Consider the following 144,179-nt stretch of genomic DNA (forward strand, 5'->3'; position numbering starts at 1 on the left):
AAACACGTACGCAATTTTATCACAGAAGCAGTCAGAAAACAGAAACCTATAGCCACAAATCGAGTGTCGTTCGTTTTGCATATCGGATAGCATCACATTGTATCGTCTAACTTAGTCGTATAGCGTAGCATAGCACACTGGTTTCGTTTAGATCACATCAACAGGGGTTTGAATCGAGATAGGATAGCAACAAAGGTTACGCAGATCGATAACAAATGGAGTAACCAACAAATCTTAAAACACGTAAACAGGTAAATCATATAAAATCAACGAAGCAACACTCAAAATCGGAAAATGGATTGTCTGCGGCTACTAGACTTTGACTAACCATGGCAATTTAACTATTCACAGTTGACTTGTCGTCACTTTCGACTCTAGGGGACATGTTTCTGCCTCGATTCTTGGGCATTATGCATGCGCATTCTAGACCATACTCGTGAGTTCAGGTCGTTGGAGTCCGTCAATTGCCTTGGCGAGATAAAATAAAGTCGGAATAACTGCCAAGGTTAGGGTTTCACCCCTAGCTCAGCAATTTCTTCCTTGTTTTAAGAAAATTTAGAGGAAAATTTTCATCAAATTATGGGTTTCAGCCCTGATTTGGTATAATTCTCCCCTGTTTGTTGGTAGAAAATCACACAAAATAATTGACAAAAATTTGTAATTTAGGCAGGAATTCGCGGGTTTCACTCCTAATCCCGTCCAAATTACAAAATTTGGCTCGGAGTTCGGATGTAATGATAGAATAGAAGGAAACAACATAAGATAAGCACATAAACTTGGTCTCTTGGTTCCTAACTATAGTCTAGGTCTCTAAGACAGCGATCCGGACTAGATCGTGTCTAACCTAATTCCCTATAGTTATGGCTCTGATACCAATCTGTCACACCCCAACCGATGGCGGAATCATCGGGGCGCGGCACTGAGCGAAACAGATTGTTCAGAAGTTTCCACAACAACTACCATACAATTCAGTTATATAACACGTCCCATACCGTGTCCCAAACAATAACAAGTCATCATAGAAATCAACTAAACAATATGGGAACTGTTCCGACAACTCAGATTCTTAATTATTACAGACCGAATTTAAATATTGTTTTAAGACTTCTAGACGGCTAACTATAGATCTTACTGACTACAGGTGCCAGTACAAGATCTACAGATAATTATGGCCCTGGAGCAGGTATATGGACACTGTCCTAAGGTCACTGGCTCCTAGAAGCTTATTATTGCCTCGCTTCCCTAGCACGCTAGTAGCTTAAACACCTGTCACATACGTTAAAATAAAAGTCAATACATATAATGTAAAGGTGAGTACACAAGTTTGATATAGCATATAGAGTTCGAAAAGTTTACGCATAACCAAGCACGTACACAAGGGCAAACGATGCATGTAAATTATCAACATGGGACCATCGATACCAACGACTTCAAGTTGACTGTCCGAGACAGTTCGCAATACATGATTACCACTGTAATCCATGCAAGTAATTGTCCTTAGCAACCCCCGTGAGAACGGGTGCTGAGTCCAAACTATAGTACTACGTTGCTAAAGCAGGCAGATAGCACTCCACGTGTAAACATAATAAACAGCAATCATTTAGACAAGTAATACATGCAAGTAGGTTAGCGTTCAAATAGTTTGTGTTGTTTGTGAATTTGATAGATTACGTATGTAACACCCAAAAGTGCTGAAAGCAAAAAGGGATCGAGTATACTCACTGTGGTTGATCGTGGATTGAAAGGAGCACTGAGGATAGGTTAGCCTGAATAGTTCGATAACACAACGATGAGTAACGCGGAAAAAGTAAACAATGTACTTGGATCGGATAGACCATTCGATCGGACAGCTGTTCGATCGAGTGGGCTGTTCGATTGGTTTGAAAGTCCGTTCGAACATCCATTCGATCGGCCGGCTGGCTCGATCGGCTGGTTCCTTCAAGTGGATTGTTTCTTTCTTTGATGTGAAGGATGTGTTTGTGTATGATGGTTTGTACTACCTTTCAAGTTGGCCGATCGAACAGCTGTTCGATCGGTTAGCCCAACCGATCGGCTAGCACTTCATTGTTTTCAAATATGTCACTCGATCGGCTGGCATGCTCGATCGGGTGACATTCCAATGTTTCGAAAAGTCTAAGTGTGTTGAAGTGTAGTATCTCATGATTCGAGTAGTAATGATTACAATCGAGTGGCGTAGTCGATCGAACAGTACCTCGTCAATACTACACTTTTGTGAGTTGGTGGGTCTAAGTGCTAGTCGATCGGTTAGCCTAGTCGATCGGCTGGCATAGTCGTTCGGTTGGGCTGTTCGATCGAACAGCCTAGCCGTTCGGCCAGCTTCTCAATTTGGTTAACCTATCACTTAACACTTGGTTATTCCCGTTAATTGTTGATGTTTTAGAGATATTTTGACTACGAGTTGAACCACAAAGCTGAAGTCCCTACTTAGCCCACTGACTCGAGCAGGAATCACCCAAACTCGGTCAGAGACGGTTTGGAACCTAAGTTTAACGTTTAACCCGAGATCGGTAAATCTCTTGGTAAAACCCGAATCTTGAACCATGTGTTCGTTTAGAATGGTTTGTAAATCGGTTCAAGTCTCGTTTTCACCTTTTTGAGTGTAAAAGAGTTGAAAGATAGATGAAAACCCATCTTTCAATCCTTTTCCACCGTGAAATGTTAAGATCTTTGGAAGATTTTAAGTTGTTTATGTGGAAATCGGTTAGATCTAAGCTATTCATGGTGGAATGATGTCAAAACTTAGTGTTCTTGAAGAACACATGATGACATCACCCAAGAACACCTAGATCTTGGTGATTTCATGGATGAAATCCAAGTTTTGAAAGATAGAAAGATGGAGAATCGATTAATGAACAAAAACGTACAAGGATTAGAGCAAAATACTTACCGGTTTGAGAGAAATCTGAGATTTAGGGAGAAGAAGAGGCTGGTCGGTCAGAGCTTTTCCAAAAGTGGAAAGTTTGACAAGGACAGCCCTATTTATAGGCTTCCAAAAGAGGAAAGGGTCAGCTGATCGAACAGCATCCCTGATCGAGCAGCTGCCCGATCGAACAGCCTGTTCGATCGGCTAGCCTGTTCGATCAGGTTGCCCTGTTCGATCGGCTTGCCTGGTTTTGAGTGTTTCGCGACGATTTTTGATATTTCGACTTCGATGAACGATGATTTGAGAATGATCAAATTACTTTTAGTCTCAACTACTATATCTAACATACAAGCATCCTTACAACCATTTCGGGTTCGATTTCCATTGAGTTTGATTCACCTTTGAGTCTTGATTGATTTGATTGATTCACCACACACTTTAACATAAAAGTAAACATGCACAAGTAACACATAAGGCACACACACACGTATAAAAAGTACTAAAATCCCCCACACTTGAGTTCGATGATTGATTTGATTAGCTTGATTATTGATTGACTAGCTTTATTGCATTGTTACTTCCTACCATTCACAGTCGATCGTTGATTCACAGTTCGATTATCGGCCGATTAGTTTGATTATACAACACTTACTCCAAATAATACGAAAATCAAAATGAAACTAAAATGAAATTAATCTTTATTGATCTTTAATTCCAATAACAGTCAACACTTGACTTTGACTTTGACTTTAGGAAAACACGGGGTGTTACAATAAGATAACGGTATGAAATTTTTGCAAAGCTAAAATTTATACTTAGAAATATAAAGAGATGAAATTATTCTTTGATAACCGAAGGTTTCATCCTGAAACCCAGGACCCATCCACCTTCGGCTATCGAATTGTTTAGATACGAAAACCTAAATTGTTCTTAGAAACATAAAATTGTTCGAATAATTCAAAGGAAATAAGTTCTAGGGGGTAGCGCCTTCTTGCTCCATTGTTGTTTCAGCGGCATCCATCTTGGGATCCGCCTCAGCATCCTTCTCAACATCGGTTGCTTTTTCGGCTGCTTTGGAAGACTCGTCGACATTTGATTTGGAAAAGGTGCCGCCGAGGTTCTTTAGCTTGGTCTCCCAAGCACCAACATCCCAGGAAGGACAGTCGAAGCCTAATGTTTTGGCTTCGTGAGCCATCTTCAACCTGGCTTGAAGGAGAGAAATGACAACGGAACTTTTGAGGCTCTCCCAGTAGCTAACCATATCCCTCTCGTACTGCACATGGGCGGCTTCTAGATCGGCCTGGGCTTGAAGAGTGGCTTGGTTGAGAGCAGCTTGGTGTTCTTGGGTCATAGCTTTGTATTTCTCCTCGTAATGACGAGATTTGGCGGCCGCAATCATACCTTGGTCGGAGATCGTGGCTTCTGCTTCCTTTAATCTAGATTCGAGTGTCTTGTTAAGTTTGCAGGATTCGTGATATAGGTTGACCAAACGCTCGAGGCCCTGCAAAGGTAAAAAGATAGGCATTAATACTGATAAACCTTGGATAATAGTGTAAATCGCAGGATACGGTATGAGGATACTGACTTGATTAAGAAAAGAAGTCATAAACCCGCTAGCTTCAATGAACCCGTGCTTCTCGTAAGGAAATGTGTCAGAAATGACAGGGGAATCGGGTTCTTTCCTTTTGCGGGAGCTTGAACTCCGGGGTTTGGTGGCCGGTGAAGGTTTAGGTATGACGATGGCTTTGGAGCTGCTGGGTTTGGATGTAGCTGTGGTTTTGGGGTTAGGCTCTTTCTTGACCTGGATCTGATCAGAATAGCTCTCCAATTCGTCAAGATCAAAAACTTCAGGGATCTTAGCTGGCGCTGCATAAAATGGAAAAGTCTTAATCTTTATTTTTATCATTATACTATTGTGACTAATTATTCTGAAAGAAATTCTTACCAGACATCTCGGATGATGAGTATTGGCTGGAACTCGGGACGTGTGTGGTGAAAGTTCTATCTATTGCAGGTAACCGGGAAATGGTATTGATTCTCTCTTCTGAGTCAGCACTAGGGGGAGCAACTTCCTTAAAGTTCACTGCATAAAGATCAAAAAGAAGGGTGTTAATAGAAGACAACAATTAAATGGTCTATGAGGATATTTATGATCCTACCGGTGGTTAACCACTCCACCGGAAGGTTGGCGCCCTCGGCAATGGAATCTCGTTTGACAAAGAAAAATTTGCGTTGCCATCCGTCTTCGTTTTTGGTGGCTTTGAGAATCAAGGGTTTGCTGGATGTCGAGAAAAGCAAGAATCGGCTAGAGCCGTGGGATCGGAGACGATAAGCGATAGGCAAGTCCTCGATGCGAAGGTCGGAACAGTGGAGATTTTTGATTTGATTAAGTACAATCAGTACTCTCCAAACCATGGGCATGGTTTGGGCAAAGGAGATGCCGGTGGTTTGAAAGAATTGCATCATGAACTCAGGAAAAGGCTACCGAAGACCCAGTGAAAAGGGATATGCCGGAAAGCAAATCCATTCGGTAGAAGAAACATCCGATCGGACTGACCGATCGAATGGTCTGAAGACTGTGCTGTCGGGAAAAGCGCCGGAAGCTCTTAAAGCTGCGATGTCTGCATTGTCAAAAGCGCAGACCTCCTTTTCGGGATTTTTAAGGAGATTCTGCTGAGTGAAGATCTCGGTATCCATTGCAAGCGAAATGAAATAAATTGACAGGAAGAAAATTTGAAATGAAGAAATTACCTGAAGGTTCTGTTGGAGATATCTGCTTTTCAAACAAGAAGAGAGAAGATATAGGGGCATCGTAAATCTCCATTGAGTAAAAAACGCGTTGGAAGTTACGATGTGATCTTGATCGTCGCTTCGTTTTAAATGCCATGAGTTATGGGATAAGATTTTCAAAATATATCCGTTGGATTGGTACACCAACAGATATATTTGGGGACAATTGTTATGGGTCATTTTCTAAGCATACATATCCTGACCAATATCCTGCCTTTGTTTGTTCACTTGTGACCAGGATGCTGGAAGAGGATATTGCTGACATCTTGGGTAATATCCTGAGATTTATTAATTAACCATGTGCAGGTTGGAGATTAAGGCTTACTAACGGTCGAAAGGACTTCTTCTCCTCAAGACTCGGACGAATCTGTTGAAGAAGAGACGTTGAGCCCGAAAGACCAGGTCTACAACGTTCAATGAAGGAATATCCGGTGAATCCCGCAAGTTTAGGATAGTTGGTTGGTTTATTTTAACTATAAATAAGATGTGGCGGATCAGTTTAAGGCACACACTTTTCACCAACACTTCCGTACGCTCTTGCTCTCTAGTTCACAGCAATCACTACACTTGAATCCAAATCATATTGTAACACTTAGTTGATCCGCATCACATCCTGCACTGTATCCTGATATTTGAAGCAATAGAAGAACAAGGCAGCTGCGATTGTCAGCTCCCGAGGTTTTATGCCGGCGATCTAGATTGATCAAGGGCTTTCCTCATACATCTCGTGTCATTTACTTTACTTTCTGCTCATTGTTTGATCATTAATACAGCTCGGTATCCTGAGCCGTATCCTGAATACTGATTTTATAAACAACTTAACAAGCACATTTTCAACAACACTTTCTGGCACACTACCTCACTTAACTAATTTGATCACTAAATTGCTTAGGTAATTTTTGACCAAAACATGAACCAGCCACCACCTTCCACCAACCACCAGATCTGCAACCACCATCGTGCCTCACTCATCGTGCATCTACCACCCCTGCCCCAACCATAACGGTCAACAACACCACTGCCACAGCCCTGCTGCTGCTGCCGTGGGTGGCTGGAAACCCACCAGTTTTCTCTCTCTTGTTCGATTTCTCTGGACCTCTCTTTCTCTTTCGATTTCTCTGGTACTCTCTCTCACGGCTCTCACTCTCTCTCTAGCTTTGCAGGTTGTAAGTGTTGTGTAGAGAGAAGGGAGAGTCATGGGGGCTAGGGTTTTGATTTGGTGAGGAGAAAATGAGATCTGTGATTTTAGAGAGAGTGAATTGAGAGAGTTGAGATGAGATTGTGATTTTGAAATGAATATGAAGAGAGAGAAAGATCAGTGCATTAAAGAGAGATGATATGATTGGACAGTGGAGAGAGAAGGAATTTACTTCCGAAAATGCCCTTCCAGTTGACTAATGTGTATTATAACATTTCTTTTAAATCTAATTGTTACCAAAATTATGAGAGCCATTGATCAAGTTAGATGAAAGTTAATCAATGGGTGACAATGGGTTTGCATAGTTTTTTAAAAAAGATAGAGTTTCTTATATAGCCAAGCCCTATATATATATATATATATATATATATATATATATATATACATATATATATATATATATATAGGGTTAGGATCATGAGTGAACAACATCCTTGTTTGTGAACCGTGTGAACTAATCTTGGCCCTTGATTTTGTTTAAGATGATAAGGGGTATGATTGTAATTATATATATAAACTATTAATTAAATTTAAATCATTATATGCTTAATTGATTTCAGTTACATAACAAGTTAGAATTTCTAAATCTGGTTCCTTCCAAATCTTTAACATCTTTTATATTTTTATAAGATTATCATACTTATCTCTTTAACAAAATCACCATATTTTCATGCTATTTACTTGATTTCAGATTCGTTGTTCATCAGTTTCATAAACCCAGAAAATCACGTTCATAATTCATCGTTCATCACGTCATATTTCTTCTGAAGATCGATGTCAATTGTATCATCGCCGGTAGTTGATTGGGTATTGTAGTTGTATTCCAGCGAACATTAATTGGAGACGACATAAAATTCCGGCGAACATTAATATGAAAACATTCATTCATGGCCGACCCAGACATCGTCATTGATCAGTTGCACGAAACTTTCATAAACCCAGAATGCATCATTGATCAGTTCCTCCCGTCCTTCAATCATTGCCGACGCAAATCATTAAGATCCATGTATATACGTATACGATTTTTTTTTATTATATTCGTATCGTTTGCTACAATTTGTTTCATGTGATTGTTTATCCCAAAAAAAAAATTTCGTAGAGATTAATGAATCAGTTTGTTTTAATACACAGAAGTAGATTGAATACACAGAATAAAAATTTCGTATTGATTGTTTTATAGAACGTCATATTTTAGAAGTTATATGCGCCAAATAAGTGAAGCAGCTGAATTAATTATAATATATAAATAATAAAAAAAATCAAATCAAATAATCTAAACATTATGTATACGTATGCATGGTAATAATAGACATTGAAGAGCTGTACATAGAAATCAATGCATGCAACTTACGTGTCTTCAACACAAAGCTACGTGTAGCCTCCAAAGTTCTTGGAGGTAGTATAAATAGATACATGCACTTCTGAATGTTTTCTACTCTCTAGCTTTCTTTCGTTCCCCTCTATTCATATATATATATATATATATATATATATATATATAGGGTTAGGATCATGAGTGAACAACATCCTTTTGTGAACTAGTCTTGGCCCTTGATTTTGTTTAAGATGATAAGGGGTATGATTGTAATTGTATATATAAACTATTATTAAATTTAAATCATTATATGCTTAATTGATTTCAGTTACATAACAAGTTAGAATTTCCAAATCTGGTTCCTTCCGAATCTTTAACATCTTTTATATTTTTATAAGATTATCATATTTATCTCTTTAACAAAATCACCATATTCTCATGCGATTTACTTGATTTCAGATTCGTTGTTCATTAGTTTCATAAACCCAAAAAATCACATTCATAATTCATCGTTCATCACGTCATATTTCTTCTGAAGATCGATGTCAATTGTATGGTCGCCGGTAGTTGATTGGGTATTGTAGTTGTATTCCAGCGAACATTAATCGGAGACGACATAAGATTCCGACGAACATTAATCTGAAAACATTCATTCATGGCCGAACCAGACATCGTCATTGATCAGTTGCACGAAACTTTCATAAACCCAGAATGCATCATTGATCAGTTCCTCCCGTCTTTCAATCATTGCCGACGCAAATCATTAAGATCCATGTATATACGTATACAAATTTTTTTATTATATTCGTATAGTTTGCTACAATTTGTTTCATGTGATTGTTTATCCCAAAAAAAAAAAAAATTCGTACAGATTAATGAATCAGTTTGTTTTAATACACAGAAGTAGATTGAATACAAATAGCCAGGATGTTCGTGTTGTTTAGATTACCCCCTATGGTTATACACATATGTACAATTAGTAGCAGTAGTTCGTGTGATCACAGAGTAATTTTTTGACCATTGATTTCCATATATACACATGTGTATAACGTACGAGGGTTGTACGAGTAAAGTTCATGTGTATAGTAATGTTCAAAGTCAAAGATGTGTATAGTAATGTTCAAAGTCAAAGATGACATAGTAATGTCAAGGCCGTTGTTGTATGATGAAATTCAAAGTTGGCATAGTAACGTTAAGACTATTGTTTTCTTAGAAGACCGACCAAAATCAGGCTCAAAAACACTTCTGTTAGGCATGATTCTTATGTTGTTCCCCTCTGCAGATTGCTGAGTGATGGGCTCCATGGATGCAATATTTTGTTATACTGTGTTTAAATGAAACGTACACATGTGTACAAGAAAAAAAAACAGTTGTATACACAGCCTTGTACACATATTTACATCCAAAGAAAGCTAATATACACTGGTGTACAACCTTGTTCACATATGTACACAACCTTGTATATATCTAGTATTTTAAAACATAGTACTTCTATACAGTTACGAATGATCGTTACACATACAATATTTAGAGTCTATGTATGCATTTTATGGTCTGCCATGCAGTCAACTAAACAAAAGTCTTTTTCGCCTTGTCAAATGCAGCCACTTAGGCCATTATTCGATCATGGTGCTTGTTTGCCTTTGAAAAAAACAACTTCACAACATATTTTTCTCGTAACCATGTCAAACACGCCTTCTAAATCCTTCTGAACTTTTCTAGACGCTTAGCATCATCATATCCAGTGTTAGATAACAAATCGTCGGCCTGCATCAAAGGTACCACAAAACAGGCGTACTAGTCACTTTTATTGTTTCCTATGATGCAATTAGTTTAATTAACTTTTCAGCTTCTAATACAAATCAAATAAAGACAGTTGTTACCTGCCACCCAAGAAATCTGCAATTGTAGAAAGCACATCGATCAACCGTCACTCTTATAGCCACAGCCTGCCCAGAGCCCTGAATACAAGAGTTAGTAAGAATAAGCAACCTGAAGTACAACATCGTTAATTTTCAACGAAAGAAAAAGATACACAACCTCGGGAGCATAGTTCTCAAACGTGATATTTTTAGCAATGAAGTCCTCTCCTTCAACAATGGTACTACCACATCCAAACGTTCCAGTTCCAATTAGTCGTGCTGGCTGCATATACATCGATTACATAAACACATCAAACTGGTGCAAATTAAGAAACCTATGAAATTCTAATATTCTATTAGAAAAAAACACAATGTTTTAAGCAACTAGTTGCAAAGTATAGCAAGAACAATACTTAGATTAGAACATCCTTTTGTACATTAGACCTATTCCGGACTATGTTAGGAACACCATTTGCCTGCACATTATCCGTAAACTTAAATGACCGAAAAGTCTTAATATAGCCGATGTGTATTCATTAGCCATTTTAACACCTGCGTACATAGGTTATGCTATGTTTTTTCATTGGTCGTTGTAAATGTCTATACACATGTGTACACCGGTTATGCTCTGTTTTTTCATTAGCCATTTTAAATGTCTATACACATGTATACACCGGTTATGATCTGTTTTTCATTAGCCATTTTAAATGTCTATACACATGTATACACCGGTTATGCTCTGTTTTTCCATTAGCCATTTTAAATGTGTATACACATGTGTACACCAGACAAAATTAACATATAGTTCAAAAAAAGTGCAGTCTACTGAAATTATCCAGTTCAAATCAGCTTAACATCAATATACACATGTGTACACACTTATACATTGGCATTCAAAAAATTAACATCGAACCATAAATATGTTATTAAACAAACTTTACAACATCCAGCAACTAAAAAGATGTTGCTGATGATAAAAAAACAGAGTAACATCAATATACACATGTGTACCTCGCTGTAATAACAAATCATTATAACAAGTTGCAAACTTTCAAGATGATGCTGATGATAAAAAACAGAGTAACATCAAGAATTTAGAAGAATCAGACCACAATTTTTTTATTACACAACTATTAGAACTTTAGAAGAATCTTTAAACACAGAAAGAACAAAACCCTAGCTTTCGATTACATATAATCAACCTAAATATAAATAAACTACAATCAGATATGAACACACCAAATAATCGTACCTTTGCTTGGATTCCGGTGATTAAAATCACTGATATTGAGCAAACTTTGTGTATCGATGGTGGAAGCAATGAATCTCCGGTGGAATTAAGAGGGGAAAGTGTTGGTGCACTTGTGTCTGTACTTTGTCTGTATTCGGTCTGTATATAAACGATGTTCTAAGTCTGTAAGTTGACCAAGTCAACCATCCTCCGGTTTGACTTGGTCAAACAGTTAGAAAGTAGTTGTCTGTCTCGAAGGATAGCTTCTCGAAGGATACTGTTGATCCTTCGAGGTACTCGAAAGATATGCTTCGATAGATAGACCTCGAAAGACAATCTTTCGAGGTCCTTGCTGATCCTTCGAGAGCATTGCATTCGAAAGATGATCCTTCGGACCATCTATCGAATCCTTCGAGCAAGACCAGCTGTGTATGGGTATAAATACCCATGCATTGTGTTGAGTTCAGAGAGTGCACACCCGAGAGATAGAGAGATAAGTTGAGAGCTTTCTGTCCGGAACTCACACACACACTTTGAGAGTTTACAAATTAGGTTTGTAAACATTGTGCTTGTAACCGAAACCTTCATTTGCATTAATACAAGTTGTGTTAATCGGTGAACCCGTGTGTGTTTGTGTTTATACTTGCTTAATCCCGGTTTGCTCGCTAGCTTGGATTCCGCACTCGCTAGTGGGTTAGTATAACAAGGTTTGAGGTTCGTCATCCGACAAAAGGGACCTACAAGTGGTATCAGAGCTAAGGCTCTTTACCTTGTTTAAAACCGGGTTTTATTCAAGTTCTTGGTGTGTTTGAACACTTGGTTTAGCACCCGTTTTTGTTGGTTTTACTGGACTTCTAAACTGAAAAACGAGCTCTAAACCTTCGGGAGTGTTCAAGGTTGGGTTGGGTAACTTAAAAACTTGTTTTTGAGTGTGTTGGTAATTTCCGGCCATATTCCGGTCAATATTCCGGTGACTGGTTTGAAGATAGGGTTTTCCTTTTTGGGTAAATTATCTTTCAAAATCTTAGTTGGTGAGAAAGTACAGCCTGCCATACCCTTTTGCCGAAAGTTGACTTACCAACCCATCACCTTTTCACCAACCTGTCACATCAGCGTCAGTGTGTCAGACTCTCTCGAAAGATATCTTTCGACATCGAAAGATCATCTTTCGACCATCTTTCGATCAAGGAAGGCTCGAAAGATCATCATCCTTCGACCCATCCTTCGAAGTCTGAAACATATCTTTCGATAAAGGAATCTATTCGAAAGACAGTGTCCGAAAGATAGGGATTTATCTCGAAAGATAAGGATCTTTCAAGTGTGAATCTTTCGAGATTTTGAATCTTACGAAGCCAGTGCTCGAAAGTCAACAGTGATCCTTCGAACACTGTTGATCATTCGAACAAGTGTGATCTTTCGAAAGTCAGCTATACGAAAGGTAAGGATATTTAACTCGAAAGATAAGGATCTTTCAAAAGGGAATCCTTCGAGTTCTTGAATCTTTCAAAATTATTGTTCGAGACTCAACAGTGACCTTTCGAGTACTGTTGATCCTTCGAACAATAGTCGATCTTTCGATTGTGGTCAGTTTATTGTTAACAAATTTCTGTGATTTCAGATCTTTCGACCAGGATCCTTCGGCTGTGTTATCTTTCGGATTATTCACTTAGCATTTATTTTGCTTTCCAATCATGAATCCGAGTTGGTGGAATCCTGCCCCAGACAGTGGTAAATATACAAGTTCAGGTGTCACTCCTTCATGGTGGGGTACACGTACACCGGCGCCAGACAGTGGAAAATACACGTCTACAAGTCTATCGCCTTCATGGGCCGAGTCTCCGGTATCGACATCTTCTCAGGGAAATCAGTGGGCGTTAGTCTCGAATCAAACTCCAAGTATCCAAAGTATTTTACTGAGCGAAAGCGAAACAGGAAGTTTGAATCGACCTCCGAAGCTGATGCATTTAAACGAGTATCCAGGTTGGGCTGATCGTTTCCGTACATATGTTTTGGGCCAGAATACAGAGTTGTGGATACGTTTCACCACAGATTTTGATCAAGCTATCGAAGTCGCTGCTTCAACAACTGCTAGTTTTGCCGATCTTCCAGAGGATCAGAAGAAAATATATGATCTGGAGAAGAAAGCCTACGCCATTCTCACTCAGGCGCTAAGCAAAGACATCTATCATCAATTTGTCAGCTTCAAGACTACAAAGAAGCTATGGGACGGTTTGAAAACCACGGGAGTAGGAAATGAAGCAACACGTCAATTGCGTCATGATCTGCTCAAGAAAGAATTCGACTGTTTTACATGCTTAGATAAGGAGTCTTTGGGAGACATGACAAGTCGGTTTTATCATTTGCTTACTGAGCTGAATAATTTTGGTGTAACAACAACTCAAGCAGAAGTGGTGAAAAAGTTTGCTGATGCTTTGCCTCCACAATGGAGTAGCTTCTTGGAAATCCTGAAGTATAACGGAGTGTTGAAAACTACAAATATCAACGACTTCGTGCAGCTTCTGGAAAACAAGGATCAGGAGGAAACCTTAAAGGCGAAGAGAGTTCCATTGCCACAAAATCCTGAAATGTACTGTGGAACTTCCAATACTTCGTCTGCAAGAACAGGTCCACATGCTCCTTTGCAAACAGCGTTTGTCACAACCACTGATATGTATGGCAATCCGGTGCAAGTTCCTGTTAAGCCACCTCCCACCACAGACATGTATGGAAATCCAATAGAACCACCTCCTCCTCCTCCTCCTGCTCAACAACAACGTGCATGTTATGGAGGAACATCATCTGCTGGTCAACAGTCAAAGTCAGGTACCGTACAGCTCGACACGTCAAGCTTCTCTAAAATCAGTGTAGAAGTAGCTAAGGAACACATGGAGCTGCTTAACACTGTAGTGAGCGCGTACTGTGGATTAATAGAAGGTCAGATTGGCAACATTAATCTGACACAAGAAGACTACAGGCAGATTGATAAAGAGGAGATGGACTTGATGGACATCAAGTGGGCCTTTGCGAGTGCTGTGAGAAGAGCAAAGGATTGGATGGAAAGTACTGGAAGAACCAGCTTGGAAAGTAAGCGAGACACCAAGTATGGGTTCGATAAACAAGCTGTTAAGTGCTTCAACTGTGGTGAACGGGGTCACTTTAAAAGGGAGTGCACAAAGCCAGCCCAGCACGGGAATCAAAACCCCTTCAGAAACCAAGGCAACCAGCAGAACAGAAACAATGATCGTACATTGGTACCCGTCAACAACCAAACCAACCGGGCACTTGCGGTTCAGGTGGATGAAGGTTGTGACTGGTCAATCCAGTTGGGTGGTGATGCTCCCGATGGAACAGCATGTTTTGCTCAGGTTGTGAAGAAGTTAGTTCACACCAGTGGTGGAGAATCTTCTGCCAGTGGTGGTGAATCATCTGAAGATGAAGATTCGTCTGGATACAGTAGAAGTGTTGATGAAGAATCATCCAATTCTGGTGATGATCATGTGGGTGAGACATCTAATGTTTCGGATGATGTTGACTTTGATGAACTTTTGGAGGAAGCTGCAGCAGAAACTCAAAGAAGATCTATTCTGGTGGATCAAGCTGCTTATTCTTCGTCTTCTCTCCATTCAGCCTTTATGGCTAATGTCGACGGTTCATCAAGTCAGGTATGTGTCGATGAACCCACTGCTGTTAACTGTGATGAATGTGCTAGGTTGCATGCTAGGTATGCTGATTTAGAAGGAAACATGTCTGAGTTGCAAGCCAAACATGATGCTTTACAAGCTAGTTTGTTTGACTTGCAAGACAAACATAGTTCCTTGAGTGCTGAGTGGTGTGACTTGCAAAGCAAGCATGAGGCTTTGCAAGAGAAATATGATGTGACATTCATCCACAATCAGAAATTGACTGTGGATCTCTCTAAATGCACAGAAGCCAACATGTTTTATGAAAACCATGAAAAAGAATTTAAGTCAGTAATTGAAACATTAAAGAAAGATAAAACTGAACTGACTAAAATGGTTTCAAGAAAACAAACTGATATTAATTTGTATATATCTCGCCTTGAGATTATGCAAAAAGAGATGGCTTGTGTGAAAACCGAAAGTGATGCGATCCAACTCAAGCTAGACAGTTATTTGAGCTCTAGCTATGTGTTAGATCACATCATTGATGTTCAGAAGGAAAAGAGAGATGTCACATGCATAGGCTACAAGAAATGTCCACCACCAGTGAGACATAACTATGATGCCATGCCTGATGAGGAGGACAGGGTATTCTTTGAACCTTCCGTGCCTCTAGATGTTAAGGAGTTTGCTGCAGGTCTCGGATACCAAAAGGAAGTATCCTCAGATTCAGATGTGTCAGCAAATACATTTGTGAGTGCTGAACAGAATCAAGATCCTCCAGTTGTGATTGAGGATGCTGATTCGTCTGATGATGAATCTGATGATACTGTCCCAGCAAAGTCTGATGCGGTAGTCAAAAATGAGGACATACCTCTTGAGAATCACATTCTATGTGATCCCCCTGTACAACCCGCTAAGACTGTTGCAACTGAGTTCTCATCTGCAGAAGAGCCGGAGAGTGTGAATTTGCTGTACACTCTAGTTGGTGATGATAAAATTTACTCAGACAAAGATTTTCCCATTAAGAATGTTAATCAATCCTTAATCTGCAAAGTCTTTGAAAATTCGACAAGTAAGTTTTTGGGAAAGACAGGACCACGTGTTACAGTTACACAGTGTCCTCCTATTCCAAAGGCTGAGATTCGAAAACAATTTGGCAACAAGAAATTACCAACAGTGCCAAAGCAGCAAAATCACACCAAGCCCAAAGGAAAATCACCGGCTCAAGTCCAAAAGAAGCCGAACCAAAAGAAGAAGAAAAATGTTAACTTTGTGAAATCGACGGGAACAGACAAAATTGAAAAGTTTGAAAATCAATCTAACTTAGATTTTGTCAAGAAAACTATTGTCGAGAAAAGAAATGAACCAAGCAGTTCAAAACCTAGTACCTCGGGTTCACAAAGTTCAACATCATCGGCTAAGCGATCACATGATACTTCGGGGTTTGTAGAACGAAGATCATGTTTTGAATGTGGAACCATTGGACATATTATTCGTAATTGTCCATATCTTCATAAACAAAAAGGAAAGGTTGATGATCCCCGTGGCAAAACTGACCGTAAGCCAACTGTTTCCACAAAACAAGATCCCCGACTTGTAAAAGAAAGGGTAAAGAAACAGAAAAGGCAACAGGTCAAGAAAATTGAAAAAGCAATTAAAATCGATGTGGTTCAAAAACAATCTGTTGATGTAAAACCAGACAATTCTACAACTTCAAACAATCAAGAAGTTAAAGTTTTAAAGAAAGACACTGGTAAAACAAAACAGACATGGAAACCTAAATCGGTTACTGAATCAGGGGGACCATCACAATTCACCAACCATCAAAGACAAGAAGTTATTGTCATTGATGAAAATGGAAGACCCAAGACCACAATGGCTTGGGTCCCCATCTCCAACTAATTCATTTGAGTTCATGTGCAGGGTGCTTCAGGAGGAACTATCAGTAGTCATTGGATTGTTGATAGTGGGGCATCCAGGCACATGACAGGCGACATGAAGCTTCTCTACGACGTTAAATCTATTAGAGGAGGTTATGTTGCTTTTGCTGGAGATAAAGGTGGATATATAACGGGTGAAGGAATGATATCTAACGGGATTGTCAGCTTTGACAAGATCAACTTTGTGCAACAACTTGATCACAATCTTCTTAGTGTTTCTCAAATCTGTGACAAGCAATTCTCAGTACACTTTGATGCTAATGGATGTTATGTGCTGAAACCCGGCTTCAAAATTCCAAAAGAATGGATTCTCTTGTCGGCTCCAAGGATAAATGATTTGTACGTCCTTGACATGAGCCAAGCTATTACTACGTCTGCACAAGCAACTTGTTTCGTTTCCAAAGCCACAGAAAAAGACACTATCTCTTGGCACAGACGAATGGGTCACATTCACTTACGAAAAATGAATCATTTGGTTTCAAATGAATTGGTGAATGGTGTTCCCCTCAAAAATTTCCATCTTCAAGACGTCTGTGTTTCGTGCCAGAAAGGAAAGCAAACAAAGAAGAAGCACCCTACAAAGAAGATCAACACGGTGGCAGTTCCTCTTGAACGCTTGCACATGGATTTGTTCGGTCCTGTTAAGCACAAGAGTATTCGGGGTGATCAATACTGCCTCGTGGTTACTGATGATTATTCAAGATTTTCTTGGGTTGCGTTCATGGCACACAAGAGTGAAACCTTTGGTATTATCAAAAACTTGATCATACAGATTGAGAATTTGTATAAGTTGAAGGTTAGGCGGATACGTAGCGACAATGGTACTGAATTTAAAAATCATTCCATGGCGGAGTTCTGCACTTCAAAGGGTATTCTACATGAGTTTAGTGCAGCTTATACTCCTCAACAGAATGGTGTCGCTGAACGTAAGAACCGTACATTGATCGAGACTGCTAGGACAATGTTGGTAGAGTCACAGTTACCCATTCCATTCTGGACTGAAGTTGTGGCCTCTGCATGTTACACATTGAACAGAGTCCTTACAGTCAAAAGGCACAACAAGACCTGCTTTGAGCTTCTTCAAAAACGGAAACCAGATTTGTCTTATCTCGAACCGTTTGGAGCTCCATGCACAATCATCGATCCTAATGGGAAGTTTGGGGCAAGAGCAATTGATGGATACTTTCTTGGGTATGCCACCCCTAACTTACGAGTCTGGAATCTAGAGACTAAAAGGGTCGAGGAATGGTCTGAGGTCAGAGTACAACGGCACACCTTGCCAGTCAAAAATCCGGGTCAACCTTGGATGTTTGAGTATGATGACTTCTTCAATTCGATCAATGTTGAAGCCGTTGAAGAAAATGCTGCGGCTAGGATGTTTTTCGAGAGTGACAATGCAACAGTTTCACCGGTGGTTCGTCCAATTCTTGTTAATCAAGAACCATCTTCTTCGGTGAACAACAATACTCTCAACAATGAGGATTTTCATGATGCAAACGAATTGAACGAATCTTCAGAGGATGATGAATTTCTAGATGCAGATCAGGAAGCTCCTACAACAGCAGTTCATGGTACTTCAGAGGGTACTCCTCCAGTGGATGCCCATAGAACAGCTGAGGCTACTGCATCATCCTCTTCGTCAATTCCGGGCCTTGAATTGGTTGTTGATCTTAACCTCAACAACCTGGGTATAAATGTTCCAGTTCCAGATAATCCAGAAACAAGGATTCATAATACCCATCCTCAACAAAACATCATTGGAAATGTGCAAAGTGGCGTTCAAACAAGAAACATGTTGCGAAACAACAACAATGCAGGCTTGTATGCGGCTATTCGAGAATCCGGGCAACAAAACGACTGGTCCTTCGCGTGTTATGTCTCACAGGAAGAACCAAGAACGTGGAAAGAAGCCTTGAAAGATAACGCTTGGGTTGAAGCAATGCAGGAAGAACTGCAACAATTCCAGAAGCTGGGTGTCTGGAAACTAGTAGAGAAACCTGCTGGATACAAGAAGATTGGTACCCGTTGGGTTTTCAAATGCAAAAAGGATGACCGTGGAGTTGTTATCCGAAACAAAGCTCGTTTAGTCGTTCAAGGTTTTCGTCAGATTGAAGGGATTGACTACAACGAAGTGTATGCACCAGTTGCACGTCTCGAAGCAATTCGAATCTTTCTAGCCTATGCGTCCTTCAAAGGATTCAAGGTTTATCAGATGGACGTGAAAAGTGCATTTTTGCATGGTGTGGTTGAAGAAGAGGTATATGTCGAACAGCCTCCAGGTTTTGAAGATCCTATCCATCCCGATCGGGTTTGGTTGCTCAACAAAGCTCTTTATGGTCTACATCAAGCACCGCGAGCTTGGTATGCAACCTTATCTCACTATCTGCTGGAGAACGGTTTTCGTAGAGGTCTTATTGACTGTACTCTTTTCATCAAAGAACAAGATGGAGATCTTCTTCTGGTACAGGTATACGTTGATGATATTATTTTTGGTTCTACTAATGATGTCTTGTGTAGGGAATTCGAGCGCATCATGCAGGATAAATTCGAGATGAGTGCTATGGGGGAAATGACTTTCTTCTTGGGCCTACAAGTACAACAAACTGAGTCTGGGATATTCATCCATCAGACTAAATATGTTGGTGACATCTTGAGCCGGTTCCAGATGTCTGATGCAACGCCCATTGGTACCCCACTGCCAACTAATCACGGAATTACTCCTGACCTGAAGGGAGAAGCTGTTAGCCCTTCAAACTATCGCGCTATGATTGGATCTCTTATGTACCTCACAGCATCAAGGCCAGACATAATGTACCCAACGTGCCTGCTTGCTAGATATCAAGTTAACCCGAAGGCCTCTCATCTTGCTGCTGTCAAAAGGATTTTTCGTTATTTGAAGGCGTACCCTGACACCGGTCTGTGGTACCCTAGGGATAATAACTTTGAATTGGTAGCTTTCAGTGATTCTGATTTTGGCGGATGCACAATCGACGGCAAATCCACAACGACTGGATGTCAGTTTTTAGGAAATCGCCTAGTCACATGGCAGTGCAAGAAGCAGACGTGCGTCGCTACATCAACATGCGAAGCTGAATACATTGCTGCCTCAAGTTGTTGCTCCCAAGTTCTTTGGATCCAACAACAAATGCGGGACTACGGTTTTGAATTCCTAACTACTCCTATTTACGTTGATAATTCTGCTGCTTTAGATATCACTAGAAATCCTGTGCAGCATTCGAAGACCAAACACATCGAAATCAAATATCACTTCATACGTGATTGCTTTGAGAAACGGCTAATCGATGTTGTTAAGGTCCACACCGATGACCAACGTGCCGACTTATTTACCAAAGCTTTTGACAAATCTAGATTTGACTTCTTATTATTGGTAAATGGCATTAAGGTCAAGCAAGAGTAAAACCAACATCGGAAAATCATTTTTGTAAATATCTTTGTGTGTTTTTAAATTTCTCTTAGTTTATTGATTTTAGGGGGAGTAAATCCAAAAATCTGAAAATCCAAAAACATTGAAAAATTTCAAAAACACAAAAACAATAGAAAAACAAAAATGAGTTTCCTGGCGAGCAAAAGAGAAAGTGATAGTACATCAGTGGTCTATCCAAGCCTCTTTAGACCTTAAATGAAAAACGATAAGCAGCTCTATATAAGATGTATCGGTAGGCTCACAATCATTTTAAAGTGTGCAGGGTGATATAAATCTTAATCGACTGAAGACCAGGTGGGAACCATTCATTGGCATATGGTCTTAGTACCGAAATTTCGTTTGATAGATTGCCGAGGTTCTGAGATATTCGGTCTTTATGCTGCTTATCATCTGGGTATCATGGTTGTATCTTTTACCGAAAAATAACGGGGACGCAAGTCTAGATCTTCCATGATACTATACATACGTGTACATATTGCATACTGCATTCGACCTCAATAAGTGATAAACAATCACATGTCCATTCAAATAAGTGATAAAATATCACATCTATCCGGGTGTCAAGTTCGTCTCTCTGCTGTACGGAAGTACTGACCTGTTCACGGACTTGCACCTGTGCCCTCATGCATACGAAAATCAAGTTCCTCATCAATAAGTGATTATATCACATAGGGCTTGTTTTCAAATCAAAATAAGTGAGTATCTCACAATTTATACGGTCAAACAGATGATAATCGGTATACTCACCAGTAAGATGAACACTCGTGCATACCTTGATACGGGAATGTGTCGTGATGTGGATGAACACCGGTCGGTAAGTATAAATCATACCTTAACGTATCCCCTCGCCATGATTACATCTGATAAGTTGAGCTTAAGTGGACAACAATACCGATAATTGTTATAGGATGCTTATCTTAATATTAACTAACTGAACAACAAGAGTGTTTTGGCATGACCGTACACTGATATGATTCTCTTACCCTCGAAACTCACAAAAAGAATGTCTGTAAATATTTATTTACTGTTTAACTTTTATTATTTTTCTTTTAAACAGTTTCATCGTTTGGTGCATATCAGCACGACATTAGCGGTGATGTCGTTTGATAACACTCAAAGGATTTTAAATTGTTGTCTTTTAATTTCAAAAATACCAAAAAGATTTTAGGCGTGTTTTAATATAAACTTTGTAAAAGCCAAAAAGATTTTATTTCTACTTTATTTTCGATCGTACGATGTTGGAGCTCTAGTCTTCGTTACCTGAAACCTGAACGAAAACCGAATTGACTAAATCTTCATAAACGGTCAAAAATTTGCATGTTTGAAAGTTAAAACTAAAATTGGCAAATTTTTAAACTTTCAAACTGTCGGACGGTGTTTGATTATGACATGGTCATTCGTGTGTCATTTGATTAACTATATTCCAAGCAGTTGTTCTCATTATGCGTTTAGATTTCTTGCATGTGCAGATTCTAAAGGCTAGGAGAACATGGTCGATGACAAGCTTCGGAATGAAGACACGACGTGAAGGCACTCAAATGATGAAGATGATCGAGTTGCCGCTGGCCATCATCAACTCCACAAGGATCTCACTTCATAAAGATAAAGTCTTTTCACGAGCATAACTCAAGGGGGAGCTTATGTTAAGGGGGAGTTTGTCAACACACTTCCTACATGATACGGGTAGTTTGTTGATACACTCTCTGCTTTCAAGACGTGAAGACTTTGAAGATCCTCCGAGACTTGAAAGGACATCAGAGTCTTGAGAACTCGAAGACCAAGGACCGTCGAAGATCGAGACGAGTCTACAATTATAGAAGATAAAGACAAAGCTACAGCCAAGGGGGAGTTTGTTGGTGCACTTGTGTCTGTACTTTGTCTGTATTCGGTCTGTATGTAAACGATGTTCTAAGTCTGTAAGTTGACCAAGTCAACCATCCTCCGGTTTGACTTGGTCAAACAGTTAGAAAGTAGTTGTCTGTCTCGAAGGATAGCTTCTCGAAGGATACTGTTGATCCTTCGAGGTACTCGAAAGATATGCTTCGATAGATAGACCTCGAAAGACAATCTTTCGAGGTCCTTGCTGATCCTTCGAGAGCATTGCATTCGAAAGATGATCCTTCGGACCATCTATCGAATCCTTCGAGCAAGACCAGCTGTGTATGGGTATAAATACCCATGCATTGTGTTGAGTTCAGAGAGTGCACACCCGAGAGATAGAGAGATAAGTTGAGAGCTTTCTGTCCGGAACTCACACACACACTTTGAGAGTTTACAAATTAGGTTTGTAAACATTGTGCTTGTAACCGAAACCTTCATTTGCATTAATACAAGTTGTGTTAATCGGTGAACCCGTGTGTGTTTGTGTTTATACTTGCTTAATCCCGGTTTGCTCGCTAGCTTGGATTCCGCACTCGCTAGTGGGTTAGTATAACAAGGTTTGAGGTTCGTCATCCGACAAAAGGGACCTACAGAAAGACTCAAAATACGTTTCTTTATTTAGGAGATTAATATGATCTCCTAAAAAACTGAAATATGCTATGATTAGGGAAAGAAAATTACGATAATACCCTTATGCATCGTTTATTACTAAATATGATATAATATTTACAAAAATGCCATTACTCTTAGATCTCATCATCTCCTAAATCAAAGGTCAAGATTTGTTCATTTTGTTCACAAATGAACCATTGTTCACTCTAGAACCCTACCCTATATATATATATATATATATATATATATATATATATATATATATATATATATATATATATATATATCAGAGAGATAGAGTTATATAAGAGAAAGAGAATCAAAGAGAGAGAGAGAGAGATCGAAGAAGGAGGTCGACCATGACCAGCAGCTGCAGCTGACGGTCCAGTTCTAATGGTGGTGTCTGGTTCCGTTGTAAAACAAAGGCGGTGAGCCATTGATTGATGTAGTTGAAAACAACATTGGTGGTGAGCAGCGGTCATTAATGGGAAAGGTAAATGTGGTTGTTAACACTAATGATGATCTTTGATGAAGATGGTGGTTGTGTTTTGGCCATGCGTGATTACGGTAAAAACCAACCTATGTGTGATTTTGTGTTTTGGCTATGCGTGATTTCTTCTTCATGCGTAATTAGGGTTTGAAATTGTTACGTGCGTAATTTACAAATGAACATGTGATTACGGTAAAAACCAACCTGTGCATGATTTTGTGTTTTGGCCAAGTGTGATTTCTTCTTCATGCGTAATTAGGGTTTGAAATTGTTACGTGCGTAATTTACAAATGAACATGTGTAATTAACTCGCGTATCATTGCACGTTATGGAGCTATTGTACGTTAACCTTCCCCTATATATATATATTTGGTATTTTCTCTTGTTAATTGCAATACTGTCATAGGTGTCGAAACTACCTTTCATTTCTTGCAAAATAGTGGGATCTAGTTACGTTGTGACCATAGCCAACAGCAAATATGTTGTTTAGCTTAAGTTTTTGCTAAAAGATAAGAGATGTTGCAACTGATATGGGACGCCTTAAAATGGAAAAGTTTGCAATTTTCACAGGACAAAAGGAGTATATTTTTGTGGGTTTTTTTCTTCATATGTGGGAGTTTACATTCTAAATATGTCATAAGCATGAAGACCGAGAAAATACATAAATTGAATGGATTGGGATTAAACGACACATCATACTTCTTGTTGTCCAACGTTTTTTGATCAAACATTTAGTTTTGTCAATGTTTACAAATATATATTATTCCATGAGTTAACTGCCATTTTCGTCCCTGTGGTTTGGTCACTTTGGCCATTTCAGTCCATTTTTAAAAAATGCGCCATTTTCCTCCCCGACGTTCTGGAAATGTGCCATTTCAGTCCAAAAATCGTAACCCAGTTAAGTCAGTTTGTAAATAAGGACTGATTGTGTAAATTTGTAACATAAAGGACCATTTAAGTAAAATCTATAAATATATAAGACAGTGGTGGCCGCACTCCTGTTCCCTCTCACTTCTCCAACGACCGGCGCCAATTCCGGCGACTTCTCCGGCCACACGCACATCTCCTCCGCCCTTTTCGTCATCTCCTATCTACACCCCCTCTCCGATAAACATCTATCAGCTTTCCGGAGATTATCCAGCCACCACTGTCTCCTGGTTGCAGCGGAGAACAACAACAACTCCGCCACCATGGCGGCGGCAGCGGCAAAGCAGAAAACATGAGAGAGAGAGAGTAGAGAGAGATCGGCGACGGCGGTGGTGATGGTTTTTCGTTTTGCTCCGACGAGTTCTGGTTCGTGTCCGGCGGCAGCAACGATGGTTGGTTATGATTGGTTTCAGGTCTCGAGTCCGGTTCTCCGGCATACCTCCGACAAAAACCCCGGTAAGCTTCTGAATCCTTTTCTTCATCTTGTTTCATTGCGTTTCAGTTCGATCCTTCTTTTTCGGTCAGTTTCGGGTTGGTTTCAGGCGACAGTGGCGACTAATGGTGACGGTGGTTCAGCGCAGTAACGACAGCGGGCCGCTGCCAGCGGCTCGGGTCAGGTTCTATCGTGTTTCAGTCTCCGCTGATGATGAAGGTTGATGATGATCGATGATGATGATAACAGATGATGACGATGATGACGTTGATGGTGGTGGTTCCGGCGGCGGCGGTGGTGACCACCGGAGCTCCGGTTCCGGCGGTGGTGGTGGTGATTGCAGAGCATAGAGAGAGAGAGTAGAGAGAGAGTGTGTGTATACATTATATATATATATATTATAATTATATAAATATTTATAGATTTTACTTAAATGGTCCTTTATGTTACAAATTTACACAATCAGTCCTTATTTACAAACCGACTTATCTGGGTTATGATTTTTGGACTGAAATGGCACCTTTCCAGAACGTCAGGGAGGAAAATGGCGCATTTTTGAAAAATGGACTGAAATGGCCAAAGTGACCAAACCACAGGGACGAAAATGGCAGTTAACTCTTATTCCATAATAATGTGATTATTTGATATAAATGATTCAAGAGGATTTTTTTATGTATAAGAATTATTTACTTTTGTCAACTTCGCAATTTTATTTGTGATTACCTCTTTGACTCGCAAGATTAAGCATAAACAGTATTGACCCATTAGTAAGTAAATGTGTTAAATTGATTCTCTGTACTTATGTGCTTGAATCTGTGTGTTTTCTTGCAAAAGAAACTAGGGGTGTTCAAAAAACTTGTGGCTCGCAGCTCGCTTGAAAAAAGCTCGAAGAAATCTCGGCTCGAAATTGACTCGGTTGTAAACGAGTCAACTCTGCTCGGCTAGGTTTGTAAACGAGCCGAGCTCGAGCTTGGCCTAGCTTGGCTCCTGAGCTCATGAGCTGGCTCGATAAGGTTTACATCCTTCATTTTTTTGTCCCACGTCGCTTAGAAAACAAAAACTAAGAGAATATTTCCCCTATAAAAGAAGGTAAAGACAATGTATAAAGTGAATTAACTATTTATAGTTGCATATTTAGCCATATGGTTAAATTAAATGGCAATAAGAAATTCATTTTAAGAGTTTTTTAAGTAGTAAATTTTGCGGTTCTTTGTTAGTTCGAGCTAGATCTAGCCGAGCTAGCTCGAATTCTAATCGAGTCGAGCTCGAGCCTCAAATCTCAGCTCGATTCGAAATTCGAGCTCGAGCCGAGCCAGCTCGAATTGAATTGGAGCCGAGCCAGCTCGAATTGAATTCGAGCCGAGCTCAAGCTGGGTCTAGCTCGGCTCGAATCGGCTCGTTTACAGCCCTAGAAGAAACAGATTCGACCTCCTCGCAACAAACTCACGGAAGCTTTCTCAACCTCCTACCCCGCTAGCTAGAAGTCCCAAAGGAAAATGAGTCCACATGAAGCATTACTCATCTGTTCATAAATAGTCGCATAGGCATAGTTATAAATTTAATCAAAATCTAAAGCATTAAATGTGTTCCTTACAACCATACAAATTTTCATTGTATATAGAATGAAAGATGGGTTTTCAGTTTGTTCAATTTGCAGACGAAAATGAGTTGTTTGAAATATGGATGACTGATTGTTGCGCTTTCGTTTTCTTTTATTTTTTTGGGGTCACTTGTAAATTGGTTTCCGGGATTTTGTATATCTGTTTTAGTTTTGCTTTCTTTCAATTTGTGTGCAACTTATCTAGTTGTCATATTAAGTTGCTGGTTGATGTTTAATCATTCTGTCTTAACTCTTCTGTTATTGGAGCTAAACAGCGGGTTAATAGAACCATAACCGAAATGACCGGAGAATGTATAACCAATGGTTTGCATCTACATTTTCATAAGCACATTGATAATGGATGTCTAGGGTTATGTTCATTAGAACCACCACCCTTGCCAGTGGGGGATCAAGCTCAAAAATTCAGGGTAATCCCAGTTTTTTAAATTTTTTTTGGGATCAGGGTATCTTTTGTATAAAACCGAAAAAAAATTACACTAAGTAGATGGAGTTAAGGGGTATTTTTACACTACGAAGACGGAGTTGTAGGGTAGCCCATGCTACCCCTGCTTGTACACTATGGGGACGGAGTTGAGGGGTAGTCTTGCCTTCACAACTTAAAAAAGAATTGTAAAAATGGAGGGACTATTGTCATTAAATGGAGGCACTTTGTTAAATTGAAAAGCACCATTGTCTTTACATTATCCCCACTTGCAGAAAATGATAATGGGTTGAGTCTTTATCGACAAATTTCAAATCCACCCCTTTAATTCAAATAAAATTATAACTCAAATCTTCTAGTTTGATATGAATTTTAAACAGCCATAGACTTATTTTGACTTGACTCGTTTTGACACACACAAGTCTAAATTTGCCACCGTTTATGTTTTGGAATCAAAAATTAGATTTTTAGAAAACCAATGAAAAGCTGATCTTTCATTCAAAACACACCGCTGACCAACGCTAATAGGTATACACAGAAAATACAATCTGCAGTCTGAACCATTACCAACAAAATAGAATCCAAGTCAACTGGTTCTTTTATGCACAAATCGCTAATAGGTATCGACACCATAAAGGAAAAAGGTAGCCAGCATCATAGTCTTCCAGTCAAGCCTAACTTTTTGCTCCCTGCTGTAAAATGTTTGCAGGCTGCAGCATCAAATCTGCCATGAATATAATAATTATGGTCAGTTTCCTCATACTTTTTGCTCCCTGCAGCATCAAATCTGCCATGAATATAACAATTATATATAATAAGTAATTCAATTTAAAATTATTAAAGGCAGAGGGAGAGATACCTTCATATGTTAATCTTCTATGCCGATAAAATTATATATAAGTAATTTAATTTAAAATTTAATCCATTAAACCCATTTAGTTTTAAATAGGTTATGATGGGTATAAGGTTAAGAATATTACACCTCAAACACTGGTAGTAATATTAGTTGGCCTTATCATACGAGTACCAACATTAATTTGTACTAAGTTGAACAATTGCTTGTTAAAAAAATATTATAAATCAGTAATTTAATTTAAAAGCATTAAAGGACAAAGGCAGAGGGAGAGATACCTTCATCGTATGTCAATACAGGGGATATGGGAGATGAGGGGCCAGTAACTCCCCTTTTTACTGCATCTTTCTTTCAAACCTTCTGGGTAATCACCCAACCAGATGTTTAAACTCAAGAGTGAAGGCAACAACATTTCTGGTAGATCCATCATCTTTGGGCATCTGTAAAAAGAGAGATGGTGGAGGGAGGTGAGGTATTGGGGATGTGAAGACACTTTCTTCAGATTAAAGCATACGTCAAAAGAGAGAGATTGGAGAGAGGTGAGGTTGGAAAATCCCATTATTTGAAGAGAAGTAAGAGATGAAGGAAGAATATGAGAAAACTGACTACAACTACGACCTCCATCTTCATCACCACCGTATAAGGATAGTTTCACAAGTGAGGTTGGAAAATTTTGTGGGCCCCACTCGGAGAAGGGCTTCTTCAACTCCCCAATTTTTAAGAATTACAGATTAGGAGGCCAAACCCAACCAGGTAAAGAAGCATCCATTCTTGGACACTCTCTTATGCTCAGTTGCTTCAATGATGTCAAATTGCCACCAGGAAAGGAAACCTCCAATTTGGGACAATTGAATATTTCCAGTTTCTTTAACGATGTTAAAGTGTCTGGAAATGACTCAATGTTTTTACAATGTTCTATTATCAATTCAGTGAGGTGAACCAAGCAGTTCAATTCAATCATTGATTTCAGATTTGGCCAATTACATATGTGGACATATTCAAGCATTGGCATGCTGCATCTGCTGATCATTTTTTGTCCTCCCCAGCAATTATAGATTGTAAGTGACCTGAGCTTCTCCAGTCCTCCTTTTGGAAACGAGACAACTTCAATTGAACTACAACCATAGACAGTCAACTCCTCAATGCCATCTGGACAACTGCAATACTCCATATTCTTACATTCATACACACCTAATATCCTAAGAGATGTTAGGAGGTTGCTCCTACAATTATCCCCCTCCTCTTCTTTCTCTCCTATACTAACCAAATTATCACAATACAACACTACCAGTTTCCTCAGCGTCACAAGAATCTTACTTGCATCTGCATCTGATTTCACCACGTATCTTACTTCATCACACCCCTCAATCTTTAATTCTTCCACTGCCCCAAGATACTCTATAACACCTCCCCACACCTCATCACTAAGCCCTGAAATATATGATATATACAACTTGGTGACTGCTGATGCTACTTCAACCAGACTTCTCAACACACCACTATCACACTTAACTATGCTTAGCTCATTTAATGAAGGCGGTGCTTCAAGTGTGACTTCAACCAACTGAGGACAATATGTTATTTCAAGAGCACTCAATGAAGGTAATGCTTCAAGTGTGACTTCAACCAAATTATCACAACCTTTTATTTCAAGAATATTCAATGAAGGCAATGCTTCAAGTGTGACTTCAACCAAATTACGACACATGCTTATTGACAACTTTTGCAAATGTGGAAACACACCCCCTGACCATTTCTTCAATCCATCCATACAACCAAAACTCAGAATTTCAAGTGAAGGAAATGCTTGACCAGTCCCAAATAACTCAGAACCCACAGCTTCCACCCCATATAAGTCTTCTATAACCAACTTCTTGAGAGACGGTAGCTGCCCAAGTGGCGGTAGAGATGTACATCTCTTACAACCACTTATTGACACATGCTTCAAATGAAGAAACGAGGGATCCCCAACCCAATTTGGAAATTCTTTTCCCCCGTATGACCTGATTTGCAGTTGTATTAACTTATCATCACAAGGCTTCAACTCATTTAGGACCGCCTTTTCAAGCATTTCATTTCGTGAATCATGTAGCTCATCACTCCAAACAAGCTCTAACTCACTAAGCTTCTTTTGTGAAAAGTTCGCCTCATGTGCATAGGTTGCATTTTGCACTTTTTCCAAACCTACAACAGAAATTTTCCCATATATATTTTTAAAGTCTTTAAGTTTGGCTATTTCAATTCCCCTTTCACTTTCGATATCGATTTTCGAGAGAGTAATTTGTAGGCTTTTCAACTTGCTAATCTCTAACAGCATCTGAAATGAAAGCAGGGTGTCCCTAACGTCAAGATGTTGCAGGTTCTTCAGATTTAGGAAGTTGTTGGGCAACTCAGTTAATTCATCACAACCAAACAGGATCAATGTTTGTAAATTAACAAGATTGCAAACATTTTCCGGTAAATGTGTGATACGAGTTTTAGATAGATTAAGATATCTCAAGTGCCTCAATGTATCAATGGACTCTGGTAACTCACTTATTTCAAAGCCACTCAGACTTAGAACCCTTAATAATGGTAACTCAGGAAGCAAATCAGTGAGAACCTTATTAGATAAAGAATATACCCAATTTTCCACCTCCCAAACAGATGTTGCCAAGAATGTCCTCAGACATTTGGTGTTTTCAAGTACCTGGAGCTTCTTGTAAGTTACATATTCCTCACGAACAAATGACATATGGCGGTACTTGTCTAGCTTCATCTTCTTAATATTCTTCTCTGACTCGTTGTCTAACCTTAAATAAAACTCGGTAGCAACAGATGTCGCCAAGTCATTCATGAGGTCATGCATCACAAATAATGATTCATTATTAGGTGCATGTTGAAAAAACGACCTTGACAACAACTCGCCAAAGTATTTGCGACCCAAGCATTGTTCTTCTGTTGAACCATTTGGAGTTGCCTGCTGCAAGAACCCTTCTGCCATCCATAGTAAAACCAGATCCTCCTTGTCAAATAGGAAGTCCTTGGGAAACAATGAGCAGTAAGCAAATAACCGCTTCAAAGGTGCCGAAAGATCATGATAGCTAAGTCTCAGTGCTGGGATGACTTCACCTTCAACTGGTGATGTCCATATCTCACTTTCTAACACTCCCTTCCATGAATCTTCATCTTTTTTTGTTCTCAGTGATGTACCAAGTGCGATCAATGCCAAAGGCAATTTTTTACATTTCTTCACAATGCCTTCACCATGTGGTTTAAGTGACAAACATGAATCAAAATTTCTTTCGCCTAATGCATGTAGAGCAAACAAAGATAAAGCATCATCATCTGACAGGCTCTCCAGATGCTTGTATAGAGAATTGTAACCCAGCTTTTTTAGCAATACATCTTTTCGTGTTGTTACTATGATTTTACTTCCTGGAGAACATGTATAAAATGGCCTGACGAGGGTTTCCCAATCCTCACGACTCTCACTCCACACATCATCTAACACCAATAAAAATCTTTTTCGTGTTAGGTGATCTCTAAGAGCTTCTTGAAGTTTATTAAAATTTTTATGTTCCTCCTTTACCTCACCTCCAAAAGCAATAAAGATCTCTTTGCTTCTAACAGAGATATCAAAGTCATCTGAGATGCAAATCCACGCCTTGACTTCGAAGTGGTCCTTGACTTGTACATCATTATACAAAAGCCCAGCTAGAGTTGTTTTTCCAAGCCCACCCATACCAACTATGGGAACAATGCTATAGTTTAGATCACATGGTTCATCAGCCGGTAACAATAACTGTTGAACCAGTGCATCTTTCTCAGCTTGGCGTCCAAAAATACTAGATGGGTTGACAACAGAGGTTTGCAATCTTCTATTATTATTAACAATTCTTGGCCTAGCTTCCTCTTCTGCTTTCAAACCAAGATTATCTAAACCAAGGTTATCTTTCTCCTTAACTAGATCTTGTAGTTTGGTGGAAATATCATCTAACTCGGCAATCATAGTAGTGGTCCGTGAGAAATTAGTGCAACAACTTGGGGTGATTAGCTTTCTTACCTTGCTGGTGATGCCTTCTGACTCGTGGGTTGACTCACGTTGCATGGCTTCAGTCAGCCAACCATCGAGGACGTCATCTATGTCATAAGCCAGATGCTGGAGATCATTCAGGCGTTGTTTAACAGATGGATCGGTTATCTCCATCTGAGAAGCATGAGTAAGATAAACTTGGATCTGGGTTAATGACTTCTGCAATTTCTTGATCTCAGCATCAATTCCCTTGTGGCGAGCAATGGTTTTGAAAGCTGCATCGGACAGCTTCTCAAAGAGCATCGGGAGGAGGGAAGAAAGCACGAGTTCAGCCATAGAGAGTTTGATGAGAGTGTAGAGGGGTATAGAAAGAAACTGTTGATGTTGTGAGGCGTTGTTTACAGTGGATTCACTCCTTCAGAAGAGTTGTTTCGTATGTTAACGTTTCAATTATTGTAAAAGGAGCACCAACTCTTTCAACTTTTGATTTTTTTTTGTCTAAAGGAAAACCCACTACGAATAAAGGAGCACACTTTTGATTTTTTTTTTGTCTAAAGGAAAACCCACTACAAATAAAGGAGCAGACTTTTGATTTTTTTTTTTGTTTAAAGGAATCACACTACAAATATAATATATTTTCTATATCTTTTTTTCTTTCAAATTAGGTGCCCTTTGTTATTAAATAGTAAAATAATCAGGCATCCCGTTTTCCTTTTCTATATTTAAAAAAGAAAATGATTTGCGTAACTTTTAGAACCACTAGCATAACTTTTAGAACACTGACCAAAAAAAAAATCTAATAATTTTTTGAGTTAAATGCCATTTTAGTCTATGGGGTTTGAGCCATTTTATCAATTTAGTACAAAGGTTTCATTTTTCGTCTGTGTGTCTAAAAAGGTTTCACCGTTGTCATTTTAGTCATTTTAGTCCACTGGTTAACTCCATCCATTATTTTTGTTACAGAGAAGGGCAATTCGGTCATTTATATGACCGAATTGCTCTTCTAGTTAACAGAAATACATATAAAATGACCGAATTACCCTTCTCATTAAAAAAAATTAATGGAAGAAGTTAACCAGTGGACTAAAATGGCAACGGTGAAACCTTTTTGGACCCACAGACGAAAAATGAAACCTTTGGACTAAACTGACAAATGAAGGAACTAAAATGGCATTTAACTCTAATTTTTTAATACATAGTTTATTCACTTAGGCCAAGCAAAGAAATTGTGGGTTTGTTTATCTCCTCGGGATAAGGACCACCACACCACTTTTTTTTCACACTCACATTTTTATGCATAAGGGAAACGACATTCTGAGACATGTTCTTTACAAGAAAAATGATAGAATATAGTTATCGGAAGCCATCATGTTCACTCTAGAAATATCAAATGGTCTAAAAACCAACAATTCGCTATATCAGATATGTTACTTTGGTCCGAGTATTACAGTTTCGGTTCTCCAGGGTCTTGAACTGAGAACCGACCCAAAACCTAAGTTGACTATAAACAGGAACCCACTAGTACCGTCTTGTAACGAGTCGGGATCGGTGTCGGTTTATTATTGTCAATTAATGACAATAATGCCTCTTAATTCTCTAAAGTTAAGCTGTCACATCAGTAAAAAAACGTGTTAGACCCAGTTAGAAAAGGTTCGATGGAGGAAAATAGTTTGCAAGTTGGGATTTCTGGTGACCCTTACCTTTGGAATGGTTGAAGCCCGTTAAGGGGATGGCGAAAACTTGTTTAGGGCGTTAACAAAATGACATGACATGGGCGCGTGATTCCACGCCAGATAGCCTAAAGTTTTCAATATTAATTTTGTATTTAATTCATAGTTGTCACAATAAGTTAATCAATATTACATGCATCCCTTTTTTTAATTATAATAAAATCCTTTTCTTTTAACTTTATATATAAAATAATTCAACTCTTACATACTAATTTACAAAACCCAAATTATTTAATGTAAAAAACTGATACAAAAATTCAATGCATACATTAAAATTGAAATAAAATTAGTCAAGTATCATAAGAATATCATTTTCTCACATTAATATGAATGGCAACATAGAAACTTCATTGTATTCTTGTTTGTCGTCAATCACATACACGTATATAAAGGCCGTTTCTCAAATCGTATAAATATTTGGATTAATTATTTAAATTAAATCCAATTAAAATAAATACAAACAAGTATAGAAAATAAAGAGTTTGTAGATGCAAATGTATATCAATATCATAACAAATAAATCAACTAAACCTTAAGTAGAAACTATCGTCACAATTTGATGCTACAAAACAGAAGAGTGGTCTTTTAGGTTCAAAACTTAATCCGTTTCCCTTAAGCTTTCACTTGTAAGCCATAGTTTCTTTTGGACTATGAGCACAACATCATCTCCATCTGATTCTGATGGTGAATCCGCCACCGCAACCGTCTCCCAGTGTATTGCGGGTAAATATTTCTTCACGAAATCGATAACAGGCTTTTTGTCCCGGACGATTAGGAAGCCCGTGGGCCTCAGAATACGGTCGATCTCGATCAACAAATCTTCACCACTGCAACCTTTCTTTTCGATTATTTCGGAGAACACGTTGCTAGCGTGGAGAAGATCGTATGTACGTGGGTATGTCGAGTATGCTTCGCACCTGAAAAATGCACGCCGTGAGCAGTTTGAGTAAATGACAAACCATGTTCAGGTTGAAACGGGTCATTTAGTGTGGGTCGAAATCTAGTTATTTTGTTCAGCTCGGTCCCAGTTTGTAGGGGTGTGCGCGGTTTGGTTTGGTTTTCAGTTTTTGAAAACCATTCGGTTTTGGTTTTTTCAGTTTTAGCAACGGCTCGGTTCGGTTTATCGGTTTCTTCGGTTTTTGGAATAAATTTACGTAAGATTCAAAAATAGAAAGTATAATTTAACATTTAAGAATCTTTCTTATATGTTTACAGTTAAGTTATTATATTTAACCTTTTTAGTTAATATTGTTCAGATAAACCTAAGCTTCTAATCTATTTTTATTAGTCTCCAAAGCTTTTATTAAGACATTTGCTTTTATAATACTTTGAAAATCATTTAAGTTTTATGTTAGATATTGTTATTTTTCTTGTAGGAAATGTATAAATCATTTCAAAGATAAATAAACATGCTAATGTTTTTGTTATAAATATTTAACATTCAGGACTTAAATTAACAATTTCTAAATCAATATATATAACAAAAAATTTAGAAAATGATTGTTTAGGTTGCTCAGTTCGGTTTTTTCGGTTTTCATAAAATGAAAAATCGTAACCAAACTGTAAATTTTGGTTCGGTTTTTCGATTTTCTCCTAACCCCTACCAGTTAGGGCCTGATGCACGTGCTTGTAAATATTATAAGACAGAAATGATGGTAGCAACTATACGTACCAGTTATGAATTGAGCCGATTAAGCCTCTATCATAAATAAGCTTCAATGTGTTAGGTCCATCTTCAGGGACAACGTTCATCACCCAAACGTCTTTGTTCCCCAAAGCAGCACCGAATGAACCCAAATTTGCCTTCATGTCCATCACATTCCGTATAGTGTTTGCTGATATTTTGGGGCTTAACAGATCCCAGTAATTCTCAACCCTCTTACGCCACAGCTCCTATAAAATTATGCAAAATTTTGAGAATAGATGAACGTTTAATATGAAATAATAAGAGAGAACCGTATTTCGTTTACCGTATCCTTTTCAAACATATCACTTGAATAGCCAAAGTCAGCAAGACGAGGAGGTGGAGAAGTGAGCCTAGCTGGCCATGGAGCTAATCCGCTTCCTTTGCTTGAGTGATCATCTAAAAAACCCGAAAAACTTTAGTGTTTTGTAAAAACAAGTCCCTGTTTGACTTTTCAAGGGTCAAAAGAAAGGAAATTCACGAAAATAGCCGTAGACACACACCAATTATGAAAATAGCCACCTGAAGCATCTCTACAGACGCTACACCACCTGTTGTAGCGTCTCGTTGGATGCTTCAACCTTTTCCTTTTTTTTCTTTTCCATCACGATATTTAAATGGGTATAACTTTTTCATACAATAATATTTTTTTTTTAAATTAATACCAAATTAAAGAGAATAAATTTATCTTTAATTTGGTGTAATTTTTTTGAAAAATATTTATTGTATGAATAAGTTATGCTCATTTAAAAATCGTGGTGGAAAGGAGAAAAAGAAAAAGAAAAGCTAAAGATTATAAATAGACATAACTTTTTCATACGATACCATTTTTTAGTGTCTAGTTAGACGCTTCAACCTTTTCCTTTTTTTTCCACTACGGTTTTTAAATAGACATAACTTTTTCATACGATACCATTTTTTAAAACAATTACACCAAATTAAAGATTATAAAATTCTCTTTAATTTGGTGCAAGTTAAAAAAAAATATTGTTGTATGAAAAAGTTATGCCCGTTTAAAAATCGTGGTGAAAAAGAAAAAAAAGGCCGAGACGCTTCAGCGGGTGGTGTAGCGTTTGTAAAGACGCTTCAGGTGGCTATTTTCATAATTGGTGTGGGTCGATGGCTATTTTCGTGATTTTCCATCAAAAGAATCACTTTCAAAAGAAAACGGATATAAATGATAATGATAAAACTTACGGTCAGAGTAAGGCGTGATGCAAGCTTCCATGTTTACTCCATAAACAGCATCCGGATCATCATCCGATCGACAAAGAGGAGGTTGAGTACCAGGAGCTCTCTCCAAGTAACAATCATTAGTCAAAGGTTTGACCCAAATGACCGTTTGGTTTCTCTTCGCCGCTATTTTCCAGCACATGCGTTCAACAAGTGCACTCATCTCTTTCCATATTCTAAGATCCTCTTCATCTTGCGCGTACGCTTCAGGAGACGAGTAAGCAAAGTAGCCACCTGGTCTCAACAACCTATCTAACTCAAGTAAAAGAATACCGTCCCGTTGTAGCCAGTCGATTCTACAACGCGAACAATGCGCAAGTTCGAAAGATCGGCTGGGGTACGGAAGTCTTTTCGTTCCGAGAACACCAAGATATGCGGGAATGCCTCGTTCTAACGCGAACTGGATTTGATTCTGATGCACATCGTTAGGTGCTAACGACATTGCGATGATGTCGGATGATAGAAGATAACCACCAAAACTTGCGACACCGCAACCGACGTCGAGAACGGTTCGTAAGTTTCCTTCGTTATTCATGTTATCTTTTGAGAAGTTGAGCATCTGTTAATTAAATTGTTTATTAGAATTAGAGAATAGAAATTAAATTGTTTATTAGAATTAGAGAATAGAATAAAGTATGTTAATAAGATGTGATTAGGGCTGCAAATGAACCAAACGTTCAGCCCGTTCAGCAAACAGTTTGTGAACCGTTCGACGGAAAGTTCGTCTGTGTTCGTTCGTTTATTAGACAAACGAACACGAACACCGCGTTCGTTCATTTATTGTGTTCTATAGTTCATTAGTGTTTTTAGTTTTTATATTTTATTCAAATACTTCAAAATGAAAAATAAAATATTTAATAAGTTCATGTACGCTTCTTTGTTTTCGTTTGTTTCCATTTGTGCTCACGAACATTAGTTTGTGTTCACGAACGTTCGTTTTCGTTCATCGCCTAAAACTAACAAACAAACACAAACGAACACGAAAAAGTTCATTTCTTTGAAACGAACACGAACATAAAATCTCTTTCGGTAAGTGTTCATGAACCATTTGTGAACACATATATTTCTTAACAAACGAACACGAACAAGGTCTTGTTCGTATTCATTTGCAGCCCTAGATGTGATATAAGAACTTGTGCGAAAATATTTACGTTTGCAAGTGATTTGATGTACTTATCAGCTCCGTAGTGGAAATGTGTTCCTCCACCTGGGAATACGATCTTTTCGCCTTTTACAACCATCCAGTTTTGATCTGATTTCTCGTGTGCAAGGTGCGTATGTGGTATGTTTGCTTTCCATACTTCATCTCGGCTTTTTGGCCACTTGATCGGGACCTGCGTTAACAGATGAACCAAGAAGTGAAAAACAATACGATCATTATATCATTTCACCTAAACTCTGAAAACTAGAAAGAAATAGTCATCACAATTTTCCAATGTTGTTAGATTGTAAAGGAGGCAATTTCAACCAATTTACTTATGAAAAACAATATAAAAAAAAGGTAAATTACACTTTTCGGCCTTTTTCCTTTATGTTTATACCAAATTTAAGAGGACGTCCTTTACCTTTAAAAATGTTAGGAATCATCGTTTACGTTTTAAAAACCTTGCACGGTCTGTCCTTTGACATTAACCCAGTTAAATTTTTCAGTTAAGTCTGGTCACATAAGGGTAGTTTAGTCTTTTTTATGGTGTTTAGAGAGAGAAGAAGTGTTTATATCTCTTACTTCTTTATTTGTTTTCTTTTTATTTAATATATCTTTTTATAATAAATGGATAAAATGACTAAATTGTCCAAACTTGACTGAAAAGTTTAACCGGGTTAATGTCAAAGGACAAACAGTGGAAGGTTTTTTAAACGTAAAGGATGATTCCTGACATTTTAAAAGGTAAAGGACATCCACTAAAATCTGGTATAAACATAAAGGACGAAAAGTGTGTATTACCCAAAAAAATCAGCTTAAAAAAGTTAAACATGCCAAACGGGTCGAAATTCACTCAAAAGTATATTTTTAAGTGCAGAACGTTATATCTATTTTGTTTAAAAACTTAGATTACTATATAATAATACGTTTTTTTGTGAACATAGACACAATAACTAGTAACTACTTATAAATAATAATTAAAAAAATTGAACAAAAAACGTTTCTTGTCAATCCAACCCGTTTGACAAGGTACCATAAGCCACATGTATGACACGGTACCCAACACGTCCATTTTACACTTCTATTGAATAGAACTGCACCTTGTACCCATTTGGGGGAGGAATCAAGCAGTTAAAACGCCTTTCGGGCAGAGGGCAATGTCTTTCATAGTGTTCCATCAAAGACAAATCCAACTTCAATCTCATCTGGTAGATAAGGTGTCGGTCAAGGCAGGGTATCAGTTCAGAGTATCGATCATCACAAACCTGCACGAAAAAAAAAACAAAAAATTAAAACATAATTACTAAAGACGGGTAAAAACGTAATATTATCTGTTGAATAACTTACGGGAAAGCTTTTTGGTACAATACCATCCTCGTCATCGAGCCCGAACTTAAATTCATCTTGCTTGCCACCGAGATCAGATTCGTCATCACCGCCTAAGTAGGATGATCCGAGCTTTCTTAGAGACCGGCTACCGTACTCTATAGCGGATTCACCTTCGCTCTGAGAACCGAAATACAAATAGAGGAAAAGGAGGGCGCCTCCCACAAGAACAAAAGTAGTGAGCAAACGCTTCTTCTGAGATCCATCTGGTCTTCCTCTCATAATTAACGTTATGTTTGATACCCCACAACGTTAATCGCTTTTAAACTCAAATATGATTTACTGATCACAAGAATGATCTCATAGTTTTGGCAACGGATGATTGATCCCTGTTGTGTTTATCCAAACTATGCTTATTTTTGTCAGCTCCTCGACTGCCGGAGAATTCAAGATGATAGACTATTCCAGATACCAGATTTATCGTTCGACCAACCTGTTAAGCAAAAGGAAAACCTATCAGTATCGTATAATCATATGCAAAGTATTCTAGGCATATTATGATTAATCACTGAACCTATTAAGCTTATATAGAACTGAGAAAATAAAACTATAAAAAAATATAAAATATGCTGTTCACACCGTGTTACGTCAAAAGTCTCCATATCCGAAAAAACTTTCTACGTTTCCTTACTCAAGTACTCAACTATCTAAACCCGAGATCCGCTTCATATTAACTTGAATTATCAAACATGATAACTATACACGTCATTAATTAGAATCATAACTTCAAGATCTAATCAATTAAAGTCCAAACTAAACCATCACATTTCCAGCTCAAAAAATAACCAAATTTCACAGTCACACAAACAGATTCCACAATTACTCAACAAACTCACTATATAAGTACATATTAATGATTTCTCCACAATATATGATGTTAAAGACACAGTAAACCATACATTCAATAACACATTCACAAAACTAACACTCTACTCATAGTAAAAGTTATACAACACTCGGAACTAACTCGCACTTCTTCGCGCTACAATCCGAATACACGAAACATAAACATTGCCAACACTAATCCAAAAACAACAAATTATAACGATAACGATAACAATAACAATAACAATAACAATATCATATGCAATACCTACTCTAGGTTTAAATCAAAACACACGATTCAATCACACATTCACACTACCGACAAAAACCTAATCGAATAACAGAATCACAGAGCAATTTCACCGTCAAATCTAAACACACACAATCAGAATATCCGATCACAATATGAACGAAAACCTAATGAAATTCGAAGTGATAAAACTGCAATTTCGAATCAGATCTAAGGAATTGAGCAGTGAATACAGAGGATTTGAACTTACAGTGGTGTGAAGAATGGATCTAAGCTCTGAATTTTGCAATCGGAGTGTTGGATTTGTGGATAATGAGTGGGAAATTGTTGGCATATAAACAGAATAAAAGGGGGAGTGTAGCCTAGGGGTAGATCTGAGAGGTTCACAGTAGATGCACAAGAGTACACTGTTGGCACGCGGTGGTTTATTATTTATTATCTTTTTCGTACTTTTACAACCCTCTTGCTTTGGGTTAAGAAGAAGTTAGTAGGTTTCGTTTCCGGAGGTAAGTTTGTTTATGTTCATTTGTTTGTTAAATGAACGAATATGAACAGGACATTTTGTTTGTTAAGCTAGACGAACGGCAGAGGATCCGTTTGTTTGTTTATGTTCGTGAATGTTTAGTAATGTGTTCATTTATGTTTGTCCGTTTATGTTCATTTGTGTTTGTTCAGTTAAAGGTTTATATATGTTTTATTTTTATTTTATTGGTTTTTTTTTTTTTAATTTTGAAACATTAGTTATACTATATGCCTCCGCTAATATCCTTCATTAAATTATTTTAATTCAGGTGTTAAAGCTTAAGAAACTTCTTTTATTTTTTGTGATGTTTATGACAATTTTGTCAACTGTGTTCAGATAATTATGTTAAATACTTATTTATTTTTGGTGGATTCCTTAATCTTTATGATGAGAAATGCAGATTTTATTCTAAAATAATATATGTTTGTTTGTATTTGTTTTTGTGCATGAACGTTCATTTGTGTTCATGCATGTTCATGAACATTTTCTTTTGTTCTTGCGTGTGTTTGTGTTCGTTTACGTTCGGTAAATGTTTATGAATACGTTCATTTCCTTAATGAACGAGCATAAACAAAAAATCTCATTCGATAATCGTTCGTGAACAGTTCATGAACAAGTTCATTTCTTAATAAACGAATACGAAGAAGACCCTTTATAGCCCTAATGATACTATTGTCAAGTTCAGTTTTTTTTTTTTTAACAATTTCCAGAATTTACTTTTTGTATGAATAAGGTCCAACTTGTTAGTTAAAAAAACACGGGCACAGTGTCGGTTGGGGAAGTGGAATTCTCTTTCAGTGTAAAATGCATTTACACCTTCCCATGTGACTTCAGTTAATAAGAAGCCCCCAAATTTGGTTGATTTAAAAAACACATCCCTAGAGTTTATTGGCTCATGAATGTTTTGAGAAAGTGAGGATTTCAATTTACAATTTACATTTACAATTATATTTTAATCTATTTTTACGGGTTTCTTTAGACTTTGGATTTGGTTATTGTGTTTTATCTAATTGTTAAGGTAAAACAAAACCTTTATTGAAGTGGATTCTTGTTTGGCTATCGTTGACAACTTCTTTTATAGGAGTCAAGAGACCCAGTTTGGGTCCGTCTCGATTGTAGTGTAGCTTTGTTTTACCTCTCCTTAGGTCAAAGTGGAAACTACAATCACTAAAAGCCTGTTAGATGTTCCATGGACTTGAAGCCTTATAGACACTCGATGCTCAAGTTCATTGGGGTGTCTCAGATCATAAGCATATAATTATATTTGTATAAACGAGCAATGATATTATGCAGTGTTGTAAGAATCGGTAGACGTTAGTCGGTCAGTGAGGTACCAACTAGTGATTAATCGAGATTATTAGAGATTAATCAGGATTAATCAGATTGGGATTTTTATATGTAATTTTTAGTTTTATATATACTAACATATTTTTATATGTAATTTTTGTAAGTAGACATGTTTTAATTTAACCCCTCATTTTTTTAAGTAATTGGATAGAATTTATAAGGTTTGATCGTAATTTGATCGGAATCTGACCGGAGGAGGACCACCGTTGACCGCCTAGCGATTAACCAGTAATTACTCGGTAAACCTCCGATTAGTGATTAATCAATAACTAATCAAATCCTAGGCTGAATTTTTATAAACATGATATTATGTATAACATGATATAATATGTAACTATCAAGTAGGTGAAGGTCCACTAAAATATCTAAATGTTCACCTTTATTGAGGAGAGTGGGGATGAATTTTCACTAAACCAAAGTGGGTTTTGATGATGGGCTTGGTCGGTATGGGCTTTAGCTTGCTGGATTAGGCCCAAAATATGGTATACTATGCAAGTCCTTGAGTCTAGTATGATGTGGTGCTACACACACCGCCAGATTCAAACTATTTTTTTCGTCTATGAATAAGCACATGTCAGTGTCTTGAACATTAGTTTAGTAACTCAAGGTGGTCAAATACTTTTGCATACTCTTAGGTAAGACTTTCAAGGTACTTAGTACAGTGTTTTGCTTGCATTGGCATGACTTTTCTTTTCTTTTCAACCGCAGGTCCAATTCTTTTTATGAGTCTTCTTTCCAGACGTAAGGTCCAATTCTTGCTAGAATGCTTCTTTATGGACTCGAGGCCCGTTTTTGGACCAAAAACTTCTTTCCGGACTCAAGGCTTGGTTCTTGCTTGTCGAACTTCCCGTTGGCAAAACGTAACTAAATATAAAAGTATATCAAATACCCCTCGAGTTTAATGTTGTTTAATCATGTTAGTAGCGTTGAACATAAATGAAAAGTACTAATAAGCAACAATGTAACTGGATATAAAGGTATATGAAATACCACAACATGTATCAAATGATTAATCGAATCAAGTGGTAAATAAGAGTTGTATCACACCTCCTCCTTAAATAAGGATTTTTGTTATACTATAACCAGAACAACCGAATGAGTAGTCAGGTTGTTGTAGCATATAGCCTATACTTAGGCTATGGGGTTCGGTAATAGTGGTTTGGGTCACGAATTACTACGTAGGATCATGGAACCACCGCTACACCATCCCCTAATATCATCATTGGAAAGAAATAAAATCTTCTTTTATATTTCTCTCTACCTTCTCTCTACTTTCTCATTGTAAACTCTAGATTCTAGTAAAAGAGTCTCGTGTCCTTCTTACTCATCCACAGTTTTTCCAAGTCCAAACCCTCTGAGTCTTTATGTTTATCACCCTAGTCACCCCCTGAGTCTTATATAGATCAGTCATGCACTCCCCCATATACCAATGGCGGAACTAGAAGAAATATCCAGGGGTATCCCAATTTTTTTACGATGCATTTATAGAACGAAATTTTTTTTACCTACATTACGGGGCATGGTCGATCCTGAAAATTCAAGTGCCCTGAGCAAGCCAAAAAAAGGCCCTTAGGCCTTACCGAATTAAATTTTATAAACTAGTTTTCTTAAGTTATTAGTATTTAGGTTAACGAATCAATATTGAGCATATCACATTTTGGTTAGGCTTTATGAATTAATATTGGCAATAAGTTTTTAGATTTGAGATTGGGCTAGGTTTATTTTTAATTTTTAGATCGAAATTAAACAATTCAAGAACTCAAGAAGAAAAGAAATAAAGAATACACACAACTCACAATCAGCACAATAGCAACGACTTCAGCCAATCAGCCTGTTAGATGATTATTGTTCTGAACTGTTTTAGCAATCAGCAACGATCAATGATCATCAGCGACACCTTCAGCCCGTGTTCAGCAACTTGGTATCCTTGTTGTTCAGCGACTTCAGTGTTCAGCCCACTCGGTGCAGCAATTAGCACAACAGCAGCAGTTCAGACTTCAGCGACAATGCGACATACATCCCTCCTTCAGTCCTGCTCTGTAACACTCCATTCGTTTATTTTTATATGAATTTAACATAACTACACATTTGTAAACCCAAAACTTTGAATTGGGAATCAAACATAAGGAAAATTTTCATCAAGATAACATTATGGATAAGTTCTACTAGTTTAACAATCCCAAAACAAATATTTAAGTGTTAACTACATAAACGTTGTTTTAAACATGTTTAAGTATTCGCGGAAGCTTCAAAAGTACGTGTTCGGTTCTTCAAACATGCTTGATCGCCCTCCGGAGTGTCCCCAATATCACCTAAGGTCAAAACCACATCAAATGTTAGTTTTGATAATGTTAGAATGGGTATAAACAAGTCCCATGGGCCAAAACAACAAAAAATAAAATTTTTCCGGAGCTGGGGGGCGTCGCGTGACGCCTAGCCCCCTTTTTCACAGAATGTTGCTTAACTGTTGCTGCACATACCCAGCTCAATGTTTTATCAAATCACAACTTAAAATTTCCATAACTTATGATCCGTAAGTCCGTTTTTAGTGATTCTTTTTCCTACACGACCGTATTTAAATTACCGACGTGCCTACCACAATTATTATACCGAAAATTTGGTTTACGGGCTGAATCACTAAAATATCTAATTAAATATTCGACCCACTATATTTACACAACTTTTCTTCCATTACAATAGTAACCTTAAGTCGTTTTACCCAACATCCGTGGCTTTATATCACCGGCATTTCATTACCAATCCTATGGGTTCATGCTCTTGTGATTGTCAATGCCAAAAAGCTAAGTTTCAACATTAACACTACTCACTACACAATTATTCGACTCGTTTGGCTCGTTTATGGAATCCTCCATTATAACGACTACCAGACGTTTCTTAGTCAAATCTTGACTTATTAAATCAAATAGTGAACAATATCACTTCGACTATTATTAACCTTCATACCAAAACACTATCATGAACAATTAACATATCCAAATTACATGTTGTAATATAACAAGTTACATACCTTTAAAGCAAGCCCTTCAAACGTGCGTCCACACCGGTTTGCCCGCTCGACGCTCCGACTTCCTTTCCTATAGAGTTCAATCACTTTATGTTTAGAACTCCTTTTTAAATCATACATCGCATAATTTGCCGAAACATCTCAAATATGCGTTTTAACTTTAAATTTCAGTTTTAAGCCTTCTTTGAGGCATTTATACAAACACTTTAAGGGCAGAATTTTATATCTTTTATGTTCTAATTCATGGCTTGTCACTTAGCCTAGATTAACAAACATTGAGCTATCACATTAGAATTAAACATCTTATTTTTCAGAATTCAGTTTCTATGAATCAATTTACACTAGAATAGCCTTCTAAACCCTAGTGTTTATCATTTTCTCACAAAACCCATGAACCACCTTCAATGTGTTCATGAAATTTCCTGAATTTAGACATGATTCCACATGATGTTGTCTAGGTTTTACTCCTAGACACTATATCATCCCTATTCTATCCAAATAACAAACATGCAACATCTAATTTCAGATTTTCCAAATTCATGAGAAATCAAATCAGAGATTTTTTTTATCAAATTTTACATACCTTGTAACCCTCTTGCAGTGAGGATCACTAATCTTAGCTTGGATTTCGTTTTGGATCAGATTTGAACCTTCAATTGATGAGTTTTGTGGATATTAGGGTTTTGGAGAACCTGGTCGCCCCCTCCCTCTTGTCTGGTTCGATCTCAGCACACTAAGTGTGTTTGAGTTTTTAATTTTTTTTGTTTTATTAGTATTAGTTTCAATTTTAAACACTTTCAGCCCCTCAACTGTCATTTGGTTCTAATTTTTAGTGTTTTAACCCATTGTAAGTCACTACAAGGCCTTTACCTAACTAGGTTATTTTAATCCTAGTTAGTTCACTAGTTTATTTAGCAACATTATATTCAAAATAAATGATTTGCATTTTCGGGGTGTTACATGCTCGACGTTTGGTATCCTGCTAATGTGCCGCCCATTCAAACTTCAAAGGCTTTGGTATCCTGCTAATGGCCCATTCAAACTTCAAAGGCTTGGACTGTTATTTAGTTTGTAAACAATTTGGGCTTATTATTTAGTTTGTAATTAGCCTTATTATTTAGTTTGTAAAGAATCTCATTTGGGCTTATTATTTAGTTTGTAAACAATTTGGGCTTATTATTGGTTTGTAAACAATTTTTTTAGGGGTGTCCTCATAGTTGTTTAAGGGTGTCCTTTGTATAAAAATCGAAAAAAAAATAATATTTTACACTACCGGTAAAAGTTGAGCCATAACCCGTGCTACGGCTGGTTCTAAGCCAAGTCCGCCCCTGCCATATACCATGACTCTCTTTCAATTAATTAAAGGATTTTGATTGGTGGGGAGGAGATGATAGTGGGGGTGGTCCACACCATATAGGGTGGTGGATTAGACTATGGGGTATGGGGCGGGGGTTGGGGCGTGGGTTGGGTACAAACGCCCACGTCACCACCCCGGGTGGGCTTGGGTTTCGGCATGGCCTCTTGGGCGGGGTTTCAGCCCCGGCGTTGGGCGAGGCTACCCACATGACATGTAGGAACCTCATTGGCCAAGAGCACTAGCCATTTGAAATTGGCATTTTTTCCACGCCACCCCAGCCACGCCCCACCATACCCCTTTGAAATTGGCTTTTGGTCTTGGGTGCCCCATACTCCACGTGTCGCACCATGCCCCCAACCCACGCCCCACCATACCCAACGGTCTTAGGTTGGTGGATAAGGGTAAGGCGATATAACGCTGATGTAGAGGGTGATGGTGATCATTTGGTTCATGACCACACCACATATCCTTATTGTTAACTTAAATCTTAATATCGTTAAATATTATATAATAAAGCTTATAACAGTGTTATTTACTACCTAAATTAATAAGATTTCGTTAGATTCTGAGATTGTCCTAATAAAAAGTTAATATATAATTCATCACATGCTAGAAAATGCTATACCACAGTACGAATATATAATTTGCCAAGCAAACAAGAAACTAGAAGGATAAGACTATCCCTTTTTCATGTTTTACTGTACTCTTCAAACTCGAAGAACCCGACAAAGCAACTATGTGATGATGGGGATGCAAAGATGTATGGCCTCAAGGAAGTTAAAGCTAGTGGGACTCGATCATGTGTTGGGGAATTTTCAGAAAACCGGACGATCAGAGAGGCGTGTAATCACTCTCAGATCAAATTATTTCGGTGGTTCTCCCAAATAATTTAATCAGATACAACTCTGATTTTCAAGAAATTGAACAAGTGTATGTGTGTATGGAATTCGTCTGAACCAGGAAAAATGATCAAAAAACTATCTACAAATTTTAGGGTTGGGGATGATTAACTCTCTAGTGGCAGTTATCTCAATTTTAAATAAAACTGCCACTAAACTGCCATTATTTTCATGTTTCGAAAATATAGCATTTTCCAGAAAATTAATTTTCTGATGCAATTTAATTAATAAAATTTTAAATAAAACTGGCACTAAACTGCAATTTTAGCTCGACCACAGCCAGGGGCTCTGTCCCTTGGACCCCACCAGGTAGGGATGTTCATCGGGTTTCTCTTCGGGTTTCGGGTTGTTCGGGTTTTTCTCTGGGAAAAATTGACCCGATAACCAACCCATTTTAAAGTTCGGGTTTGGGTTAGTCGGGTTTGGGTTAGTACGGGTCGGGTTATTCGGTTTTCAGGTTTAGATGTAAAATGAAAATAAATGTTTTTTTTTTTTACAAAATATCATCAAAATTCATATTGTTACTTTAAAAATATCATCAAAGTTCAAAGATTAGTTAACAATATGCTATTATAATATTTAAAAGTCACAAAACTTAGTGTTCCATCTTTTAGTGACTCCAAATCTAAATACTTTTATAAGAAAAAAACAATAAATGTTCAGGGTTCGTGTTTCGGGTTTTTCGGGTTTGGTTGTTCGGGATTTTGGCCTGGAAAAAGTGACCTGATAACCGAACCATTTAAAGTTCGGGTTGGTCGGGTTCGGGTTTTTCGGGTATTCGCTAATTTCGGTTCGGGTGGCTTTGAATTCGGGTCGGGTTTTGGGTTTTGGATAAAAATGAATAGCCCTACCGCCCGGGTTTTCCGCCCCTTGGACCATGCTCTCAGGGGCGCTGCCCCCGGACCCCGTCAAGAGGGCGTTGGAACCCCGTAGAATACGGGCTCCGCCCGTACACTTTGAATTATGATAACTCAAAAAAGCGTGCACTCCCGCACCTCCTAACTTACTTGATGTGTATTATTATTCGCTTTGATCACCAAATCAATCTCGATTACACTAAAATATCTAACATTTTTTCTACTTTCTTCTGTTAGCGTGCAAGTGTTTCACAGTCTTCAATCTATCCAATGTCCTACAATATCTGTATGTTTGTATCCATACATATATATTGTGTACATATACACGTGTGTGTGTGTATAGTGGGACTTGATCTTGTCTATTCTGTTTTGTTAGGGTCCAAGTGTTTCTAAGGTCTTCAATCTATCCAATGTCCTACAATATTTGTATGTTTGTATCCATATATATATCTATTGTATGCATATACATGTGTGTGTGTATAGAATAGTTTTTGTACTAGTAATTAAAATTATCAATGTTATTGATACTCCTATGATGAATATGACTATGACAAACAATTATGACCTCTTTAACTATATGACTATTACCTAACTCCTGGTACTAGTTACTAGGGACATTAAACTCCAATAATCAACAAGGACCATTACATATTTAATAAGAAATACTAAAAGAATTCACAACTATTGATTTTATATGAAGTCCGGACTGATCGAAATGAGTTTCGGTTGAAACAAACTTATTTGGAAAAAAACAAAAAAATATATATCAAAATAGGTTAACACACTATGGTTGGTTATACGACGATGGTGTGTGGTGGCGGCGGCTGCAATGACGAAGATGATGGTACTGACAATTGTGATAATGGAAGTTGGCGTAGAAAAGTTCCCTACTAGAAAACAAGCCAATTGCGATTGATGATCTGTCGCAAAAGGCGTTTTGTGACTAGACATGTGGTCACAAAAAACTTTGTCGCTAATCAAATTTTGCGACCTCATTTGCGAATGGTGTTACCTTACGACTTGCGACCAGTTGTGACCACCTTATAATTTAATTTTGATTAATTATTTTTTATAATTTTTGCGATTAAAATAAGTCAGCCTCAAAATTTGCGACCATGGGGATGGCGGTGATGACTACAGTGGTAGGGCATGACTACAATAGAGGCGATGGTGACGGTGCTAATTATTGTTACGGCGGTTCTTAAAGGAGTGTATAAGAGTATAAGTATTTAGTGATTTTTTAACCTACATGTGTTACCCGTCTATATGTATATTGTATGCATGTGACACTAGGTCCCGACATCTTGAAATGACAATTACAAATTTGAAACAAACAGGAATTGTCACTTACTATACGAATAGACACACCATTAGCTATAGTCATGTCCATCTTCAAAAGTTTTCAAAATACAAATTTTATTTTCATTACATGTGTTGATTCGTTGCACATACATAACAATAACATTTTGAATGACAATGCTAGTGATTTTTTACTTTAGCACGAGAACATGAGACGATTTATGGTCTAAAAGTATCATACTTATTGTTAGTTCACGCCTTGATATATTATTTAAATTTGTTAGTTACGTATCAAAGGGGTATGGTCCTATATGCTGCACAAGCCACCCACACGCAGAGCCATACCCACACTCAACTGCCAAAACACTCAGCCTGTTCCAAGGTTCCTGTGCGGGATATATCCGCATACGCGAAACCTTGACAGCTCAGGAAAGTACATGCGCAATGTTTGGGGTGGTGTCTTCACATATAGTTTTGTGTTATATATATGAAAAGATATTGGAATGAGATTTAAAAATATATCATAAAGGCATAAAAGGTATGAGTTGATATATTACTAACAGTCTAACACATACAAACAAGTTTAGTTGGTTTTGGATGCATGATCTTACACGGGTTAATCTCAAACGGGACATGTAACCAAATTAATTAAAGATGCTATTTTTCAACAAAGTTTTTTTTAAGTACAAAATGGTTTTACAGACAAAGACACTTCCTACGCTAAATATTTAAGAAATTTGGTTTTTACATTATTATTTTATAGCTACTCAAAAAGCTCAAAATGCACTTTTTTTCTTGTCTCCTTGAGTTGTACTAACTAATTAAGCTTTTAGTTAGTGAAGAGTGTCTTATAGTCTTATTATTAAATTATTAAGGGTTGTAAACGAATCGAACGAACACGAACAAGATCTTGTTTGTGTTCGTTTGTTAAGAAATATATGTGTTCGCGAACTGTTCATGAACACCTAGCGAATGAGATTTTATGTTCATATTCGTTTGTTAAGTAAATGAACGTTTTCGTGTTCGTTTGTGTTTGTTTGTGGATTTATAAGCAATGAACGGCAATGAATGTTGATAAAAACAAACGGATGTTCATGAACACCAATAGAAACAAACGAACACAAACAAGCGTTCATGAACAGAATATATAATACGCTTACACTTACTAAATATTTTATTTGTCGGAATTTTGAAGCATTTAAATAAAAATAATAGCTAAAAACACTAATGAACTATCGAACGCAGTCGAACATAAACGAACACGTTAAAGAACGTTCACGAACATAAACGAACAAACGTGGCATCTGGTCATGTTCGTTCATCTAACTAAACGAACAAATTTTCTTGTTTGTGTTCGTTTGTTTAATAAAAGAACGAACACAAACGAACTTTCCGTCAAACAATTCACAAACTGTTTGTTGAACGTATAATTCGTTTGCAGCCATATTCTTATGTAGTGAGTAAATTAGTTAATACCTTTTTCATTTGTTAAATTTTTCTTAGCATAATTTATAATTATTTATGATTGCCAGTTGTCTCTAATAATTTAACAAGATAAACTTAAGCTATATTAAAATACATATATGTTTTTGAAAATCACTCCTATTTTTAACAATACAATATGACTTCATCATGAAACAAACAAACAAATAAACAATCCAAAATTATATTTCTGCACTCCATTTATTAATTTCTTTATATTATTTCATAAACAAATCACATACATACATACATACATCCAACAACTATGAAACAATATAACATGTTAGCAAGAATATAAAATAGCAATAAATCATAAACATGGGTACCCTCGTTACATCCCACATCCCAACCGTCCATTTCCACATGCATGTTCAATGTTCCCACACTCACTCACTTATATTCATGTATTTGCTTCTTCTTCTTACCATTTCATCAAACACCTACTCCCCCATTCTCTCTCTCTCTCTTCAAAATCTTCCATTTGCAAATGGATATTAGGACCTCAGAGACCCCATGCAAGATCAGAAAGCGGCGGTTTCGGACGGCTTCCTCTTCGTCGTTCGCGAACAACAATTTAGCGCAGTTTCTCGTCGAAAAAACTGATTTGAGTCGAAATGAGAAGTGTGTTGATCAGTTGGAACCGGAGACGACGGTGGTATTGCCGAAATCAGGAAGTGATGATCAAGTGAAAGAGGTGATTTTTTGTGAATTTGTAGTTTTGTTACATACATTTTTGTAGTTATGTTGTTAGTTACTTTTATAATAGCAAGTTAATTGATACACTTGTGACAAGTTTAATATGTTATTTTATGGGAAATTGGATTTTATGAAAATATTTTGGAAAATAAGGTGATAGGGTTAAAATAGTAAGTAGTAACGATAAAAATAGCCTGTGGCTCGTAACTTGTTCGTAATTAGTGGTATCTTAGGTGTGGGATAAAGCTTAAGGACACAAGGGGATTTTCCCCGAATTATTGGATTTTCTTCTGAATTGGTGGGTAGTCATTATATCCTACTAGAGATGGATATAATCTGGTGACACGATGATGCTACAGTGGTCCAAATTTGTCGTTCTGTAGTTAGCTTGCTAAAAATTCGATTAGAAATAGCTCAAGTTAATTTGGCTGGTGCAATTAGTGTTTTCAATTGTACAAAAAAGTAGTTGTAGTTTGATATTTGTATAACTTGAGATTGTTTTTATTTTATTAGTGATGCTTGTATAAACACAAACATACAAAATCATTAAAATATGAGCCGAAGACGAGAGTAGCTTACAGCTTGGATTAACGATTATGAGCTGAGCCAGCTCGATCAGCTTATAATGTCTTTGGTTCAACTCAGCTCATTCGCTTATTCTACAATGTAGGGTGCTAATAGTTTTCCGTTCAAAAAATATTATATCATTTCGGTTAGTTTGAAAATAAATTAAATACATACAAAAAATGTATATTATTTTTACACCTTTTTTACTCGTTTTGACAAATTCAGCTTTTTGTATTATTTTACTGAGTTGAGTCGTTACAAAAGTTACAGAATTGACTTATAAATTTCATACAAATGTTTAAAAATTACTACACATCATGACCATGTGTCTGTAACGTTTTGGCGCTTTGCAGGTAATAAATCCACACTACAGACAATCTTGTGACTTTATGGAGAAAGATAATATCTTTGGAGGGACTCCCTTGACTTACAATACAAAACAATTTGAGGTACATTTTACTTTTTTTTTTTTTTCATATGTAAATATCAATATCAGTTTATATATTTACATAAAAACTTTTGTGTTTTATTTAACTCGACGTCTAGGAGGGTGGATGTTTGACACGAAAACACCAAGACGTGAAATTTACGGGTTTGGATTTAGTCTAAACGTTGTCAGCTCAAATCTATATTAGACTCACGCTTAGTTAACGAGACGTGTTTGTGTCAACTCGTGAATAATGAATACATGTGTCGTGTTTGGGTTTCCGTGTCTAACATGATTTTTGGGTTCATGTTATGCTTTGGTCCGTGTTAGGTTTGATATGACAACCCACAAACACAACAACATGACACAAAGTTCACATGTTGGGTTTAGTTTAAACATGTTGGGCTCAATTCAACATCAAACTCAGGAACACGTTTAGCTAAACGACCCATATTTGTGCCAACTCGTGATTGCATGTGTCGTGTTTGGGTTTCCGTGTCTAACATGATTTTTGGGTTCATGTTGTGTTTTGGTCCGTGTCAGGTTTGATATGACAACCCACAAACACAACAACATAACATGAAATTCGCAAGTTGCGTTTAGTCTAAACATGTTCGGCTCAATTCTACATCGAAATAAGGAACACGTTTAGCTAAACGAGACACATTTGTGCCAACTCGTGAATGCATGTGTCGTGTTTAGGTTCCCGTGCCTGACATGAATTTTGAGTTCACGATATGTTTTGGTTTATGTCGGGTTTAATATGACCACCCACGAACACAACACATTTAACGCTCTTTTCGAGATCTCACGTTTGGTCCTTGTTACAGAATCATAAAATACCTTAAAATTATAAACGAAACATTATTTAATACATATTTTTAAACAAATTAGAATCTTAATATATATATTTTAAAGGATGTTAATTATTTGATGTTTTTGTGCATACCCCTTTCACTATAAGTCAGAAAGACAGCAAATAGTGGGGTCACACTCTGTATTCATTGTTGAATTTTTAGCTAACCTAAGTATGGAGTTCAAACTTCAAAAGATTACATGAACGAAAAATCTTTAGATTGGTTATTTTAACTACTTTTAATAAAATAGTCCTTTTTTTTCTTAACAAAAATCACATAATTGAAAAAGCAACATTTATAAAACCGACACATTCACAAAAAACTTATACGGTTAAAACTTTTACGTGATTCTGACCTTTTAAAGCTAATGCTTTTGCGTGCTACGATATGAGTTGGATCACATATCTATACGATTTTCATGTTTTACACGAATTTGAATTCTTTTTACACAATTCTTTGATAAAACAAGCTTAAAACGTGTAAAGTTTCTATCGACATGTTACTTTTTGGATGCGATATTTACTAAAAGCACGTAATTATACTTAATTGTGTAAATCATGTCAAAGTGTTAATATTGTTATTAGTTTTTGCTAATATTAGTTGAATTCAAAGATTATACATTTTATTGATAATCACAACTATTTTGTTACTATCAAAATAGCCGTTTGACACACTATAATGGACACTTATATTAATATTATTAATATATTCATTTAGGATACGTTGAGCTAGACCTATGTTAAATGATTTTTAAGTAGAATTTAGAAGGATAATATATTTTATAATCAATAAATGATTATCTGTTAACATACAGCAAATTTGTTCAATTATTTTGTAATTTTGTCTCCCAAGGGTTGGGCCAGTCTCCACATAAGAATGATGTTCCCCATTTCATTCAATTACATTCAATAGTATTTAATATATTGTGTTGTAACTTGTAAGTAATAATTTTTTTTTTTTTTTTTGAAAATTAAACTTCAATAAAAATAACCTCCGACCCAAACGGGCAAAAGGCCAAACAAACAAACGCCCCCGACCCAAACGGACAAATGACCAAATTACAACATATACAGGGGATATTTACACCACTCCATCCAACTTGTAAGTAATAACTATTGCCCTTTTTACATCATGTGTCAAGCAAGTTGAGGGTCAGATTCAGCTTACTAAAAAAATTACAGGGGTCACCCACTAACTACGGTTTCAGAAAATGACAAATCAAATCGGCTAGGTTGGTGTTTCGGCCAGATCTATAGGGTTACCGGATTAGCGGTTGAACAACTTAGTTTTATCGGTGTGAACCAATATTTTCATATAAAAAATCGTTAGTTTGTATTAAGTATATTAAGATAATAAAATGATTCATGAATATAATACATATACATAATTACATAATCGTTAAAACAAATATATCTAAGTATGGTATCAGGTGATGATAAACCAAACGAGTTGGGTTGGTGGTTTTGGTTTAGCCAGACATGTAGGTTGCCCATTTGGAGGTTAAAAGGTTTGATTTATAGGTGCAAACCCCCGAACTTTTTGCTCAGTAGTGTTATATATGTAGTTTTCGTATAGAAAGTTTTGGGTATATACGTTTTCGACCCCTCGGTTCTATAAAATTTTTTGGGTATATACGTTTTCGACCCCTCCGTCTTCATTGTTAAGCTTCACCACTGATCGTGGGTACAAGAAACGAGATGAAACGGAAATCACACAATCACTAAACACATTCATAGGATTTGTATTTCATAAACAAACCCAAACACAACAATCTTTGATGATTCTCTCTCTTTAAAACCCAATTAAAACCATTACCTACTTTCCTCTTTCAAATTCCTTTATTTATATAGGTTTGGGCCCATAAGCTTAGGTTTCCTAATGGATTTTAATCACCATTAAGGCCCTAATTACAAGTTGGAGCCCATACCTCTTAATTACAATTAATTACAACAATAACCAAAGTGTAACCAATCGAGCTAACCGTCAAAATATGCACCAACACGTTTGAATCTCAAACCGGTTGAATGGCTTCGCTTTGGATGGTTCAGTCGGTTTTAACGTGTCGAACTATTGTGGTAAAATATTTGTTAGTATGTTAAAGTAAGATTATTTTTTTCTTTTGGTCAGGCAAAATCAAGAACTTATGATGAGATGGAAACCGTAACCAAAGATCGTGGTCAACCAAAATCGACCCATGGGTTGGACGAAATCAAGCACGCGCTCACAGTGTCGAAAGAAATACTCAAACTTCTAGCTCACGTTTGGACCACTGACACGAACCATGGTCCCCACCATCCAACAAGCATTTCCCTAGCCTCGACATTGAACCACGAGCTCAACAAGGCTCGGTCTCATGTCAACAAGTTAATCCAAGAACAACGGTCCAACCAAACATGTGCACACAAGTCCAAGGAGCAAGACAAGATCCGTTTTGCAGTCAAGACCATATCACGAGAGCTAGAGACCGAAAGGAAGCTCCGACGACAAGCTGAGCGGATGAACAAGAAACTCGGCCGAGAACTAGTGAATACGAAGTCGTCTTTAGCTAAAGCCGTAAAAGAAGCCGAATCTGAGAAACAAGTGACCGCGGTTTTGGATGGGTTATGCCAAAAGATGGTTCAAAGTATCGAAGAACAAAGAGTCGAGCTTGAAGAACTAAAGAAAGAATCTGAACGGGTACGCAAAGAAATAGAAGAAGAGAGAGAAATGCTTCGTGTTGCTGATATGTTACGTGAGGAACGGGTTCACATGAAGCTTGTTGACGCAAAACACGAGTACGAGGACAAACATAAACAAGTGGACATTCTAGCACGTGACCTCGAAGAGCTTTTGGAATTCGATAATGGCATACACCATATAACACCTAGAGTTTTATCATGGTATCAAAGCACTGATTACAAGGGCGAAAACAAAAACGAGAATGACACGCGAAAAGTGGTCAATGACGGAAACACCCTTGGAGGGGAAGTTGGAAGCTTATCATGGTTTGAGAACAACAAGGGTGAAGTTATAAATGACGATACGACAAACACGAACAATGAGGTCGCCGGGCGTAACTCCGATTGTATCGAGTGGGAATTCGGGCTCGACATGAAAAATGATAGCGGAGAGTTAAACGAGTGTTTGGAAGAGAGAGTTTTAGGGTTATCGGGCTTGTCTACGATGAAGGAGTATGAAGATGAAATGAAGAGATACAAAATGATCAAAGATCTAAGAGACCGTATAGTATCCGGTTCGGATCTTTCTTGAGATACACTCGACTTTCGATCTTATATGTAAGTTGGTCGGTAAAGCGTCTAAATCAATACAAAAGTTTTCATTTGTTATCATTGAAAAAGCGCGTAAACGACATTCATTTTCATCAAATGCATAACAAGGGGAGATTATTTGTGAGAACCATCTGATGTGAACGAAACTGGGGTTGCTGGATCGTCTCTCACAATCAGGCTAAGCACTTCGGGTCTTGCATAATGGCCGACCACATCGAAATCAAACTTTGCTCGAGCAATTTCTCCAAGATCTATACCAAATTTTAGCCATTAAATCGTCAATATTCTTTAAAAACAGTGCGTTTAGTTGTAATAAATTGATTAAAAAACGTTTACGGTCGTATTGACCAGGCCCATCACAAAAAGAGAGGATGGCAATGCCCCATACCCGATTATAAAAGTTTGTCCCAAACCCGGCCCAAAACCCGTCAGGGATGTATCGGGTAATTACCCGTTGGGCATCAGGTAAACCGTAAACATGTACCTGTTAGTTTGTTAAATATATTCGTTGGGTATACCGACCCAAAACTCATCAGGTATCTATCGGGTAACTATTAATCAAAATTACATTTCGCAATTGTGATTAATATATATAAAAGATGCCATTGAAAATAAGTAAATATATATAGATATTTAAAAAATAAAAAACTATTATTTCGGGAATTTAATCTGGTAAATGGGTATACGTTATCGGGTCAGGTAAACGGGTATATCACTGAATCCAATACCCGTCCCAAACCCGCGGAAAAAAAAAATAACCCCATTCCCGTGCCAAATATGCCGGGTTTCGGGTTTACCCATCGGGTTCGGATTCTGTTGTCATCCCTACTAAAAGTAACCCGTTTTGACAGGAACCACATACCCAACCCGCCTGACCCGCACATTTTACCACCTCTAATGGATCTTTTGAGCAAAAGGAGAGGGTACATACCTAAATCAGCTGTAATGAGTGCTTCACCGTCATAATTCGGTCCCGCAAGAACAACCCCTGAGGGTGAAATGATAACACTGCCACCAGCACAAACTACAGATTCTGGTGTGAGTTCTTCATCGGTTCCAGTAAAATCATATTCCGGGGGAGCGGGGTAATCTTTTCTTCGACAAAACTGGTTTGCCGATAAGACAAAACATCCACCCTCCAACGCTATATGTGTCATTGATGCCTGCCATACGTCCCTTGAATCAGCTGTTGGTGCACAATATATTTCTATTCCTGTTCAACCAAAAACATGATAGATAACTAGGATAATTACATAATCCCATAAGTTAACACTATTTCTTGTGCGGGTTAAAACGGTATATTTTTTTCTTAGGTCAAAACATCCGGATTGGGTAGAACTACAAAAAAAAAAAAAAAATCGTTTACTTCGTTGATTTTTATAAATAATTAATGCTTGACGTGTGATAAAAGGTGTATTGTTACAATAATGTTAAAAGATTTGACTATAAAAATGGTACGTTGCACATGTTAAAACGAGAGCTCGACAATGATTTGAGATCAGTCATAATCCAAATCGAATCGACCAGTTTAAATAACGAGAGCGCGACAATGATAAAATCTATATAATTACAATGATAATTTAAATGTCAGAATATAAATGCTATAGCTTTTGTATGTATTAAAATTAGGGGTGTTCAAAAAGCCCGCAGCTCGAGGTACGCTCGAAAAAAGCTCGATTTGTTTTCGAGCCGAGCTCGAGCCAGGGGTTCTCAGCTTGTGGGCTCAACTCGATGGCTTGGCTCTGTGGCTCGACTCGATGGCTCATATGTATGTATGTGTGTGTATCTTAGAAATGTGTTTTATTTTTTTATCGGGTTATTGGATTTTATCACCCCTAACTATTGGCTATTTGCCGCTGCCACCCCTAACTATCACTTTGACGCCTGTCACCCCCAACTTAACACTTAGTGTATTTTGTCACCACGTCGTTAACTGATCACCAACTTTTGATCTTGGTACTATACTTTTGGGGGTGTTATAGGGATCTTAGGACACCCCAAAAGTATAGTAACAAAATCAAAAGTTAGTGATTAGTTAACGACGTGGTGACAGAACACACTAAGTGTTAAGTTGGGGGTGACGGGCGTCAAAGTGATAGTTGAGGGTGGCAGCGGCCAAGAGCCAATAGTTGGGGATGATAAAATCCAATAACCTTCTTTTATCTTATCAATATTTGTAAAAATTATAAAAAAATTAACGAGCCAGTTTGATTGGGCTTGAGCTGGCTCGAAGTTTTTACAAGCTGAGCTCGAGCTCGACTTTTCAGCTTGAAAAAATAAACGAGCCGAGTCGTGTTGGCTCGTTTAAGTTCAAGCTCGAGCCCAGCCTGACTCGAGCTTGAGCCCAACCTAGCTCAGCTCGGCTCGATTACAACCCTAATTTAAATACACTTTTAGGGACTTTTGGCCCATTTGATCGGCCCATTTTCTTTTCTGATAATCATTTGATTTGGACCATTTGACCTGTTTGACATAATCATAACCAAAATCGACTCATCCATAAATAAACACGTAGAAATCGCTACTTCTAAGTTGGGATAATGTATAACAAACCTTTAGCATACATTGCAGTCCTTAACAATGGCATTTTATTCTCCCAACAAATAGCCGCACCGATTTTTCCAACGGGAGTATCAAAAACGGGTATATGTGACCCGTCGCCAAAGCCCCAAATGATGCGCTCCAAAGCTGTTGGCATAAGCTTCCTGTGCTTGCCAAGGTAACACCCTTGATTATCGAAAAATAAAACCGTACAATAAAGAGTGTATCCATCTCTCTCTATAACTCCCATCACTAAAACAACTTTGTATTTTCCCGCCATTGCCGCCAATCGATCAACTTCAGGACCTGCATGTAATCAAAAACACACTTCAACACATTAAGAAATAAAATTATGAGGAAGGTACACGGACGGTCCCTGTGGTTAACCAAAATTTTGGATTTGGTCCATAGCTTTTCAAAAGTACACGGATGGTACCTGTGGTTTGCAATTTGTAACGTATTTAGTCCCCAGCTAACAAATCTAAAGGTTTTAACATGTCCAAATTAGGGGCTAAATGTGCTACAATGTGTAAACCACAGGGACCATCCATGTATTTTTGGCAAAAGTTGGGGACTAAATGCGTTGCAAAGTGCAAACCATAGGGACCATCCGTGCACTTTTGGAAAGCTAGGGACCAAATCCAAAATTTTGGTCAACCACAGGGACCATCTGTGTACTTTAATCTAAAATTATTTTCTTGACGAGTTGACGGTACTTATTTGTAGGGGTGAGCATGGGTCGGTTTAGGTCGTTTATGAACAAAAACTGAAATGTCAGTTATCTAACAATGAAAACGACCATTTTATTATGTTGGTTCAGTTAATTCAGTTATGAACTTATGGGTCACAAATAGGTATGTTTTTTCGTTAATTAGTTTGGGCCAGTTTTTATTGGGCTTGGGCCCAACAGCAAGCAAACTAGTTGATTCAGTCCAGTAGTGTGATGACATTATTAAAGAAAAGCCCAACAAAAATATAACTGAAACATATATAAAAACTATTGGCCCGGTAGCTTTATTCGCCCTAATACAACATGTCACAGGTTGGTTACTGCCTGGCTTTCCATAACAAACCGATACCGAACCGGAAATTTTGACTTTTGGAAAAGTCAAAATTGAACCATCGATTAATTGAACGGGCCGGTCAATTATTACAGTTAACGGTTCGGTTTCTGCTCAACCCTATTTATTTCTAACATCACATAGTTTTTTTACCAGGTACATTTATGGCTGCAGCATGATACTTCCGGAATTCTTCTTTACCCTTGAGTGTACGGTTACCGATTGTCACACCGAAATTCGACCCACGAGGATATCCACCAATAAACGCTTCGGGGAAGACAACTAACTGTGATCCATATGAAGCAGCTTCAGCTAGTAATCTCTCAGCCTTATCTGATGAAACACACAATTAGCTACTTAAGTTACTACAATCAATAACTATCCATCAACACAAAAACTATTATAAATTAAAAGAGTAAAATGCAATTTTCGTCCCTGAGGTTTGGCCAGTTTTGCGACTTCCGTCCAAAAGTTTGTTTTTCCGCAGCTGGACCCAAAAGGTTTGAAATCTTAACTCCATCCATTTTCTCCGTTAAGTCAGGGGTATTTCCGTCTTTTTTTTTTTTGTTAACTTAAAGGGCAATTCGGTCTTTTTCAGGGTATTTGGTCTTTTTACATAAAGTGTAAAAGACCGAATTACCCTTTAAGTTAACAAAAAAAGACGGAAATACCTCTGACTTAATGGAGGAAAATAGATGGAGTTAAGTAACGAGCCAGATGAAAATGGCAAGATTTTAAACCTTTTGGATCTAGATGTGAAAAAGCAAACCTTTGGACGAAAGTCGCAAAACTAGCCAAACCTCAGGACGAAAATGACATTTTACTCAAATTAAAAACAACTGATTAGTTGACACCAGCATGACAAAAAAGCACACGCTTGAATCGAAGTTATAACAGTAACAAAGTGAACCAAACCAAGGGTAGCAGGGGTATCATAGAAGACGGTTGCAGCCTGTACAACAGTGGCCCGAACCGTTGGGCCGGAGTCGGAAGAAACCATGTTGACTTCGGTGAATACAGCAGCACCATCGGTCTCGGTTGTTGGAACTAATGCCATTGCTTTTCTTCCCCTCTTTTGTGTATTTTTGAACTAGTAATCACCTGTTCTTGCTGCTTAAACACCATAAAACCCTCCAACCAATCAACCCCTCATTACAGAAATACCTTCAAAGTATCGTTATATAAAAAAACAACATAAAACCATTAGAGTTAATTACTGTTTTCGTCCCTGTGGTTTGTCAAAAATCACTATTTCAGTCCATTAGTTTAAAAACTGCGATTTCAGTCCCTGTGGTTTCACTTTCGTAACCATTTCAGTCCCTGTGGTTTCACTTTCGTAACAATTTCAATCCATTTATTCTGTTAGTACAGGGACTAAAATAGTTTCGAGGTGGACTGAAAGTCTGAAATGGTTACGAAAGCGAAACCACAGGGACTGAAATCGCAAGTTTTAAACTAATGGACGGAAATAGTGATTTTCGACAAACCACAGGGACGAAAACAGTAATTAACTCAAACCATTATTTTAGGGTGTTAATAAAGCCACACCTCAAAATCTTATTTTCACACCCTCTATACGGGTCGTATGGGGTTATACGGCCCGTATAGAATAATCTGACATGACAAATATTGGGTCGTATAATGATATACGGCTCATATAGATGGAGAAAATATTAGGTCGTATAACATTATATGAGGTTCGAGTCGTATAACATTATACACGGGTCGTATAACATTGTACACGGGTCGTATACTGTTATATGGCGCGTATACATGGAGACAAAAAACATTCTTTGACATTTTTTTTGTGCAAGATTCTCTTATTCAACCCCTATAACTATACAGGGCGTATAGCTGTAGGGGGTGTAAAAATAAGATTTCAGGGGTGCGGGAACAACAGTGGGAGCCTTATTTTAACATACAACCCTAATATCATGTTGTATAAAAAAATAAGGTTTTCCCACCATAATTGCCTAAAACTCAATTAGAATATCAAAAAACACAAGATATTCACATCAATTTAAAAAAAAAAATGTAATTCACTAGCCCAGAATATCAAAATTATCAAAATTCAACTGCATACAGGGGCATTCTACAGAAATTAAGTGCAAGAAGGAAACTTTCATCCTAAAAATCCAATTTTTAAACTAACCCAATTGAATTAATCCAATCTAATGTTCTAAAAGCTGAAAAGATTGGAGGTTGAAACGGAAATTGTGCTAATTTAGACTGTGTTTCAGTTTGTGCACAAGTTAAGAAACAGAATTAATGGTTTAAACTTACACTGTACTCGCGAATGGTTTTGATTATGAGAATCTCTGCAAAAGAAATGACGGAGAAGACGATAAAATAGGTGTCTCAAACAATCATGAACCGCAAATCTCAAACAATCATGAACCGCAAATCCCTTGACTGACGTTCTGTCTATTGACTGTTAGTCAACTAGGGTATATTGGTCCTTTTATGTTAATTGTTAGGGGCATTATAGTCTTTTCACAAAGTAAATAAATAAGAAGCACACGTTAGGGTTCCTTGAACATGTTCAGCTGTCACCTTCATTCTCTCTCGTTTTTCTTACGCAACCATAATAGAAGGTATGGTTTGTGGTGGGTGATGATTGTCGTGGGAGGATGTGATGGTTGTGGAGTGCGGTGACTAGTGGCGGTTAATCAGATGTATTGGTGATGGGTGGTGACAATATGGTGGTTAGTGGAAGTAGTGAGGTGCGAAGTATGGTGCGGCGGTTTGTGGTGGTTGTTTAACTCAGGGTTTGAGTGACGATAGAGGATAGAACGATGGTGGTGGTGGTTGTTGGTGCAGCTAGACAAAGGTGATAGAGTGGTAGTTTAAGGTGTAATGGGGTGGAGTGTTGGTGGTTTATAATGGAGATAAATGGTGGTTTTAACCTTCGATTAACTTTTCTACAATCATTAATTCCACGGGTTTGTTACGATTTTGTTCGTCACCAGCGTTTTCATCATCGACTACGTCGATGATTGTTTTTTGGCCAAAAGCTCTTCATGCGCGTAGACATAAGGGTCCTGCAACTTGTTTGTATTCTTGAAGATCTGCAAAGGTTTTACCTCTGCCTCACCTCTTCCCCAAGCAGATCCTTCCCCATGTCTTCAAACCTCTGCCAACCTCTTCTCCCTCTCTCCCTCTTCAAAACATCCATCTGCTCCAAAACCATAGCTCCACCTCCACCTCCGACACCACCTCCACGGCTCCACCTCCACCTGCCGACACCACCTCCACCACCACATCTCAGCCACCACCTCCACCACCACCATCGTCAAAACCCACCACCACCAAACCCATCAATTAAAACAAAACCCAGATCGATGAGAGAGAGACCGTAGAGAGAGAGATCGGTGAGAGAGAGAGAGAGACCGTACAAAGAGAGATCGGTGAGAGCGAGAGAGATTGGTGAGAGAGAGAGACCGTAGAGAGAGAGAGGCGGTGGTGTGATGGCGGAGGTGGTGCGGTGGTGGTGGTGGCGTGGTGCTATGGGCAGTGGTGGTGACAGATTGTAGAGAGAGAGAGTTTGTAGAGAGAGAGTTCAAGGCGGAGAGAGAACTGTTGTGTGTGTGTGAAGTGGTTTTTGTAGAAAAAAAACAAACCATCTTCTCCTTGCAGACTGCAGACATTTGGTCCACCCCTTCTCCTGCAGATGTGGTCCGCAGACTGCAGACCTTTTACCTCTGAAAAAACAAACAGCACCTTAATGACCATTCAGATGCTATCTCTTAATGGTTTAAAGCCTCTGAATGAATAAGAGGTAACCTCAAGTCTGAATGGTTAAGAGGTAACCTCTGAATGGTAAATCATCACATGTCACATTCTTCTACCTTCTCATTGGTAAAATTCTTAATGGTTCCATTAAGAGGTAGCCTCTTAATGACCATTCAGAGACTACCAAACAGCCCCTAAAATACATTAAAAAACACCCTTAAATACTACAAATAATTTCAACTCATAAAAATACTTAAAAGAAATATCAGAACACAACAAATAACCCCAATTTACAAAAGATACACCCAGGTAAACAAAACAAATTCATTGCATTTAAATATAGGCAATATAGCCTAGTGACATTCTAGGGGTTGGATAAGATTTAGGGATCATTAGATCCTGCGTTCGGTTGTCACAAGGGGGGTTTTTCTAGATTTATTGTGTATAGGCATCATAACCTAGTGGAGATGGATATGATCAGGTGGTTCCGCTGGTGGCGTGATGATACTCCAGTGATCCGTCAGTAATCCAAATTTACCGTTAAAAAAAATTAAATAATAATTATTATCTATAAAACTATGAAAAGATAACTAAATTATATTTATTATGTTATACATAAATTTATAAAAAAATAATAACTATAATTAATAGATACAAGATGAGCCAAGGCCGAGCTGTACTAACAAAGCTCGAACCGAACTGACCTTGAGCTTAGTCGAGCTTGGGCTCGGCTCACTTGCACTCTAATTACCACCAAAATTTCCTTCTATTACAAATTTACAATACAATCTATTCAAAACTCAAAAAAATTTAGTGTTTCTATAATTCTCTTCATTTGCTCATTTACTCAACTAAAGATACACACTTAAATTTATAAATCACAAAAGATCAAGGTTGCATATGCTGGTGAGATGATGATATATATAGCATTGCACGCAAGGGCGGCGTAGCTTTGTGGGGGCGGAAGGGGGCGGCCGACCCCCCAAACTTTTCGCTCGTTAGTGGAGAGTAGGTAGTTTTCGTATAGAAATTTTTTGGTATATACGTTTTTGACCTCTGGTTTTATAGAAATTTTTGATATATATGTTTTCGACCACCGGTCAGAAATCTCAAGCTTCGCCACTAACTACATGAGTCCATGAGATGGTAGCTTTGATACCAATTATTGAAGATTAAGCGAAAATCTTCGCCACTAACTACATGAGTCCATGAGATGGTAGCTTTGATACCAATTATTGAAGATTAAGCGAAAATCAATCGTACAACACCACCAAAGAACAAGTCAATTAGATTAATGACAAAGAATGAATCAATGGACAGGTTGAATTAGGGCTTTATTCAATGAACCAGAAATTATTAACGGTTCGAGAACAAACCATCTTTCAACTTGACACAAATGCCCCTCGAACTTTCAAAGTTATAAGAAACAATCAGAAACTTATTTGACCATAGAGAACCAAATGTGAATACTCTTCGAAATAATATCTCAAAAAGCTGATTGATATGAGTGTTTTAGTTATAATTAAAAAAAACAAACTCCAGATTTTCATTCATACTTGCCAAGTTACATCAAACCAGAAGGTAGACGGGCAACAAGCTCCACCGCCAACCCTTTCTGAATTGCAAACTCTAATCTACTAAAGATAAAACTCTGCCCATTGATTAGGTACAAAAATACATATTGATGACGGGGGTAGCCCGAGACCAAATAAAATGACCAAGTATGTAAACGTCCAAAAGGTTCAATGGTTGAAAAAGCTGAGGAGATGGAGTAAAGTAACACGGGAACAGTGAACAAGTCACATCCCCAAACAGTCTCACCAACCACAGCCGTAAAAGCAATGCAAGTCCACAGAATACATGCTATTATCCAGGGGTCAAAAGGCTTCAACCCCCGAAAGGGTAAGCCCCTCACTGCAAGCTGGTTCACTAGTCAAATGAATACTTCTTTGGGACATGTCTTCTCCTATATAATGACACTTCATTCATTAAACAAAGACATCTCAGACCAGATTTGTTCTCTCAAACTCCGGTCCTTCACATCGTACACTTACTTCACTCAAGTGTCCCTCACTCACATTCACATTACGCTTATTCTTTCTGTTCCTCAATCCTTTTCTGAATAACACTTCAGAATTGGATCTTCAAACAAGAAACATAAACTAGTGAACCTCCTTCCACGTCTTGCAAACGTGGGGGGACCTCACGACCTGCGTTAGGCAAGGTTAAACCCTTTAACCCTTCTGCCTAACCACCCTTGCTACTATCCTCGGTCTATATTTTGTTGTCTCAACACATATAATATTGTGAAGTTAAGTCAGGTAAAATGGTATTAATTAAAGTGCAAACCACAACGTTTTTAGAACTCTCCGTTGCGAGTGTTATCTGCATGCCAGCTCACCTAATCCCGCCCCCATCACCAAAACGAGGCCGTCAAAGGGTGGATCGCCAACCCCATAACGCTGGTTAACACTTAACACAAAGGAGAGACGATGCACAAACACATCATTTATTTTTCTTCTTTTGTTTGATTTTTTTAGTTAGACTATAACACGCTTGTTGAAAGCTAAGTTAGTTAAAGTGCACCTCTTACGTGGTAGAGGATTATGCACTTTTTAGTTAACCCATAAGATATGGTCTAATGCATTGAAATGCTTTAATAAAATTAAATGATTTTGAATTGATTATAATTTATATGCTTTAATAAAGATTAAATTGATTTTGAATTGATTATCAAAGATTAAACCTTAAAAGGCCGACAAATTTGAAAATTTGCGAGGCCCCTTTGGACTCCTTTATTTGATTTAGAAAAGATGATTTGAAAATATATTCAATCATTTGAAGATTTAGAGTTATAGGTTTTGAATTTTCTTTTCTCATTTTTAAAAGATGGAGCCGGAGCCGTGCTAACGCTGAAAATGATTGATTTGATGAATAAAAACGGCTCATTCTATTCCCACCTCCCTAATTCCTGATTACACCCCCCTATCAAAAACATCACATCCATCAATTATTTGGTTTTTGTTTTTAGCCTGTTTTGTCTTTTTGTTGTCTTTTTTTTATTCATTTATTTAATTATTAGTTATTTAGTATTTGTTTGTATTTGTTTATTATTTAATTAGTTATTATTATTATTATTATTATTATTATTATTATTATTATTATTATATTTATTATAAGTAGTAGTAATGATATAGTATTTATTATTAGTTTTTATTGTTATAATTTATCAAATCTATATACTATATATAAGCATTTCCCATGTCCTGAATTGTAATTTCCCCACGATTTTTTAAGACGCTCATCCAAAGGTCAGTGATTCCATCGAACACAATATGTGAAATTGATGACGCAGATGTAACTGTGGGAACAATTAATATTGAAATCAATACGAGATTGAAAGTTTCACCTGCGTCGCTTCAGATTACCCTACCCCCTCCATTTACCGGCAATTGAATCCCCCTATCCCTATAAATTGAAGCCACTTTAAGCCTATTTTTGTGTGTTGTACCATTCGTCCTTCAAGCAATTGGCGTTTCGAAGCAAGATTGATTTGGAATTAGGCTATGGAGGAAGAAATTTAGATTATTTTGCAGTTGTGATTTTATAAGCAGAAGCGTTTGCCAGGTAATTTTCGTTTCATTATTTGTTGTTTTTGAGTTGCAATCTGGTCGAATCTTTATTTTCTTTTCGGTAACCGTTCCTCAGATGCATGTAAAAGGAGTGCAAACTTGAAGTATATACCTGTTCCTTCGTTTTCTGTGATTCTATTTCCATCATCATTAGTGAATAGTCCTAATTGTTCTACAGTCGAACCCTGTATTTTCTGAACCAAACACTAAATGAATCTAAATTCCTATCTTAGTATTTTGTTTGCAATTTTTCTTATAATGTTCATGTTGTTATACATCTGTATAAATGAAATAATTTTTTTATGTTTTTTGAGGAAGCATAGGGAGTGTTAGTTAGGTGTTGGTTGTTTTGATATCTCTTGGTAATAATTCTTAATCTAAATTGGTTATGCAGGTCGAGGAGGTTTATTCTTTTGATCTTGATTCGCTAAACTGGATTAGGTTAATCTTTAACAAATGATCTTCGGTACAGTTTATCTTTATTATTTCATCATTTTGTCGTTAGTTATTCATGGTTTAATCTTTTCTTATTAATAGTTTGTTTGTGTCATTTCTTTTTGCGATGCGATGAACCTTAACTTTTGCGTTACAGGGATCTTTTTAACCAGCTTTATTGATTGGTTCTCACGCTTACTGATAAGAAAATCACTAAATTATAGAGCATGTTAATTTGTGCTTCCTTTTAGCAATAGTTTGTTGAACATAAATATTCGAGTACTGATTTTGTGCACGCGCTATTTTGGCCTTATGAAAACAGAGTAAATTAGTACTTTTGTGGGTGTGATTCCACCAGGTATTTATTCAGGGGGAAGGTGAGTAGGTTAATGCTGTTTTCGAATTATTTTTTGGGTGGGCTTTCGTCTATCTCAAATTGTTCCTTGCTTTTTCGAATTCGACTTGAAGATAATTTGTTTTCAGGTGATATTGATTTGTATTTTAGGATTCTTAGTGATATTTCTTATGTTGATTTATCTGGAAATAGGTTTACTGGTGGGATTCCTTATGATATATTTCATGCTTTATGTCTTGAGCATTTTAGCGTGTCAAATAATCCGAATCTTGGAGGGATACTTACTGAAAAAGCATGGTCATTGCCGGTTCTTCGCAATTTTTCGGCCTCATCATGCAATATTTCCGGGAATTTCCCTGAGTTTTCGTTCTGTAAGTCGTTATCGTTTATCGATTTGAATGGGAATCACTTATCGGGAAGTATCCCGGAAAGCATTTCGGTTTGTGAGAATCTCGAAACGTTAAATTTCGTTGGAAAATAATTTATCCGGTGAGATACCAGTGAAGTTAGGAAGCTTGATGAAGTTGAAGTTTCTTAATCTGTCGTATAACGATCTTTCGGGTTCGATCCCAAACGGAAACACGTTTAAAACGATGGATAAAAAAGTTGGGTAGCTAACCACAGGCACAAGATCTTATCTGAGAACTTAAAATCCCAATTAAGAGGTCCCCAATGAGACTAAGGCTAATATAGTTTCGTTAAAAGCCAAGACGATTTAGGACATCAGAAACTTAAGGTTAAAAAAGGGGTTTGGCATGTGATTAACAATCTGTAGGTGTGAGATCTGGCCTGTTACCTTTGGTTTCACTCGCTGAAATTGGAATTATTTAACACGAATCCTGTTGTTGTGAACCTTTTTTAGATTTGACCAGTTTTTTTAATGAGCAAACTATGATTTGAAGATGTTTTGAAACATGATTTAAGTGGAAGGCTTCTTAGCGTAAAGTCGTAAAAAAAGTTAGACAGGTCAGACGTGTTCACGGTGGATAGTATCAAAAGGCAGCTGCAAAGGATCAGATTACCGGTCCCGGATTACAAATTTAGTTGGAATAACTAGGTCCCCAAGAAGATATCGATAGTGGCATGAAGAGCTGAGAAGAATCGCCTACCGACAATGGATGTTCTAGCCAGGAGTATATATTGCATCTCAGATCTACGTGCTTTCTGTGGGGAGGTTGAAGAGTCATGCGAGCATACTTTTGTTTCATGTTTCTTCGTACAATCCTTGTGGTAGGTTATTGGTCAATGGTGCAAAGTGCAAGGGATTTATGCCTTTAGTTTACGGGATCTCCTGGGATTACATGACTCCATCAACGAGTCAAAAAAGAAGAGGAAAGCTTTTCATTCCATTATTTTGACAGCAATCTGGTGTGTTTGGCGAATGCACAATGATGTAGTGTTTAATCGGGCGCTGGTGTCATTAGCGAAGGCGGTTGAAGAAACAATGGCCATGAGCATGCTTTAGGTGAAACACAGAGCCAAAGAGTAGTCGATCACATGGAACAAGTAGTGATCTTTTATGGGCTTTGAAACCGGTTAACTTAGTCGATCACATGGAACAAGTATCGATCTTTTATGGTCTTTGAAACCTGTTAAGTTCTGTTTTTGTGGTGGCAATTGAGTTAATGTGCTTTGTACTCATTATTTCTTTTCATTTGGTGGATGTTTTTATCTTCTAGCAACTTGCTGGGTTTTGGTAATAAAATTTATGTTGGCCTTTCAAAAGAAAAAAAATCTGATTCTATTTCCTTTTCTTTAACTTATGTGTAGATTGGAGTTATTATTGAGTTAGTCATGTAGGACGTTCCAATTGGTGAGACTATGTTATTTCTGTGTTTGGAAGTGTCGATGATCAAATTATTTATACGGTCTTGTAGTTTTTTTATATATATATTCTTAAAAGTTAAGCTATTAAATTAATAAATATAGTAAACACTTACAACCTACAAAGAATAGAGCCAGTTCCATTTAAACAAACTAATCCACATACTATGAATAGGCCACGAAAACTTGTTAATACAAGTTGTTCTAATTCAAATTCTTTTTTCCGTTGTAATTTGCACACGGTTCTCATTAATTGTTTGCTATGGATCTTTTGTAGCTCACTGTTTTTTATAGTTTTAAAACTAATCATAAGTTGTGTAACAAATTTATAAAGTACTTATGTTCCTATTTCTTGCATTGTTATTTAACTGAGATACGTAACTCCTATTATGTGTACCATATCGAGGCTACTAACTTGAAAACTATAAGAAAAAGATAGTACAAATGCGAATAAAAAAACTAACATAACTATTGTACAATATATCATGATTCACAAGAAGATTGCTAAACTAACAATAATAAATATATGATTTTTTATCATTTTAATGTTTAAATTATCGCCCGGTATTGATGTCTACTCCGCCGCAACGCGCGGGTTACCCACTAGTTATATTTATAGCTGTAACAAAAAGTTATATAAAAATAAGTACTTTTTTACAAAATTATTATCATTTAATAATTTACATACCGAGGTTTAATCTATACTCCCCCCAAATGTAGCAGGTTGTGCTATCCAAGACTTATACATATTTTGACGTGATTCAAATATATTCTCCCAGCCAGCTGCATCATTTTCTCTCATTAATTTCCATAGGTTGTTTGTGCTGGCAATTGGATACTCTCCTTGCAATTCTACCATTATAAAATGGTTACCATTCACGTGTGCAATTGTAATTATTTTTTTTCTGGGAACTCGTGAGGGCCTCTCCAAAGCGAAAAACAAGTAGAACTGTTTCTTTTTTCTTGAGATAAAAAATGAACGATCACATTAAACTTGTTCGCAATCAAGAATCCTGCCTCTGGCATAATCATCCAGTGTTTTTCAGGTGCAAACCCCGATCCTGACCAAGCCAAGGACGTGAACACATCTTTGAATGAGCCTAAGAAAGCCTTAGTGTACTTATTTCTAAACTCGAGTAGCTCTTCCATCAGTGATCTCCGGATAAATAACCATTCATCTTCACCGTACCCGAGATGTAAGCATTCGTTAGTCCATACGGACACGAACATTTCTTTATACTTGTTTAACCAAGTACTATTCAAGTAATCCAAAACATCTGCAAAGATAATAATGATGATAACGATGGTAACAATAATACTAACAGAATTATAGTAATAATACATACCTTGATGATGGATTAACATTGACTGAAGTTGCTTGTAATTTTGGAGGAATGATGTCCACGTTTGAGATTCAACGAGTGCATTCCACATTGTATTGAAGATTTTCCAATCATGATCCGTGGTGAAAAATGATTTGCAGTTTCTAAATATACTTTGAGAAACGTGCCACCTACAAAGTAATCGGGTAGCATTCGGAAAAACTTTCTCGCATGCATTCATCAGAGCTAACTCCCTGTCCGTAACTATAACACGTGGTTGTTGCATGCTCCTCTCATCTAGAGTTGATTTTAAACAGTTTAATGCCCAAAGATATTTCTCCTCTGTTTCTTTACGCATAACTGCAAAAGCTATGGAGATTGTCTTGTTGGTAGAAGTTACACCAACAATTTCAAGAAAAGGCAATTTATACTTGTTCGTATTGTATGTGACATCCATAAGCAACACATGTGGAAAATCAAGGAAGTACTTGTATGAGATTTTAGGAACAAAGAATAAGTCTTCCAACATGTTTGAAACTCTATTGGTAGAAATTTCAAAAGTATACCCTTTATCATTTAAATGAGACATTAGCACCTCCATCAAAGATTTCCCTTTATGATCCGTTGCTCGAATTTTATCACGTGCGTTATATATGTTTTTAATTGTAGAGACATTATTTTCATCACGCTCCTTAATAACACCTAAAATATCTTTTGGGAACACACCCTTCCCCGTCAACTCTGCCACCAATTGGTGTTCATTAGGTGTCAATCATTTGAGGATTGGGTGTCCCTCCATATATTCTCCGGGTGGATGATTATGCTCACCAGGTTTTACTTTTAACGTCCAAGAACCATTCTTTTTTGAAAATTTCCCTACCATTTCAAACGGGCAATTTATCTTTCTAGTGCCGGTCTCTCTACTTGAATCTTTATCTGATTTATACACACCACCACGATCACACATAAGTACAACTTTAGACACGTAGCCATTTTTAGCTTTCGATCTTTTAGTCACAATAGCGTAACCAAGACTACGTCCGGTGTTTCTAACCCATTCCATCAACTCTTCACGAGACTTGAACACCTAAAAGTGAACTAATATTAGTTACAAAATATTAGGTGAACAAGCTTGAGTAGTTACAAAATATATATTATCCAAACAAACTCATTTAAACTAAAACAAGACTCTTAACCTAGCTTGATTATATAACTAAGTTGAAACTTGAAACATGGGATTTAAATAATATACCTGATCTGTTGAAAATCCAGACATCTCTTTAACTTTTCTGAATGCTATGATGAAACATAAATAGATCACTCTTTGAACAAGTAAATTTATGCAGCTCTTTGAATAGCTTTCTGAAGTATATGAAGCGAATGCACTGAAGTTCTCAATTTTAGAGGAAACTGGTGATATTTTGGAGGAAATATCAACTATTTAATATCACCACATAGCAGAGCTTTCTGAAGTAAGTTCTCAACTAAGTTCTCAACTTCAGTTAATATCACCAAATATCAACTATAAGTGTTCAATGTGTAAAATCTCAAATATTTAATATCACCACATAGCAGAAACGACAATGTGACCATGTTTGAGCACTAAAAAGGTAAAAAAAAAATGACCATGTTTGACCATGTTTGGATTTAATATAAAAAAAGTAAAAAGAAGTAATAATTTGAAACCACCACGTTTTTTTTATCAATTTTAATAATAATAATAATAATAATAATAATAATTCATTACTAATAGTAAATAATAATAATAATAATAATAATAATAACAACAAAAATATAAAAAAGACAATAAAATAAAATAAAAAAGACAACAAAAAAACAAAAAAAGACTAAAAACAAAAACCAAATGATTGATGGATGTGATGTTTTTATAGGGGGGTGTAATCAGGAATTAGGGGGGGTGTGTATAGTATCACCCATAAAAACAGCCAAATATATATTTATTATTATCGTTTTTAGAACATGACCATTCACCTAACAACATCAAGGGTCGATTACTTGAATAGACATATAAAAAGGTAGCTGACAACGAGGGTCATCAAGTGGGCTTCCTCGTTTGGGCTTGTTGTCCTCAACTAGATATTGGACCCAAGCCCATAACAACACATTCACTAACTGGCCCTACAGAAGGAAGACCAAGTCAGAGACTTCGGTTTTCCATTCATATATTGTGGACAAGTTCACTGTTCCGTTAGAGGGCAAAGTGATGAGTGTTAACAGGTCATGCAAAAACCTATTTAACCTAAGTAGCTAGGGTAAGCAGAGTATCGAATCCAGAGGAGTCTGGTGGAAAGCGTTATGAATTAAGTGTTGATTAACTACTTGCAAAAATGTAAACTTTGGTTGTTTGAGAATTTGATTAAACTACGAATTACTAAAATGAAGTTGTAAACAATTGGAGGAAAAGTGATTCTATGTATTTAAATGTGTGAAATTGAATAACTACGAGAAATTTGTGGCTTTTTGGTAGTCATGGGTTGGAAATAACCCAAAGTTCTAGGTAGTTTGGTGTGAATAAAAATTGTCATGGTTTGGTTTATCCTTTTTCTGTGAGATTAAATATATTATTTTATATTTAATCTAGTAGCCATTATAATCATTTACATTATATGGATCAAAATATATAACAATCCTATTAAATAATTAGTTGGTAATTGTTGATGGGCCTAATTACCCTTATTAACTAATTAGGGTTTCCTCCTGGGTGCATATGTAAGGAGAATAATGTGGAGGTTAAGGGGTTAGACAATTTCACAAACCCTAATAGCACATAACATCAAATCGCCTCCTCTCCATAGCCGATTACCCCTTTTATCGGTTCTCATCACCACCATCATTAGATTGCACCCTAAGGAGGAACCAGATCAAGCTGACAATCATGTCGAACACTAATGCTGCGACTACATCTGGATTCTCTGCTACCCTGTACTGATGCAATCAAAGGTATGAATTCATGTTTTCCATTATGCCTAAAACAGAACTGACCAACATGTGGTATCAGAGCATATGTTGATTAGTCAGTTATGTTTTCGTATCCATAATTCTGGGATTGAAGCTTGGAAAACGGAATTTTTTTGAAATCTTATGAACTAACAGCCGGTTTCGAGTGGTTATATGTTCGAAATCCCTGTTTTCGGAAAATATTAATCATATGTTTACTCGAAATCTAATGGGTTATGTTTTTATGACCGAAATCTGTTTTAGAAAAACCTTAAAATTCAGGTTTCGGGTTCCAGAATTCATGTTTTAATTATTTAGGGTTCATCATGTTCTTAGTTAAAATTCGATATATCCTATAAGTTTTGGATTATGATTTGAATTGTTATATGTTTTCCTGATTTTGATCTATTTTTTCTAATAAGGATTTTCGAAATATGTTAATAAGATAAACAATTATGATTTTCAAAATTTTATGATAAAAATAGATCAATATTATAATAGGAAACTCTATCACAATTCATAAATTTCGAATTTTCAGTTGTTATAACCATAAACAACAACTGGATCGCACAAGATCACATAAGAGATGATCTGATCACATAAGATAATCGCACAAGATCAGATCACATAAGAGATGATCTGATCGCATAAGATAATCGCACAAGGCCTTAATAATCGCACAAGTTTACTTGGGCCTTACTGATCGCACAAGTTTACTTGGGCCTTACTGATCGCACAAGTTTACTTGGGCCTTACTGATCGCACAAGTTTACTTGGGCCTTATGGATCGCACAAGGCATAATGGATCGCACAAGTCATAACAGATCGCACAAGTTTACTTGGGCCTTACGGATCGCACAAGGTCTTATTGATCGCACAAGTTTGCTTGGGCCTTACTGATCACACAAGACTAAAATAATGTTCGATCCGCGCTAACGGGTGGTTTGCTATTAAACAATTGGTTTTGTAATTATTTAGTTAATTAATGAGGATCAAATAATGTTTTACAAAACCAAAATAGCTTAACTTGAATGAGCTTCTGATGTATCACTTCTGGCCAAAGCTGACTTGATACATCTATTTATCGTTCAAGTATTACGAAAGCTATGTTAAGTATACATCATAAGCATGAATGTTTTAATATCTGGCCAAAGTTGATTTAATTCATTCATAGATGGCATACTTAACAAGTGCATAACTAAAGTGATTGTCTCAATTTCTGGCCAAAGCTGATTTGTTACAACCACTTTGCACATATGCTTAAATGATTACACTTCTGGCCAAAGCTGTTTTGTCTTCGTTTAAGTAGAACTTTAAGTGGTCTATTATTTTGATGTTAGTAATAGACATATCACAACCTCTTCACATAATGATCCTTATATTAATGATCCTCAATTATTTTTTTGTGATCATTTTGTCTGCCTTATTCTTAGTACCCATAATTTTTTACTCACTATAATTTTCTTCTATAAATCTATATCTCATCCACTCTAATTCCTAAGCCTAAAATGTTTTGCTTTATTTAAAGTTTCTATAAGAATTAGCTCTTAAATTAAATCCTTGATTATCTCTTAAGACACGATGATCCTATTGCTCTCTTCTGATAAGGCACTACAGAAGAAAAGTAGAGCATGATGATTAGGATAAATCGAACATGATGTCTCTTATGATAATCAAGAACTCTGTAACATAAGTGCTGTCACTAACGTTATTCCAGATTAAGTTTTTCCTAAGACTAATCTATAATTGTGGAATAATCACAAGAACTCCTAAGGCGCATGTCTTCATTTAAAATTATAAATTATAAGGTTAAGTGGTATATGTGAATATATTATAATGTACAATACCATGACCCATAAAGTTAAGGGCTTACGCATGGAAATAAGTACATTTTTCCAGTACATTACATACTAAGTTTTCATTTGTACAACTTGATGCATTATAAATCAGCTATAACACTCAAAAGTACCAAAGTATAACGAGTGTGTTGATAAGCAACATATGTACATAGAAATAAATGTTTGAAACTGGAAAATAAGATGTTATTCACCTTACAACCACTAAAACTTTAAAAGAGGATTGTTCTAAGGTCCATAGACAAATTACAAGTGCTAATCCCAACGTTAAGATTCTTCAAGGGAAAATCTCATTGCATAATTATGTCATTAAATTAGGCATAAGCAACGAGACTATCCATTATTCTAAAGAACAGTTGGATAAATTAATTAGATAGTAACTTCCTAATGATATTTAAGTCTGATAATTTTTTTTAATATCCCAATTAACACATGATTAGTTGACTCTAGTTCCATACGTTTCCTTACCAGAACTCGACAAATAACTAACATGAGAGTTAGTGACAAAATTAAATGTTAAGACTATAAGAACCATAATGAACAGTCTTCCAACAACGCTTTTCGATACCTTATATATTCTAAAGATTAATCAGAATATAGTATCATAGTTAAGCAATGTTATGAAGGTTGTGAGGTTTTCATGGTCATCATAAAGTCACACTTATTTTAAACTCTCTTATTTGTTCTAAATATCTGGATAGAAACATTACTAAGATGAAACTAGATGATGCCTTACTTTTTCACAACTTTTGTCATCATGCTAATGAGAATTTGACAAAAGGAAAATGAGACTTATAAATTTCATCCATTAGAACCAAAATTCATGAGAAATCATAACATGGTTAATGAGGATGATTTTTTCATCTAATCTCATTTTAAGTGATTTTAAATCATGACGTTAAAGCCCTAAAATATGACTTGGCTTAAGGAATAAGCATGGGTCCATCATAAGTCATTCATTGACATTCGTGGAACTTATTCCAAATGGAATATTCAGACATAATTCATTTATCATTTGAAAGACTATCAACTTATATCTAACTTTTGTCGCATATGGCACACGGTCTTAGAAGAAATTTATTCATACATATACTTTATAAGATTTCTATTAAATATGTCCCTAAGTTTCTTATGACGTCTGGACGTTAAAGAAATCAAATAAAGTCTAACGTATATGTGATAGGTTCCTACATCACGTAGCTCATTGAAACTTTTCTTGTAGCATTTTAGAGATATTAAAGATCAGTGGGAGCATTAGGTGTCTTAATAATAACATGCAATAGTTGCAAGAGGTGGGGGAGTGAAAGTTTTACATTACCTCATAAGTTTGCACCTCTTGTACAAGACACCGCTCCATCATGACACTGTTCTATCATCAATACTTGTCTCCTTAAAATCTAATGCTACTCTTACAAAAGTTTCATTGTTGCTTAATTGTGGGCACATTTAGATTTCTTGCCTAAACTAACATAATCCTCAACAAGAGAAACTACAACAACTAATGTCATTAACTTGTTTCTCTATTAGAATTTGTTGGTCGTTACATATTGACCTTACGCATGCTGAGTTCCTAAAGATTTCTAAAGTCGGTGGGAGCAGTCAAAGTCCTTATCATGACTTGCAAGGAATACAAGAGACGGGGGGAAGAGTGTCATTAAATTAATTTAACTCCGATTACACCTCTTGTATACCATACTGCACCAACCCTTACAAACTTAGAATGAAAATGATAGCAACCTAACCAAGAGCTAATCCATAAAACTTAAACTTCTAATGAACCCAATAATCAACTCAGGAGGTCATCTAGGTTTAAAAGCCTACTAACTTTGATGATCACATACCCTCCCTAATGAAGTTGAAATGGATTTTGGAAATGTTTAATGATCCTATCTCTTAAAATTAAGCCATTAGTGTAAATCAATCATCTGAATGAAATAAAACTGTTTTCTAGTAAAACTGATTTTATGTGTTTTTATAACGTTTGGGATTTGATTGAATTACCTAAGAGTGTTCATAACTAAACCAAATCCTGATATAAGCGTTAAGACACAAAGAGGCATGATTGGTTGTCAAAGGTTGTACTCAAGAAGAGATAAATTATTAAAAAATCTTTATTACATATCTAACAAAAGATTTCTTTGAGGATCATCACTGTTCTAGTAGCTTATAATAGTTTTAAGCTACATTAGATGAACATTAAGACGATTTTCCCTAACAAATGGCTGACACATTTACATGTTCATTAGATAACAACCTAAAGTTTCGAACTGAAGGTTAAAGAACGCTTTATTTGTAAGCCAATAATATCCATGTATGGGTTAATGCAAACATCATAATGTGATGAAAAGCTAACGTAATTATTTTCATCAAGAATCAAGTGGATTAATGAACCTACCTCAAAATGAGTGGGAGCAACTAAGATAAACTTGTCTATATAGATGATATTCTTTTGACAAGTATATGTTACATAAGTCAAAGCATTGTTAACACAAACTTTGATATAATAGATCTCAGAGATATCTCTTACGTGATTGATATCATGACATACCGAGATAGACCCAATGGGACAATTGTCACACCCCCAAAATCCACCTGCGGATAACACCCGCTTCGAGGGCGTGACTGACCAGGATCCAGCCACCAATTATACTGAATAATTAAGTTGACAACAAAAGTAATACTTACTAACCATCAGATTAGCAAATATCAAGTTCAGAGTTTAAGGTTTTAAGTTCAAACAGTTAACAAGTAGCGGAAGCATAAGTAAAGCAGTTTAAACATGTTCATAGTTCAAAATAAGGTAACACCCAACACAAGGGTGAACAGACACTACACGTTCCCAAGCTGCAAGCTCCTTCGTCACTGGTTACCTGCAAAGCATGCAGTAAGGGGTCAACAATAATGCTGAGTGAGTTCACTAGTTGTCCAGTTTTAATTACCAAAAACTTTGTTTCACCGGTTAATTTATCCGTTTATACATGCCATGGGGAGCTACCCCAAAAGTTAGCGACTAAACTGTTTTTCCAATACCGAACACTAGGTAACCGTTGCGTATCCGCAGGATGCCCCGATGTCAATGTTCTATCATCATTGACGGATTTCTGAGTTCATTAGTTCACGCCCGTCCCAAACCAGGGCACGGTGTGAGGCTGGTAAACACCTAAATAGCGCTATCAACTAATAACCCGTTCGCCTAACCCGGCGACTAATCGGTATTTGTAGTAGGGACTTGAGTGATAGAGTTTCGTTTAGTGCCGTTAGTTGCAATCCGTATAAACAGTAATTAACCAAAAGGTTTCCCAATACCCGGGAAGGAAAAGTAAGTTTTGTTCCCGATAACTAGGGAAGATATGTAAATAGTATCCCCTTTTACCAGGGGATAGGGTTGTTAGTCTCGTGTCCCAAACCACCGGGACGCATGCTTTTAAGTTGTGAACTCACCTTGGGTTGCTCGGTAGGTTTAGGTTACTTGTCAATCACGTTGGTCACCACGTCCTAACATGGTTACCGGTATAGGTCAGGTTCGGTGTACAAGTAATCACGTAAGAACATATACAGGCACATAACATGCATACAAGTAATAGTCATGGGTTATTGGGCCGGCCCTAATAGTAACACCGTCAAACAGAACACAGCAACACATAGTCCACATAACAGATAGCCCAAGTTAACACAGAATGGCCCAATAACTAAAATGGACAGCCCACTCGCAACCAGCTGGTCTCGAGTTGCAACCAGGTGGTTTCGGCTTGTCACGCTGTGGTTGCGAGTCGTAACCGTGGTCTCGAGTCGGAAGGCTGTGGTTGCGAGTCGCAACCGACGTAGTCTCGAGTCGCAATCACGTGGTTTCGACTTGTCATGCTTTGGTTGCGAGTCGCAACGGTGTGGTTTCGAGTCGGAATGCTGTGGTTGCGAGTCGTAATGCCGTCGTTGCGAGTCGTAATCTGTCACCTTCATATACACGTGATGATGCAGATATGACAGTCCAAATAGTACCAAGAATTCAGGCCCATAATAGGAAACAACCAATAATATTTCACTAACACTTTTCCTAATCTGAATACTAGTAAAGATAGATCAAACTTTGCCATTTTTGCATCTTCAAACCATATTCAAACAAGTTCATCAAGTTCATAGTTTCTAGGGTTTTCATCATAACAAATCATACCCTTTTATGAACCAAAAATCACATTTTTATGACAAGATTATCATGGCAAGAACAAAGAACATACAATATATATATATATATAGCCGAAACTTATGTTTAACAACATCATCTTAGCAAGAACTTTAAAGCATAGTATAGTTGGCCATGAACACTTGTAAACTACCATTATCAAGTCATTTTCAAACATGTCATCATATATATTCAATCTTTACAAAACAACCTAAAGATCATGCATAAAATTACTAACAAAATATTTTTCTAGTTCATACAACAATATAAACCCTATGCACATAATAATCACTAACCGGTTATGAAAGGAGGAGCCGAAAACAAAGAAAAGAGAACCGAGAAGATGGAGTGTCCGAATTGGTCTTGACCGAGTTTCCTTGTCCGAGATCCTTGAGCTTGAACCGAAAGTTTGGAAGAGTTTGGATGTTGTTGGCTTGGGGTTTTTAGTTGAGAGAAAATAGAAGAGGTGTGTGTTTGTTTGGTGTAACAAATGAAGGAAATGAGGAGGAGGTGGGATATATATTCATAGGGTGTTTCGGGTTGGGCTTGGGGGTTTCGACCCAAACCGGTTACGGCCCAAAGGCCCACTCGCAACCGAGTGACCCACTCGCAACCGCCCGGTTGCGAGTCATGGTCTCGGGTCGTGGTTTCGGCTCTCATATTTACATATATAATACATACATACGTCACATATCAAGTAAAAATCACGTTTTCATTTACTAATATATGTATATACACAAAATATTACAAGGTGATCGTTCGGAAAAACCTCGAGTGTCACATTATCCCCAAGTTTTAAGAACTTTCGTCTCGAAAGTTGAAGCAGCCACTGCCAAGCTAGCGTGTTTCAACGGGGTGTCACATCATCCCCCCGTTAGTTTGGAATTTCGTCCCGAAATTCGGCTGTAGCTTCAGTGCTGGGGTTTTCGTTTGGGAATAACTGGGGATACTTGGACTTCATCTGGTCCTCCCGCTCCCAGGTAAACTCTGGGCCGCGTCGTGAGTTCCAACGAACTCGCACAAGGGGTATCTGGCTACGTTTGAGGGTTTTGATCTCTCGATCCGTGATCTCAATCGGTTCCTCAGTAAAGTGTAGCTGTTCATCAATAGTCAGTTCCTTAAAAGGAATTACAAGTGTTTCATCCGACAAACACTTCTTCAGGTTAGATACGTGAAAAACGTTGTGCACTGCACTCAGCTCTGCAGGCAGGTTTAATCTATAAGCAACCTTACCGATTTTCTCGGTAATTTCGAATGGTCCAACATACCGTGGATTCAGCTTGCCCCGTTTACCGAAACGGACCACACCCTTCCAGGGTGAGACTTTTAGTAGAACCCGGTCCCCGACCTGGAATTCTAGTGGCTTCCTACGCTTGTCAGCGTAGCTTTTCTGACGGTCACGAGCTGCCGCCATGCGTTGCCTGATCTGCGAAATCTTTTCCGTTGTATCTACCACTAGTTCTGGGCCTGTGAGTTGACTGTCACCTATTTCCGCCCAGCAAAGAGGTGATCGGCATTTACGACCGTACAATGCCTCAAAAGGTGCCGCCTGAATACTAGTGTGGTAGCTGTTGTTGTAGGAGAATTCCACCAACGGTAGATGCTTCTCCCAGTTCTTGCCAAAATCGATCACACATGCTCTAAGCATGTCTTCCAGGGTTTGGATGGTGCGTTCAGACTGCCCATCCGTTTGCGGATGATAAGCGGTGCTCATGTCCAAACGTGAGCCAAAGGATTTGTGCATAGCTTGCCACAACTCGGAAGTAAAACGAGCGTCTCGGTCAGAAATAATAGAAGTTGGCACCCCGTGCCTGGAGACTACTTCCTTCAAATAGATTTCTGCCAAGGTAGAAAACTTGTCTGTTTCCTTAATGGCCAGAAAGTGTGCAGACTTAGTCAATCGATCTACTATCACCCAAATAGTGTCATTCCCGCGTTGAGATCTAGGTAGCCCTGTAACAAAATCCATGGAAATCTGCTCCCATTTCCACTTCGGGATTTCTGGTTGCTGGAGTAAGCCTGCTGGTTTCTGATACTCGATCTTGACTCTTGCGCAGGTCAAACATTTGCCAACGTAGGCTGCTATGTGGGCTTTCATGCCAGGCCACCAGTATGTGGTTTTCAAGTCGTGGTACATCTTATCTGCACCAGGATGTACTGAATAACGGGACTTATGGGCTTCGTCCATCACAAGCTCTCGTAGATCTCCGTAAAGTGGGACCCAAATGCGCCCTGCCACATAGTAGGCGCCGTCCTCTTTCTGTTCTAGTTGCTGCCTCGATCCTCGCAGGGACTCAGCCCTGATATTTTCCGGTTTCAGAGCTTCAACCTGAGCATTTCGGATCTGGGTAGGGAGACTAGACTGGATGGTAAGTTGTAACGCTCGCACGCGCCGTGGTATAGTGTCCTTTCGGCTGAGGGCGTCTGCCACGACATTGGCCTTGCCCGGATGGTACTTGATGGCGCATTCATAATCATTCAGAAGTTCGACCCATCGACGTTGTCGCATGTTTAACTCCTTCTGCTTGAAGATATGCTCGAGACTCCTGTGATCGGTGTAAATGGTGCACTTGGTACCGTACAGGTAATGTCTCCATATCTTAAGCGCAAATATTACCGCTCCCAGTTCCAAATCATGCGTTGTGTAGTTCCTTTCATGTGTCTTAAGTTGTCGAGAGGCGTAAGCAATGACTTTCTCGCGTTGCATCAACACGCAACCGAGCCCATGAATAGACGCATCACAGTAAACCACAAAGTCGTCCGTTCCTTCAGGTAACGAGAGAATTGGAGCACTGCAGAGGTTATCCTTAAGCCTCTGAAAAGCAGATTCCTGTGCTTCATTCCACTTGTAGGTGACGCCTTTCTGAGTGAGTGTCGTGAGAGGTTGTGCAATCTTAGAGAATCCCTGAATAAATCTGCGGTAGTAACCTGCCAATCCTAAGAATTGGCGAACTTCAGTGGGAGTCTTAGGGGTAGGCCAATTCTTTATAGAGTCGATCTTTGCAGGGTCGACGTGGATTCCGTCCTTGTTAACCACGTGCCCAAGGAAATGGACTTCTCGAAGCCAGAAGTCGCATTTCGAGAACTTGGCATACAGTTGCTCATTGCGAAGGAGTTCGAGGATAAGGCGTAGGTGTTGTTCATGCTCTTCCTGACTCTTCGAGTAGATCAAGATGTCGTCTATAAACACGATCACAAATTTGTCGAGGTAGGGTTTGCATACTCGGTTCATAAGATCCATGAACACTGCAGGGGCGTTGGTCATTCCGAAGGGCATAACGAGGAATTCATAATGACCATAACGAGTTCTGAATGCAGTTTTGGAGATGTCTTCGTTACGGACCCTTAACTGATGGTAGCCTGATCGCAGGTCAATCTTAGAGTAGTAGCTCGATCCTTGCAGTTGATCAAACAAATCGTCGATTCGCGGGAGGGGGTAACGATTCTTGATGGTAACCTTGTTCAACTCACGATAGTCTATGCACATTCGGAACGTGCCATCCTTCTTCTTAACAAAGAGTACCGGTGCTCCCCAGGGTGATGAACTAGGGCGGATAAATCCTTTATCCAATAGTTCTTGTAGTTGCGTCGAGAGTTCCTTCAATTCTGCGGGGGCTAGTCGATAAGGCGCACGAGCTATAGGCGCTGCTCCGGGAGCTAGCTCGATTTGGAATTCGACCTGACGATGGGGAGGGAGTCCAGGTAATTCCTCAGGAAATACCTCGGGATAGTCGCGTACTACTGGAAAGTCTTCAATCCTCTTTTCCTTTTCCTGCGTGTTGGTGACAAGTGCTAGGATGGCGGTGTGCCCTTTTCGTAAACACTTCTGGGCCTTCAAGAAGGAAATAACGCCGGAGATTTCTCCACTTTTGCCACCTTGTACAATGAGGGGTTTGCCAGAACGGCGAGGAATACGAACGGCTTTCTCTTGACAGAGGATCTCAGCGCGATGCTTGGATAACCAATCCATACCAATAACGACGTCGAAGCTTCCAAGAGTAACAGGGAAAAGATCGATACTAAATGTCTGACCAGACAACTCTAGTTTGCAACCTTTGACAACATGTGAGGCCTCGATGTTTCTACCATTAGCTAACTCGACGATATGAGGAGAACTTAGTAACGAAAGCGGACGCTTAAGCTTCTTACTAATACGTAGGGATACATAACTAGCATCGGCACCGGAATCAAATAACACAGAAACATAACGATCATCGAGTAGGAACTTACCCGCCACGACATTGGGGTCATTCCTTGCTTCACCAGCTCCAATCACGAAAGCTCTTCCCCTAGCACCATTCCCAGCATTGTTGTTCTGATTGTTGTTCCCAGCTCCCTGATTATTGTTGCGATTCTGATTCAGTTCAGGGCAATCCTTCTTAAAGTGCCCCTCAGCTCCACACTTAAAACATGCCCGGTTGTTTCCCTGCTGCTGTTGCTGTTGGGGTTGTTGCGGATTCTGTCTTATTGGGAACTGGCTTCTACAATCCTTGGCGTCGTGCCAAATCTTGTGGCATCGCTGACACTGGCCCTTGTTACATGCCCCATTGTGGTGCTTGTTACACTTGTTGCACTTAGGGTAGCTTCCCCGGTAGCCACCCTGTTGCTGGGTGCCTTTGTTGTTTTCAGTTTTCCTTTGCTGCGCTGGGGCCTGAGTGGGGTTAGCATCCTTGCTTTGACTTCCTTCCCACTTACGCTTGCTGTCACTAGAAGTTCCGACAGTAGCACCGATCCTTTTGGGCAACCTACCCTCCTCTACGGCCTGATCAGTGAGTTTGTGAGCAAGTCGAACAATCGGCTGAATGGTAGTGTGGTTGGCTGAAGTGACATGGCTTCGAATTTCTGGAGCCAAACCCTTGATGTACAGTTCGATCCTTCGGTACATTGGTCGTGACATGTTTGGGCAAAGAGCAGCATAGTCGTTAGACAGCTTGGTGTAAGCTTCAATTTCCGACCCAACCATCTTGAGCTCGTAGTACTCGTTCTCAAGCTTGTGGATGTCATCCCGGTGACAGTATTCATCCTTAATCATATCCTTGAAATCCTCCCATGCGGTAGCATTAGCAGTTTCCAAACCAAACATCTGAATCTGCGCCTTCCACCAAGAAAGCGCGCTTCCTTCAAGTGTAGCAGTAGCAAATTTCACCCAATTTGCAGGGGGACACTCGCAAACAGCAAAAACAGCTTCAATTTTCTCAATCCAATGCAGAAGACCTATGGCACCCTCAGTGCCGTTGAAAGGGAGAGGCTTGCAATCCATGAAAGTTTTGAAAGTACACACTGGTGGTTGCGCAGGTGCATGCTGACCTGTTCGTGAGAAGCGAAGCGTATAGGTTTAGAGGCGAAAAGTCGATGTGGCGGTAGGATCTATACATCCTAAAACAACGAGCTTACCTATAGGGTGAGCTGCAAAAGCCGCAGCCACTGTGTTGAGCAGGTTAGTGAACTGAGCCTGCGTCATGTTAATGTTTCCTCTTCCGCGTCCACTCATTGTCTTCATAACCAGAAAACACAGTATGAGTGTGATGTCGTAGTGTAGCGAGAATGAGATAGAAGAGAGAGGCGTATCTATCTAGTTTAGGCACACTAGTACGTATATCATAACAGGAAACATAAAGCAAACAAGTAAACACTGGTCCGAGCTATGAAGTCAAATGTGTCGAGCCTTGCACTTGGAGTGTAGTGTCGTCGCGAGTCACGGGTTATAGTCTGGTTTTCCCCAAAAAGATTTTTCCCTTTTTAAAACCAAGTTCACTATAACCAATGGCTCTGATACCAATCTGTCACACCCCCAAAATCCACCTGCGGATAACACCCGCTTCGAGGGCGTGACTGACCAGGATCCAGCCACCAATTATACTGAATAATTAAGTTGACAACAAAAGTAATACTTACTAACCATCAGATTAGCAAATATCAAGTTCAGAGTTTAAGGTTTTAAGTTCAAACAGTTAACAAGTAGCGGAAGCATAAGTAAAGCAGTTTAAACATGTTCATAGTTCAAAATAAGGTAACACCCAACACAAGGGTGAACAGACACTACACGTTCCCAAGCTGCAAGCTCCTTCGTCACTGGTTACCTGCAAAGCATGCAGTAAGGGGTCAACAATAATGCTGAGTGAGTTCACTAGTTGTCCAGTTTTAATTACCAAAAACTTTGTTTCACCGGTTAATTTATCCGTTTATACATGCCATGGGGAGCTACCCCAAAAGTTAGCGACTAAACTGTTTTTCCAATACCGAACACTAGGTAACCGTTGCGTATCCGCAGGATGCCCCGATGTCAATGTTCTATCATCATTGACGGATTTCTGAGTTCATTAGTTCACGCCCGTCCCAAACCAGGGCACGGTGTGAGGCTGGTAAACACCTAAATAGCGCTATCAACTAATAACCCGTTCGCCTAACCCGGCGACTAATCGGTATTTGTAGTAGGGACTTGAGTGATAGAGTTTCGTTTAGTGCCGTTAGTTGCAATCCGTATAAACAGTAATTAACCAAAAGGTTTCCCAATACCCGGGAAGGAAAAGTAAGTTTTGTTCCCGATAACTAGGGAAGATATGTAAATAGTATCCCCTTTTACCAGGGGATAGGGTTGTTAGTCTCGTGTCCCAAACCACCGGGACGCATGCTTTTAAGTTGTGAACTCACCTTGGGTTGCTCGGTAGGTTTAGGTTACTTGTCAATCACGTTGGTCACCACGTCCTAACATGGTTACCGGTATAGGTCAGGTTCGGTGTACAAGTAATCACGTAAGAACATATACAGGCACATAACATGCATACAAGTAATAGTCATGGGTTATTGGGCCGGCCCTAATAGTAACACCGTCAAACAGAACACAGCAACACATAGTCCACATAACAGATAGCCCAAGTTAACACAGAATGGCCCAATAACTAAAATGGACAGCCCACTCGCAACCAGCTGGTCTCGAGTCGCAACCAGGTGGTTTCGGCTTGTCACGCTGTGGTTGCGAGTCGTAACCGTGGTCTCGAGTCGGAAGGCTGTGGTTGCGAGTCGCAACCGACGTAGTCTCGAGTCGCAATCACGTGGTTTCGACTTGTCATGCTTTGGTTGCGAGTCGCAACGGTGTGGTTTCGAGTCGGAATGCTGTGGTTGCGAGTCGTAATGCCGTCGTTGCGAGTCGTAATCTGTCACCTTCATATACACGTGATGATGCAGATATGACAGTCCAAATAGTACCAAGAATTCAGGCCCATAATAGGAAACAACCAATAATATTTCACTAACACTTTTCCTAATCTGAATACTAGTAAAGATAGATCAAACTTTGCCATTTTTGCATCTTCAAACCATATTCAAACAAGTTCATCAAGTTCATAGTTTCTAGGGTTTTCATCATAACAAATCATACCCTTTTATGAACCAAAAATCACATTTTTATGACAAGATTATCATGGCAAGAACAAAGAACATACAATATATATATATATATAGCCGAAACTTATGTTTAACAACATCATCTTAGCAAGAACTTTAAAGCATAGTATAGTTGGCCATGAACACTTGTAAACTACCATTATCAAGTCATTTTCAAACATGTCATCATATATATTCAATCTTTACAAAACAACCTAAAGATCATGCATAAAATTACTAACAAAATATTTTTCTAGTTCATACAACAATATAAACCCTATGCACATAATAATCACTAACCGGTTATGAAAGGAGGAGCCGAAAACAAAGAAAAGAGAACCGAGAAGATGGAGTGTCCGAATTGGTCTTGACCGAGTTTCCTTGTCCGAGATCCTTGAGCTTGAACCGAAAGTTTGGAAGAGTTTGGATGTTGTTGGCTTGGGGTTTTTAGTTGAGAGAAAATAGAAGAGGTGTGTGTTTGTTTGGTGTAACAAATGAAGGAAATGAGGAGGAGGTGGGATATATATTCATAGGGTGTTTCGGGTTGGGCTTGGGGGTTTCGACCCAAACCGGTTACGGCCCAAAGGCCCACTCGCAACCGAGTGACCCACTCGCAACCGCCCGGTTGCGAGTCATGGTCTCGGGTCGTGGTTTCGGCTCTCATATTTACATATATAATACATACATACGTCACATATCAAGTAAAAATCACGTTTTCATTTACTAATATATGTATATACACAAAATATTACAAGGTGATCGTTCGGAAAAACCTCGAGTGTCACATTATCCCCAAGTTTTAAGAACTTTCGTCCCGAAAGTTGAAGCAGCCACTGCCAAGCTAGCGTGTTTCAACGGGGTGTCACAACAATAGTTTCGTTCCATAAGTTTAACATTAAATGGGTCCTTACATATGTAACAAAATACTGCTCTCCTTTAGAGGATAATAGGATAAATGGGATTATTTATTTACGCTTCATTAATTGGAAGCCTTATGTAAGCTTAAGTCTATACTCGTTTAGATATTACTCACATTGCAACACACTAGATATGTCTAGATTAATGTGTAGCATCTGATGGAGTATTACAATATCTTTAAAAGAAACGAGAGACTACAATTTAAAGAAGAATTGAGAATTAAAACCGGTTTATTACTCTAACTTTGTGATATTCAAAGATCATAGAATGTAATTTCGGGTATATCTTTATGTCAACAGACAAAACCTATTTCATGGAGGAGTCATAATGCACTGATATTAACAACCTAAGTTATAACGACATAATATAGTCACTAAATGTTGTTGGAAATTTATCAGTGGACTCATAAGTTTATTAACTCCATATAATTAATGTTTTGAAGAATTAGTGTGATAAAGTCAGCTACCATAACTCCTTGAACAGTAACAGTTCAAGAGGTGCTGCATTAAGTTTCGATACACAATTAATTGTTCGTTTATGAACGAATTGAGGAAACTAAGTTTTGTATCGAATACATTCATGATATACTTAAGGATCCTATAACTGAAGGGCTATTACCCATAAGTCTTATTAAGAGAGCTCATAGACGGGTATTAATTAATGGCCATGTGCAACTGCAAATTTTACTATGAATGACTAAGTATTAGTTAATTTTCCTCATCAGTTTGATTTTGTACGTCTCTAAGAATATGTCAAGTCGACATAATGGCATATAGACAAATAAAGTTACAAATCAAACAAAGGGCTTATGCGTATTTTGATCATAACGATTAGGTTTTAAATTAAGGCTATAGTATGATTAATGGGGGTCCTGAGTCGCATAATGATTCAACGGCTGTATTTCTCTGCTATAGTACTTGTTTAAGGCTAAAATGAGTATTAACTCCTGATCAGGCTTATCTAATACTCATAGTAAATGATTACTCGGCTAAGTGGGAGAATGTAAGATTAAATATATTATTTTATATTTAATCTAGTAGCCATTATAATCATTTACATTATATGGATCAAAATATATAACAATCCTATTAAATAATTAGTTGGTAATTGTTGATGGGCCTAATTACCCTTATTAACTAATTAGGGTTTCCTCCTGGGTGCATATATAAGGAGAATAATGTGGAGGTTAAGGGGCTAGACAATTTCACAAACCCTAATAGCACATAACATCAAATCGCCTCCTCTCCATAGCCGATTACCCCTTTATCGGTTCTCATCACCACCATCATTAGATTGCACCCTAAGGAGGAACCAGATCAAGCTGACAATCATGTCGAACACTAATGTTGCGACTACATCTGGATTCTCTGCTAGCCTGTACTGATGCAATCAAAGGTATGAATTCATGTTTTCCATTATGCCTAAAACAGAATTGACCAGCATTTTCTTTTAGCCACGTAAATAGCCAAAAAGCCCTACCTTTTTCCGAGCCCAAAACCTGTAAGTCCTTTTGATAAGTGCGGTGTTAAGTGTTACAGTGGAAGTGTGATTGTCATACAAGCTTATGAGTACAAAGTTTCATCTTCGGTTTTTGAGTGATTAATACTAGTGTATTACATGCTAGTTCAGATATTAAACTAAAAATTGTGAGGGGTGTGTTGCATGGGAAAAGGTAGGGCTTTTTGGCTATTTACGTGGGTAAAAGAAAAAGGATAAACCAAACCATGACAATTTTTATTCACACCGAACTAACTAGAACTTTGGTTTATTTCCGACCCATGACTATATATAATACTAACATCTTTTTTTTCTTTTTTTCATAACAAATATCTAAACACACAAATTGTCATTCACGGTTGGTAATTGAACAGGTTTAACTTGGGTTTAACAGACGAAAAGGTATACGGTTCAAGATTGGCTACTAAGGGTTTTTTTTTCCAGTAATCAGGAAAACAAATAAAAGGTGTAAAAGAGAAAGGAAATCCTAATGCCTCTCTCCTCTATGTGCATATGTCAAATCCACAGTCTCAGCATGTATCAAACCACACAAATTCTAAAACAGAGTAACATACGGGCTACTCTCATCAAATGAATATATAAATATTTCAAATCCAACTAACAATTCTAGTAGGCTCAAAATCTCACTAAAATGGGGAGATAAGGTTACCAATGTGTGCATACGTTTATTGTGCCAATAGCTTGTTACCCTAGTTCGGCAAGTTCTACACATTTTCTATAAAATACTTGCTGAAAACGGTTCATCCTGCATCTCAAAGAATTAAACCATGACTAAGGACCCCTACCCAAACTAGCAGGAACAAGTTGGCGTGTACTGAACAGTTGCTTTCATGCCCGATTAGATCACTTAATAACAAACAATTTCAAAAATTTTAAACTTTTTTTTCACTTTTCCCCTCATCCCCACACTTGGGATACATTGTCCCCAATGTATAGGTTTTTAGAGCAAAACACTATGTTACTAATTAATCATGTGGTTTTCTCCCAACCAAAATTCATACCAACTAAACAAAACAAACATTCCCAACACATAGTTTTTCGCACCACCAAGTACAAAAAATAAAAAAATGTGCAAAAATAAATCAAAGTACAAGATAGAGAAACACATGGACCTGATCAGTCGACCAGAGAGTGTCGGTAGTAGTGCGACTGTTGCGCTCTATCAAGGACGTCAGCATCTCTTGGAGCCTTTGCGACACTAGTCTTCTTAACTCTCCCTGATGGGTGTTCTGGTAATATAGTACCTGTGCAAAACCAGGAAAATCACCCCAGTCTGGTGTCCTTGCTTGTTGAATAACCTTTGCCATCTCAGCACCTATACCCCTTGATATAATGTAAGAACTTTGCTGCATAACCGAACTCGCACCTACTTCTTCTTCATCTTCACTTTCTCCCTCACTTACTCTTACTTTACTATCTCCACTGTCTGGCTCGTCCTCTTCACCTGGGGCTAGGGATGGAAATTTTAGACACGTACACGAATACACGACACGAACCTACACGACCTTAACAGGTATCGTGTATGACCTTAACACGTATCGTGTACTAGACAGGTAGACACGAAACAACCTGTTAATTTCCGTGTCTAAACAAGTCAAATACCTGTTTACCTGTTAAGACATGATAAGATTTTAATTTTAATTAAATAAAACATATATGATATACGTGTAGGATCGTTTGCTGACCTAACGAGTCGTTCAGAGAAGCTCGTATCCGAATTAAGAGGCGGAAACTAGTAATTCGGTGCAATTGAAGCCGTATTCACTCTAATATTGTTGTTGTATTGATATCAAGCACTGTTACACGTTCTGACAGCACTTCGGCAGCACTTCGTGGCTCACCGGAAGAAAAACACCGTTACTATGTGTTGTGGATCGCCCATCTATATATAGATGTTCTGGACCGCTCATACGACATGCCGTATGAGCGACCCTACATAGTGCCATAAAAGCGATCCAGCACATGTCCATATAGGCGATCCTAACTCAACTATGACACAAAAGCGCCCTAGATTTGTACATATAAGCGATCCCTGTTCAAACAATCTAAACTAGGATTCCGTGTCATGTTTGATCTTCTTAAATCTTCAAGACTTTGATGGAAGACGTAGTCAGCAGACGTAGATGCACTAACAAACTCCCCCTCGGATGTTGACGGAGTCTTCATCAATGTCTTCATTCCAGTCTGCATTTGCATGAGCCTATCTACAATCTTCATCAGTTGACGATCTGCCTCTGAAATATCTGTCATTTCAAGAATCCTCATTCTCTATCTACATCATCAACAAACTCTTCTCTCTTAGATGTTGACTCGGTGTCTTCAGACTCTCCCTCTCATTCAGTTGGGATTGTAGTCTGGAATTCAGTCTTTCACTGGTTCTGAGATCATTAACAGACTCCTGTCAGGTTTCAGATCGTAACCTGTCTCTTTAACACCTGCACAATCTCTACCCAACCATAAGTTTCTACAAAGATTAAAACTTTTCAACAATTTTAGAAACTATGATGAACCAACCACAATAATGATTTTGCATTCAAAAATATTACTGGTTCTTATCAAAACAACTTTACCATTTAGTCTCAAACTCTCCCCAAACCAGTTCTTCAAATTTAGCACTTTGAATTTCGAAAATCAGCATCTCAACACTAGTTGTCGAAAATCTTTTGATTTTTCAAAATTTATGCTAAAACACACCAAAAATCTTTTTAACTTTTCTGAATGATAATAAATGCAAAAAAATGAAATATTTACAAACAATATTTTTTGTGAGTTCGTGCAAGAGGATCATATCAGTTATGAAACATATCACAAGCACCGTTAAGCTTTTAATCGTTTTAAGTTCTAAACGATTCACGTAGATTGACGATATATTTGTCCTCTTAAATTTTCATATAATTTTCAATCTATTCAGGATACCATTTAGGTGTTTTATGAACTTTGTTCAATTCATGTGTCCCACCTCTTGAATATACTCCCGTATCCAGAATTTCAATATTCAGTCTTACAGGTATGAACACTACAATGATATCTGTACATAAATTAGGGGATAATATGCGAAAACTGATGGATCTCAGGTCAGAACTTCCGTTCAGCAGAGAGATATCAGCTTCGACTTAGCAGTGTGTCCCCTTTAGAGGATCTATTTAGCTACAACAGATGATTATCAATTTTATTGTCTAATCAACTGAGGGCTTTATGCTATGTTTCAAGCATGTTGGAGAAAGTATTAGCCTGGGACTAGGTCAGAACCACCGTTCAGCAAAAGTCCCGGAATAATACCCCAGACATCATAGAGTATTAACACCTAGTATATCAGAATACGAAATCTTTCAAACGAGATTTCAGGGGTTACCTATATATCCAAGTAGTGTTCCCCACGAATTTCACAAGTTTGAAATTTTAAGGTTTATATCCCGAATAAATCTACTAAATATATGAAAACCTATCGTCACATCATCAGTGAGACCGTTTATCACTTTTTTTACAATACAAATCTTTAGCATGCTGTGATAGTTCACTGATGTACTATCATCTCAACTTTTATGCAACGAAAACTCATTTTTCTGTTTTTTTTTTTAATTTTCTGATGTTTTTGGATTTTCTAAAATTCTTACTCCCCCTAAAATTCAAATACATCTAATGAAAATTGAAAATAAACTATACAGAACATGACAACTGATATCAAAATACTTCAATTCTCCATCCGTTTTGCATAAACAAACAGAACTCCCCCTTACAACAAACTATTTTCCCATAATGATTTCAAAACACTTAAGTTTGTTTTAATCAGAATGGTTTTTCCGGAAAATAAGTTTAGTTGTTTTTACCTTTTGTAAAATTGGGGCAAAATCATCACATTGTTTACCAATTTCATGAATGATAGTTAATTCAAGTTCAAATTAATGACCTTGATTTAACCACTTGTAAGTTTACCACTTGTAGGATCAACTGATCTCATACTAAACATGTTTTTCAACCAGTTACCATCTTTTGGTTGAATTCTCAAGATGCCGATTCCTACTCCTCGCTTACAAACCTGGGAGTTCCGGCAAGTCCTGTAACTTCTCAAACACAAATCTAGAAAGATGCCGATTCATGATCCACTATACCATCTTGGGATCTCCGGCAAGTCAGATGCTTACTCAATGAAAAATATGTCCACCCAAGCCTGACCTTCCTTGGGTGTAACATTTTCAGTCTCAACCGGGGTTTCAGTTTTTCTTTTAACCTGATAAAATTCTTTTACCCCTTTAGACTTTCCCTGAATCATTTTCCCAAAAATATTCTTAACAGCAGGGTTAAAAGTCTTTTCAACATCTAATTCTTTCTGTCTAGGAAAGAATTGATTTGAAAGTTCAACTTTTCCGATTTTGGATTTGTAATTTTTCGCATTTAGTGGCGGAAAATTCACATCGTCCACTATTGAAACGTTCTTTTCAACCTTTTTCTCAACACGTGGCTCCTCTGATTTTGTGGAATCAGATTCATCACCAGACTTGTTACCTGAACCTTTTACAACCCATTTCTGATTTGTATCATTGTTTATTCTTTTGGAAGCACTCTTTGAAGATTCTCCCTTTTCATAAGTAGAATTCTCAAAGCCTGTGAACTTCCGGGTTGACAGTTCAGTTTTCTCTACAACCTTTTCTTTCAATTTTCTTGAGACTTCTTGTTTTGGTCGAAATGTTTTTGGACAATCTTTCGCAACATGACCCACAGCTTTACACTGAAAACAAGATCTCTTTTCAATCTTCTTCGGAACTTCATTCTTCTTTAGTTCTTGTTGCTTCTTGGCAAGGAATTCCTGATTTGTCTGCTTTCTGAATGATTGTTCTTTTTCAGCTTCCGAAGTTTTCCCTGAAACAAACATATTTTTTGGTTTATATATTTTCTCATTTTTATAATTTTTCGGTGAAATAAAACCTAATCCTTTCTTTTTGAAATTACGATTATTATTTGGTTTCTTTTGAAAACTATAACCATAATTGTAACCCATTTTCTTGTTAATTCTCTGTTGATCTCTTGAAGTGTATTGTTTAGGTTTTCCATTAAGATTTAAATCTTTTATTTCAGAAATATCAATTTCTGTGATTTTGAAAACCTTTTGAATCATTTCATTTCTGACACTTCTTATTGGAAAACTCTCATCTGAATATAATTTGTCAGAACCTTTCAAAGTATATGCCACTTTGACCGATTCATTATTCAAATTAGATTTTGAAAGTAAAAACTCTTTATCATAAACCCGTTTGTCCTTTTTGACTGTTTGCTTTGACGCACTGGACCCAGACTTTGACTCGGGTTTTGACTCCTCATTGTCATCTTTGTCTAACACCTGATCGACCACACTTTTTATCAACTTTGATTCATGATCAGTGTCTGATGACGTGTACGTGACATCGATATTTTCTGGCAAGTTAACCGATGGCCCAGACTCCCGTTTCAAATTGATTGCTTTACTGACTCTTTCTGAATTTGGATTTCGAGGCGAATATCCATTTTCAACTGGGGGCGGACATCTGTTATAGACCATACTTGATTTCTTACCAGAAGTCTTCAATAACTCTTCAATTTTTGTCACGGAATTTTCTTCTTCCACAATCTTCACTTCTTCAAACGTTTTCAAATCTTTCACAACTGGATAAATCCTGTCAACAACAAAAGTAGAACATGAGTAACTGTCTAATAATTTCTTAACTTTCTCAGTCTCTATCTTTTGTGTTGCCAGCTGAAGCTCGAGATCTGCACATTTCTTTATGTTGAAATTTTCCGTATCAAGCTGTCTCAGGTAAGCTATCTTCAGAGTATTCATAGCTTCAGCTTGTTCACCATCAGAATCTGTATATTTGTTGATTTCTCTGTTCATAGTATCATACGATTCTTTCAGCTTGTGAATGTTGTGCAGCAATTCATTGTTCTGCTTGATCAGCGAATCACAGTTCATACACTTTTCTTGGACCAGGACCGGTTCAGCATCCATTTTAATCTCGAATTCAGGAACCTCTTTGACTGTCTTGCTTGAATTTAAAAATCGAGCTCTTCTCAATTTCTCAGCTTTTGCTTCTTCCTTCAATCTCTCTTCCTCTTCAGCCTCCTCCTCGAGCTTTCTTCGTCTCTCTTCAGCAGCTTCTATAACTTTTCTGCATCTTTCTGCACATTTCAAATCATAAGCATTAGCATAGAAAGCATGAGCAGTATTTTTGGCCATAAAGTTTTGATCTGGACAAAAATCATCCCAAATAAATCCTTCAGCCAACTTTTCGTCATCTTGTTCAGCTAAACACACTTTGTTTTCTTTAGGAAGATACTTTTCCCATGTGAAATTATCATACTTTACCTGACTAACAACACATGCCTTTTTATCCACCACATCTCTTCCATGAGCTGTTTGTGCTTGATGCTGTTGTGCTGGTTGTGTGATTTGATGATAGATGGCCTTCTTGTGATAATCATTGTTTCCGAAAGGATTCTGGGCACCGGTAGCTTCACGGTTTTTGCATTCCCTCTTGAAATGTCCCTTCACCCTGCAACGAAAACATGTAACTTTAGATTTGTCAAAACCTAAAGCTGAAACATTTGTATCACGAAAATCATCACGGCCGGTAATTTGTTTAAACTTTTCAGCACGTCTCATCACACTCGCCATACACCATTTAATATCCATCAATTCCATTTCTTCAGCATCAATCTGATCGTAATCCTCTTTCGTAAGCATTGGATTTCCGATCTTTCCTGCAACAAAACAACTATAAGATTCTAAAATCATCCCTAACAAAGACATTTGATTCTTAGCAATATCTTCAGTGTAGTCTTGATCATTTTCAAGGCTTAACACTATATTACACTGAAGTTTTCTACCACTCTTTGTTACAGAGATGTTAGGATCAAAAGTTGAAAATCTTGTGCTGCTGCTTGATACTTGAGATGTCTTCATTTCAGTAGAATCTTTAACACTGTAAGCAGTTTCGATCTTAGGAGAGAACTTTCTTGAATCAGTAACACCATGCTTGTAGTATAAACTGATATCCTGCTCTCCATCGTAATTCTTCATCCTAGCGATCTTTCTCTGCTCCATCTCTTGAGCTTCTAAATGCTTGATAAAATCTCCCAAGGTCATAGCTCTGAAATCTTTTCTGTTAGATTTTAGCATCATCAGAAAAGTTCCCCATGTTTCGTGTGGAAGAGCATCTGCAAGTTTTTCAATTAATTCATCAGTACTTTTCTTAACACCTAATTTTGTCATATTTCTCACCAAATTACAATATCGATCAATAATTTGTTTGGTGGTTTCATTTTTCAATCCCCGAAACAAATCAAATTCCTTTTTCATGAGAGACATTTTATTCCTTAACATATCATCACTTCCCGTAAACTTTGCTTCCAACTCTGTCCAAATAGAATATGCTGTTCCGTTATGTTGAAGCAAAATCAGAATATCTTCTTTTATTGCCTGCTGAAGTAGACTGACCATCAATTTCTCATCTCGATACTTCTTTTTCTGTGCAGTATCCATCTCTCTAAGTGTTAGCGGAGCAGCATTCTCAACATTGTCTTTTGTGGGTTTAGTATATGGTACTTCAGTATGTTCCCACGCATCAAGATGATAAGCTTCAACCCAATTTCCGAATCGTTCCGACCACACATTGTAATCATCAATATCCATGGGTTTTGGTGGTTTTTGAGACGTTCCGGTTTCATTTTCGATCAAAGCACTTTGGGTAATCGAGGCCGGAGTAGCAAAAGCGTTATAAAATTCTGTATCCATCATTCACAATTTTTCACAAATTCACAACAATTCCCAAATTTCAACAATCAAACACAATGTCTGTTCGGGTGAACGGTCTTTCAAGCGATCCAATTAATTGCTAAATAAATGGTCCAAACCATTCAAATAAGTGGCCCACTCAATGTCTGTTTGAACGGGCTGACTAAAAAAAACAAACCGAATACTATCTGTTAGAGCGGTCCAAAGATAGTTTGTATGAGCGGCCCAGAAATGCTATTACGAGCGATCCAGACTGTATGTTCGAGCGGTTCACAGTTTGTTCCTTCGAGCGATTCAAACGATGTCAATAACAGCGGTCCAAAATCTTGTTCGAGCGGTTCACAAAGGTCAATACGAGCGGTTCACACATATGTTTGTTCGAGCGGTTCACAAGTGTATCCAAAAGCGGTCCAAGCTTAAAATTTTGAGCGGTCCAAGTATAACTAATTCCTTGGAGCGGTCCTGGTATGTAATTTGGAGCGATCTATAAGCTGATGTCACCTTTTGAGCGATCCTGAATGAACAAAATCACCTAAAATCTTGGTTTCTACTTCGATTTTAGTTCTGAAAACTTCAAGGATTTGTTAATTCATGTTTCCGAGTGCATTGTGTGATTTTGAGCTTGTTTTACCGTGAAAATTTTTGAAAAAGTGAAGAAAGTGTAGAAAATCAGAAGAATAGCAGCTACAATGGCACGAACTCCTCCTCCTGAGCTCTGATACCACTTGTAGGATCGTTTGCTGACCTAACGAGTCGTTCAGAGAAGCTCATATCCGAATTAAGAGGCGGAAACTAGTAATTCGGTGCAATTGAAGCCGTATTCACTCTAATATTGCTGTTGTATTGATATCAAGCACTGTTACACGTTCTGACAGCACTTCGGCAGCACTTCGTGGCTCACCGGAAGAAAAACACCGTTACTATGTGTTGTGGATCGCCCATCTATATATAGATGTTCTGGACCGCTCATACGACATGCCGTATGAGCGACCCTACATAGTGCCATAAAAGCGATCCAGCACATGTCCATATAGGCGATCCTAACTCAACTATGACACAAAAGCGACCCTAGATTTGTACATATAAGCGATCCCTGTTCAAACAATCTAAACTAGGATTCCGTGTCATGTTTGATCTTCTTAAATCTTCAAGACTTTGATGGAAGACGTAGTCAGCAGACGTAGATGCACTAACAATACGATATATGGATGGAACGTGAATCCTTCTTTAGTTCAAAAAAAGCAAACCCTAATGACCTACTCTCAACTCTCTCAAGTACTGCCGCCGACATCATCTAGATCCACCGCTCCATGGCAAATCGGCATCCACCGCTCCACCGGCGTCATTCACCGTCATCCACTGTCTTCGCCGGCCTCCCCTGTCCGCCTGCATCCACCGCCGGCCATCCACCACGGACAGCCACTCCGGCAGTTCAAAGTAAGCAGAACGTATTTTCACCTTAAATTTAGCTCGACATACTTTCACCTTAAGTTTATTCTCAAATCTTCTTCAAAATAATATTAACAAAGTCAAAACAAAATTTGAAAAAGTTAATTGGTATTATAATTATAATAACTTAAAGTCTTAAAACTAAATCAAACCTGGTTTTTATATGGAATTTTGCATGTCTTTTGAAGCGGTCATTAGTTGACCGCTGTTTTCGCACATTGTTCAGTTAGATTCAACATAAAACTACAAGTAAAAAGTAGTTAGATCACAGTTTGATTTTTTTTGTAGAATCACAGGTTATCATTACAGTATGATTTTTTTCTAGTTTTGATAACTTTGGTACTTTTTTGTTTATAGTTTATGTTTTGAATTTGATGCAACCCCTTGATTATAGTTTCTTGTATGCTTTCTAACAGATTTTTTTTTTGGGAAACTGAGGGAAATCCCCCGGGCAAACCTTTTATTAATAATGTTCAAAAACGAGATTACAAACAATGAGCATTTGGCCAAGGCGACTCGCCAAAAAACCAAACCTCCAGAAAAGATCACAAACACAAACCAACATACAAAGACCTCAAACTAAAAAATGAAAGGAAGCTAAACTCCTCGTGCGATGTCTCTTGCCGACTCATCCGTTTCGGATTCAACCTCTACTTCATCTTCAACATTTGTTTCAATCAAAGCTTCCTTCACTGGATCAAATTTTGTAAGCATCACATAATAAGCCTTCAATTTCTCCGACCATGAAGAAAAAACTTCATCCGGCGGTTGCGTATTTGTCTCGTAAAATTTACGAACCATTAACATTTCTTTTTCCCACAACCCATGCTCGGTATCAAAACAATCTTCATCATCTTGAAGTGCTTCAAACGAATTTGTTGTACCAATAATTGGGCTTTGTCGAGGCCCAAAATTCTGTTTTGAAACATCAAAATAACCGCTTCCATTTTTTGGGCCTTTGATTTCCATAAGAACTGGATCAGATTTTAAACCATAAATGTTTGGGCTAGCCGATACTGGGCCTGACTTCATCGCAGCCCCCAAATCAGCACCAAAGCTGGATTTATTATCAACCGGACCTGGGCTAGTTGGGCCTGACTTACTTAGCGGCGGGTGAGTAGTAGAACCCAGCGGAGCTGGGCCTGATTTATCATTAGAAACACAGCCCAAATCAACGCCTTTTTTAAGCCCAGCAGCCTCTTCGCTGGGCTTAACTGGGCCCATGTCCACATCCAAATCCTTTGTTGGGCCATCAGCACTATCCACCACACCTGATGGACCTGCTCCACCGGTTTTTGGGCCATGTACAAGTCTTTCAAAATCCTTTTTGGCCAATGGTGCCCACTTCACATTGGGCTTTTTACGTGAAACCACTGTAAACCCATCATTATGAACCATAGGTTTTTTCAAAACACTTTCTAAAGCCGGTTGTTCTACAATATTTTTACCTTTCGAACTCGTTTTTTCAACCGGCTTTTTAACCTCCTCATGGCTCGAATCCAAATGACCAAAAACTTGACACTTTCCACATATAGGAGGCTTCTATTTATACGATAAATCAAGGAAACCAATTTTATTTGGTAGGCCATTAAGAGAAGGAAACCTAACCTTTACACGAGAAGGAAGGCCATATGAAGCTTTAGCTTCCACAAGAACTCGAGCAAAGTTTAATGGACCCTTCTTAGTTTCACAACGTAGGCAAGTAGCTTTATCCATCATTAGCGGCTTCCCTACACAACTAACAATTTGCCCAATGTTTCCTCCGTTCCATAAACAAAGTGGAAGATCCTTTATGGTTACCCAAACTGGCATTTTATCCAAGTCCGGCTTTGACAATATAGTGTCCGGTTGCCATAATTGTAAAACAAGTGGAATATTTTCCACCAACCATGGATTTCTTTCCAAAACTTGAATCATACCCTCATCATGATCAAACATAAAGAAATAAAATCCCCTATTCTTCTTGTTAATAGATTTGAGTCCAAATTTGTGCCACATTTTGATTAGATTTTCTTTTACCATTTGAAATGAGAGATTATCACCCACAAAATAACCATAAAGTTGTAAGCGATGAGCTTTGATACTCTTGGTCATAAAATGTCCATTAAGATCCACTATAACCTCACCCTCTTCTACCTTAGGCGGTTCATGGAATAATCTCGTTTCACTTTCTTCAATATCAAGCCCTTTAGTTAATTGAGCAAACAATTTCTTTCTAACAGATTAAGAAATTCAATATGAGTGATTCTCAAAAGAAGGTGGGAAAGAAGAAGGATAAGAAGTCCTATGTATGTTTATCTAACTTTTATGGCTTTTGGTTCAAGTTTGGTTTATTTTTTGTGTAACTTTATTTATTTTCTCTATTGTAGCCGGAGTCAGATTCTATCAAAGTTGATCTAGAAAATGATTGCTCAATGAATATGAATGTGGAAGATGATGAAGTTCACTCTGTGGAGGTAGATGATACAAACGATAGTGATGATAACAAATGAAGAGTAAAGAGACAATGAAACGAAAGATCTATTGTGTGGCAATACTTCACTAAACTTATTTAAGTATCTGCAACCCGATGTCAATATCATCTCTAGAAATACTGCAAAATCTGATTTACTGAAAATGTATAAGAGAGAAAAGGAAAAGGTCAAAGAAATGCTTATGGAATCACCTGGGAGGTTATGCCTAACTTAGATTTGTGGACGTCTATTGCTACTGATGGGTATTTCGCAATTACAGTTCACTTTATGGATAAACAATGAGTTTTTCAAAAAAAAGAGTTTTATCATTTTATTTCATGCCACCACCTCATACCGGTGTTGCTTTGTGTGAAAAAGTGTTTTCTATTCTAGTAGAGTGGGGCACAGAAAATAAAATATTTTCTATGACATTAGATAATGCTTCTTCTAATGATACTTTCATTGGGCTTTTAAGAGAACTAAATAAAAATTACCACTTGTTTCTAGGGGTAATTTTTTTCACTTGAGATGTTGTGCACATATGTTGAACTTGATTGTGCAAGATGGGTTAAAGCAAATTGATGAGTGTATTTACAAAGTGAGAGAGAGTATAAAGTATGTGAAAGGGTCGCAACAAAGGAAGGAAAAGTTTATAGAGTGTGTTCAGTTGCTTTCTTTGAAAAGGAAAAAAGGGTTAAGGCAAGACGTTGTTACTAGGTGGAATTCTACCTTTTTAATGCTTGATAGTGCCCTTTTTTATCGACGAGCCTTTTTCCATTTAGAGTGATTCTAATTATAAGCATTGTCCGAATGCATTAGAGTGGGAAAATATTGGAAAGATGTGTTCTTTTCTTGGAGTGTTTTATGATATCACAAATGTTTTTCGGGTACCAAATTCCCAACTGAAAACTTGTATTATCCACATGTTTTTATGGCTTGCTTGACTTTGAAAGAGGGTATAGGTTCAGAAGACGAGTATATGTGAAAAATGGCTGAATTGATGATGACAAAGTTTCAGAAATATTGGTTTGATTTTAGTCTTACTTTAGCCATAGCTGTGGTGTTGGATCCTAGATACAAATTGCACTTTATCGAGTGGAGTTATTCACAAGTTTATGGACGTGATAGCAAGGAATATGAATATGTTGATGAGATTTTGCACTCTACTTTTCATGAATATGTCGAGTTAAATATGGATTGTGGTTCTACAACTTCAGATGTCGCAAGTACTTTAGATGCTAGCAAAGGGGTTAAGGATACGACAGATGATGATTCAACAAGTGTCTTTGGAGTTAGAGCTAGAATTAAGGTAATTTATTTGTTAATATATATTTTTTTAAACTGTTGTCTTTTTAATCTTTTATGTATTCATTTACTAATTATTTACTAATTCTTTTTTAGGATTTTGATCAGTTTCAAAGTAAAAATTTTCTAGCTAACAAAAAATTAGAATTGCAATTGTATTTGGATGAGTCAAGAGTTGATAGGAACTCAAACTTAGATGTTTTGACTTTTTGGAAAGCCGATTAGTTTAGATATCCCACACTTGCAAGGATGGCAAGAGACTTTTTGACAACTCCGGTTTCTACCGTCGCATTGGAGTCCACATTTAGTGCAAGTGGAAGAGTTCTTAATGAACATCGAAGCTCACTTTGTAAAGATACCGTTGAGGCTCTAATATGCACAAAGGATTGGTTATATGGAGATTATTGTAATGTCCCTTTTCCCTTGAGTTTTGTAAGGTTTTTATAACATAATATCACACTAATAGTATATGTTAGTTTGTATTTGTAGGTTCTAATGAAGTTAATTTAGATGAGCTCACTGAAGATATAATGTCACTGGATATTAGTGGAGAATCAAATGCTTCAAACTCAATGAACAATTCTAAGGTAACCACTCCAAATGCTTCGAGTAGTGTTGCTAAAAAACAATGAACAATCATAAGGTACTTACTCCAAGTGTTTCAAGTAATGTTTGATAAATTAAAATTACTCGATTTATGTCCAATTGTCAATGCTAAATATGAGTACAATTATGTGCAGGTTTGAATTGTTGGAATTAAAGATCTGAGAAGAGAACCATGGGAACTTTGTTACAAACCGAATGGAAAGTAATATTAAGTATTACAATAATGGCTATAAAAGATCCACAGGCGGATCGAAAATAAAAGGAACATTGTTCAACAGATTCAAAGGCATCTAAGCTTGCAAGACTCTTTATTGATGCTAGGAGTAGCTAGCCTATTCCGTCTAGGACCTGCACTTAGACTTTTTGGAAAATACGTCAGTTTACACTGGTAAATACAATTAACTGACTCATTTTGAAAACATTTAAGAAAATTGATTTGAAAGCACAAGGCACAAAAAATATTTTTATCACTTGGGACAATTATTTTAAAAATAATCTTGTATAAAGATTTATATGTTTGCCGTCCATCAGGGCCGGTTAGAAGAGCCGGACAAGATTAACTGACACACCACAAGTATAATACCCACAAGGAATTTCCTTATTGTGGAGTACCTTTTTACATACGCAACTGTCAGGTGTATGCCTACACCCCGTGCTTAAGTCGTGGCCATTTCAAATGAATGAGCCGAGGATATCCAAGACACGGGCATTAACCCCCCAAAGGCCATATACCAAACAAAACAGATTAAAACGGGTTATGTAAATATATTAATCACAATCCGATGAAAATAACTACATACCCGACCAAGCGGTATTATTATAATACCGTATCCCAAGCCCGTATAGGGAAAATAAGTTAAAAGTAATTACCTGAGCAAATTTATACATTTTATTCCAGCGGTATACAATCAAGAAAGTACACGTAGCTTTTACTGGTCCCCTAAATCTAGAAATGAAGGTTTAATTAACCTATTAGATTCCTAACGGGTCTTACTTAAGCCTATGCTTAGACCGGTTAGTTTTGAAGGAAGATATACGGTTCAAAACGAATGATTAATCGAAGACCGGAATAGAATGTGATTTAGACCCGACAAGTTTGAAGACTTGTGTAATATGGGTAAACTAAACACATTTTGGAATTTGAGATAAAAATGATATGGTTTAACCCGTTTCGGTCAATTTATGCAAACTAGTTACATAAACCGTACTGAACGCGAAAAATGCATAACGGGTAAACAAATGAGTCATGAACAGGTTTCCTAAGTCAATATGCCTTAAATATGTTGTGATATCAGTAAGATACCTTCCATTATGCCCAAAACGAATTTAAACTCAAATTATGCCCCGTAGGGGTATTTTGGTCATTTTAAAGGTAATAAAAGAGTTTATATATTAATCTGAGGTTCAGGTCTGATATAATCAGTAAAGTTACTTAATTTAATAAGTTATATCAGTAGGGTATTGCATATATATGTGAAATTTATTATTCATAACCAAGCAATGCACCGAAGGGGCATTTTGGTAATTTCACATAAGCTTTAAAGGTCAAATCTGGAAATCTGAGTTTAAAACTTTTGCTTACTGTTGAAATATAAAATTTACTAAGGTGTTGTTTGTTTTTGCAGACATAAATTGTCTGCAAGCTGATTTCATCTGTTTTTATGTCTGCAACTGAAGATGTGGTCTGAAGATCTGCAAGCTGAAAATATAAGACTGTTTGTTTTTATAAGTTGATACCGGTCTGAAGCGCATCAAACAATGACGAAACATTCACATTCCGCTTCGATCCAGCGGAGGAGAAGATGGAGGTCAGAGAAGGAGCTGGTCACCGAAGGAGGAGGGAAGTGGTCGGAGAAGGAGGTAGGTCGCCGGAGGAGGAGGGAGGTCGGAGAAGAGGTAGGTCGCCGGAGGAGGTAGGTCGCCGGAGGAGAAGAGGGAGGTCGCCGGAGGAGGAGGTAGGTCGCCGGAGGAGAAGAGGGAGGTCGGAGAAGGAGGAGGAGCGGCGGTGGGAGGGGCTGATGTTTGAGGGAGGAGAAGAAGGAGGTGTGAAGATGTTTTAAGAAGGGGGTCCATAGCTTATTTTTTAAGATGAAAAAAGCTGAGTTCAGATCTGTTTAAAAGAAAAAACCAAACAGTCTTCAAGGGTAACGTCTGCGCGCCTGCAGACATCAGCCCCCTTGAAGATGTTTGAAGAAAAAACAAACACCCCCTAAAAACATCAGTAGGTATTAAGTCTTATATGTTTAAAATAGTTTTAACTCATACTATGCGTTTAAAACGCGTAAAAAGGTGGTTTTAAGCGATTTCCGGGTTTTATAAGAAAAGCTGATATTTTTATCATTCCAGAAGACTTAAAATATTTTATTTATCATATAAAATCAGTAGCAAAAAAATTGGTATCAAAATGTTAGGTAAAACTCATTTTATTCAAGAAAAGGGTATAACCGACAATTACCGAATTAAAGCTAGAACCCTATGTTATGCTCAGCCTAAAAATAATTAAAAATCTTCAAAAATCCCAAAATATTATTTTACAACAGTGGGTAAAAATATTGGTGTCAAAATTTGGGTTTAGATAGGCTATATGCTAATGATGCCGTTAAATTAATAAAAAGCTTTCCATTTACGCTATTGAGCATAACTCCTAATCTAGACCTCAAACTGATGTCAAATTTTTAGGGCAAGTTTAAAAATCGGTAATAAAGGTTTCTATTCTTTCACATTTTCAAAAATATCGTTTTAAGGTCAAAGGGGCATAATGGTCAACTTTTAGGCATATAACGAAAGCATGTAAATGAATCGGATAAATTAGGAAACAAGTTGTATAATCACAGAGAGTTATACTAACATATAACCTGGTCCTAATGGAACTCTAAGGCATGTCTAAACTAAGCTAAATCGGGTCAGAACTGAAAGTCAAAGCAAAAGTCTACTTTTGCGACTTTCGGTTCCTAACCGAGCCTATACTCAAAATTGTCGGGTTGAACATGCTTAGACATGTTCTTACATTAATTACCAAGTTATATTATATGAGTGATAAAACAGGTTTCATGGCTTCTACATTGTTTATTATGTGTTAATTTGAAAATTAGCTTTCTGTTGACTTTTTATTATTAAGTTTGACCCGACAATTGACCTAGTTAGAGTGGGAATCAGAGGGTGCCCTTTTAAGGGTTTATTACCCATATAATTACCAACTCATAGCCACTTTCAATTCGAAAAATGACTGCACCATTAGTGATTAATCACTAAGTCAGACCTTAATTACGACGGTTTTGACTTTAGCACATTAAACTAATAAAACACGATTAGGAGAGGTTAAGGAAGCTTACTGAAGTACTTAGCACGACTAACGATCCTTAGGAAGTGATCTTGAGCTATAGGAGACTCCAGAAATTGAGTTAGAATGCTTTTTGAAGTGAACAAGTGAAGTGTTGCAACACATGCACTATATATAGTCATTCAAATCTCACAAGATCCTTCCACAATAGCCTACAAGTGTTCCCAGATCATCCCAGGTGTCCCTTATGCATGAAATACCATTGGAGCAGCCCCTGGTATAAAAAACAAGGCTTCTAAGGCGGTGGAACAGGCTGCACAGGCACCTGTGCATGTTTTCTATTGCTGGCAGTTTCAGGTGGCCCGCGTAAAAGACCTTAAAGGTCTTACGGGGCCGGTATGGGTGCCCCCCTCCGGTTACAAAGTTTCATTTAATTGCAACTTTGGTCCTTGGTCCTTCTAATAGTGGTTTTAACATGATTTATTGCACTTTTAACCCTCCATTTTGATTTTTAAGGACCCTAAGTTATAAACAAACTTTGTTAAGTCCTCGGTTAGCTTTACGATCACCCAAAAAGTCCTAAATTTCAACGTTGACGCTTTTAACCCCTCACTTACGAATGTTAACTTAACTTTCTCATATGATATCGAAACCTTGTGAAATTTTTATCACGTATTCTAGTGAGCATAATTAATCGTTACAAAGCTTTGGGTTCACTAAAAGGTCACTCAGAGGTATAAATTTAACATGTTGACACATTTAACCCTTGAGGTTTGTAAACTTTCACTTTCTTCCATAAATGGCTTCATATGATTCATAATTCATTCGTTTAAGGGTATAAACATCGTGTAAGGTCATTGAAAGGTATAATAATCCAATGTTGACAGTTTGAATACTTTTACTCACATACTTTCTTTGTTTGTCAACTTTAGTCCCTCTAAATTAATTCTTTACACGTTTAAAGTCCATGACACGTGTCGATATCGTATTGGACATAAATTTACGAGGTGTTACATTTTCAGTTACTATGTGTATTTTTACTATTTTTGTTCAGCTTTTTATGAGTTTTTAGGGTGATAGACGTTCCATCTTCCAAGTTTGGCGTTTTTTAGTGGCTTTAAGTAGTTTTTGGCGTTTTTGTTTTCTTTTTTAGCTTTTAATAATAATACTTCTCCAAGTTACTTTTATTATAGTTTAGGAGTTTTTGGCATTTTACTGCATTATGGAGTTTCACAATCGTTATGACTCTTTGGCGTTTTATTAATATAATGTTTTTTTTATTCTTAGCTGAAAAAATACATAAAAACAATAGAAAAAGAAAATTAAAAAATAAAAGTGGAAACAATTTATCTTCCAAATCTTCACTGCCATCAGTCTCTTTCTTCTTTGAAACATGTTCACTGGCGGTTTGCCTTTGTCATGCTTGTGTTTTTGTGGCCGTTTGGAAAGAGAAAATGACGTGAGTTTTTTGTTTGAATATGTATCTTCAAACCACTCATCAGTGTCATTCGTCTCTTCATGCCATTATAATATTCATCAATAACAAGACACAAAGAATGACATAAATCTGACACCAGCATCTTTTTGTTTATGATTTGTCCATCTCATGCAGTAAAATATTATTGAGTCATAGCACCTCAGGGAAGAATGCATTCTCCGAAACTTCGCGTAGAACAATAGCGAATATACAAGAAAGGATCTTTGCCATTTTTGGCGTTTTACTGAGGAAATAATGTATCTGAAAGAAATGTCGATTCTTTGGAATCTTTGATGTTTAAGTATTTTGGCGTTTTCTAAGATATTGGTATATAGTAAAATATGGCGTTTTTGAGTAGGTGTGTTTGATGTTTTGGGGTTTTTGGCGTTTGTAAGATGAATGATATATAGTACAAAATATGGCGTTTCAGGTTCGGGGGGGGGGGGTGTTTTTATGTCTGAGATGTTTTTGTTTATATAGGGATGTGTTTTGGACCTTAATGGCATTTTATTCATTAGTTCGGCGTTTTGGTAAAGAAGTGTAAAGACCCTTTTACCCTTAATGAAGCGCGTCCACTTAATAGAATTCGTGTTATTTACGAAAACGCCACCGCGCCAATCTAGTCCATAGATTGTTTTGATCGGACGATCCATAAGGGTTCTCACCATTCTCACACTTTCCACCCTTTTCTCTAAATCCTGACCCTATATATTGTATCTCAATACGTAAATACAAACCATTCTATCCACACACAAACATGCAAATTTATACATATACACCTACATACATATGGATGACTCGTTTGATTATCCCTTACGAGTAAGTTGGCTCTTTAAGTCAAAACCCTTACTTGTTTGAATATCCATAACGAGTTAACTGGCTCTTTAAGACAAAACCCTGACTCATTTGAATAACCCTAATGAGTCAGCTAGCTCTTTAAGCCAAAACCCTGACTTGTTTGGATAGCCCTAATGAGCAACGTTTTGAAACCTGGACCGGACCGGCCAGTTGGGCCGGTCGGACCGGCGACCGCACTCCAAGACGGTCCGGTTCACCATGTTGGACCTGTTTAGCACGTAGCCGGACGACCGAAACGGTGGCCGGCGGCTGGACCGGAAGTTCGGTAAAAAGCAGCGGTTCGGCTGGCATGGTGATGTTATTTAAATTGATGACGATGGTGATGATGAGGATAGAAGAACGAAAATAACACATGTAAATTTTCTCCTGCCAGCAGTGGAGCTGCGAGGGGACAAAAGGAGCTGAGGAGGTGGGTTGTTATATGAAAGAGAAGAAGATGTGTCTTGGTCTCTTGGGTTAAAATGAGGTTTGAAGTCATCTGACAGAAGCTAGAGGTAGATTGATAATGTAACAATAGGTAGCTTCACCTATAAAGCAAATAGCTACAACAATAGCGCAGAGCAAATTGACTATTTTTCAATAATTCTCGAACACAAAATGTGTAGTTAAAAATTCAATATTAGTTTACATACTTTATTCTTAATTACTTTCTCACTTTATTTAATCAAAAAAATATTTTGTGTCTTTTGAATGTGTACATACTGTTATGGTATATTGTTGAATTTTATTTATATTTTTTAGCAACAAGCTTTATTTACATTTATATCAATATAATTATTTTATAATTATAATTTTAACATTATATTTATTTTTATCATATTTATGAAATCATTCGGTTCTTTAATCCGGTCCAACCGGTCTGACCAGTTTGACCAGTGAACCGGTAAAGAGACCCGTTCGACGTCCGGTCCGGTTATGAAAACATTGCTAATGAGTAAGCTACCTTTTTAAGCTAAAACGAAGACTCATTTGAATATCCCTAACGAGTCAGCTGGCTCTTTAAGCCAAAACCCTGGCTCGTTTGAATATCCCTAACGAGTCAGCTGGCTCTTTAAGCTAAAACCCTGACTTGTTAACCCACCATATGAATTACCATAGTGCTGGTCAATGTCGTTTGGCCCTCGACTTCCCGTTTTCCCACCATTTGGATTCAAGTATAGTTATACTACACTTGATCCGTGACTATATTCCATACCTTGATTCCATTGTTATGTACTCATCCTTCCATGATTCAGATACATCTTGCACATATATATACATTCATTAACATACATGGGGTTAAAGTCGGGAATCACTTACCTCGAGCCCGCCATGTTCAAGATAGTGTCCTTGCCTCCTCTTGAGTCATTAACCTTCCACACTTAAGCCCATATTGACATGATCCTTATCCTTTCATCTCATCACATTGACATCATGGTTAGCACATATACTCATTCATAGTAGTATTCATTTCCAATTCATATGCTATATTGACTTTCATTAATCAATTATTAACAGGCATTAGACATGAATTAACAATCACATTGTCCGTAGCTCAAGCAATTCAACTTACCATCATACATACCACATGATAATCTTATCAAGTATCATATGATTTTCCTAAATCTTACAATCGTGTTAGGATGCCTATCCATATTATTCCTACATCTGTTGATTTTTTCAGAAAGTCAACTGCCAAGCATTCAAGCTTTCAACTTTAGGAACATACATTCAATTTGACATACTAGATCCTATCAATTAGATCATGTACATTACATTCACATTTTTTATGACACATATAATCTTATGATTACTTAGGTGCTTATATACACATATACTATCAATTTCACACATACTAGTATTTTCATGATTCCACAATTGACAACATAATTCATGGTTACGTAATGTAACATATTTCTAACATTATCCATTACTAGTAATTTTCATGATTCCACAATTGACAACATACTTCATTGTTAGCTAAGGTAACACAATTCCAACATTATCCATTACTAGTAAGCTTATATACTTCACATTTAGTACACATTCATTTTCTTAATCACAATTAAGCAATTAATTAAACACATGGTGTGCATCACATTATTCAAGCATAGGATACAAACTCCTAATTCATATTCTTCACTAAAACATACATTCAACCAAATCTTCCATATGAATTCCATCTAAATCACATTTTTCATGTTAGTTTAATATCAATTACATCATTATCACGTTTTATTCATATATCTCCATGACCTGCATACAATTTCACATATTATTTTCATTTAGACATTTCATTAAACACTTGGTGTACATACCATTTTTAAATCACAAGGTACAAGTATCACATACTTAACTTCCTAGTTCTTGGTATCAATCACCATGTTTCTTTCCAAAAACCGAATATCAATCATTAATAAACACTAATTAAAATAAAACAATCTCTAGTTCTTTTAATCTACTTATCAATAATGATCATGGGTAACACCCAAAGATCAACACCCACTTCCAAACTCCATGAAACCTCCTTCAATACGCTCAACTCCGACAAAATTAACATGTATTCCATTTCAAATCACTAATTTAACTTGTTTCTGCATGGATTCACAAAACAATTTATAGATGAACCCTAAGAATTCATCATCAAATAAAATTCCATCGCTTACCCCATGCTTCCAATCACTAGATCATTAAAAATCTTTAATCATGCAAGGTTTTAGGGCTGAATTCCACCATCAGTTTCATATTTGTTCTGATTTTTAATCATGCAAGGTTTTAGGGCTGAATTCCACCATCAATTTCATGTTTGTTCTCCCTTGTGTGAGATGGCCTACATACATCCAGATAATATCTGGATCTTTCTTGTCCATTATTCGTAATTTTAGGACAAATTAAGAAATTACCATTCAACACCCCCCCCCCCCCCCAAAGGTTTGCTTTCTACCCTCTTTTGGTTTAAAACTTCACCCCATCCTTTTTAACATATATCCTAAGAGCATTCATAATTGATTCTCCATCTCTATAGTTATACTAACAATCACCATTTTTATCTTCTTTTCAATTAAATAATATTTTTTATACTTTTATCATTACTTTTTCTATATCCTTTCATTCACAAAAAAATTCAAAATATTAAAAAACTATGAGTTAATTACTGTTTTCGTCCCTGTGGTTTGTCAAAAATCAATATTTCAGTCCATTAGTTTAAAAATTACGATTTCAGTCCCTGTGGTTTCAGTTTCGTAACCATTTCAGTCCACCTCGTAACCATTTCAGTCCCTGTACATAACAAAATAATGAATTGAAATGGTTACGAAAGTGAAACCAGAGGGACTAGAATAGTTACGAAAGTGAAACCACAGGGACTGGAATCGCAATTTTTAAACTAATGGATTGAAATAGTGATTTTTGACAAACCACAGGGATGAAAACAGTAATTAACTCAAAAATTATAGAGGATGAACAGTAATATTTTCTTTAAATTTACTAATAAACGGTAATATTTTCTCTTTTCTCGTCTCACAACACTCTATATGATATAGAGAACCTACATACATAAATATACATGATTAAATATGAGTCCTAATAAATTAACACTTCCGTTTTATTTTGGGGCGTTACAATTAGCAAAGTTAAGTTATCTTGGACCGACGGGTTTAAAATCCTGCTTCTCTTCATGTAGTTCTTATTCGATGTTTAGTTAACCTTGTAACACCCCCAAAATACCACCTGCGGGAACCCCGCGAGGCGTTTACGCATCAGAGTCTGAGCCACCAATCACATTGAACCAATGATAAATATTTAAATAAAACATGTCATAAATTACTAATATAAAATGTCAAACATAATATTAATTCCCAAAGAGTTATATAGCGGAAGCATGTAGTAAATCGTTTAACAGTTGTTTTATAATACTGCTCAAAACCAATGTATTACATATAAGTTAATCCAGAAGCCTCGATCCATGACCACTCCAGCACTCCCAGATAGCAAGTCCATAACACGAATTCTAACGACCTGCAAGCATGTAGACAAGTGTGTCAGACGACGCTGGTGAGTTCAAAGTTCAGTTAACGTGTTTTGTTACCAGATGTATATTAAGCCAATTCAACGTTGTGATATGATGTTGTTTATAACTTGTTGAGATACCCTAGGGAGTGTGCCCATATGTATCCGGGAAGTGTGTCCCTTAATAACCTGAACTGTGACCAGTCCCCAATAGCGCTATCATCTAATTACCCCATTGCCCTACAGGCAATCCAACAATGATTGATTCCAGATTCAATGACCAAGACCCAATTTAACGGTTTACCCAAGATTCCCTTCCAAACGTTTACTAGTTGTCCCAAACCACCGGGACGCATGCTTGAGAAATGCAGTGAACTCACCTTGGTTTGCTCGGTAAGATTATTTACTTGTTCACACTTAATCAGTCAAGTCCTAAGGTAAGCACGTATACATAATCAGTTTGTCATCACGAAGTTGGCACGTAAGTATAATCATAGCGAACATCGCATCAATAAGCACCGAGTATCACATTGCACGTATTCATGATCATGCAAGTATTGATTTATACTTAACGACAGTTAATTATCCCAGTTAACTTCTAACAGTGTTAAATCAGGTTACTGTGCAAGTATTCGAATTGGCGAAACACACTTTGGCGAATCACATCTTTGGCGAAACACAACCTGTTTCGTCAATCCTGCCTTTGGCGAAACAGGGTTCTGTTTCGTCGATCACCCTTGGCGAAACACATTATGTTTCGCCGAGAGTTCTGTTTCTTCTATTCATCCGTTTCGTCAGTTGCGTCAGTTACGTTAAATAATCAGTTGCGATTTACAGAAACCCTAAACATGCTAACAGCCGTCAATCATCATACAGTCATCATCAATCACATAACATTACGCGGTCATTATCATTCACAAAGAACATCGTTAATCTAAACAAAGCGTATCATCATAACCAATCATCTAGCATGAACCCTAGGTCACGAGATAGTCATGTGTAGCCTAGATCGAGACATACGGATTCGGTAACCATGTTTCTTTTAATCACAATATCACCGATAATATACCGCCTCAATGTCAACATCAATCAACGCATTCAAGGATCCCATTATATATATATATATAGGTAAAGGATCCTGTACAAAGTTCTACTTTTGTAAGAAGTGTGAGAAATAATTTGGGGATGACAAGTGTCCTTTATCTTAATTAATTCAAAAGGGTACATTAGTAATTTACCTTTCTTATCAATTAATTGTGTGTAACGGTTTTGGAGTTAATTTAGGAGATACATATCTTTTTGGTTTATACATGATCTCCTATATACTGATCGTAATTCTCATTATAAAATCGACTCCATTATTTAATTGATGAACGTAAGGATTTTGATCACTGCAATTCTCAAGTTTTATTTAATTCTCAAAATACACACAACGGATCGTGGTGATGCAAGTATACTCGTGAGGTTTTATAATATTAAAGGGTTATATACATAAAGCTTCGATCTTGAATTGGTGTTTTAATGTTTTTTGGATTCCAGATAAAACACCATGACTTGAATCATGGCGTGGTGTTTTATCTGGAGACATTGTTCATGGCGTGGTGTTTTAAACATCTGGAGACAAAACACCACGCCATGAACAATGTCTCCAGATAAAACACCACACCATGAACAATGTCTCCAGATAAAACACCACGCCATGAACAATGTCTCCAGATGTTTAAAACACCACGCCATGAACAGTGTCTCCAGATAAAACACCACGCCATGAACAATGTCTCCAGATAAAACACCACGCCATGAACAATGTCTCAAGATGTTTAAAACACCACGCCATGAACAGTGTCTCCAGATAAAACACCACACCATGAACAATGTCTCTAGATAAAACACCACGCCATGAACAATGTCTCCAGATAAAACATCACGCCATGAACAATGTATCCAGATAAAACACCACGTCATGAAGTTATTCTAAACGTAAAACACCACGCATTGAATCTTATATAAAACAAAGAGGCTTCCGATTTAGATCTTGGTCATTAATTCCGATATTTAAGGAAAAAAGAGTAAATGTAGGTGTTTTTTGGTTGTGTAGAATACGGTTACCATATTTGAAACTTTGAAAAAGACATTATTGTCCTTCAATTTTACATAAGGTCCCTCTAATTAAAACACAATTTACATTTTTATACCCTTTGGATCTCAACCATTAGATCAAATATCCAATGGTTTAAAACACTTTTTACCCTTCTCACATTTTAAACACTTTTTACCATATCCCTACCCTATATATATATTTCAACATCATAATTCCGATTTCGTATAGTTAACTGACCCTAAATCAAACACATAAGACCTCAATTAAAGATATACATACAATAGAGTTTACACTAACCGATTCGAGACGAACAATTAAGGATTCAATAGGGAAGATGATGATGAAGGATGGATGTTGCCGTCACACAGTGGATAGAGCTCCTAGGGTTTTTCTTATTTGCCAAAAAGTGTTCAACAGAAAGTGGTTTATGTTAATTATATGCGAATCAACATACTGGGCCCGAACTGGGCTTGGCGAATCTGGGCCGGCGAAACAAATCTGTTTCGTCGAGCTATATGTGGCGAATCACCCTCTTGTCTCGTCGAAGAGTGTTTGGCGAAACACACTTGTGTTTCGTCGGGTTGTTGTTTAAGTTTAAGTTTAAGTTATCAACAGATTTCCAGTTATACAATCAACACATAATCATGCAAACACACTACGCTTCATCATATCGTAATATATACATTACATGTCGACAATCAAACAATTAAACAGTCAAGGTCAATGTGCATTAACTACAAAAGTCAAAGTCGAAAATTCGAGTTGTCACATCATCCCCAACTTGAAAGAAATTTCGTCCCGAAATTTGATAAGCCATCCGTAACACGATGCGACGCTAATCAGGACGACTGTACATTTTCCGCGGGTGTCACATCATCCCCAACTTGAATGGGAATTTCGTCCCGAAATTCACTAGTTAATTGAGATCTAGAATTGCCAGGCTTGGTCTTGTCTTTGGGAAACAAATGTGGATACTTACGTTCCATCTGGTCCTCGCGTTCCCACGTGAACTCCGGACCACGTCTTGAGTTCCAACGAACTCTCACAATGGGTATACGGCTATGCTTACGCACTTTAACTTCCCGATCCATAATCTCAATTGGTTCTTCGACAAACTGCAACTTGTCGTCTATTTTCAGCTCTTGAAATGGTACAACTAGTGTTTCGTCAACCAAACACTTCTTTAACTACGACACGTGAAATACATCATGGATATTACCCAACTCAGCAGGTAATTCCAACCTGTAGGCCACCTTTCCAATTCGTTCCAGAATCTTGAATGGTCCTACATAACGAGGGTTTAGTTTGCCGCGTTTCCCAAAACGCACCACACCCTTCCAGGGGGAAACCTTTAACATAACGCGATCATTAACTTCAAATTCCAGCAGTTTACTACGCTTGTCAGCGTAGCTTTTCTGACGGTCGCGGGCTGCGGCCATACGGTTTCGGATCTGCACAATGTTTTCTGATGTCTCAAGCACAAGCTCAGGGCCTGTGATCTGACTATCGCCCACCTCAAGCCAGCAGAGAGGTGAACGGCATTTCCGTCCGTACAGGGCTTCGAACGGAGCTGCCTTAATACTTGTATGGTAGCTGTTGTTGTAGGAGAATTCTATCAACGGTAAGTGCTTCTCCCATCCTTTCCCAAAGTCGATTACACATGCCCGCAGCATATCTTCAAGCGTTTGGATGGTGCGCTCGCTTTGACCATCCGTCTGCGGGTGATAAGCGGTACTCATGTCGAGCCGTGAACCGAACGACTTATGCATTGCTTGCCAAAGATCAGAAGTGAAACGTGGATCTCGATCTGAGATGATAGAAGTTGGTACCCCGTGTCTAGAGACGACTTCTTTAAGATAAACCGCTGCTAGATGCGAAAACTTGTTTGTCTCCTTGATTGCTAAGAAATGTGCTGACTTCGTGAGGCGATCAACAATCACCCAAATGGTATCGTTACCAGCCTGGGTTCGAGGTAACCCTGTTACGAAATCCATGGCGATCTGTTCCCACTTCCATGTGGGTATCTCTGGTTGCTGCAGTAGACCCGAGGGCTTTTGATGTTCTGCTTTGACTTTAGCACAAGTCAAACATTTGCTGACGTAGGTTGCTATGTGAGCTTTCATGCTTGGCCACCAGTATGTAGTTATCAGGTCGTGGTACATCTTATCTGATCCAGGATGTACGGAGTAACAGATTTATGCGCCTCTTCCATTACAAGTTCTCATAAGTCACCATAGAGTGGAACCCAGATGCGTCCGGTTATGTAGTAAGCACCGTCTCCCTTTTGCTCTAGTCGTTGCCTTGAGCCGCGTAAAGCTTCAGCTCGAACGTTCTCTGGTTTCAACGCTTCTAACTGAGCATCTCGTATCTGGGAAGGAAGATTGGATTGGATCGTGAGTTGCAATGCTCGTACACGCCTAGGTGCATTAATCTTTCTGCTGAGGGCGTCAGCTACAACGTTCGCCTTGCCCGGATGATACTTGATGGCACATTCATAGTCGTTCAATAATTCAACCCATCGCCGTTGTCGCATATTCAATTCTTTCTGGTCGAAGATATGCTGAAGACTCCTATGGTCGGTGTAGATGGTGCATTTGGTACCGTACAGATAGTGCCTCCAGATCTTCAACGCAAATACCACCGCTCCTAACTCCAAGTCATGTGTCGTGTAGTTTTTCTCGTGAATCTTCAACTGTCGTGAGGCATAGGCTATCACCTTCTCACGTTGCATTAGCACACAGCCGAGACCTTGAATCGACGCATCACAGTAGACCACAAAATCTTCGGTACCCTCTGGTAAAGACAAGATTGGTGCACTGCAGAGTTTCTGTTTTAACAACTGGAAAGCCTCTTCCTGCTTCGTTCCCCAAGAGTACACCGTGTTCTTCTGTGTCAGCGAGGTGAGGGGTTGCGCGATTTTTGAGAAATCTCTAATAAACCTTCGATAGTATCCAGCGAGACCAAGAAATTGGCGCACCTCAGAAGGAGTCTTTGGCGCCGCCCAATTCTTAACCGCATCTACTTTAGCAGGATCCACATGTATCCCTTTTTCATTAACGACGTGGCCAAGGAAATGTACTTCTCGAATCCAAAAATCGCACTTAGAAAACTTTGCATACAATTGTTCCTTCCTCAAAAGTTCCAATATAAGGCGTAGGTGACGCTCGTGATCCTCCTTGTTCTTGGAATAAACCAAGATGTCGTCAATGAATAATATGACAAACTCGTCGAGATATGGCTTACATACGCGGTTCATGAGATCCATGAAAACCGCTGGTGCATTAGTCAATCCAAACGGCATGACCAAAAACTCAAAGTGTCCGTAGCGCGTTCGAAAAGCAGTCTTGGAGACATCTTCCTCCCTAACTCGCACCTGATGATAACCCGATCTTAAGTCGATCTTTGAATAGAAACTTGACCCTTGCAACTGGTCAAACAAGTCGTCGATGCGTGGTAACGGATAGCGGTTCTTAATGGTTACCTTGTTGAGCTCTCGATAATCGATACACATACGGAATGACCCGTCTTTCTTCTTTACGAACAAAACTGGGGCTCCCCAAGGCGAAGAACTGGGTCGAATGAAACCTCTATCCAATAATTCCTGTAGCTGATTAGACAATTCCTGTAACTCCCCAAGGGCCAACCGGTATGGAGCTCGAGCAATTGGGGCCGCTCCTGGCGCCAGATCAACCTGAAATTCTACTTGACGGTGAGGAGGTAACCCTGGTAACTCCTCTGGGAACACATCAGCGAAATCCCGCACCACTGGCAGGTCCTCGATCCTCCTTTCTTCCGACCGAGCGTTAGTAACTAATGCTAACATTGCAGGATATCCCTTTTGTAGATACTTCTGCGCATGCATAGCCGAGATAATACCAACCATCGTCCCACTACGATGTCCTTGAACTAATAATGACTCTTCATTGGGGAGAGGGGTACGCACAACCTTCTCCTTACACAAAATCTCTGCTTGGTGCTTAGACAACCAGTCCATGCCTACTACTATGTCGAAACTACCGAGCGTAACGGGAAGGAGATCAATATCAAACACTTGACCCACGAGATCTAGTTTGCACCCGAAAAGGACATTCGAGGCTTCTATCGTTTTACCGTCTGCTAATTCTACTACTTGCTTAACTTCTAAAGGCGTTAGGGTTATTCCCAATCGTTGACTAAACTCTAGGGACACATAACTCCAATCGGCACCAGAATCAAATAACACAGAAGCAATATGATTGTTTACAGGAAACGTACCGGTGACAACATTGCCGTCATTCCTAGCATCCCCTGCCCCAAGCTGAAACACCCTGCCCCGAGCACCATTACCCCCATTGTTGCCATTGTTGTTGTTGTTCCCAGCATTGTTGTTATTCGGGCGGTTATTGTCGTTAGCATTCTGGTTTAGCTGAGGGCAATCCCGCTTAAAGTGACCCTCGTCCCCACACTGATAGCACCCCTTTCTGAAGCTCTGATTCTGCTGGGGTGGTTGTCCCTGCTGTCTCTGGTTCTGCTGGTTCTGTTGCTGCTGATGTTTGGGTTGTGGGGCCCTAAAATCTTTGGCCTCGTGGCCCGCTTTACCACACCTGTTACATGTCCGTCCACACTGCCCGAAGTGATGATAGCCACACTTGTTACACCGTGGCTTCCTCCCTGCATACGAACCCTGACTTTGGCTACTTCCCTGGCCTTGATTGACAGAAGACGACTGGCTGATGCTGCGATTGCTGTTGTTGTCTGGCCTTTTCTGAGTCTGGCCCGCACTAGACGCTTTGTCGTAATCGTTCCACTTCCGCTTGTTATCATTAGCGGACGCAGTGGCAGTGGGTGCAGTAGTAGTGGCTGAAACACGCGGCGGTAACGAGTTACTCTCTACCTCTTGGTCCACAATCTTGTGAGTTAATCGAACAATCTGTGTCAAATCATTGAGATGGGCTGCAGTGACCAAGCTCTTCACACGCGGAGGCAGCCCCTTGATGAATAACTCAATCCTCCGAGACATAGGCCGGGACAAGTTCGGGCACATGTCGGCCAATTCATACGATCGCTTCACATACGCTTCGACTTTAGATCCAACCATCTTCAAGTCATAGTACTCGTTTTCCAACTTCTGGACCTCATCCCGAGGACAATACTCCTCCCTGATCAGTTCTTTAAAGTCATCCCAAGTTGTGGCATTTGCTGCCTCGATGCCCAACAACTGCACCTGGGCGTTCCACCACGTTAGGGCACCATCCGCCAAGGTACCCGCAGCATATTTCACCCTGTCCCAAGCGGGACAGTTGCAGATAGCAAACACGGACTCTGCTTTCTCAAACCATCTCAGAAGTCCCACAGCCCCTTCAGTCCCGGTGAAGGTCTGTGGCTTACAGTCCATAAACATTTTGAACGTACACGCAGGCTGATTGGGTTGAGGTTGCACTTGCTGACCTAAATGACGAAAGGAAACACATTATAGGAGGGAAAAGACGTGCACGCGATATAAGAGGAAAAGTACTTGGTACATTCCGTACCAGCTTGATAGGCTGCTAAGGCCTCAGCCACACGGGTGTTGATTAAGTCTGTCAACTCTGCCTCAGTCATGTTAATGTTGCCACGTCCGTGTCCTCGTCCACTCATGATTCTATATATATAGAGATGAACCGATTCAGGAAATCGAAACAAGATGGAAATCAAGTATCATGTTGATACCTATGTACTACCAAGTTCACACGTAATAAGGCAGAACCCTTCTCACGCTCGATAAGCCTCACTGGGACTTGCATGCACCCCACGTTATTATTAAGTGTGCACCCATAATAATAAGGCAATTTGCATGCTTATCTCAATGCCTCTTAGCTTGCGCTCGAAGTTTCCCACGTTCACACAACACAACGAATGGTATCACAGGTTTACTATTCACATGAGTCGAAGAGTAGTGTTACACTATCAAGTCATCATAATATCAAGTGTATCGTTTCATGCATGTCATGAGTGTGTGACTACTAAGGAAGTAATGCATAAACTAAACAGAAGACGAACCTTGCTGGAGCTGAGTGTCATGATCGATTCTTCAAAGGTATTCGGTTATAGTCTGGTTTTATAAAACATTTTAAAACGTAGTTCACTATAACCAGTGGCTCTGATACCAAACTGTAACACCCCCAAAATACCACCTGCGGGAACCCCGCGAGGCGTGTTACGCATCAGAGTCTGAGCCACCAATCACATTGAACCAATGATAAATATTTAAATAAAACATGTCATAAATTACTAATATAAAATGTCAAACATAATACTAATTCCCAAAGAGTTATATAGCGGAAGCATGTAGTAAATCGTTTAACAGTTGTTTTATAATATTGCTCAAAACCAATGTATTACATATAAGTTAATCCAGAAGCCTTGATCCATGACCACTCTAGCACTCCCAGATAGCAAGTCCATAACACGAATTCTAACGACCTGCAAGCATGCAGACAAGTGTGTCAGACGACGCTGGTGAGTTCAAAGTTCAGTTAACGTGTTTTGTTACCAGATGTATATTAAGCCAATTCAACGTTGTGATATGATGCTGTTTATAACTTGTTGAGATACCCTAGGGAGTGTGCCCATATGTATCCGGGAAGTGTGTCCCTTAATAACCTGAACTGTGACCAGTCCCCAATAGCGCTATCATCTAATTACCCCATTGCCCTACAGGCAATCCAACAATGATTGATTCCAGATTCAATGACCAAGACCCAATTTAACGGTTTACCCAAGATTCCCTTCCAAACGTTTACTAGTTGTCCCAAACCACCGGGACGCATGCTTGAGAAATGCAGTGAACTCACCTTGGTTTGCTCGGTAAGATTATTTACTTGTTCACACTTAATCAGTCAAGTCCTAAGGTAAGCACGTATACATAATCAGTTTGTCATCACGAAGTTGGCACGTAAGTATAATCATAGCGAACATCGCATCAATAAGCACCGAGTATCACATTGCACGTATTCATGATCATGCAAGTATTGATTTATACTTAACGACAGTTAATTATCCCAGTTAACTTCTAACAGTGTTAAATCAGGTTACTGTGCAAGTATTCGAATTGGCGAAACACACTTTGGCGAATCACATCTTTGGCGAAACACAACCTGTTTCGTCAATCCTGCCTTTGGCGAAACAGGGTTCTGTTTCGTCGATCACCCTTGGCGAAACACATTATGTTTCGCCGAGAGTTCTGTTTCTTCTATTCATCCGTTTCGTCAGTTGCGTCAGTTACGTTAAATAATCAGTTGCGATTTACAGAAACCCTAAACATGCTAACAGCCGTCAATCATCATACAGTCATCATCAATCACATAACATTACGCGATCATTATCATTCACAAAGAACATCGTTAATCTAAACAAAGCGTATCATCATAACCAATCATCTAGCATGAACCCTAGGTCACGAGATAGTCATGTGTAGCCTAGATCGAGACATACGGATTCGGTAACCATGTTTCTTTTAATCACAATATCACCGATAATATACCACCTCAATGTCAACATCAATCAACGCATTCAAGGATCCCATTATATATATATATATATTTCAACATCATAATTCCGATTTCGTATAGTTAACTGACCCTAAATCAAACACATAAGACCTCAATTAAAGATATGCATACAATAGAGTTTACACTAACCGATTCGAGACGAACAACTAAGGATTCAATAGGGAAGATGATGATGAAGGATGGATGTTGCCGTCACACAGTGGATAGAGCTCCTAGGGTTTTTCTTATTTGCCAAAAAGTGTTCAACAGAAAGTGGTTTACGTTAATTATATGCGAATCAACATACTGGGCCCGAACTGGGCTTGGCGAATCTGGGCCGGCGAAACAAATCTGTTTCGTCGAGCTATGTGTGGCGAATCACCCTCTTGTCTCGTCGAAGAGTGTTTGGCGAAACACACTTGTGTTTCGTCGGGTTGTTGTTTAAGTTTAAGTTTAAGTTATCAACAGATTTCCAGTTATACAATCAACACCTAATCATGCAAACACACTACGCTTCATCATATCGTAATATATACATTACATGTCGACAATCAAACAATTAAACAGTCAAGGTCAACGTGCATTAACTACAAAAGTCAAAGTCGAAAATTCGAGTTGTCACATCATCCCCAACTTGAAAGAAATTTCGTACCGAAATTTGATAAGCCATCCGTAACACGATGCGACGCTAATCAGGACGACTGTGCATTTTCCGCGGGTGTCACATCATCCCCAACTTGAATAGGAATTTCGTCCCGAAATTCACTAGTTAATTGAGATCTAGAATTGCCAGGCTTGGTCTTGTCTTTGGGAAACAAATGTGGATACTTACATTCCATCTTGTTCCCACTTCCATGTGGGTATCTCTGGTTGCTGCAGTAGACCCGAGGGCTTTTGATGTTCTGCTTTGACTTTAGCACAAGTCAAACATTTGCTGACGTAGGTTGCTATGTGAGCTTTCATGCTTGGCCACCACTTCTGTCAGTCCTTGTCTGTTGACCAAGCCAAAGCGCCCCGCTTTGGCCATAGCGAGGCGCTTTGGATGTGCAAAAAAGACAACAGCCTTGGTTGGGGTTTATTTGGGTTGATGTGGGTTAGTTTGGTAGGGATTTTTGGTTGAATTAGTATGGTAGGGATTTTTGGAGTAAAAAATTTTTATGTGAGATTTGCCGTTGTGAATGGGAATTTGTTTTTGAATGATTGAATGTTGCCTTTTTTGAATTAAAACGTTGTTTATTTTATTAAATTAACGTTGTTTTATAATTACGTCATTACGTCATTATTTTTATAGAAGGTGTATAACATAAGTTCAACGAGTGTTAAATAAAACGAACACGTTAAATAAAATATACAGAAAGCTATAAGAATTAAACGTAAACAATCCAGAACCAACGTGATGTAAATAGAAGATTAACTGCAATATATATATATATATATATATATATATATATATATATATCAGTTTGTACATACAATACACAACAAAAAGGTACAACTAAGTACATAATACATAACAAAACACTAAACAAACAAACTAGTGTACTAATCCTCGTGCGGTGGGGACGGTGGGAGGGGAAGTGGAGGCAACGCAGCGAGCTCTCGTAGCTCAACGAGCGTCTGGACGATCCAGTCAATGTGTGCGCCCTGACGTCTGAGGCGCCGGTCGAAGTCCCGAGCCACCTCACGCGTTACCGGAGGCAGGTCAGCGTAAACGTGCTGCGGGTACTGTGGCGGCTCAGGAGCTGGCTGAACTGGTGGTACGTGGACCTCCTCGACCCGCTCCTCCTGCGTCGGATCATCCTGAGCCTGAGCCTGAGCCTGAGCCTGAGCCTCAGGCTGACCCTCAGGCTGAGCCTCAGGCTCATCGATGCCCAGAGCCTGTAGCTGAGCCCGCCGAGCGTCCCGCTGAACATCAGGAGGGGCTAACACCCCAGGCTTCACCTCAATAACAACCGGGATGACCTCCGGCAACACCTCTGGCTGCCAAATCAGCCCGTCAGCACCCCTGAACCGCAGACCGACATCAAAGGTACGGGTGATCTGCATAGCGGCTACTGACGCGCGGCCCAACCTGGATGACGGGACCAGATCGGACAGCAGCGGATCAAGCTCGGGCACGAGCCCTAGCGATCGTGCAATGGCGGTGATAAACGAGCCAGTGTGAAGAAACCCGCGGAGCTGCCAGTGGTATGCAGTAGAAAAGTACTCTGCCAGGCTGGCGGCGTAGTAGGCAGTAAAGAAAGAAAAGGTCACTAAGGTTGACCTTCTCCTTGCTGGAACCCCGCGACACGATAGTCGACGCAATCACCTGGTGCAGGTATCGGTACAAGGGATCTCTAATGGTGGTGGCCTTTTGCCAGGATTTCCCAAAGGGAACCCTGGAAATGGCCCTCCAGAAACTGATAAGCGTCTGCCTGTCCATCATCGTAACAGCCTGCGTATATAAATCAGTATCAAGCTCAGGCTCAGTGTACAAACCTGTGTGGACAGCAAACTCCCGCACACTCATCTCAAACTGCTGACCGGCCAAACGGAATGTAACCTCGTGTACTGGAAATAAAGGGTCCTCCACGTAATCCGCCGGATGCGGCGCGTATGTAAACGTAGAGCAAAACTCGACCGTAAGCTTAGGGTACGAGTCCTCCATCGCTAACTCAAATAGGCGCGACCAAGGAGTATCTAGCCCAACTATCTCACGCGCCCGCTCGATCTCTCCCACGGTAGATAGCAGCTCCCAGTCTATGCCTACGTGCTCCCCAATCGGTATGGTGCGCAACCTAGCGCATCTCCCCCTCGCCCGTGACCCCACCAGAAACTGAAGATACGGACATGCCGGCTCCTCCTCGTCCCCCACCAATCCCTCACCCTCCATATGCTCAATCTCCTCATCGGATAAATCCATCCCTGCACGTTGATCAATTAAACAAATATTAATAAACAAATAATAATTAAACAAATAATTATTAAACAAATAATAATTAAACATATAATAATTAAACAAATAATAATAAGTAAACAAATAACAATAATTAAACAAATATTAATAAACTAATAATAATTAAACAAATAATAATTAAACAAATAATAATTAAACAAATAATAATAATTAAACAAATAATAATAATTAAACAAATAATAATAATTAAACAAATAATAATTAAACAAATAATAATAATTAAACAAATAATAATTAAACAAATAATAATTAAACAAATAATTATTAAACAAATAATAATTAAACATATAATAATTAAACAAATAATAATAATTAAACAAATAATAATAATTAAACAAATATTAATAAACTAATAATAATTAAACAAATAATAATTAAACAAATAATAATTAAACAAATAATAATAATAATTAAACAAATAATAATTAAACAAATAATAATAATTAAACAAATAATAATTAAACAAATAATAATTAAACAAATAATTATTAAACAAATAATAATTAACTAATAATAATTAAACAAATAATAATAATTAAACAAATATTAATAAACTAATAATAATTAAACAAATTATTTAATAAACAATTAACAAAAAAAAAATAAACATGAACCAAAGCGCCCCGCTTTGGCCTCGGCGCGGCGCTTTGGTTCTTCGTTCTGAAGAACAGAACCCAAGCAGCAGTTGATTCAGGCCAATAACAACAACAATCAATCAACATTTGTGAAAGCAAAGATAAAGCAAAGATTAAGGGGTTTAGATCGAACCTTTTTGCGGTTGAAAGCTCAAAAAATCTTCGAAAATGGCTCGAGTGTGTGAGAATCGCACCTTGTGTGTGTTTTTCTTGTTTGAGTGAAGTGGGGGGGATGATGCCCCGCTTCAGTGTATAACGAGGGTCCAAAGCGCCCCGCTATGGCCATAGCGCGGCGCTTTGGGTCCAAAACGCCGCGTTATGAGCATAGCGGGGCGTTTTGGGCATTTTTAAATTTTTTAAAATTGTATTTAATTCACAAACGGGTCAATAAATAGTCTAAATTTTCCGTTTTTTCCATTATACATCATTTTTTAATATATATGGACTATACGGTAAGTTCCGGATCAAATCGGTTACGTGTGATGTCTTATTCCGTTATCTCATATCATTTAGGTTTGAAATCACAAGTACTCCTGTGAGAAGTGTTATGTGTATCAGCCGCCTACCGTACATGAACATGACGTATTTTTTCATTAATTGCAGTATTATGATGTATATTGTCATTTCGGGTCGTACAAGTGCGTATTGAATCTGATTGGGTCGTGTCGGTGACATTCGGTTTTTAACGTGATGTAACGCGTATATTGAACAAACACAAACGTGATTATTATTAAACACATTTAATATACACAAACACAAACGTGATTATTATTAAACACATTTAAGATACATCGTGAACATATGGGGTTGCATTAAGGTCAGGGGCACGATACGTAAGCATTTCGTACGTGTTGATCTGATCCCTGTATAATGTATGCCAGGCTGCTGCGCGCTCTGTTTTGTTCGCTGTCCAGAGTAGGTTTGGGGGAGGCATTGGATAACAACCTCTAAGCTCTACATGTATGAAATGCCCATTGTCGACAAACACAACCGCAACTACCAGGTGAGGTTCCTCAGCTTCGTTTGGGCCGCCCAGCATAGGGAAAATTGTATCGCTCCCACGAATGTCGAAGGTGTGAACAATCACACCGTATCGTTGGGCAATAAGAAACCCCGTCTCAGGCATCGACATGTAATTTTCGATACCTGCTCGTCCCACCCCCTTGAAATCGATCCGTTTAACCAGCGCATCATAATGTCCTATGTTTTCCGGATCGAAAACCTGCCTCCAAAGCGATTCGTTCATACGTAACTCCTTTAGAAGCTGTTCCCGGATCTTCAAATATGAATTTTGTTTCACTCCTAACCCAACAGCCACCGATCTAAATCCACAATGACCATCTGGTTTCACGTCCTTTATTCTAACGATGTATTGATGGGTCACTTTGGGAATCTGAGATGCGTAGTTGCGGATCGCTATATCCGTCTTAGGACCGAGCTTGATATTCGGGAAATCAGGGTGTAGGTTGAGCGGTTTGGTATTCTTTTCTCTTCTAGAATCTTCGGCTGATATGTACGAGCTGTGACGGGGAAGATCGTCTGAGGCATCGACCCAAGTTTCTTCTGACGGAATGTAAGAGCTTTGTCTAGCAGCTTCAACCTTTCTTTCTTCCTGCGTTTTCAATGTTGGTCGACCACGAGTTTTCTTCAGAACAGCAGGAGGTTTTTTGTTACTGTTCCCTGGATTGAGGATTTGCTGAAACTTTTCAAAGAAGCTCCTTTTCACTTGAGGGGGTGTTGGATCGATCTGTTTTTTTAATTTTTCAAATTCCGCGTCTACATCAATATCCTCTATTTTATTCCTTGCAGGCTTGAAGTCAAGCTTCTTCCAAAACACGTCTATGTGTGTGATCCAGATTTGCTGACCTGTGGATGAAAACAAATTAGGTGGCAAAATCATAACGAGAAAGTTCAAAAATAATAATTACCTTTATTTTCCAACTTTTCCAAACGACAGGCACATGGCAAACCACAGCTGGTAAAAAGTTGGCAACCACAGCTTGCACCGTAGGCTCTCAACCCGTCTTCCTTACGTTTTAGTTCCATACTCAGAAGCTCAATCGCATATATTGAAACCTTTCTGAGAATATATGCAAGCATGGGCTGATTCTTGTGGTGCGTCATCACTTTTCGGAGGCTTGTTTCAAAGGTATTTCTAATCTCGGCGTATTGTTTAGCAACAACATGATCAACATACAGTACAAGTTTATCCAGTGTGTTGCGATGACTTGGAAAGTGACTTTTTAATGTTGCATGCATGCTCTCAACCCTGTTGGTCGTAGTCTGGTGAAAGTTGATAGTTTGGTTAATCCACCAAGATACAAACTTTTCACGGTACGGATCCAACCAGGATTTCTTCATATAATCAAAAACCTCTAAAATTAAAAAACGTAAATAGTCAGTTTTTGTTATTATATAAAATTTGAACATAATTATGTAAGAAATACTCACGTTCACGGTCAGCTTCTTTCAGCTGTGCTTCAAAGTTTTCCAAGTTATACCTGTATATTTCCTCGGTCGTAGACTCGCACAATGTCCAAAATGTACGTACGAATTCTTTCCACTCCTTGTCAGAGAATTTCTTCTTGCTGTTCTTATTAATATTTTGTTGAATATGGAACCGACAAAGATACTTATGCGCTTTTGGAAAAACTTGTTCACACGCGTTCATTAGCGCAAAATCCCTGTCTGTTAAAATCACGCGCGGTTCCATACATCCTGCCAGCATAGACTTGATCCTCTGCAACACCCATAGGTAGTTCTCTGACTTCTCGGCGGAAATTACAGCACAAGCAGCCGTAAACGATTTGTTTGTCGACGTCATGCCTACGACCTGAACAAATGGCAGGTTGTACATGTTCGTTTTGTATGTGGCGTCAATCATTAGCACATGCGGGAAGGCACACCACATAGTGAATGATTTTTCGTGAACAAAGAAGACGTCTTCAACTTCGTTCGATATCTCATTCGTGCGCATGTAATAAGTGTAATTTTTTTCGATAAGAATGTTTTCAAGTTTTTGCATCGGAGACTTACCGACATTTTTTTCGGCGTTGATCTTCTGAACAGCGTTGTGTATATCTTTCGGAATAAGCTTTCTAGCCGGATTGTTTTTTGTCAGCGTTCGCCAAATACTTTGGTTGCGAATATCTTGCTCTGCCAACTCCTTAACCAGTTTTTTGTCCTCCGAAGAAAGCCTTCTCGCATACGCGTGACCCTCGAAGTTTTCAATAGGAGTGTGGTTATGCTTCGCCTTCGTCACCTCGATCCTCCAAACACTTCCGGATGATTCCGAAAACCCGATCATCTCGAACGAGCAGCCTATTTTCTTGCTACCCGTTTTCCTCTGTGTAGCTACACTCTTATGCTCCCCACCAAAAGTACATTGAAACCAAATCTTGTAATTCTCTCCTCTTTTATTCGACCTCTTTGTCACAATGAGGTAACCATTGTCTTTTGCCGTGTCTTGTACCCAACGCACCAACTCTTTACGTGACGAAAAGGTCTGCGTTGTATCAAACGAAAATGTAACCGGGTAACAACCTTCCTCGTCAACAGACACATCCTCCGGCTCACCATCGTCACCGAGATTCGAATAGACTTGATGTTCAAAGCTCTGTTCACAACCGTAACTCTGGTTTGGATAACACTCCTGCTGTACAAAGCTTTGCTCGCCACCGTAACCGAAATTCGAATAACCTTGTTGACAACCGTAACTGTCGTTTGGATAACACTCCTGCTGTACAAAGCTATAGTCGACACCGTAACCGAAATTCGAATAACCTTGTTGTGCGTAAGGGTCCTCCACAGGGGTATTCAAATCCAGCTGCACCGTGTTATCACGATAACGAATGCCAGATACAACCTCTGTCTCCCTCAAGTTGGACGACACCGGTTTCTCAAACGAGTCAGAAATAGCGGTCCCCTCGTAAGAATCAGGAACAACTGACTCGTCAGAATATTGACCGAAAAGATAGTTTCTGAACCACGACATCGTTTTTTCAAAAAATTTAACTAATAGAGCAAAGAAGATCGACAGAAAACAATTCGAGTGATGAATCTCGAGTCTGGCCAGTGATTTAAAGGCAGATTTTGGGGTCGAAGCGCCGCGCTATGGCCAAAGCGCGGCGCTTAGGGTTCACGGGGCGACTGAAACCTCGTATCACCTTTATGTCTGTCAGTCTGTCACTCAGTCAGTCATTCGAAACCTCGTATCAACTTTTGTCGCCCTAAGCGCCGCGCTATGGCCAAAGCGGAGCGCTTAGGGGTGTGAAAATTATTTTGGCTGTGTGATTAGCATGATCCCTCAAACTATCTACACACTTGGTGTGTAGATAGCCACTTCAAAAGGTGGTTTTTTGTCTTATATGCATACCCTGCAATGTCGAGCAGTGGTCAAAGCGTTGCGTTTTGGTCCGGTCAACCAGACAAAAGACTGACCGGGTGTCTGATTGACAGGACCAAAACGCGGCCAAAGCTCAGCGTTTTGGTCCGGTCAACAGACCCGTCAGACACCCGTCAGCCTTTGTCTGTTTCAACCAGACCAAAACGCCGCGATTTAGTCATAGCTCGACTCTACAGGGTGTACATATAGGACAAAAAAAACACTTTTTTGGTGTGCATATAGGCACATTGGAGTGCCAATAGCTACACCCTTAAAATATTGCTCTTGGTTTTGGTTGGGAGGTGGAAAGAATTCATGAAAGCTGGACGTACTGACGACTAGAGAGATAGATGTCTTGGAAGTTTTATTACTCCAAAGTGGGAGACAAGAGAGGGCAAATTTGTAATTTAAACTTAGGTATTGTCAATCAATACAAAAGGCTGATTGGTGTCGTAACAAAATAATATTAGTCTATTTTTGCCGAATGTATCCTTATTTATATAGCCTATTAACTCGATACTTGTTTAGAGAAAAAAATATATTATTTTAACTATTTCTTAGATAAAAAATGACTTCGAAGTGTTACTTATTACTTATTAAGTCAACTTTTCAACATAAAGATGCATACCACGTTCTAAATAGGTAAAATATTAATCAATTATTGAAAATATATATTTTATTTTGTATTATTAAATCAATAATAATTATCATAAATTCAGCAATTAAATAAGTTTCCTCACTTTCAACAACTTGCTCAATGGTTAGAAACTTATACGTATTCATTTTATTAACCCTTTGGAGTTGAAAACACACTCATTTCCGTTGTTGAAAGTATATATTGCATATTGCATATTCCATATTGGTTGAAGTAGAAAGCCCGAAACGAGTCGGTGTTCAACAAGAGGAAGCTTGACATTAAATCCCAATCGTTTATGTCGGCATGTTAAAATCTTTTATGACATTAAACCTCATTCGTTTCTGTAGATTAAGCGCATGTCAAAGTGAAATTCGATTTTGGAGAGAAATGGGTTGGATATCTGAGTGATTGTTTTTTATATGTTTTGATGTTTATGTGTTATAGGGGCGTTTGGATTGGTTCTCTTTCAATCTTTGTATAAATTGTATCTATGTATTTTCCTTTCGTTTGTAATCAAGCTCCCCGTTGGCATGTTCTTTCTTAATATATTGATGTTGAAAAATATTAAAATTAGTAAGGATAAACTTACATAGCTTCCCTTAATACATGACGTTCCCGTACATAACAACACTCAACCATACATGATCAAATGCAATCATGTATATGCATGCCTAGAACTTGATCAGGTGATCACCTCTTATCATTGCTTTGAAAATATTGTCTTTCCTTTTAAACAATCAATTATCATTTTTTTACACAAAATACTCATTGTGATGTGATTATTCATTTTTAAAATCACGTAATTATGAATGAACGATTTTATCCATGTCTTGAAATACAATTGTCATATTATTGTGCCTTTCCACCTTCACACGAAATTTTCGCTTATATATAATCCGCCCCATCTATATACATACACAACACTATTTCAATATATTATTAGGGAAAAGATCAAATAGAAAGTTAATTTTCGCTAGGAAGGATAGGAAGCCATAGGATAATGACATGTGGCAAATTTTAAAATAAAGAGGAAGGGTATTTTAGTCAATCCAACTCCTTCTTCTTCCTTTTTCAAAACCCAGTAAATTCAAAAACCCATCATTTTCAAAACCCACCATCTTCAACTATTTCTTCACTTTCTATCTCAATAATCACTACATTATAGTGCGATTTTCATCACCAATCAATGATTCAGAACCCGATCAACGTGTTCTTCAGCTTTTTTTTGAAGAAAACCCAGTTTAATTTCATAAAAAAATCTCGTTTTTTCGGTGATTTTGGATATAATCACTCGATTTGTTCGATTCGAGCGTTGATAAGTGTTTCTATCATTCAAATTTCGTCAATTGATGAAGAAATCGGCTTCGATCCATGTAAGAAGTTCTTTAATTTCATTTTCACGATCTGGGTTTTTGATTTATTCATTGCGTTTTACGATCTTTGCGGGGGTCCGGGGGCGGCAGCCCCCGGTAGCGGGGTCCCAGGGGCGGCAGCCCCTGGCTGGGGTTGAGCTGCCCCTTGGATTAAATTGCTGTACTAAAAACGCATCAGAAAAATTAATTTTCCAGAAATTGGCTCGTTTCGAAGACAGTAATTCGTAGACAATTCAGACAGTTCACAGAGATAGACAGTTTTATGTGTCCATTGCGTTTTAGAAATAAGAGAGTTTTATGTGGTTTCTGTCTATTTCATTTTAGAAAAAAAACACATTTTTAAGTGTTTTTAGTCATTGCGTTTTAGGTAAAACACATTTTTTAGGTGTTTTCAGTCCATTGCGTTTTAGAATGAGTCATTTTTAAGTGTTTTCTGGCCATTGCGTTTTACATATAAGACATTTCTTTGTGTTTTTGGTGCATTGCGTTTTAGGTAAAGCACTTTTTATGTGTTTTCATACCATTGCGTTTTAGAAAACACATTTTAAGTGTATTCTGGCCATTGCGTTTTACAAATAAGTCATTTCTTTGTGTTTTTTGTGCATTGCGTTTTAGGTAAAACACATTTTTATGTGTTTTCTGGCCATTGCGTTTTACAAATAAGACATTTCTGTGTGTTTTCTGGCCATTGCGTTTTACAAATAAGTCATTTCTTTGTATTTTTGGTGCATTGCGTTTTAGAAAAATGTCATTTTTTAGGGTTTTTTTTCATTGCGTTTTACGTAACTGGTGGTTTTTCTATTGCGTTTTACGCAACTGGGTTTAAATTTTTTTTTTTTTAAATATAGCAATAGTATACTCGTTTTAAAGATAAAAAAACGCTCGTTTTTTTGGTGCAATTTTTATAAAAAAATAATGTCGTATGAAAGAGTTATTAACGTTTAAAAAATGGGGGGAATTGGAGGAGAGAGAAACTATTGGCTTGGATTGACTAGAATGCCCTTGAACAAACTCACGCGCCTCTTTTCTTTCTTTCAATTTCCCTGCTTTAATCTTAGCCCTTGATTAACTTAATGGATGGTCAAGATCACTTCCTATCCTTCCTAGCCAAATAAACTTCCTATTATATCTCCACCCTATATTATTATTATTATTATTATTTATTAAATTTCTTTGTTCCACTTCTTGATAAAAAAGTAGTGTTTTTTATGGGTTGTAACACATGACATACCATTTCAATATTATTATTATTATTATTATTATTATTATTATTATTATTATTATTATTATTATTATTATTATTATTATTATTTATTAAATTTCTGATCTTGTACTATTTTTTTTTCATGTTTTTGTGACATCACAAAATTCTGATTTTGTAATATTTTTTTTCTTCTGATTGTTGTGACATATATGCACTTTGTTATGTGTTATGTGACACACATGCCCGTATACATGCACATGTGTGTTTAATATTTTGGTTTCTTCTAGGTCTCATTTTCATATAATATTTTTCTAATGGCAAATGTTATAAATGCTAATAATTAACAAAAGACCTCATTTTCCAACTCGGTTTTTACACTTGCAGTTTTCCTATCTGGGATTACGAAAAAAAGGTAAGAGTGCATTAGACACTACTACACGTTTAAATGGGTTTATTTTCAAATAAATTTACATCGTGTCTTATTAATCACTTTAGTGTCACATTACATGGGTGCTTTTAGCCTCACTGATTTAAATCTGCTAGAACAACCAAGGGCGTGCAGATCGATGAACTTAATATGGTTCTTTCGCATAAGGTTTTATATGTATCCTTGGAAATAAATGTTTGTGTTGAAGCAAGCTTGTGAGGGGAAACTATGTTGTAGTTCATGATCCATACACCATGACTATTTAGGTAGGACAAAACTGGAGGCTAAAGTCCCTAAATAATGTATTGACAATAATGATTTGAAAACTAGAATTGGTTAATATCTTTGGTGATCCTTAATGTGTTTAAAAGCATTACAACAAATGTATTGACAATAATGATTTGAAAAGTAGAATTCGTTAATAGCTTTGGTGATCCTTAATGTGTTTAAAAGCATTACAACATATGGTTCAACATTTATTCAGTCTTGATTTTGTTTCACCTTTCTTTGTAGACCCATATATGTTAATTGATACCTCCTTCCATGTTTCTTCTTAGACCACACGGCGTGGGAGAATGGCATGAAAGCCTCTGCACGCAGGGTATACAGGCTGGCGAATGGCGTGGAAGGCGGCGTGAAGGACTTAAGTGTGGCGACGTGTCACGTTTGGGTTGGTGTGGCTTATAGCCGTTGCCCCCCAACAGTTATTATTTGATTTTTGTACTTTTAGAAAAATTTAACTCCTATAAAATCTAATCAATTCTACCACACAAAACTCTCAATCTTCTCACAAAACTCTCACAACTTTTATCTCATTTTCTTTTCAAAAATTTATAAAAATGGCAACGATTCCATAGACTGAAGAAGAGAACATTGCGTTGTGTGAATATTGGGTCGCAACACTTACCGACTATAGGCCTCGTGATCCCTCAGGTCCGTTTTGGGGACATATTTTCCAACAGTTTTGTATTCATAGGGTATCACCACCAGAATTGTGGATGCACTTTCTTCACGTTATAGAACTATTCGTTTAAACAATTCAAGATTTGAGATGCTTTTCAACGTTGTGGAAAACAATGCTTGTTACCTTACGGAAGACGACGTCATACAAATGGCCTTCGTCGACTACATGCATACGTACACCGTGACTTAAAACACGTTTCAGTGTGACAAATAATAATATTTGTTGTTTAATTATGTTTTTCCATTTATGTATATTTAAATATGTTTAGGTTTAATGTTTAATTTTAATTATGTAATGTTTAATTATGTTTAGGTTTAATGTTTAATTTTAATTATATAATGTTTAATTATGTTTAGGTTTAGTGTTTTATTTTAATTATGTAATGTTTAATTTTTAAGTTAAATTACGTAATTTCTATTATGTATGTTTTATTATAATATTATTATTAATAATTTTTTTAATTTAATAGATTTGTTATAATTTGAAACTTTGAAAAAGACATTATTGTCCTTCAATTTTACATAAGGTCCCTCTAATTAAAACACAATTTACATTTTTATACCCTTTGGATCTCAACCATTAGATCAAATATCCAATGGTTTAAAACACTTTTTACCCTTCTCACATTTTAAACACTTTTTACCATATCCCTACCCTATATATATATTTCAACATCATAATTCCGATTTCGTATAGTTAACTGACCCTAAATCAAACACATAAGACCTCAATTAAAGATATACATACAATAGAGTTTACACTAACCGATTCGAGACGAACAATTAAGGATTCAATAGGGAAGATGATGATGAAGGATGGATGTTGCCGTCACACAGTGGATAGAGCTCCTAGGGTTTTTCTTATTTGCCAAAAAGTGTTCAACAGAAAGTGGTTTATGTTAATTATATGCGAATCAACATACTGGGCCCGAACTGGGCTTGGCGAATCTGGGCCGGCGAAACAAATCTGTTTCGTCGAGCTATATGTGGCGAATCACCCTCTTGTCTCGTCGAAGAGTGTTTGGCGAAACACACTTGTGTTTCGTCGGGTTGTTGTTTAAGTTTAAGTTTAAGTTATCAACAGATTTCCAGTTATACAATCAACACATAATCATGCAAACACACTACGCTTCATCATATCGTAATATATACATTACATGTCGACAATCAAACAATTAAACAGTCAAGGTCAATGTGCATTAACTACAAAAGTCAAAGTCGAAAATTCGAGTTGTCACATCATCCCCAACTTGAAAGAAATTTCGTCCCGAAATTTGATAAGCCATCCGTAACACGATGCGACGCTAATCAGGACGACTGTACATTTTCCGCGGGTGTCACATCATCCCCAACTTGAATGGGAATTTCGTCCCGAAATTCACTAGTTAATTGAGATCTAGAATTGCCAGGCTTGGTCTTGTCTTTGGGAAACAAATGTGGATACTTACGTTCCATCTGGTCCTCGCGTTCCCACGTGAACTCCGGACCACGTCTTGAGTTCCAACGAACTCTCACAATGGGTATACGGCTATGCTTACGCACTTTAACTTCCCGATCCATAATCTCAATTGGTTCTTCGACAAACTGCAACTTGTCGTCTATTTTCAGCTCTTGAAATGGTACAACTAGTGTTTCGTCAACCAAACACTTCTTTAACTACGACACGTGAAATACATCATGGATATTACCCAACTCAGCAGGTAATTCCAACCTGTAGGCCACCTTTCCAATTCGTTCCAGAATCTTGAATGGTCCTACATAACGAGGGTTTAGTTTGCCGCGTTTCCCAAAACGCACCACACCCTTCCAGGGGGAAACCTTTAACATAACGCGATCATTAACTTCAAATTCCAGCAGTTTACTACGCTTGTCAGCGTAGCTTTTCTGACGGTCGCGGGCTGCGGCCATACGGTTTCGGATCTGCACAATGTTTTCTGATGTCTCAAGCACAAGCTCAGGGCCTGTGATCTGACTATCGCCCACCTCAAGCCAGCAGAGAGGTGAACGGCATTTCCGTCCGTACAGGGCTTCGAACGGAGCTGCCTTAATACTTGTATGGTAGCTGTTGTTGTAGGAGAATTCTATCAACGGTAAGTGCTTCTCCCATCCTTTCCCAAAGTCGATTACACATGCCCGCAGCATATCTTCAAGCGTTTGGATGGTGCGCTCGCTTTGACCATCCGTCTGCGGGTGATAAGCGGTACTCATGTCGAGCCGTGAACCGAACGACTTATGCATTGCTTGCCAAAGATCAGAAGTGAAACGTGGATCTCGATCTGAGATGATAGAAGTTGGTACCCCGTGTCTAGAGACGACTTCTTTAAGATAAACCGCTGCTAGATGCGAAAACTTGTTTGTCTCCTTGATTGCTAAGAAATGTGCTGACTTCGTGAGGCGATCAACAATCACCCAAATGGTATCGTTACCAGCCTGGGTTCGAGGTAACCCTGTTACGAAATCCATGGCGATCTGTTCCCACTTCCATGTGGGTATCTCTGGTTGCTGCAGTAGACCCGAGGGCTTTTGATGTTCTGCTTTGACTTTAGCACAAGTCAAACATTTGCTGACGTAGGTTGCTATGTGAGCTTTCATGCTTGGCCACCAGTATGTAGTTATCAGGTCGTGGTACATCTTATCTGATCCAGGATGTACGGAGTAACAGATTTATGCGCCTCTTCCATTACAAGTTCTCATAAGTCACCATAGAGTGGAACCCAGATGCGTCCGGTTATGTAGTAAGCACCGTCTCCCTTTTGCTCTAGTCGTTGCCTTGAGCCGCGTAAAGCTTCAGCTCGAACGTTCTCTGGTTTCAACGCTTCTAACTGAGCATCTCGTATCTGGGAAGGAAGATTGGATTGGATCGTGAGTTGCAATGCTCGTACACGCCTAGGTGCATTAATCTTTCTGCTGAGGGCGTCAGCTACAACGTTCGCCTTGCCCGGATGATACTTGATGGCACATTCATAGTCGTTCAATAATTCAACCCATCGCCGTTGTCGCATATTCAATTCTTTCTGGTCGAAGATATGCTGAAGACTCCTATGGTCGGTGTAGATGGTGCATTTGGTACCGTACAGATAGTGCCTCCAGATCTTCAACGCAAATACCACCGCTCCTAACTCCAAGTCATGTGTCGTGTAGTTTTTCTCGTGAATCTTCAACTGTCGTGAGGCATAGGCTATCACCTTCTCACGTTGCATTAGCACACAGCCGAGACCTTGAATCGACGCATCACAGTAGACCACAAAATCTTCGGTACCCTCTGGTAAAGACAAGATTGGTGCACTGCAGAGTTTCTGTTTTAACAACTGGAAAGCCTCTTCCTGCTTCGTTCCCCAAGAGTACACCGTGTTCTTCTGTGTCAGCGAGGTGAGGGGTTGCGCGATTTTTGAGAAATCTCTAATAAACCTTCGATAGTATCCAGCGAGACCAAGAAATTGGCGCACCTCAGAAGGAGTCTTTGGCGCCGCCCAATTCTTAACCGCATCTACTTTAGCAGGATCCACATGTATCCCTTTTTCATTAACGACGTGGCCAAGGAAATGTACTTCTCGAATCCAAAAATCGCACTTAGAAAACTTTGCATACAATTGTTCCTTCCTCAAAAGTTCCAATATAAGGCGTAGGTGACGCTCGTGATCCTCCTTGTTCTTGGAATAAACCAAGATGTCGTCAATGAATAATATGACAAACTCGTCGAGATATGGCTTACATACGCGGTTCATGAGATCCATGAAAACCGCTGGTGCATTAGTCAATCCAAACGGCATGACCAAAAACTCAAAGTGTCCGTAGCGCGTTCGAAAAGCAGTCTTGGAGACATCTTCCTCCCTAACTCGCACCTGATGATAACCCGATCTTAAGTCGATCTTTGAATAGAAACTTGACCCTTGCAACTGGTCAAACAAGTCGTCGATGCGTGGTAACGGATAGCGGTTCTTAATGGTTACCTTGTTGAGCTCTCGATAATCGATACACATACGGAATGACCCGTCTTTCTTCTTTACGAACAAAACTGGGGCTCCCCAAGGCGAAGAACTGGGTCGAATGAAACCTCTATCCAATAATTCCTGTAGCTGATTAGACAATTCCTGTAACTCCCCAAGGGCCAACCGGTATGGAGCTCGAGCAATTGGGGCCGCTCCTGGCGCCAGATCAACCTGAAATTCTACTTGACGGTGAGGAGGTAACCCTGGTAACTCCTCTGGGAACACATCAGCGAAATCCCGCACCACTGGCAGGTCCTCGATCCTCCTTTCTTCCGACCGAGCGTTAGTAACTAATGCTAACATTGCAGGATATCCCTTTTGTAGATACTTCTGCGCATGCATAGCCGAGATAATACCAACCATCGTCCCACTACGATGTCCTTGAACTAATAATGACTCTTCATTGGGGAGAGGGGTACGCACAACCTTCTCCTTACACAAAATCTCTGCTTGGTGCTTAGACAACCAGTCCATGCCTACTACTATGTCGAAACTACCGAGCGTAACGGGAAGGAGATCAATATCAAACACTTGACCCACGAGATCTAGTTTGCACCCGAAAAGGACATTCGAGGCTTCTATCGTTTTACCGTCTGCTAATTCTACTACTTGCTTAACTTCTAAAGGCGTTAGGGTTATTCCCAATCGTTGACTAAACTCTAGGGACACATAACTCCAATCGGCACCAGAATCAAATAACACAGAAGCAATATGATTGTTTACAGGAAACGTACCGGTGACAACATTGCCGTCATTCCTAGCATCCCCTGCCCCAAGCTGAAACACCCTGCCCCGAGCACCATTACCCCCATTGTTGCCATTGTTGTTGTTGTTCCCAGCATTGTTGTTATTCGGGCGGTTATTGTCGTTAGCATTCTGGTTTAGCTGAGGGCAATCCCGCTTAAAGTGACCCTCGTCCCCACACTGATAGCACCCCTTTCTGAAGCTCTGATTCTGCTGGGGTGGTTGTCCCTGCTGTCTCTGGTTCTGCTGGTTCTGTTGCTGCTGATGTTTGGGTTGTGGGGCCCTAAAATCTTTGGCCTCGTGGCCCGCTTTACCACACCTGTTACATGTCCGTCCACACTGCCCGAAGTGATGATAGCCACACTTGTTACACCGTGGCTTCCTCCCTGCATACGAACCCTGACTTTGGCTACTTCCCTGGCCTTGATTGACAGAAGACGACTGGCTGATGCTGCGATTGCTGTTGTTGTCTGGCCTTTTCTGAGTCTGGCCCGCACTAGACGCTTTGTCGTAATCGTTCCACTTCCGCTTGTTATCATTAGCGGACGCAGTGGCAGTGGGTGCAGTAGTAGTGGCTGAAACACGCGGCGGTAACGAGTTACTCTCTACCTCTTGGTCCACAATCTTGTGAGTTAATCGAACAATCTGTGTCAAATCATTGAGATGGGCTGCAGTGACCAAGCTCTTCACACGCGGAGGCAGCCCCTTGATGAATAACTCAATCCTCCGAGACATAGGCCGGGACAAGTTCGGGCACATGTCGGCCAATTCATACGATCGCTTCACATACGCTTCGACTTTAGATCCAACCATCTTCAAGTCATAGTACTCGTTTTCCAACTTCTGGACCTCATCCCGAGGACAATACTCCTCCCTGATCAGTTCTTTAAAGTCATCCCAAGTTGTGGCATTTGCTGCCTCGATGCCCAACAACTGCACCTGGGCGTTCCACCACGTTAGGGCACCATCCGCCAAGGTACCCGCAGCATATTTCACCCTGTCCCAAGCGGGACAGTTGCAGATAGCAAACACGGACTCTGCTTTCTCAAACCATCTCAGAAGTCCCACAGCCCCTTCAGTCCCGGTGAAGGTCTGTGGCTTACAGTCCATAAACATTTTGAACGTACACGCAGGCTGATTGGGTTGAGGTTGCACTTGCTGACCTAAATGACGAAAGGAAACACATTATAGGAGGGAAAAGACGTGCACGCGATATAAGAGGAAAAGTACTTGGTACATTCCGTACCAGCTTGATAGGCTGCTAAGGCCTCAGCCACACGGGTGTTGATTAAGTCTGTCAACTCTGCCTCAGTCATGTTAATGTTGCCACGTCCGTGTCCTCGTCCACTCATGATTCTATATATATAGAGATGAACCGATTCAGGAAATCGAAACAAGATGGAAATCAAGTATCATGTTGATACCTATGTACTACCAAGTTCACACGTAATAAGGCAGAACCCTTCTCACGCTCGATAAGCCTCACTGGGACTTGCATGCACCCCACGTTATTATTAAGTGTGCACCCATAATAATAAGGCAATTTGCATGCTTATCTCAATGCCTCTTAGCTTGCGCTCGAAGTTTCCCACGTTCACACAACACAACGAATGGTATCACAGGTTTACTATTCACATGAGTCGAAGAGTAGTGTTACACTATCAAGTCATCATAATATCAAGTGTATCGTTTCATGCATGTCATGAGTGTGTGACTACTAAGGAAGTAATGCATAAACTAAACAGAAGACGAACCTTGCTGGAGCTGAGTGTCATGATCGATTCTTCAAAGGTATTCGGTTATAGTCTGGTTTTATAAAACATTTTAAAACGTAGTTCACTATAACCAGTGGCTCTGATACCAAACTGTAACACCCCCAAAATACCACCTGCGGGAACCCCGCGAGGCGTGTTACGCATCAGAGTCTGAGCCACCAATCACATTGAACCAATGATAAATATTTAAATAAAACATGTCATAAATTACTAATATAAAATGTCAAACATAATACTAATTCCCAAAGAGTTATATAGCGGAAGCATGTAGTAAATCGTTTAACAGTTGTTTTATAATATTGCTCAAAACCAATGTATTACATATAAGTTAATCCAGAAGCCTTGATCCATGACCACTCTAGCACTCCCAGATAGCAAGTCCATAACACGAATTCTAACGACCTGCAAGCATGCAGACAAGTGTGTCAGACGACGCTGGTGAGTTCAAAGTTCAGTTAACGTGTTTTGTTACCAGATGTATATTAAGCCAATTCAACGTTGTGATATGATGCTGTTTATAACTTGTTGAGATACCCTAGGGAGTGTGCCCATATGTATCCGGGAAGTGTGTCCCTTAATAACCTGAACTGTGACCAGTCCCCAATAGCGCTATCATCTAATTACCCCATTGCCCTACAGGCAATCCAACAATGATTGATTCCAGATTCAATGACCAAGACCCAATTTAACGGTTTACCCAAGATTCCCTTCCAAACGTTTACTAGTTGTCCCAAACCACCGGGACGCATGCTTGAGAAATGCAGTGAACTCACCTTGGTTTGCTCGGTAAGATTATTTACTTGTTCACACTTAATCAGTCAAGTCCTAAGGTAAGCACGTATACATAATCAGTTTGTCATCACGAAGTTGGCACGTAAGTATAATCATAGCGAACATCGCATCAATAAGCACCGAGTATCACATTGCACGTATTCATGATCATGCAAGTATTGATTTATACTTAACGACAGTTAATTATCCCAGTTAACTTCTAACAGTGTTAAATCAGGTTACTGTGCAAGTATTCGAATTGGCGAAACACACTTTGGCGAATCACATCTTTGGCGAAACACAACCTGTTTCGTCAATCCTGCCTTTGGCGAAACAGGGTTCTGTTTCGTCGATCACCCTTGGCGAAACACATTATGTTTCGCCGAGAGTTCTGTTTCTTCTATTCATCCGTTTCGTCAGTTGCGTCAGTTACGTTAAATAATCAGTTGCGATTTACAGAAACCCTAAACATGCTAACAGCCGTCAATCATCATACAGTCATCATCAATCACATAACATTACGCGATCATTATCATTCACAAAGAACATCGTTAATCTAAACAAAGCGTATCATCATAACCAATCATCTAGCATGAACCCTAGGTCACGAGATAGTCATGTGTAGCCTAGATCGAGACATACGGATTCGGTAACCATGTTTCTTTTAATCACAATATCACCGATAATATACCACCTCAATGTCAACATCAATCAACGCATTCAAGGATCCCATTATATATATATATATATTTCAACATCATAATTCCGATTTCGTATAGTTAACTGACCCTAAATCAAACACATAAGACCTCAATTAAAGATATGCATACAATAGAGTTTACACTAACCGATTCGAGACGAACAACTAAGGATTCAATAGGGAAGATGATGATGAAGGATGGATGTTGCCGTCACACAGTGGATAGAGCTCCTAGGGTTTTTCTTATTTGCCAAAAAGTGTTCAACAGAAAGTGGTTTACGTTAATTATATGCGAATCAACATACTGGGCCCGAACTGGGCTTGGCGAATCTGGGCCGGCGAAACAAATCTGTTTCGTCGAGCTATGTGTGGCGAATCACCCTCTTGTCTCGTCGAAGAGTGTTTGGCGAAACACACTTGTGTTTCGTCGGGTTGTTGTTTAAGTTTAAGTTTAAGTTATCAACAGATTTCCAGTTATACAATCAACACCTAATCATGCAAACACACTACGCTTCATCATATCGTAATATATACATTACATGTCGACAATCAAACAATTAAACAGTCAAGGTCAACGTGCATTAACTACAAAAGTCAAAGTCGAAAATTCGAGTTGTCACATCATCCCCAACTTGAAAGAAATTTCGTACCGAAATTTGATAAGCCATCCGTAACACGATGCGACGCTAATCAGGACGACTGTGCATTTTCCGCGGGTGTCA

The 144,179-nt window shown here is 38.3% G+C and overlaps 5 protein-coding genes and 1 long non-coding RNA gene across 8 annotated transcripts; 2 read left to right on the top strand and 4 right to left on the bottom strand.

Moving 5' to 3' along the window:
- Positions 1-27,145: 27,145 nt before the first annotated feature.
- On the bottom strand, positions 27,146-32,056 carry LOC110899903 (putative disease resistance RPP13-like protein 1). Its single transcript, XM_022146794.2, has 2 exons — positions 27,805-32,056; positions 27,146-27,460 (listed from the first exon to the last, which is right to left on the bottom strand). The coding sequence occupies exon 1, from the start codon at positions 31,875-31,877 to the stop codon at positions 28,251-28,253; it is 3,627 nt and encodes a 1,208-aa protein (XP_022002486.1). The 5' UTR covers positions 31,878-32,056; the 3' UTR covers positions 27,146-27,460; positions 27,805-28,250.
- Positions 32,057-33,654: 1,598 nt separating this feature from the next.
- On the bottom strand, positions 33,655-40,236 carry LOC110899902 (probable methyltransferase PMT3). Its single transcript, XM_022146793.2, has 8 exons — positions 40,044-40,236; positions 38,680-39,151; positions 38,433-38,597; positions 37,340-37,522; positions 36,153-36,747; positions 35,242-35,354; positions 34,944-35,164; positions 33,655-34,188 (listed from the first exon to the last, which is right to left on the bottom strand). The coding sequence occupies exons 2-8, from the start codon at positions 38,938-38,940 to the stop codon at positions 33,870-33,872; spliced, it is 1,857 nt and encodes a 618-aa protein (XP_022002485.1). The 5' UTR covers positions 38,941-39,151; positions 40,044-40,236; the 3' UTR covers positions 33,655-33,869.
- Positions 40,237-50,951: 10,715 nt separating this feature from the next.
- On the top strand, positions 50,952-56,458 carry LOC110899900. The gene is made up of 3 exons (XM_022146790.2): positions 50,952-51,276; positions 52,199-52,294; positions 55,257-56,458. Exons 1-3 carry the CDS (start codon positions 51,070-51,072, stop codon positions 56,376-56,378), a joined length of 1,425 nt encoding a protein of 474 aa, XP_022002482.2. The 5' UTR covers positions 50,952-51,069; the 3' UTR covers positions 56,379-56,458.
- On the bottom strand, positions 56,337-62,440 carry LOC110899901 (bifunctional nitrilase/nitrile hydratase NIT4B). 3 transcript variants are annotated; one of them, XM_022146791.2, is made up of 6 exons: positions 62,284-62,440; positions 60,916-61,110; positions 60,154-60,333; positions 58,952-59,245; positions 57,330-57,611; positions 56,337-56,649 (listed from the first exon to the last, which is right to left on the bottom strand). In XM_022146791.2, exons 2-6 carry the CDS (start codon positions 61,055-61,057, stop codon positions 56,513-56,515), a joined length of 1,035 nt encoding a protein of 344 aa, XP_022002483.1. In that variant the 5' UTR covers positions 61,058-61,110; positions 62,284-62,440; the 3' UTR covers positions 56,337-56,512. The 3 variants fall into 3 exon arrangements, with proteins under 3 accessions (XP_022002483.1, XP_022002484.1, XP_035837583.1); XM_022146792.2 differs by having other exon boundaries at positions 60,916-61,113; positions 62,284-62,419; XM_035981690.1 differs by having other exon boundaries at positions 60,916-61,164; positions 62,284-62,394.
- A 4,564-nt stretch (positions 62,441-67,004) lies between these two features.
- Positions 67,005-69,795, top strand: LOC110899899. Its single transcript, XR_004876451.1, has 2 exons — positions 67,005-67,359; positions 67,759-69,795. It is a non-coding gene; the product is annotated as an uncharacterized LOC110899899 (long non-coding RNA).
- A 2,277-nt stretch (positions 69,796-72,072) lies between these two features.
- Positions 72,073-72,734, bottom strand: LOC110902051. The gene is made up of 2 exons (XM_022148790.2): positions 72,553-72,734; positions 72,073-72,387 (listed from the first exon to the last, which is right to left on the bottom strand). Exons 1-2 carry the CDS (start codon positions 72,574-72,576, stop codon positions 72,073-72,075), a joined length of 339 nt encoding a protein of 112 aa, XP_022004482.1. The 5' UTR covers positions 72,577-72,734.
- Between the last annotated feature and the right edge of the window lie 71,445 nt (positions 72,735-144,179).

Source organism: Helianthus annuus, chromosome 13 (assembly GCF_002127325.2).
Source record: "Helianthus annuus cultivar XRQ/B chromosome 13, HanXRQr2.0-SUNRISE, whole genome shotgun sequence".
NCBI classification, from domain to species: Eukaryota; Viridiplantae; Streptophyta; class Magnoliopsida; order Asterales; family Asteraceae; genus Helianthus; species Helianthus annuus.

Excerpts from the sequence above, each read along its gene's own strand:
- LOC110899903 (XM_022146794.2), bottom strand. The coding sequence starts at position 31,877 with ATGGCTGAACTCGTGCTTTCTTCCCTCCTCCCGATGCTCTTTGAGAAG.
- LOC110899902 (XM_022146793.2), bottom strand. The coding sequence starts at position 38,940 with ATGAGAGGAAGACCAGATGGATCTCAGAAGAAGCGTTTGCTCACTACT. Across the intron at positions 36,748-37,339 it reads ACATCAAATCACTTGCAAAC|ATGCTCAACTTCTCAAAAGA; the intron begins GTAAATATTTTC and ends TTTAATTAACAG. Across the intron at positions 35,165-35,241 it reads ATATGTTTGAAAAGGATACG|GAGCTGTGGCGTAAGAGGGT; the intron begins GTAAACGAAATA and ends ATAATTTTATAG.
- LOC110899900 (XM_022146790.2), top strand. The coding sequence starts at position 51,070 with ATGGATATTAGGACCTCAGAGACCCCATGCAAGATCAGAAAGCGGCGG. Across the intron at positions 51,277-52,198 it reads GTGATGATCAAGTGAAAGAG|GTAATAAATCCACACTACAG; the intron begins GTGATTTTTTGT and ends GGCGCTTTGCAG. Across the intron at positions 52,295-55,256 it reads ACAATACAAAACAATTTGAG|GCAAAATCAAGAACTTATGA; the intron begins GTACATTTTACT and ends TCTTTTGGTCAG.
- LOC110899901 (XM_022146791.2), bottom strand. The coding sequence starts at position 61,057 with ATGGCATTAGTTCCAACAACCGAGACCGATGGTGCTGCTGTATTCACC. Across the intron at positions 60,334-60,915 it reads TGATACCCCTGCTACCCTTG|ATAAGGCTGAGAGATTACTA; the intron begins GTTTGGTTCACT and ends GTGTTTCATCAG. Across the intron at positions 56,650-57,329 it reads ACTCATTACAGCTGATTTAG|ATCTTGGAGAAATTGCTCGA; the intron begins GTATGTACCCTC and ends AATTTGGTATAG.
- LOC110902051 (XM_022148790.2), bottom strand. The coding sequence starts at position 72,576 with ATGTCTGGATTTTCAACAGATCAG. Across the intron at positions 72,388-72,552 it reads CTGGATTTTCAACAGATCAG|GTGTTCAAGTCTCGTGAAGA; the intron begins GTATATTATTTA and ends GTTCACTTTTAG.